This window comes from Hibiscus syriacus, unplaced genomic scaffold (assembly GCF_006381635.1).
Source record: "Hibiscus syriacus cultivar Baekdansim isolate YM2019G1 unplaced genomic scaffold, ASM638163v2 tig00016563_pilon, whole genome shotgun sequence".
Taxonomy (NCBI): domain Eukaryota; kingdom Viridiplantae; phylum Streptophyta; class Magnoliopsida; order Malvales; family Malvaceae; genus Hibiscus; species Hibiscus syriacus.
The window spans coordinates 346069-474578 of record NW_024062387.1 but is presented as its reverse complement, the minus strand read 5'-3'; the positions used below and the strand labels follow the sequence as shown (position 1 = coordinate 474578).

At 35.8% G+C, this 128510-nt stretch overlaps 16 protein-coding genes, 1 non-coding gene and 7 pseudogenes across 17 annotated transcripts in view; 18 read left to right on the top strand and 6 right to left on the bottom strand.

The window, feature by feature from the left end:
* Positions 1 to 1865: 1865 nt before the first annotated feature.
* LOC120208405 (dnaJ protein homolog 2-like) lies at positions 1866 to 5167 on the bottom strand. The gene is made up of 8 exons (XM_039207689.1): positions 5049 to 5167; positions 4423 to 4592; positions 4003 to 4168; positions 3766 to 3907; positions 3074 to 3207; positions 2843 to 2985; positions 2562 to 2760; positions 1866 to 2466 (listed from the first exon to the last, which is right to left on the bottom strand). The coding sequence occupies exons 2-8, from the start codon at positions 4570 to 4572 to the stop codon at positions 2120 to 2122; spliced, it is 1281 nt and encodes a 426-aa protein (XP_039063620.1). The 5' UTR covers positions 4573 to 4592; positions 5049 to 5167; the 3' UTR covers positions 1866 to 2119.
* Positions 5168 to 9875: 4708 nt separating this feature from the next.
* LOC120208406 (MATH domain and coiled-coil domain-containing protein At3g58370-like) lies at positions 9876 to 11358 on the top strand. The gene is made up of 5 exons (XM_039207690.1): positions 9876 to 10031; positions 10241 to 10410; positions 10473 to 10764; positions 10841 to 11007; positions 11161 to 11358. Exons 1-5 carry the CDS (start codon positions 9904 to 9906, stop codon positions 11313 to 11315), a joined length of 912 nt encoding a protein of 303 aa, XP_039063621.1. The 5' UTR covers positions 9876 to 9903; the 3' UTR covers positions 11316 to 11358.
* Positions 11359 to 16301: 4943 nt separating this feature from the next.
* On the top strand, positions 16302 to 17564 carry LOC120208407 (homeobox-leucine zipper protein HAT3-like). The gene is made up of 4 exons (XM_039207691.1): positions 16302 to 16541; positions 16674 to 16984; positions 17081 to 17160; positions 17228 to 17564. The coding sequence occupies exons 1-4, from the start codon at positions 16388 to 16390 to the stop codon at positions 17547 to 17549; spliced, it is 867 nt and encodes a 288-aa protein (XP_039063622.1). The 5' UTR covers positions 16302 to 16387; the 3' UTR covers positions 17550 to 17564.
* An 814-nt stretch (positions 17565 to 18378) lies between these two features.
* On the top strand, positions 18379 to 19763 carry LOC120208481. The gene is made up of 3 exons (XM_039207757.1): positions 18379 to 18781; positions 18899 to 19470; positions 19521 to 19763. The coding sequence occupies exons 1-3, from the start codon at positions 18379 to 18381 to the stop codon at positions 19761 to 19763; spliced, it is 1218 nt and encodes a 405-aa protein (XP_039063688.1).
* Positions 19764 to 23221: 3458 nt separating this feature from the next.
* On the top strand, positions 23222 to 23902 carry LOC120208403 (ethylene-responsive transcription factor 13-like). Its single transcript, XM_039207687.1, has one exon. It carries the CDS (start codon positions 23233 to 23235, stop codon positions 23875 to 23877), a length of 645 nt encoding a protein of 214 aa, XP_039063618.1. The 5' UTR covers positions 23222 to 23232; the 3' UTR covers positions 23878 to 23902.
* A 1599-nt stretch (positions 23903 to 25501) lies between these two features.
* On the top strand, positions 25502 to 26150 carry LOC120208404 (ethylene-responsive transcription factor 13-like). The gene has a single exon (XM_039207688.1). The coding sequence runs from the start codon at positions 25502 to 25504 to the stop codon at positions 26141 to 26143; it is 642 nt and encodes a 213-aa protein (XP_039063619.1). The 3' UTR covers positions 26144 to 26150.
* Positions 26151 to 28834: 2684 nt separating this feature from the next.
* On the top strand, positions 28835 to 35987 carry LOC120208402 (nitrate regulatory gene2 protein-like). The gene is made up of 4 exons (XM_039207686.1): positions 28835 to 30149; positions 30268 to 30452; positions 33695 to 33918; positions 34949 to 35987. Exons 1-4 carry the CDS (start codon positions 28892 to 28894, stop codon positions 35733 to 35735), a joined length of 2454 nt encoding a protein of 817 aa, XP_039063617.1. The 5' UTR covers positions 28835 to 28891; the 3' UTR covers positions 35736 to 35987.
* Positions 35988 to 36422: 435 nt separating this feature from the next.
* On the bottom strand, positions 36423 to 38413 carry LOC120208480 (annotated as a pseudogene).
* Positions 38414 to 46398: 7985 nt separating this feature from the next.
* Positions 46399 to 49403, top strand: LOC120208400 (ras-related protein RABD2a-like). The gene is made up of 8 exons (XM_039207685.1): positions 46399 to 46640; positions 47427 to 47499; positions 47792 to 47839; positions 47937 to 47984; positions 48187 to 48258; positions 48370 to 48525; positions 48698 to 48801; positions 49081 to 49403. The coding sequence occupies exons 1-8, from the start codon at positions 46627 to 46629 to the stop codon at positions 49175 to 49177; spliced, it is 612 nt and encodes a 203-aa protein (XP_039063616.1). The 5' UTR covers positions 46399 to 46626; the 3' UTR covers positions 49178 to 49403.
* Positions 49404 to 49867: 464 nt separating this feature from the next.
* On the top strand, positions 49868 to 51396 carry LOC120208399 (protein mago nashi homolog). Its single transcript, XM_039207684.1, has 3 exons — positions 49868 to 50178; positions 50809 to 50985; positions 51105 to 51396. Exons 1-3 carry the CDS (start codon positions 49960 to 49962, stop codon positions 51162 to 51164), a joined length of 456 nt encoding a protein of 151 aa, XP_039063615.1. The 5' UTR covers positions 49868 to 49959; the 3' UTR covers positions 51165 to 51396.
* Positions 51397 to 52099: 703 nt separating this feature from the next.
* On the top strand, positions 52100 to 52789 carry LOC120208479 (annotated as a pseudogene).
* Positions 52790 to 69488: 16699 nt separating this feature from the next.
* Positions 69489 to 69560, bottom strand: TRNAW-CCA. The gene has a single exon. It is a non-coding gene; the product is annotated as a tRNA-Trp (tRNA).
* Positions 69561 to 71777: 2217 nt separating this feature from the next.
* Positions 71778 to 75301, bottom strand: LOC120208478 (annotated as a pseudogene).
* Positions 75302 to 76655: 1354 nt separating this feature from the next.
* On the top strand, positions 76656 to 79675 carry LOC120208398 (putative casein kinase II subunit beta-4). Its single transcript, XM_039207683.1, has 5 exons — positions 76656 to 77167; positions 77633 to 77851; positions 78530 to 78639; positions 78734 to 78899; positions 79379 to 79675. Exons 1-5 carry the CDS (start codon positions 76933 to 76935, stop codon positions 79507 to 79509), a joined length of 861 nt encoding a protein of 286 aa, XP_039063614.1. The 5' UTR covers positions 76656 to 76932; the 3' UTR covers positions 79510 to 79675.
* A 2166-nt stretch (positions 79676 to 81841) lies between these two features.
* LOC120208397 lies at positions 81842 to 84988 on the top strand. Its single transcript, XM_039207682.1, has 3 exons — positions 81842 to 83091; positions 83472 to 83733; positions 84340 to 84988. The coding sequence occupies exons 1-3, from the start codon at positions 81995 to 81997 to the stop codon at positions 84529 to 84531; spliced, it is 1551 nt and encodes a 516-aa protein (XP_039063613.1). The 5' UTR covers positions 81842 to 81994; the 3' UTR covers positions 84532 to 84988.
* A 1075-nt stretch (positions 84989 to 86063) lies between these two features.
* On the bottom strand, positions 86064 to 86823 carry LOC120208359 (60S ribosomal protein L37a-1-like). Its single transcript, XM_039207650.1, has 4 exons — positions 86742 to 86823; positions 86384 to 86472; positions 86227 to 86307; positions 86064 to 86137 (listed from the first exon to the last, which is right to left on the bottom strand). The coding sequence occupies exons 1-4, from the start codon at positions 86812 to 86814 to the stop codon at positions 86093 to 86095; spliced, it is 288 nt and encodes a 95-aa protein (XP_039063581.1). The 5' UTR covers positions 86815 to 86823; the 3' UTR covers positions 86064 to 86092.
* Positions 86824 to 89812: 2989 nt separating this feature from the next.
* On the top strand, positions 89813 to 95810 carry LOC120208395 (probable serine/threonine-protein kinase PBL19). The gene is made up of 6 exons (XM_039207680.1): positions 89813 to 90183; positions 90514 to 90774; positions 90860 to 90982; positions 91078 to 91466; positions 93043 to 93050; positions 95734 to 95810. The coding sequence occupies exons 1-6, from the start codon at positions 89839 to 89841 to the stop codon at positions 95802 to 95804; spliced, it is 1197 nt and encodes a 398-aa protein (XP_039063611.1). The 5' UTR covers positions 89813 to 89838; the 3' UTR covers positions 95805 to 95810.
* A 93-nt stretch (positions 95811 to 95903) lies between these two features.
* LOC120208477 lies at positions 95904 to 98421 on the top strand (annotated as a pseudogene).
* A 205-nt stretch (positions 98422 to 98626) lies between these two features.
* Positions 98627 to 99328, bottom strand: LOC120208396. Its single transcript, XM_039207681.1, has 2 exons — positions 98959 to 99328; positions 98627 to 98859 (listed from the first exon to the last, which is right to left on the bottom strand). The coding sequence occupies exons 1-2, from the start codon at positions 99311 to 99313 to the stop codon at positions 98765 to 98767; spliced, it is 450 nt and encodes a 149-aa protein (XP_039063612.1). The 5' UTR covers positions 99314 to 99328; the 3' UTR covers positions 98627 to 98764.
* A 6029-nt stretch (positions 99329 to 105357) lies between these two features.
* LOC120208348 (10 kDa chaperonin 2, chloroplastic-like) lies at positions 105358 to 107542 on the top strand. The gene is made up of 7 exons (XM_039207646.1): positions 105358 to 105504; positions 105602 to 105660; positions 105784 to 105834; positions 106879 to 106944; positions 107025 to 107072; positions 107159 to 107188; positions 107408 to 107542. Exons 1-7 carry the CDS (start codon positions 105420 to 105422, stop codon positions 107474 to 107476), a joined length of 408 nt encoding a protein of 135 aa, XP_039063577.1. The 5' UTR covers positions 105358 to 105419; the 3' UTR covers positions 107477 to 107542.
* A 634-nt stretch (positions 107543 to 108176) lies between these two features.
* Positions 108177 to 109889, top strand: LOC120208476 (annotated as a pseudogene).
* Positions 109890 to 111078: 1189 nt separating this feature from the next.
* Positions 111079 to 113045, top strand: LOC120208360 (annotated as a pseudogene).
* Positions 113046 to 116286: 3241 nt separating this feature from the next.
* LOC120208347 lies at positions 116287 to 117838 on the top strand (annotated as a pseudogene).
* A 951-nt stretch (positions 117839 to 118789) lies between these two features.
* Positions 118790 to 128510, top strand: part of LOC120208475 (50S ribosomal protein L1, chloroplastic-like) — an 11053-nt gene continuing 1332 nt past the window's right edge. Inside the window, exon 1 of the mRNA XM_039207755.1 lies at positions 118790 to 118875. Within this exon, the coding sequence (XP_039063686.1) occupies positions 118790 to 118875 (86 nt within the window). The remainder of the gene's footprint in view (positions 118876 to 128510) is intronic.

Genomic DNA, 128510 nt, shown 5'->3' with positions numbered 1-128510 from the left:
TTGGGTCCATGGCATAAAGCGAGTACAGTTCAGCATATTCGGCTAATTTCTTACCACGTGGCAAATTGTAGTGAGAAATCATCCTTGGAATTGGACTGCTGTTAGTTCTTTGATTAAACTGGTTTTAAGTAGCTTAGCCTAAGGATTGGTCGTTGATATGTCGCCTTCAGCTTGGCCCAACTATGTCTCGTATGCATGAACAGCGGAAAAACCGAGGAGGTACCATGTTACCTTCTTAAAATTTCAAATCTTCTATAAAAATTTAAATATTTTTTTATTAATCACTAAATTTAAAATCATTAAATTTTTAATATAACTTCTTAAATTCATAGTCCCGACATAAACTCTTACGTTTCTTTCCGAGCTTTCAAAGTAACCAATGGAAGTGAACATGTGAGTTCTGTTATTTTCTCCATGGATTCGTATGGCATATTTGAACATGTGGGTTCTGTTATTTTCTTCATGGATTGGTATGACATACTGATCTTGATTATCAAGTCCTGAAAATCTGCTTACCGTCATCTGAAGAAGTTAACAAGGGAGAATATAGTCATGTATGACAAGATCAAGAACAGAAATATATATATTTTTGCACATGACAGTGGATTCTGACGCTCTGATTCTAGGTTTTGTATTATTATTAGCCAACGAGTCAGCTAGGCAGGAAACTATAACCTCCTTCCAGTTACAACCTATTACATTCCCCAGTAACAATAGGTTTTCGACAGTCTGTGCGAATCACCTTCAACACCTCATCTTCTATCAATATATATTATATGGTCCTGATTATGGGCACATGGACCACCTATTTAAAAAAAAAAGAAGACATTGCAGGACTTTGAGATATTTGTAATAGTTTTCCCCATCAAGCTAACTTCATATCTGTCACTCACTCCTGCAACACTGCTGTTTGCACTCCCAAAGTTTCTAATGCGAGTAGGTTTACATCTTTGTCTCTTTTCTGCACCTTCAGAAATTAAATACATAAAGCAGGTTCTTGGAACTTCCACGGGGTCAGTCCATACTGTAATTCAATATCCCCATATCATGATTCTTGTTTCAATTTAAGAACTCGAAATACCCAACCTACTTCTATTTAACCAAAGCCTCGTCCGAGCATATACAAAACTATGTGAATAAATTTATCATTGGCTTAAAAATGATTATATCCCCATTGATATATGAATCTTGAAATAAAAGGACAATTTGTGCCACAACAATTGTGATTTGTGAGGGGCCAGACAAGTTGTTGCCTTACATTGTCTAAATCCAAACAACCACTAATTTCCATTAACAAGCTAGTCAAGTCTGATCAAATCAAGGGCAAATCAGCAAGTTGTGAACTCTAGTGGGAACATTTCACCAGAGGCTTTTCTTCTTTGTTAGGTAGCAGCAATGGCATGTTGTAGAAGACGTTGCCATCGGTGGGATAAGATTCCAATCTTTGGGTAAATCTTTCATAAATTTCGTCCTACTTATCACTTAATATTAAAAAAATATCTAAATTAAATTACAAATACATGTAAAAGTAAAAGTATTAACACCATCGAATTTAATTAAAATAAATAAAGACTTATGATATTAGACTGATCTAATAATTCTACTTATTGAAAAAGTGGAGTAAAAGTGGTTAAAAGACATCTAGCTACTAAGTATTGTGGATTGACATCGACCTTAAAAATTCCTCTTGTTTATGGAACTCTTTATTATAAAAGGGTATATATTTTTTTCATAAATTGAAAAACAAGTACTAACTAACAAATCAATATAATAATTGAAATTAAGCTAATTTAATTTGACAAGAGTTTATAAATTTGAAATAACAAAGGTTGAAGATACCTGTTTTGGACAATAGGGTCGAACAATTTGAAGGTAGGCACACTCAAAGGAAGTTATATATTATAATCAAAACTAGCATCTAAACATAATAGATACATCCGTGAAAATCAAATCAAACTGTGATGAAATAACACAAAATGCTGGAAAGAACGCAAAGAAAACATACTAATTTATATGCCGGTTGCAGTCACTACCAGACAAGTTTCGAGCAATGCGAAATCTCAATAACCGGCTGCTGCTATAAATACTAGAGGAAAGCAATTCAATGCTCAAATATTTCTTACTGTTGGGCACATTGCACTCTTTGTCCCGACTCCTCGTAGTTGTTGTCATCATCTTCATCATAAGCTTCACGATGCCTATGACTATGCGCTTGTTGTTCCTTCCGGCTCTTTACCTCCTCAGCATTGACATCATGCAAAGTAGTCTCTTCACAGTCATCAAGCTCCATCTCAGTCAAGCGCTTGCTAGGCCTCATGTGCAATACAGTCTCTATCTTCCGGCATTGCTCAGGTGACAATACCCCAGATTCTGGGAAATTAACATTGAAATGGACTATTAGCTTGCCCTTCATGAAAGGTCTCTGATGGTGGGGCATGCCCTCATCATTGATAGCCTTGTATTGACCTACATTTTCAAGCAAGGGTAAAGAAGATCAGCGGATATGATATCAACTTCAAAGGTAGTTTTATATGATAACTATATATGCGGAAAGAAATTACCAGGCTTAATGACCTCGCCAGGGTTTGATTTAATTAAGAGCTGCCTGCCATCAAGGTGAGTGAGCGCAAACTGAAACCCACACAAAGCCTCTGTCAAACTGAGATTGTGTTCCACTTGAAGGTCATCCATCATCCTTTCAAATTTGGGGTGTTTCTTGAGTTGCAACACAAAAACAATGTCTCCAGTTACAGTGTCTGGCTGCAAATGACAATAACAAAAATATGATCAAGCTTGAAGTATTAGAAAATTGTTACTTAAAAGACAAAAGTACTTCACTTACAGCCTCATCAGCTTGTCCCTCGAATGTAATTTTCTGACCATCGCGCATTCCTTTCTCAATGTGTACTTCCAGTACCTTTTTTTCCTGAGTAACCTTGTTTCCTTTGCATTGGGGGCATCTATCTCGATCACTAATCACCTCACCTGCAAGGCAGGAATGAAATCCAATGTTCATAATTTCCGACATATAATGTGTACTAAGACAAAGAAAACAAAGACCAAGTTTCTATACCTGATCCTCTGCATTCAGGACAAACATGCTGCATCTGTTGGATCATACCAATCCCGATCTGCCGTCTTGTAATTTTCATACCTTGACCCTGGCAACCATTACATTTAGAGGAAGCTCCACTCTTTGAACCTTTCCTGAAAATGTTCAGAATGCAAGTGCATAAAGTGTAATCAAATCGGTCAATAAAGGTTCTCCGCAGAGGATATATAGGCCATCAGCAGAAACACGAGACAAACAACTTCAGTGATAGCCTCATATCAAGTTACAGCATAGAAGTAAAGATAGCAAAGAGCATCAGTTCCAAAACTTGTAGAAGACCACAATGAAAAGAAAACAAGTACAGGTTTAGAACAACTAAACAGACAACAGCAGTCAGTATGATTCTCAGGAAACCTATGATATCTTTTCAAGCGTAAATAAAACATCATCATACACAAAAAAGAGCACTGATGGGCAATTACAAGATATAAGATGTTGCGACCTATGAAACGATTTAAGCACATAAATAGAGCATTCTACGCAAAAAAGAGAAATGATGGGCAATTAGAAGAAGATATCAGATGTTAGTTACACATAAAAAGCATTAATATTATTTGACAAGGATTTAGCCTCAAAGCACCACAGGTCCAAATTCACATTTTCTATAAAGAAAATCCAGTTAACCATAAATGTAGTTGATATGGTAGACATACCCTTTACATTTACTGCATATTGCATTCCTGGAAAGAGAGAGTTTTTTTGTTGCCCCATTGTACAACTCTTCCAGAGAGACTTTAAGAGGATGCACAACATCTTCACCTCGCTTCTGCCTTCTACCTCTTGAGCTACCACTGCCTAAATAATAAAAAGATTTGTGATTCAAAATTGCGAATGAAACTTCCCTTACAAGAAAGTTCAATCAGAAAGAGAAAAACAACACCATGTCTTACCACCAAAGGCTCCCCCACCAAAAAATGACTCAAAAATGTCAAATGGGTTGTGAGAAGGACCACCTCCTCCCATTCCCTCTTTAAGAGCATCTTCACCATACTGATCATATATTTCTCTCTTCTCCGGGTCACTAAGAACTTCATAAGCATGAGCCAACTCCTTAAACTGGGAAGCAGTATAAAAAAATAGTGTTATTAAGTAAAACACAAATGCAATTCATTATCATTTTACTTGCACGGTATGTTTGGGAAATTACACACATAAACAAAAAGCTGTAAGCTATATTATCTCCATATTTTTAAAAGGAAAATGAAAGTGCATCCAAAAATATGCCAAATTTATTTCATGACCAAGTATACAAAATCTCGAAAGAACAACAAAATTGTAACCTTATCGATAAAAGATTGTTTTATCCTTACCTTATCAGGGTCACCACCTTTATCAGGATGATTCTTTATAGCAGCTTTCTTATATGCCTTCTTCAATTCATCTTGATTTGCACTTTTTGGAACCCCGAGTACTTCATAATACTTACTGTTATCAGACTTCTTTGGAACACGCCCAAACATGATTGAATCACTTCAACTATCTGCATTAAGTAATATAACCGTAAATCCACTAATGAGACAAAGTCTAAATTAACGATTAAATCTGATGTAAAACAAGTCCCAATCAAGGAATAAAAACCCTAATTTGAAACCATGGATTCAAAAAGTTATCAATTTTATAAAAGAATTCTCTAATTCTAAACAAACATAAGCTCGTTAAACATAAACGAAAACGAACGACCCAACGCAGTTTTAACCAAGAATCGCAAAACTAAAATACTCAGGTTAGGGTTTTGAGGGAAGAAACAAGCGATACAACTCTCAATTAAGGAATAAAATCAGAAATCCTAACTCAAAATAACATAATCGAAAAGCTATCAAATTTTTCATCTAAATATCTCTAATTCTAAACAACCAGTAGCTCATTAAGCATACCAAATAACAAAAACGAGAGACCCAAAGTTGTCACGTACGAATCGCAAAACTAAGAAACTCACCGGCAAGGGGTTTGAGGGAACAAATACGACAAACACAAACGAGATGGGATCTTGCGAGATAAAAAGCTCGAGAAAGAGAGATGTGGGCACGATTCTTCTCCCCCAAGTTTATACTCGCAAACTGTAGAGGAGTTTTACTGAGGGAGGATCCTTCTATTTAAAAGAAAAAATAAATTTCTACTTCCAGGCCTCTTTTTTATTGTGTGCACTCCCAACTTAACCGGCTTAGTTCAAATCAAAGGGTTTGTTTGGGACTGGAAGTATATATTAGTGAGCGGCGAAAGTATAGTTAATACCAAGGTTGTGGTATCACGTGGTAATTGGTGTTAGTGGCACGCCTTTCCAACAGCGGAATACAATTAAGAAAAGAACATAGGATTGTAAACAAAACATCTTGACCGTCAAATATATTTTTAAAATTATCGACGGCTGATGTAGCACTATAAAGATTTTGGCGGCTTGCAGAAACTCAGCCGTCAGTGCAGTCGTAATTGATGGCTGAAATGTAAACGACGTCGTGCAGGAAAGAAGTACACGGTGTTTAAATATGAAAGGTGTAGACAAAATACATATGTATCTTGAACGGTTAAATATATGAATCAAGTTACTTCAATTCTGTACACTTCAGAGGCTTTATTTTTTTTATAATTACAATAACTTAATTGATATACCAATTAATTGAATTTTAGAGTAAATTATATATTTAATCAATCATTTATTTTTATGTTTTGATCACTTAATTATTATTCTTTTAAATTATATATAATGTTATGTTTTGATTCTGTTTTGATCATTTACGATGTTAACGATCACTATAAAATAATGTCACACTATCATTGAAAAATAAAATAAAAAATTATTATATCAGCATAAATGTTAATATCTTGACAAACAGATGACTAAAATATAATCAAAATATAACTTTAAGTATGATTTTGAAAAAAAATAATAATAGAGTGACCAAAACAAAATCACAAAAATTATAAGCGAGTGACTAAATATGTTGACAACACACATACTACAAACCATAACTATTTAAACTCAAAATCTTAAAGGAAAATAATACTCATTCTAACTATTAAGGTCACTTGATAGATCAAATCAATTAACATTTTTTAATTATATTAAGATTGTTTTTACATACTACGCCAAAGAAAAAGAAGCAATATCGTCATAACATCAACTAGACTCGATGGAACGAGTACATTTCATTTTATTGTTATAATATTATTACAAACCACTATACTCTTTCATTTCCATTCAAATTTTTGTCCCTGTTTTCCTCTGCAGAGTTATTATAAGCTTAGTCGCAGCATGTGTAGCCTCCCCCTCCACTTGGCACGTTAGGATATGATCTTGGTTTTTCATAATTCTGAAGAAGCTTCCTTCCTGCTCCCAACATCAAAAATCAAATATACTGTTAATTAAAACATTGAAATTTCTATATAACGATAACTATTATTGTTAGAGTTTGTAAATTAATTTCCATTTTGATCTGATTTAAAAAGCTCGTAGTACAGAAAAAATTAATTACCCAGAATGAAATAGTGAGGGGGAGCAGCAGCAGCAAAAGAAGACGCGAGAATCATGATGGCTATGAAGACCATCACCGTCTTCACAAAAGCCATTGATGTCAAAACTTGATTATAAATCTGCAAAAGAGTAGAGGATTTGGGCTTGGAAATAAAGCAGAACAAGGCAAGTTACTGATATATAATGCATGCATAACTTGGTATTTATAGACAGAAATCTTTACTTTTTGGTCGATGAAGATTAATCAAAGTTCTGAACATCACTGACTAATTCCATCTTTGAAATTTGATCTTTCAACATTGACGCTGGGAAATGAATGCTGAGAAGAGTAATAAATTCAACGAAACGACTTCTCCTTCTAGATGAAAAGCAGGGACGTGGCTAGGTTGTCGGGGGTCCTGTACAAATTCTTATAAAAGGCCTCCTATTTTTTAGATATATTCGATTTCGGAGCAACAATTGTGGTGCTTTTTGACAAACGCCGCAATAGGTCCATCTATAGTGGCGTTTTTCAATAAAAGCCGCAACAATAGCGAATTTTTTTGACAAACACCGCAATAGATTCATCTATAGTGGCGTTTATTGAAAAAACGTCACTATAGATATACTCGACGAGACCCCTATTTTTTGGAGCCCTGCGCGGCGCCCCTCCTTCACACCCTCATCCACGCCTCTGATGAAAAGGTACAGCATTTTATTGGAGAAAAAGGGGCTGAGAATTTCTCATGCAGTTAACTGTCATTTTACTCATGAATTATACGTTACATACCCTTGAAATTTTTTTGATAACGTAGGTGAGTTTCCTGGTGAAAAAAAATATGAATTTGTGTATTCTTATATTATCAATGCTGATTTTTTTTTTAAATTTTTATATAATCTGAGAATTTTTATATATTTTTTAATTTCTATATATTCATTGGTACGTCTGTTTCTGTCTACCGTCTCTATCTGAATTATAAAGGATTGTTTATAATAAAACAATATAAGATAATGATTTCAATTTATAGTTTTTTTCTAAGAGCGTTTCTTCTTTTAATTATTTTTCTTCCACCTCCTTCCAACATAAACAAAACATTTGTCTCAACGTTGGGAAATAAATCATGAGATCAAATTATTTGTTTTTGATCAGAAATAAAATAAATATTCGATGGTCCAAAATCACATATATCATCAACAAAGTCAAAGTCAACCATGTCGAGTTGTCTTCCCCTGGGGCTAGAATTAATATGTCTCTTTTATACGTGAAGTTGTGTCCTCTGAAATCTATCTTGTGTTGATAATTAAATAATCCAGGGCATGGATATTGGAAAGCTAAGCCAGAGTGTTAAGTGGCGATTACAGTTGTATTATTGACCTCACTTACCTGTTTGTACAATGACCATAACTTCTCAAGTCTTTCTTTAATATGTCAAAACTCAAGCCGCATTTTAAATATTCTTGTCGTAACCGTGTTTCGGTTGGGTCCCGAAATTGGACTTCAACGTGAATTAAATAAATTGGGAGTCGCTACCGATCATTTACTTTACGAAAAGCGGGTTGATCGGATACCTTATTTCTTATCTGATATGCGTCTTACCAGAGATATGTCGGATTCGGAAGTCGGTTACAGTCAAGGAAGGGTTAGCACCCTTGAACTGCCCTTTCGGTACTACGTAATTTCCAGTTGTCATTAAGTAAGAAAATTGAAAGTTTAACTCAAAATGCAAAATTACGATCCAAAATTACTTACCCTAATTCGATTTGAAAATATCCCATTTAAAAAAGACGAGAAACAGGTTAGAGGAAAAAGACAATGAAAGTAAATAAATAAAACAAAGAAAACACATAAATAACACGAATAAACAAAATGAGATTAAAAAAATAAGAAAATAAAAGAAGTAAAAGTAAAAATAAATAAGAAAAAAGAATGAAGTAATGAATCTAATAATAAAAAAACAACAATAAAAATAATGAGAAAAAATACAAAGAAAATAAAAAATAAATGAAAAAAAAACAATCACATAAAATAAATAAAAAAATATAAATTAAAAGTAAAATAGTAATATCAATTATAATGATAATTATAAAAATATAAATATATATGTTAATAGCAAAAATAAATAGTAATAATACTAGTTATATGAATATATATATATATATATATATATATATATATATAACAATTTATAAACAATGTATAAAAATATAATAATAATAATAAGTATTAAAATAAAAAAAATAATAGTAATAATTAAAAAAAATAAAAGAAATTATAAAGAATATGAAAATCAAAGTATATATATATATATATATAATATATAAATAAAAAATAAAGTATAAATGAAATAAAAAATAATAATAATGGAAATATAAGTAAACATATATGATATTAGTAGGAGATTAAATTGAAATAAAAGCTAAATCAGTGGACAAATGTTAAAGAACATTGAAGATTAAAACCGGCAAAAATTAAAAAAATATCATTTTTTTATAGATTTCCGTATTCTCACTCCAAAAATGTAATTTGTTTTTGCGAAATAGCCTCTGAGGAACGTAGATCTGAAATCAAAGTTTCGAAAAACTCCCTTCAGGTCTTCGGCTAAAACATTTGTCTTTGGGGTTCTCAAGCAAAGAAAATGCGATTAACAACGTATGTAAGTGAAGAGTAAAGAGAAACAAACGAAAGGTAAAAAAAAAGCTTTCACCTTTATTACTTCGAATCGTTTACAATAGCCTCGAAATCACTTTTTCTATGATTGTATTTTTCTGGCATTCCTTTTGTGTAACTCCTATGTGTTCTGGTGTGGTAATTACAAGGCTTATTTATAGTACTAAAAAATCCTATTTTAGACTAGTATTTGAGTCCTAATCCAACTCTATTCTAGACTAGTATTTGAGTCCTAATCCAACTCTTATTTATTGGTTACATGAAGACTCCTCGATTGATAGGACAAAATCTGGTGTCTTCAATTGTTATTTTCATACTTACCTAATCCTTTTATTTGTTAAATTTCACAACTACTGGACTCAGCGAAAAAAATTATCCATTTTTTATTTCGAAGATGGATTATTTATTTTTCAATATAAAATTTGCTTTAAAGTCAACTTGTTATTTTTAATTTAAAAAATACCCATAGCATGATGCCTTTTTTTTAATACAATTATTTGTTCATGATTCATAGCCAACAAAAGTTTGTATTTCTATATATAGTCCTTTAAAAGTTCATAGCCATTTGTAAAACTTTTCTCTGCAGTGGAGAACAATTTCTGCAGTTCTTGAGGTATAGCACCAACAGGCAACAGCGGTGGGTGTTTTTTCGTGTTGTTCTTCAACTGTCCAGATATGGAAAGATGCACAAGGGAGATTCCACCGGCTCATTACTCGTTCAAAATAGAAGGATTCTCCTTACTGTCGGATACCAAGGTTGAAAAAATTGAATCTGGTATTTTTGAAGCTGGTGGCTATAAATGGTACGTATCAACTCTATCAGTGATCACAATAGCTTCTTGCTTTGGGTGGACTTCGAGCGAGGTTGCTCCTCTTAAAATTTCAATTTTTTTTTATAATATATATATATATATATATATCGTTAATTTATTTTCTTCCCTAGTATAAAATCATGGATTCGTCCCAGTTTACCGATGAATTTAGTGCTAACCTAGTCATTCATGGTTGCTAGGAGGATGGTTCTCTACCCAAATGGAAACGCAAAAAGCAATGGGAAAGACTTTATTTCTCTCTATTTAGCCATTGAAGAAACAAAATCTTTGCCTCAACGTTGGGAAGTTAATGCTGAGTTCAAATTATTTGTATTTGACCAGAAAGAAAACAACTACTTGACAGTCCAAGGTATTATAGCTTCTTCTTTCTTTTACTTATGAAACTAGTTCATCCGGAGTTGAATTTTGTAGATTCTGGTGACAAAAGAATAAAACGTTTTCATGAAATGAAGACCGAATGGGGATTTTCCAAGTTAATCTCCCTGGAAACTTTGAAAAATACAAGCAATTATGGATATCTCTGCAATGGCTCCTGCGAATTTGGAGCTGAAATTTTCGTTATTAAACCATGCGGTAAAAGTGAGTGTCTTTCCATGATTAAAAACCCTGACCGTTCTACTCTTACTTGGAACCTGGAGAAGTTCTCCACACTCAAAGAGACTAGTTATCTCTCTAAACCCTTCACCGTTGGAGGAAGAAAATGGTACGTTCTTCATTTCCCAAAAATCATGTTTGACATATACAACCTATTTTATTTATACCTGTATTGATTCCTGCAGGAACCTTAGGGTTTACCCAGAAGGTAATGGGGATACAAAGGGCGATTGGCTCTCAGTTTATATAATTTTATCTGATTCTGATAATCTTCCACCTAAAGGAACAGTATATGCACAATATACCATACGGGTACTAGATCAACGACGAGATCAACATGCTCAAAAATCAGGTACAACTTCAAAACTCTATATATGTGTGTCCGTCCATAAAAAATATAGTGACCAGCTTATAAGGATTCTGTTAACATTTTTATGTACACAGTTTTCTTTTAGTGTTAAGGTTACAAATTACATTATAGGATCATCACCTTCTATTTTTGCAGGAAAAAAGTGGTTCTCGGTCGCAAACAAATCATGGGGTTATGACGTAGTACGGCTAGGTGACCTGCATGAAAAATCCAAGGGATTCGTTATGAACGATACTTTGATCATTGAAGCTAAAATTACCCTCATTTCTGTGACTAAGTCCTCCCATTAGTAGTTGATTACTATTTACTTTGTACGTTCTGTTCTAATTATACTATAATGATCGATTATGTAATGCCGTAATAAATATTTCTTTTCACTGTGTTGTATTAATAAAAGTAAATTTTAGTAATTTGTTTGTTCAGAACATTTGACTTTGTCTGTTTAGTGCAGCAACCATGAAACTTCTCAAATCTCTCTTTACCATTGACTTCACTTATCTGTTTATAGGCGATGACCAAAACTTCTCACGTATTTCTTTAATGTGTTAAAACTCAAGTGGCATTATGAAGATTGTTGCTTTCATAATTAAATTTTTTTCGACAATCAGAATTTTTTTAATTAATAACGATGCACGTACGTCATGCAAATTTGTTAATAGTAATATTCCATTTTACAGTTGAATTCGTTTGATGAATTCGAATCCCTGTTATAATTTATATTCCGATTATATATTTATATTTTCATACAATAGAAGAAAAAAATAAGGAACACGCCCTTGCATTACCTAATGAAGTACGCAAAGAGCAATATTTTATTCTTACAAATCCCTTTTTTTATTCATACACAATTTCTGCAATCACGTGGCCAGCCTTGTGTTACTAATATTGCAAACTAGCTACTTTAATGAGAATCTTTTTCTTCCCCTGGTTTGTTTGCTAACAGTGCGGATTGAGATAATGAAACTGACAAAGAAGAAGAATCTGTGCTCGTTCTTTAGTTAATGTCGATTGATACTATTTTCTTTTAATCAGAAAATGAAACAAAAGCAGGGTTTTTCATACCACTTCCTATCCTTGTGGGTTCCCTATGAATGTGTGCTTCAGTTGGTTGCGCTCGAAGTGCTCAAGGAGTATCCTGCAATCACGTATCAAACTACATAGTAAGGGGTTAATGGTTCGACATCATAATAATAAATAGGGGTGTTAAGAAAAATCTGGAACCGTTAAATATAACCGTTAACTGGTATAACAGTTATATTTAACATATTATTTAATCAAACCGTTAATACTAAACGGTTTCGGTTTATCAAACCGCTAAACTTGATGGTTAATGATTAAAGTTACGATCATACATTTTGATAAACGGTTAACTGTTAATAAATTAAATTTAGAATTTATTATATATTTACACAAATAACTTAAAATAATTTTCTATTGCTTCTGATTTATATATATATTTAATAAAATTTATACACAAATAACTTAATATATATATATATATATATTATTTTAAATGTTTTATTTCTTTAAAAATACAAAAACATATTTACACCAATATAATTAAGTGTCTATTGTTAGGTACTAAGATATTGAGAGATGTAAATACTTATACCGTTGTAAGTATGTGTTAAGTGTTATATTTTTTATTTTATTTAATTACAGAGGTGTAAGTATGTGTTAAGTACTACACTTTTTTTTATTCACTTACACCGGTGTAAGTATATGTTAAGTGCTATATTTTTTTGTTGTATAAATTATAAAAAAATTGACAAATAATTATAATAGGTTAACAGTATGTTAACCTGTAATTGAACTGTTAATAACATTTAACCGTTAGCAGTTAATTATTTCTTAACGGTTAGATTACGTGCGGTTAGAAAAATCTTATATTTATTATAACAATTTACCGATCGTTTAGGCTAAACAATACGATTAACTATCCATAAATTGTCCTAATAATAATGGCCTTAGCATCACTTTCCACTATAATTTTTCTAATATTAGCGCTCCTAACTAACGTAGGAGTTAGGACTATCCTACCGAGTCCATAGCATCAAAGTTCCATTGAGAAGGCATACTAGGATAAGTGTGTAAATGAACATAACGTTCAATGAACTATTCGTGAATAGTTTATAAATTGTTTATGTTCGTTTACTAAATTAAATAAATGAATATGAATAATATTTTTATGTTCATTTAATAAACGAACAAATGTGTGTCTAATTTTTTTTTATATTCACGAACAAGCTGCCAAAAGGTTATTTACTGGATTTCCATATTTCTTTTTATTTTTTACATTTTAAATATGACATAATGACAAAACTAACCCTCAATATTTATCCAAAATGGTACCTTGGACCTCTATTATTTGTGAAGTTTTTTTAGCCTCGTAAAGTTTTTCTTTTTTATCAAAATAATCACTGTTTGTTGAAAAATATTAGTTGAATAAATGTCAACATATGTTATCGACTTAGCATTTCTACATGTATTTAATTAGTGGTGTGATACCTATCATGTCATCATTTTGGATGATATGACATATATCTTATCATCATTTTCGGTAACGTCACATATATAATATCATCACTTTACCTATCACTTTGGATAACATTACATATACTATGTCATCAATTTTGGTAACGTATTACATGTCATTTCTCCAGTAAACACACGTGATAATGTCACAAAAGTATAATGTCTTGATTGTTAGTCAAATAATTGTATTCGGATATTTTGACCAAAAATTAAAATATTCAAATTAAAATATTTTTAAAAAATAATCATTTTAACAAACATCGTAGACACAAAATTTGTAAAAAAATGATAGCATGTGACATATATGTGCTTAGGGAAAACTTTAGAAGATGGGGAGTCTAATTCCCATGTTTGGTGGTTTTGAGAGTGTTTACGAAGTGGGTAAAATTTGGGAATCCCATTGTCTCTTGGTGTAAAGTAATCAAGAAAAGTCCTTGTATTCCAAGGCATGCTTGTGTTGCTTGGTCAACTGTTCGTAACAGATTGTCACTCAAATATAGGATCATGTTGATCCACTGTGTGTGCTTTATGGCGAGTTCACTGAGAATAAGACATCTTTCTATTTATTATAACTTTCAAGAGAATTATGGTTGACAATTTTGCAAGCAAGTGGGTAAAATGAGTGGAAGATATCATGCTCCAAAACAATGGAATCAAGCATGTAACGACGACAGTTAAATGTGGACAAGGAACCAATGGTAATAGTTTACGAAGAGAATAAATAAAAGAGAAATAAAGTTTTTACTAAATTGGAAAAAAATTTACAAAAGCTTTATCTTAACTCAACACTTCAATAGGCTTATATAAGCCCTTAATGATATACTAAAAATGCATGTACTGAGGGTGTAATTGTATTTCTAGAAATTTTATATATATATTTTTTGTATTTTTATTGATTATCTAATTTTATACATTTTAATTTTTTATAATTTCACATCTTTAATGTTCTAAAATAATTTTTTTAAATTCGTAACTTCTAACATAAATTCTTATATACGTCCCTGTGAGAAAGAAATAAATCATTTAAAGCTTCGATACTTTGATTAGCCTGGAGAGCATTTATACATGTTGTTTGGCAAGAGAGTTTGTAGACAAGGGTGTGCTAGACGACTTGAATTAGGGATAGACATTTTACTTGAATCTGAAAAGTTTTAATTTAATTCTGTTAAATAAAATTCATAAGATACGACCGAGTTAGATTTAAAGTAATAAAATCAATATGATCTAGCTTGAGATATTAATATAACTTTTTATATATTTAAAAATAATTATAATAATATTTTTATATTATTTGTTAATAGATTCTCTGTCTTATTTAATAAATTTGAAAATATACCTATTCAGATGGAATTGAATTTAGCCGAGTATGGGTTTTACTTTTAAAAGTTAATCCGGTTTGGGTGGAGTAGACTGCTAAACTCGAGACAATTTGAGTGCGGGTGAAGATTTTAATTTTCAAAAGGATGGATTGAAAATTCAATCCGACTCATCTGACCATTCTAATATCAACTCTGAAGAGGCCAGAAAGCGAGACTCGCATTTACAGGATCACGCGGACCATATGTCGACATGCGGTATATACATCACATGATGATGCAGTGGGTTCAGGATACTATCCCACGTAACCTCCACCCTTCCCTCCTCAGCCTGACATATCCTAAACTCCAAACTCTTCTCCCGCTGTATGCAAATGCAATGCATTGCATAATGATGAAAAGAAAATAAGTGGGGGATTTGATGTAAAAGCTCGCATCACACGAGTAAATCACAGAATCATTAAAGGTAAATATTTTGTTTCCTTATGACAAAGATTTGATTAAAGCAGGACTTTGCCGGTACTAATTATATTATATCAGATTACATATCTCAGTTGAATGATTGGTTTGGAAACTTAAACCAAGTGAAAGGATAACGAGAACAATAAATAAGAAATAAAGTTTATATTAATGAAGGATCAATTGTTTATAATCCAGTATATTTTAAACGTGTTTTATCACGAGATTATTAGTTTCTTTTTAAAAGACATATAATATGATATGATATCTTTCTAAATCACATGACTCTCCTGCTTTTCGATGTAGGGAAAAATCTCCAAAATTAAATAAGCCCGTACGCGTTCGCTGGCCTTGAGACAAGCAAGTCAACAGTGCTGACCCCGCAAATTGATTAGCCTCGTGATTTGGTGGAGGCATGCAGGTGAAATGCTACTCACGGGCCCCATCCAAGGACTACTTGGGGGAAGAACTATGCGAGTAAGAGATTGCTGTGCGCTTGATTTACTATCATATCAAATCATATCCGACGGATTTTCAAATGATCGTGGTCCCAGCATCTGGGGGGATTACACCAGCTTTTGCTATGACCCCAAATCCATTCATCGCGATAAACAAAAGCTCTCCAAGACCCTTAACATTACAAATTACACATCCTTCTAAGTGTAGCTAGCTAGCTAGCGTGATTTTCTAAAACCACGGTTTAGAGCTGATTCATGGTTGAATGGTATATTAAACTAGCGTTGCGTTGATTCATGCAAGTGCAAGCTGAGCCAAGAAAGAAAAAGGGTTAAATAAAATCATGATTGAGCCAATATGGTCACTGACATAAGTCATGATTTGAATCTCTGCCCGTCTCTCTCTCTCTCTGGCTCTGTTTTATCTCTATATATGTTGTCCCATCCTTTCACCCTTGTGCTGCACCAAAACCCAAAGACTGTTAATGCTCTAGCCATGTCCTGCACTTCTTTTCTGTTTTGCTTTTTCTCATAAACCAAACACACAAGGGAGAAACACCAGAAAGTAGGAGGAAAAAAGGACAGACAAAATAAGATATGGGGCATAAAAATGATGGTTTGGGGTTAAGTTTGAGCTTGGGATGTGGTCAGAATCAACCTTCTTTGAAGTTAAATATCATACCTTTTGCTTCACCCTGCATGCAAAACGTTCAGCAGCAGAACATTTGGAATAAGCTGTTTCCGTCTTCTGGTATTTCTAATATTTGTTCTGTTTCTTGGTTACATGAACTCTTATTATTCTGAAATCTGACGTTTTGTTGACGTTATGTTGCCAATGGGGTACATTTTTTTTAGCCTTTTGTGATTAATCATATGCATGCAAATCGAGAGTTGGACACAAGATCGGTTCTTGGTGGAATTGATGTGAACCGAGCACCGGCAACGGCTGAATGCGAGGAGGAAGGAGGGATCTCCTCGCCCAACAGCACCGTTTCTAGCATAAGTGGGAAGAGAAATGAGAGAGACCCTGCGGGTGATGAAACCGAGGCTGAGCGACCCTCATGCCCTCCTTCCAGTGACGATGAAGATGGCGGCGGCGACGATGATCATGCCTCGAGGAAGAAGCTTAGGCTTTCAAAGGAACAGTCGTTGGTGCTTGAAGAAACCTTTAAGGAACACAGCACCCTTAATCCGGTTAGTTAATCATTTTGCATTTTCGTGAATATAGACAGTTTAAGAATTCGATGTTTGTAGTGAAACGTCGTGTGGTTTTGTGTGCTTCTAAAACAGAAGCAAAAGTTGGCACTGGCAATGAAACTGAACCTGATGCCTAGGCAAGTGGAGGTTTGGTTCCAGAACAGAAGAGCAAGGTAAGTTGATCATTGTTTAATTAATTGTGTAGGTTACAATTAAGCATTTTCTTTGGTGCTCGCACAGGACAAAGTTGAAGCGGACGGAAGCTGACTGCGAGTATCTAAAACGATGTTGCGACAACCTGACAGAGGAAAACAGAAGGTTGCAGAAGGAAGTGCAAGAGCTTAGAGCATTAAAACTCTCTCCACAGCTTAACATGCACATCAACCCTCCAACAACACTCACCATGTGCCCTTCTTGTGGACGTGTATCTTGTGCCGCCTCTACCCCAAAGCATCATCATCCGAGTCCCGGTCGTCAAATATCGGTGCCCATTAGTCCTTGGGCTGCATTGCCATTGCCGATTACTCGTCCATCATTCAATGCCCCTGATTCTGGATCGTAGTTTGAATATGTTTGGAGAACAGATACCATCAAAATAGTGTCCACAAGGGAACGAAGCATGCATATCCCAAAATCAGCTGTGTCTCAAGTTCTCATGGATCTTAAGGAACAATGTACTCCTCACGAAACCATTTATGTCCTATACATATAACATTTGATAAGAGAATGTTCAGCAATGTATTTTTACGATCGATTAAAAGATGCAAATTCTAACCATATTCCTTCGCTATTATTTGCTAGCGAAATTGCATTTGTTCTTAATTTAAAAACATTAAAATATCTTTATTAATAATTAAAAAGATTTACAAACATATATTAATTCAAATGAAAAACAACTTGATTTTGCTTAAACAAGACATGAAATTTATGTCAGGAGAATCACCTATCAAAATCAGATGTACGACACCAATCGATCCAGATTAATCATTTAAAACCTTGAAATCGTGAAGAAAAAAAAATTCTAGACATATACCAACTCATAATTCTTATCCTTATGATATCAAATTTCAACAAATAGAAATATTCATAAAGATTAAAAAAATTACCCATCTTACAAAGGATAAAAGTACCACCCACCAATAACTCAATAAGGGAGCGTCAATGTATGTAACGTCATTGTAAAAGGCCAAAGTTTGTGTTCTTAACTTCTTATTTTAAATCAACTTTACTCTCTTTGCAACCGAACTATTATTTCCTTGGTTCTGAAGTCTTCCTTTCTTCCACCAATCGAAGTATCGTTAAGTGTCCTCTTTTATCCTCGTTTTGACCAAAAAGAAGGAAGAGAAACCCAACAAAACAAGCTGAATCAGAGAAGCTTTTATCCTTTAATAATGGCGGATTCATACCCTCCCTTCACGACCAGACCCTCCACAAAGGCTAACACCATACACAGAAACAATAGTAGTAATAACTACACGCGCCGCTTTCTTGGTAAGTTCCTGTTTTTCACTTCCTTTCTCATTGCAATGCCGTTGTTCCCTTCCCAAGCTCCAGGTTTCATCAACCAGAAAGTGCTCAACAAGTTTTGGGAACTTCTCCATCTTTTGTTCATTGGCGTTGCCGTTTCTTATGGCTTGTTTGGTCGTAGATCAAATGCTGATAATGTTAGTCATGATGATTCTCACTCGTATGCTTATGGAATTTCCCATTTTTCATCTGTTTTTGAAGATGATTTTGATCATTCCGTGTACTATAGTGCACAGGGTAAAGTTGGTTCTTTTAATGTTAAAAATGGTATCTTTGAGAACCCTTAAGTGGAAAATGTTGTTCAAGCTTGGAGTTCAAAGCATGTTCAAGGGGAACCCATGGTTGTGTTGGCTCAACCCCATTGTGAATTGGGTTCGTTTGTAGATTATAAACCCTTGGGGTTGCCTGTTTGGAGCTTAAAATCCAGGGTTGAATTTGGCAATGGATCAAGTGAGTTCTCTGGTGCAAGTGCGGTGGATTCGTTAAATAGTTCTGATAAGTTAGAAGGTGAGAAGTCTGGTGATTTAGGGTTTGGAAGTTTGGAAGGGAAGTATAATGCGAGTGATGTTTTGGGTTCGCCGATCCCTTGGCGGCCGAGATCTGTAAGGATGAGACAAAGAGTTGGCGGCGGTGCCACTCGGCTTTCTCATTTTAGGCCTCTCTCGGTTGATGAAACTCAGTTTCAATCAATCAAATCACGGTCTTTCCATTTCGAACTCAGTCCACATTCACCGAGTAGCTTATCGCCCTCACATTCTAGTTCATCGAAGTCACTGATTTCCAATGAATTGAAGGAATTCAGTGACAACAAAAAGGATGATTCATCAAGTGGTACTAAAGAATGGATTTCAGGCTATGCCCTGAAATTTGATGCAAAGCCTGTGGCTCCCTCTAAAGCTTCCTCAAACGAAAGCCGTTTCGGGCCTTTAGAGATAGTGGCAATAGCAGAGGTGAAAGTGAGCTGAAATTCCGACGTTATAATCTCTCAGTTGGGTTCAAAAGGCAGCATCTTGGAAGTAACTCTGACATACAAAACCCAACATTTTCCAAGAACCAGAACCGAGAACAACCAGAGTATTCGAGGTCGGTGAATTCGGATGAAGAAACCATGGCCGGGACTTTGAGTGTAGCTGAAAGTGATAGTTATGAGGTTGATAGGAAGGCTGGTGAGTTCATAGCCAATTTCAGAGAGCAGATTAGGCTTCAAAGAACATCAATTGATTCACTAAAAGGGCTCAACACATGGTAATTTTTTCAGATGAGAATTATTTGTTATTCTATCATGTCTTACATAGTTGGAATTTGAAAATAAGAACTCTCTCTCTTCCTTTGATCAAATTTATGCAGAACCATATATTCAGTTATTAGAACGTGTCTTGAATAATTTCATTGAGTTTTACTTTAGATACGGATGAGAATGAGATGACCATAACAATATGCTCGGCAACTGTGATTTTACTAGTAAAAGAAAATTGAATTTGGATTCGAATACCAGCAATTGTAGGGTATTTAAGAGTTTATTGTCAAATGATTAAAAATAACAAAAGCTTTGAAATTCATAACTATAACCACTATTCAAATCCAAATATTTAATAAATATTTTCAAATTCCCATATAATGCAGACATTGTCATTATATTTTTCTATTAATAATTTATCTTTATTTTTAAAATTTTATAAATTAGTACATAGTTACAAGATAATATATGTTCATAATATTTTTTAGTCATTGACAATACATACACATCTTGTAAACTCAGCTGCTCAGATCAAAAACCTTTAAGAATAATTATTTTTTCTTTAACAATTGAGATCACTCAATATGTTCAATTATTAATTTTTTAAAATTAATTATTATATAAAAAATTCAAACCAACCACCACCATGTTATTGTTTATTAGAAAAATAGAAAATTTTAATGTTTAAAACTTGCAAAATGGAGCTTTTTTGTGTAAACTTTTCAAGTTTTGTTTTTACGAACTGCATTGTGTTCATTTTGTGTTTTTTTTTTCATTTTCGGTTCGGTTAGTACAGAGAAAGGGGTATTTTATTTAATATTTGATTCCGGTTTGACTCGAAAGTTGAGAGGGTCATGGAAGAGAGGATGGAGAACAAGTTTAGTTTTCATATCTTTCCTGAGGCATAGAGATCGTGGAAGCATGCTTGGTGAAATTGGTTGGCAATGGCTCGGCGTTGCATGAAAATGCTTCAATTTTACTGCTAAATGTTTAGTCGTGTAAGATTAGGAAAGTGTTCCATGTTTGTAAATGCTCCTTTTTTTGAAAAAAATTGGTCTAATATTTAGAAGAAAATCTCATCAAATAGAAAATTATTTATTAAATAAAGGCTTATATAACGAATAAGTACTTAAAGTATGTCCTCTTTTTTATTTAAGTACCTAAAGGAATTTTTGGTCAAAATAAGTTCCTAAAGTTATTTTTTTGGATCAAAATAGGTACTTAAAGTATTTTTTTAATCAAAATAGGTATCTAAAGTATTCAAATTTTTTCATCCAAGTACTTAAAGTATTCTTTAAATAATGTCACATGTCAATTTTTTTAGAACTTAAATGAAAAAGTTTAAATAGTTTAGGTACCTATTTTGATATAAAATAATTTAAGTATTTATTTCGACCAAAAAAAATACTTTAGATACTGAAATGAAAAAAAAAATATACTTTTAAGTACTTGTTTATGATATAAGCCTTAAATAAACTGAACCAATACAGGTTTAGTCTTCCAAGTTTGTATTTTTTTATTCCAGAAAATATATTTTAATGTTTAAATGGAAATCTCACTTAATTTTCTTGGTTCATGCCCAGTCGATGGATTTTGCTTGATCAGACCAATTTAGTATTACTTTTGCAAAGTGAAAAAAAAATTAGAAGTATTTTTTAAAAAGTAAAATTTAAAATTTAAATGTTTGAGATTACTATTAAAAAGTGATTTTAGAAAGATAAAATATTTATTTTAAATATTATAATATAAATTAAAAATATAAAGTTTTCATTATATTTACATTTATTAATAATATGATATTTAAAATATATAAATTTAAATTATAATAAAAATATAAAAATGTTTTATTTTAACTCATTAATACTATGAAGTATAAAAAAATACATTATTTTGTATTCAATGAAAATATTTCAAATTAGATAATTTGATCGTTCATAAAAATAGTTAATAAATAATTATGTATGTATATGTATTAATTTAAAAACTAATAAAAATTAAATAATTGAGGATAAAAGTATAATTTCATGTCAAAAGTGATTATCCACCGTAAAATCTATAAATTTTAATTTGGTTGGGTTAAAAATTATTTCTCCAACCATGATTTTAAATTAAATTTTAGATATTTAGCATTTCTTATGAGGTGGAAAATTACTTTTCCCTTGGCAAAAGCATTCCCAACTGACTAGGAAAATCATGTTTAATTTTTATAGTTAAATTTAAATAGAAATCTATTTATTAAATTAGAATGTTAAACAAACCAAGTTAACTTCGATTTGAATACATTATTTTAGGATAAAGTATAAAAATAGTTTTCGATCGTTTTTTTTTTGTTGAGTTTCTCGATTATTAAAAGTAATTAAATGAACCTTCAACTATAAGTTATTATTTTGTTGAGTCCCCTGATTATTAAAATATATAAAATAATTACATGACTATTCTTATGTTCTAAACTCGTCCTTTTCGTTAAAAATTGACAATTGTCTGAGGTAGACAAATAACATTTTGTTACTTTTAATAGCCGAGGAACAAAATAATGGTATAGTCAGGAGATCATTTTATCCACAAAATATAACTCAAACGAATATGGGATCAAATTTTATTGTATCACAGTCAACAAATTAACGTCCAGCTTAGACGGTTTTTAATTTTTTAACGGAAAAGAAAGAGCTTGGAACATATGAATAAATAATCATTTTGTTACTTTTTAATAGCTAGAGAACAAAATAATAATATAGTCAGGAGATCGTTTTATAACTTTTAATAATTAAGGGACTTAACAAAGAAATGCTCTATAACGGAAAGATCATTTGTATAATTTACCCATTATTTTAAGTATATTTTCATTTTAGATAAAATCTACGGAGTCAAAGAGATAATTTGACCCAGTCATTTTAGTTGAAATATTGGGTGAGATTTGACTCACCAGCGACAACTAACTGCGACAGCAGACGTGGACTCACCGTTGACAACAACCATGACACGGATTCATAAATTAAAAAGTGGGGTCTAAAATTTTAATATTTAATTCTAAAAATTTTGGGTATGTAATTTTTCTTTTTTCCCCTATTTTCATTAATAAATTAAAATAATTTAACACTTTTCTCGAAATAATGAGTGTGCAGCTCCCATAGGGAGCCACATACATCCGCCCCTGCATGACCACATACATCCACCCCTGCATGACACAAAAGCATTATCTGAACAACATACAAATTCATGCAACATTTAAGAATTTTAATATTTTATTTTATTTTGTTCATTGTTTTTATCATTATAAAAGGAAAAACACGTTTTCCGTACACAAATAATTTAGTTTCCGGTGGTAAAAGAAACATATAACATGTGATGAAAATGATAGTCCAAGTTGAATGGCTGAGGAGGAGGAACATTCATGGAAATGTATCTTTCGTGTCCTCCCCGTATAAAACCACAACCCTTAGCAAGCTTCCACTCACACTGTAAAAATATCATACAAGAAGGAATGAAAAGCAATGTGGAGAATATCTCGGATTCAGAGTTCAACGTCTTTGAATCTCCTCAACGCTATCCAGCAACAACAGACGCTGTTATTGAACGGTGCTATAGCAGAAGTTCGAGTTTTAGTAGCGTTTTTTTCAATGAAAGTTGGGGTGGTCTTCCATTAAAGATGAATGATTCCGAGGATATGTTGATTTACAGTGCTTTGAGTGAGGCGGCGAACTCCGGCCCGAGTGCACCCAACGAGACTGATTTAAAAACGGTGCCCGGAGCTGTTGGGAACTCTTTTCAGGTGGAGGCGGAGGCGGAGCAGCTGAGGGGGATGCTTTTTAGAGGGGTGAGAAGAAGGCCGTGGGGAAAGTATGCGGCGGAGATCAGAGACAGTGGGAAGAAAGGTAGGAGGATTTGGCTGGGGACTTACGAGACGCCCGAAGATGCTGCATTGGCTTATGATAAAGCGGCGTTCGAAATGCATGGGGCTAAGGCCAAACTGAATTTCCCCCATTTGATTGGAACTAATTGTTGTTGGGAGCCGATTAGAGTCGGCCCAAGGCGCCGCTCGTCGGTAATGCCGATGAAGAGGAAGAGTAGTGAAAGTAACACTGAGGCGGATGCAAGCTTAGATGCGGAAGGTTATGATTTAAAATAATAGTTGAAACAAGCCTAGAGAGAAAGAAGGGAAAGAGTGATTATACTTGAATACATTTTATTAAGTGATTATACTTGAATACATTTTATTAAGTGATTATACTTAAATACATTTTATTAATAAGTATGTAATATTTCAAATGAGACCCAAAAGCACATATACGCATCAGTTTTATGAATCAATTAGTGATCTAACAAAATTTTCTAATTATCTAACCGTTCCATTAAAGCTCAGAGCTAATGATGCACTATATACAACCTATTATAGTATCATGCGCCCATTAGAACGAAAACAACCCAATCTTACAATCCAACCTTAACTAAACTCCAGACATTCACATTGCTTTCCTCAGATCACCTATCGTACTCGGTGATAAAGTAATTGTTGTTATTCCTTGAAGTTCCGAGATTGAGCATCAGGAATATCAGGGGTGTGAGCGTTCAATGTCAAATAGTTAAAAGTTATATTTGAACAAATACTACCTTATACTTACCTCAGATTGATTAAAAAATAGAGAAAAACAATTTTCCCTAAAACAGATAAGACAACAGAGATGATACAAATAACATATTTCAGAACCGACAAAACATATGAATGACAAAGGTTTAGCCACTATAACATCAACCATTTCTTGCACAAAAAATAAATTCAATTCAATATGTTTGAATTTTGAGTGCATAGCTGGATTAGCGGACACCTCAACTACGCTTGTGTTATCACACCACATTGTGGACTTGTTACTCGGTACAACATGTAACTCGCTAAGTGAAGATTCAAACCACAAAATTTTAGTCGTTGCACGCGCCGCACTATGATATTTTGCTTCAACAATTGACCAAAACATCGTCTGTTGTTTCTTTGAACCTTACCTCCAGCATAGATTCAATTCTCAATTATATATATCTGATCATTAACATCAGACCGCTAGTCGGTATCAGTGAAACTTGTAACAGACAAACTTGTGGTATTAGTGATTTTCAACCAATAAGCTATTGTGCCTTGTAGATATCTAAGAATCCTTTACATTGCATAGGCGTGAGTGCCGAGAGGAGTGACCAAAACGTGAATCACGTAACAAATTGATGATTAAATTAAAATTTTTAAATTTTAATGACCAAAATAGGAATAAGATTAAAATTAAATGATCAAAATTTATAGTTTATCCATATTTTTTTGGTGTCAAAATCAATTAAATATGTTTCTTTTAACTAACAATCAATTAAATAAGTTAGCTCAACAGTTAATTAATGACCTTAATTAATTAATAAATTAATAAGGACAAATCTAAGTGCAGCAGCAACTCCACGTATTACAGATTCAAACTTCGTAGCCCATATGACGATGATTATGCAAATAAAAAATAAAAACATAGCATGTGCATATTTGGTTATTTGTTTACACACTTTGAAAACGTGATGAAAATGTTCTTCAATCTCATTACTGAGAAACTTCCTCTAACGAAAACCAGGACTCATACTAATGATAGTTTAATACAAACTCACAAAGTATATATAATCAAACAGGAACTAAATCAAGCCATCCAGCTCCAGTTTAAAACCACGTCTCCCAGTCAGTCACAGTCACAGGTTGGTTTCCTTTTCGGGTTGCAGTTAACAAAGCAAATATGTACTGCGAAACTGCTTCAGAATTTGGTGTTGGTCTCTTGGACTCGATTCATCGGTTTCTTTTGGAAGATGATGATTTTGAAACCCAATATCCACTTACACTTCCATCGGATCTGATGGATTGTTCCAAAGCTGATGCAATCTCTATTGATGTTGATCGATGGGTGACTTTTGATCAGTTATTTGATGCAGCGGAGGCTGCCGCTGCTGATGTTTCATTTTCTAGCTCCGAAATGACTTCTGGGGTGGCGACTGAAAATTTCAGTAAACCTCACGCGCCGCCGAAGAAGGTGCATTATAAGGGTGTGAGGAGAAGGCCGTGGGGGACATACGCGGCGGAGATTAGGGATCCCAAACGGAGTGGTTCGAGAATCTGGCTCGGTACGTACGAGACGCCCGAAGATGCTGCACTGGCTTACGATAAAGCGGCTTTTCAAATGCGCGGCTCAAAAGCCAAGCTGAATTTTCCCCACCTTGTTGGCTCGGATCAGGTGGAGCCGGTGAGAGTGGCCAATAACAAGCGGCGGTCACCGGGGCCTTGTTCATCTTGGTCATCGGCACAGTCGCCTTCCTCTTCGTCATTCATGTCGGATGATAGAACTCCCAAATTGAAACGGAGGATGATCGATAGTAACTTGTAAAGATTCTCTCCATTGTTTTAATACATTATCGATATTATCAACCATTCAACAAAATAGGAATAGTTAATACATGGTTAACAATATTAACTATTTACAAAACAATTCTTGTGTAAATAAGTTCTTCACTCAAAATTTTATTACACTTGTGTAAAGAAGTCGATTAAAATTAATAAATGACGAAGCACTTCAAAAACGTGATGAAAATGTTTTTCAATCGAAACTTCCTATGAAGAAGACCATGAATCAGATTCCATCTGTTGCTGAAATGTTGTGAACAAAAATCTGGCTATTCAACTAAACGCCGGCCCAATCAGTAGTTGTTCTCTATCTTCAAGATCTCGGATGCCGTCTCCTGTATTATACACACCATTAGCCATCAGTGAAACGCAGTCGGTTCAAAGAATGCACTTCGATCCAAAGTTTTCTCAATCCAATTAATAAGCATAATTTTTAAAAGTCACAAATATCTAGTGAACTCAAGATAGTATAGAAATATGATCACTATCAGGCTGCAGATGACTGAAAATCAATAGACACCATGAAAACCATATTGAGTCTTCAGTAGGGAGAAAACAAACATATTTAACGATATAAAAAGGAAGTTAAAAAACTAGAAAAAAAAAAGTAACCTCTTTGGTCGGCTTCGGTCTTCTTCATAGTCCACTCCACCAGGTTCAGAGAACAACTCCTCAAGCCCTCGGATGTCAACTTCGGCCTGCTTACAGTGTGTAACTTCGGCCACAACGTAAGTAAGCCACATCGACCAGCATATCTTGATATTGACAGAGTGAAGTCATGGCACCTGTTAACCCCCCCCCCTCCTCTTTTGCATCTTAACCGGTTAAGTTCCCATATTTTTTGTATATGCATTTTTGCAAGAACTAAAGGACTCCCTTTCCCACCATCACCCTTCCCCAAAACAATTTTCAATATCTTAGAAGTGTGCGTTCAAAATCAAAATTAGTTTTAATTTCTTCAATGCTTATATTAAATTAGATTAAAAAAAATAAGAGACAGGACAAAGAAACTAATAGACAAACTTTTCAGCAACATTTACATTCTCATTCGTTTTAATGATTCAATACTGAATCACGCAAAATGTCAATCAATACAAAAAGCAATTTGGATTCAACTGACCTTGGCAGAGATGGACTTCTTTACTTCTTCGACCCTATCTTCAACATCCTTTCGATGTTTTTTGTCTTCTCTTGAATTGAGATTAGTAACTTGTCTGATGTTTCCAACCTAGGTTCAAAATTCCAATCCATATACTGATTTATTAATATATATACAAACACACATGCGCTGATTTAGTACATTTAACTTTGTATTAATCCAAAAGGTAATACAAGACCGCACAGTAGCAACTATAACTGCAGCATGGAAGAGAACAGCATGCAATATTAAAAATCAGAGATGTTACCAGTTGATAGAGTTTGTGTCATTCTCCCAAGTTGTCCTGGCCTCAAATCCCTACCGGCAGCAAAGTGGATCTTCCGAAACAAATATATTATTGATTTTAACATGTGAAGAAAAAGAAAGGAAAAGGAAAATTCTTGACGAAAAGATAATGGAAAGTTGAAAAGAACCTCCCACTGCTTTTTCTTCAAAAGCATACATAATACATTCATATATGTCTAACATATGCTTCCAATGTGCTTTGGGTCCACTCTTGGATTGTGTTTCTCTACGGCAGATCTATTTTATTTATACAATTCATTCTAAGAGAATTTACTTTATATTTTTAAATATTTAAATTATTTGTAATTTTAAAATTTTAATATATGTCTAAACATATTTCGTTCCAAATAAAAAAATGATGATTTTAGACTTAATTTTTTATTTTGAATAAAAAGTTACAATCTATAATTGTTTAGGGAAAAAAGAAAAAAGGACAAAAAAATTAAAGAAAAATGATTATTGAATTCAAATTTCTGACTTTCAACCTTAATGTGTGTATATATATTCTTTACACTATACACTATGGTGGCTAATTGGTCAGTATTAATATTAGAGTTGATAATTTTTAATTGGATTGATAAATGAATAAATTTAATTATCAAATAATAAATTTAGTATGTGACGAAATCGATAACGATAATGTAGAGAAATGTAATTAAGTAAAAAGAATAACGAAGATATTTATGAATAAATATTAAAATATTATAAAAAACTCTAAAGATCTTGAGTTACTCTTATAGAATAACAATAACAAAAACATACAATAAATGATGAAAAAGGTGTAATTTAACATGAAAAAACATATTTGAATTTGTAAAATTTAAAGTAATAATAATATAAATAGAATGAAATTAACATTAAATCAATATCTGAAACCATATTTTAATGAAATTTGTTTAATTTAATGTGTATCCTTGGATGCCTTTGTCTGTGAAGCACAACGTAAAAACAAAAATCAAACTTCTGCAAGTGCAAGTGCAAATAATTAACAAATATTGTTAAATAATTAAACTAATTAAATATTCACTTTAAAGTCTGAACAGTCATCAGTAATTTAACGAAAAAGAGGAAAATAATAATAATAATTCTAAATCCGAACAACACAGGCTGAGAAACAGTTCAAATACTCCATTAGCCGCTTTACCTTACATTTGCACTTCATTTCTCAATTCCAACAATATACACAAAGCTTAAATCGGGCGCCACACCACTTAAGAGCTTCTTCTTCTTTTTTTCTTTTAGTATAGGTAAATCGTACGCACCACCACCAGCAATTAGTGCGTTAGAATGGGCTGTACGGCGTCGAAGCTAGACAACGAAGACACAGTGAGGCGATGCAAAGACAGGCGCCGACTGATGAAGGAAGCCGTTCACGCTCGACATCACCTAGCCGCCGCTCACGCCGATTACTGCCGCTCTCTCAGCGCCGCTGGCTCTGCTCTATGCACATTCGCTTCTGGCGAACCCCTTTCCATCTCCGACGAAACCCCCGCCGTCCTCCTCCAACCCGCCGCACCGTCTCCGCCGACAACGACCAATCTAATCCCTCCACGTATCCCTCAATCTCCCTCCCCTTCTCTCCACCCTCCTCCTCTATCTCCTTCCCCCTCTTATCCAACAATTGCTAGCTCCAAACTCCCTCACATATTCTCAGCTTCCAGCATCCCATCTCCCGCACCCAATCGTCGCCGACCACATAAGGCACCCCCGAAACTCCCTCACATTTTGTCCGAATCGAGCCCTTGTTCTTCTCCACAAAGCTCGAAATCCGGTTTCTCCAACAACTTTTTCCCAACGACGTATCAAGCAAATGCCACTTACTCAACCACTCCTTCCCAGACTTCTTCCGTTTGGAACTGGGAAAATGTTTACCCTCCATCCCCTCCAAACTCCGAATTCTTTAACCATAAACAACACCAACGAAAGCAACAACTACTACCCCATGGGCATCATCATTTGGATTCAAACTACCCTGAAGAACCGGAAGATACCGAAACGGAAAAATCAGAGTACGATTTCTTCCGTCCACATAACCCGAACAACCGTTACAATATCAATTCCGTTAAGGGCAAGAGTAATTTCGACGAAGAAACCGAAAGAGAAGAAGTGCAATGCAGTGAATGGGGAGACCACGATCGTTACACTACAACGAGTTCATCGGAGGAAGACGAGGACGTGGCATCCAGATCCGAGTTTGGAAATCGCTCCGATTTCGGTTCGTCAATGAGAGGGGAGTCCAAGGAGTTACATCATCCTCGAAATCAGACTCCTCCGCCAGTAAAGATTCAACAACACCAGCAGATGTATGGGGCTGTCGCGGGGACTAAAATGGACGGTAAGTCGGAGGATGCGGGGTCGTCGGCGGGAAGTTATAGAACGGGTGCTATGATGGATATGAAGATGGTTGTAAGGCATAGGAATTTCAAAGAGATTGTCGATGCGATCAAAGAGAATTTCGATAAAGCCGCCGCCGCCGGAGATCAGGTCTCGGACATGCTTGAGATCAGTAGAGCTCAGATTGATAAAAGCTTCAGGCAATTGAGAAGTAAGTTCCAGTTGTGGAGAATTTTATTTTAAGCTGAATTCAGCTGAAATTGATTTAATTTTAATCCCATTTATTTTCTCTCTTCGTGATTCTTTTTAATTTGTTTTCCATCTTACAGAGACGGTGTATCATTCAAGTAGCATGTTCAGTAACTTGAGCTCAGGGTGGACTTCAAAACCGCCGCTGGCGGTGAAATACCGGCTCGACGCGGCTGCGCTCAATGAAACGGGCGGTTCAAAGAGCCTTTGTTCTAGTTTAGACCGGCTCTTGGCTTGGGAGAAGAAGCTCTACGTGGAAGTCAAGGTAATAGTTTCCCTCTCCTTTTAAAAAATGGGTTAGCTTTCTACTAATAATACTGATGGTAGCGTAAGTCCACCGCAGTTTTATACTGTTGATCGATTTATCTTTACGACTACATCCCTTTAGGAAACTGTTTATGGGGCCGAATCTTTCGGGGTACTGTCGTCAAAGCGTACAGTTGTCGTCGCAGTATTAGTATTTTTTATACTTTTATTATACTTTACTCACCCTTTGTTTTGTAGACATTTTAGTATTAGTAGTTTAATATAGGTGCGCACGAAAGTAAAAAAAATATTGTCAAGGATTCTGAAGGGTGTGAACTTTAAGTGTTATATTTAAACATATATTGTTTTGTATTTACCCTAAATTAATAAAAAATGATAAACTACATAAATGACCACATAACTATGGGTCAGTTCGTGAAATGACTACAATTTTCAAGATTGTGACAAATATACCATTGAATTATTTAAATATGTTCAAAATGGTCACACGATGTTAATATTTAACGAAGGTGTTTACGTGACAGTTAAAAAAATTATATAATTAGGAAATGAGTCATTGTAAAGTTACGTATTTGTGGCTCTAGCACCCTGTTTTGTTTCTTCCATTTTGGTCACTACTTGTATATGTTTTGTTTCCTTGGATTTTCATTTAATTCAATTTGTTCTTGATTTTGTTTTTAATTTGTCTAATGCCTTAATATGAGCATTAACTTTAAAATCTTTTATTCTAATCATGTATTAAATTTATAGATTAAATCCCCTAGATTTTATAATTAATTAATTTGATTACCAATATTAACTTTAATTCTTAATTTTTAATTAAGTCCTAAATTCCTAATTTCTTAAATTTTGCCACTATAACATTCTAAATTCTTAATTTCTTAAATTATTTTACATTAGCATTCTAAATTATTTTTAAAATATTTATTTTAACTTCAAAACATTTGAAATTTAATTATAATTTTTGTTTTAATTTTTAATAATTTTTTTTCAATTATGTAATTTGATTTTTTAACTTTATGTGTGAATTATATATTATAGACCTTTAAATTTTAGAATTTTTCTATATATTTTTTAAAAATAATATAATTCTAAAAAATAAAAAATTATAAACCAGGTACCCGTGACCCGAAAATACGGGTACTCGAATGTAATGGGCCTGGACACGGGCCGAAATTTTGATACCTGAAAATTCTGGGTACCTGGTATTTTAGATACTCGAAAACACGGACACCCGATTTTGAACACCTCTAGTCCTACTTGAAGGAGTAAATAAAGTGACTAAACTGTAAAACGTACAAAAGATAAGGACCTAAATGTGAGAAAATATGTCATTTGTCAAGCAAATAAAATATGAATTTAAACATACTTTCACAATCATCTTCTTCCTCTCCTATAAGCACTTTGACATACATGAGTTAGTGACTTATCCTGAGGAGTGCTCGTGGTGAAGTCAGATAATTTTTATTAATAATGAAATTATTGTGATGTCAGGGAGATATAATTGACATAATATATTTAATAAATAATATGATATAATTAATGTTTCATATTATTAAGTTAATTGAAAATATAACGACGCTTAAATCATTAAAATAAATCTAATAGTTTATTTATAATTGATTTAAGATTTTAATATTTTTAAACTAAATTTACTGTTTTCATATTTATTTTTTAATGATTATATAAATGAAATCATTAAAAAATAATTTAATAATCAAATTATAATATATATTATAATTAATGATAAAAAATATATATTATAGTTAATACTCAAATTATAATCATAAGATTGTGACATGTGTCACAATTTGATTGGAGAAATGAATTTATTAAATTAAATTGAAATTTGACCTAATTAAAAATTAAGAATTAAAGTTAATCTTGGTGATCAAATTGATTAATTCTAAAATCTAGGGGATTTAATCTACAAATTTAATACATGATTAAAATAAAAGATTTTAAAGTTAGTGCTCACATTAAGACATTAGACAAATTAAAAACAAAATCATGATTAAATTGGATTAAATGAAAATCCAAGGAAACAAATCATATACAAGTAGAGACCAAAATGGAAGAAAACAAAGTAGGGTGTCAGCGCTGCAAATACGTAATTTTACAAGGACCCGCACCCTAATCATACCAATTTTTTAACTGCCATATAAACACATCCGTTAAATGTTAACGTCGTGTGGCCATTTTGAACCCATTTAAATAGTTCAGTGATATATTTGTCACAATTTTGAAAATGGTGGTCATTTCGCGACCTAGCCCATAGTTATGTGGTCATTTATGTAGTTTACCCTAAAAAAAATTAATAGAGTTGCGATGACTAAAATACCCTTGGCATTGATGTTAAGACAGTTATAGCCATAGGAGCGTGATTTCCATGCGCAACTAACTTATCCTGAAATCTTATTGTACTCTATCAATTGCGTATGCAGGTATGTGTGCGTTGTCATTAAGTTATATTTTTTAATAAATATTACCTTATTATCACTCTAAACTATTAAAAAAATCTACTATAGGCCAACTACCTTTTTTTCTTCTAGATTCCCAATCTTGTTTGGGAATGTTTTTTGCATAACCACGGTATTTGACTTATTGATCGATTAATTTGGATTAGATAATCTCATTATGAGACAACCCTCGTAATCTAGTTTTCTCTATTCACAAGAGCAAGATTTGAACTCCTCACTTTACTTAGACCTAGCTCTCATCCCACTCTATCAACTAGTAGTTGGAGGGAAATGTTTTCTTTTACATTAGTGCACGAGCTTTAGTTTCCTACCTTCCACCTACTTTAATCGGTGTTGGTTGGTGGAGAATAAAGACGATTTCAGTTAATTTACCCTTATGCTTCAATTGTAAGTTATTCAGCCAGCGAAACGCTTTGTTATGAGTATTTTCTGTTTTGTTTTTTATTGAATGCTAAAGGAAAAAAGTTTCTAGTTGACTTTTATGGGGTAATAGATTCCTCCCACCCACCATAAACATAACATGGTGTTCTTTTATTGAACTTCTGTAAGTTCCTTGAATTGGTTGAACATGTTGATTCTGGTGCATATTGTCTCTGGATAATAATAATGAGAAACATGCGGTGCAAAGATAATTTGATAGTTTACTTGGTTGTTGCCTTCAAATGAGTCCGTGTTTATTCCATTTTCAATTATGTTTATATTGGATATATGTTGTTGAGATGAGTGCTGATGTAGGCAATATATTTTCCGACACTTACAGGCCAGAGAAGGAGTAAAGATTAAGCATGAGAAAAAGTTGTCGGCATTGCAAAGTCAAGAATACAAGGGGAAGGATGAAACCAAGACAGACAAAACAAAGGCATCAATAACAAGGCTGCAATCACTAATTATCGTCACATCTCAGGCTATCTCGACCACATCTACTGCCATTATTGGGCTTCGAGACAGTGATCTTGTTCCACAGCTTGTTGAACTTTGTCATGGGTAAGCAGTCCTTTTTATCCTTTTGTCTCTGTTTTGTCTTGAAATGGATAAGAAATTCCATGCAATGCAACTATATGGAACCATACACCACTAAACATTCTGCCTTCTCTTGGAAACTTACATGAATCAAGAAACACCAATCTAAATCCAATGTAAGCAGTCCAGTAAAAGTTATTAGTGGTCAAATTCTTCTGCTCCATTTTCCTTTTTTTTTATCCTTCAAAATTGATTCTTACTCAGAAACCTTGGTCGTTGGGTGGCTTGAGTTCTTCAGGACGGGAATTGAATCTCACATTGGTTTTATCTCATGTAGTGTGGATTTTAGCTGGTTACAGGGTAGGTGAACCATTATGGTTCACTGCTCTGCCTTGCCACTTGATCAACCTCTCTGAGAACATGTGCCTTGTGTAGTCTAGATCCTTTTAATTCTGTGGCCCCGCTACCACTTGACAGTGTTTCTTCTATTCACTCCTGTTAGCCACATGCAAGTGGGGGATGGGGGTTAGGTGCACTGGAGTTAACTATCCTACGACCCACCATAATCTAATTTGACAGGTTGTTGAAACTTAACTGCTAAATAAATCAAAGCCTGTTAATATCAGCATCACTCAGTTATGTGATTATCAATGGATAGAAATATGATTATTCACTCTAACACCTCAGACTGTTTGCACACACTACAGTGTATCATCCGTTGTTAGATTACGCATGCTGACTTCAAATGGGTTATAATACTCGAGTTATTATGGTGTTTCAGATAATTTACGAGGAACATACTTGCAAACCTTGTGTTGGAGTTCATACTAATAATTTTGTAGTGTTTTGAAAACTTGCATCTCTATACACCCATTATAGCAGAGGAAGAAGATAATTTGACTCATGGAATTTGAAGAGAAAAATAATGACTTATTTTAGTTGATTAGATGATTATTTTAGGATTTAGTAATTTTTATTCTCCATAATATAAAATTTTTGGTGCTAGATTAATTTCAACTTGAATATTATCTTTACACATCGAATATGGATGCAGGTTCAGGTATATGTGGGGGTCGATGCATCAATATCATGAGGTTCAGAACAATATTGTGCAGCAAGTCCGTGGCCTTATAAACAGATCAGGAAAAGGTGATTCAACTTCCGAACTGCATAGGCAAGCAACACGTGATCTTGAGTCAGCCGTCTCTGCTTGGCACTCTAGTTTCTGCCGTTTAATTAAATTTCAACGGGAATTTATCCACTCCCTCCACGGTTGGTTCAAGCTCACCCTTCTTCCTGTCAGCAATGACAATGGCAACGGCAGCACGGTGCCCTCTGATGCATATGCTTTTTGTGATGAGTGGAAGCTTGCTATTGACCGAGTCCCTGACACGGTAGCTTCTGAAGCTATCAAAAGTTTTATCAATGTTGTCCACGTGATATTCGTTAAACAATCTGAAGAGATTAAGATTAAGAAGCGAACTGAAACTGCATCGAAGGAGCTCGAGAAAAAGGCGTCATCTCTCCGGAACATAGAGAGGAAGTTCTACCACTCGTACTCTATGGTCGGTATTGGCCTTCCTGATTCTGGGGCTGATCACGGGCAGGTACTGGATGCTCGGGATCCCCTGGCAGAGAAAAAATCCGAGCTCGCAGCCTGCCAAAGGCGAGTGGAAGATGAGATGTTGAGGCATGCCAAAGCAGTAGAGGTAACAAGAGCAATGACACTGAATAATGTTCAAACAGGCTTGCCAGGGGTTTTCCAAGCATTGACCAGCTTTTCTGCCTTATTTACAGAGGCACTTGATTGGGTATGCTCCCGTTCCTATCATATCAAATAGACGAATACATTTTTCCTCTGAAGAATTTTTGAGGTTAAGTAGAAATTTGTAATAGTTGGGGTTTTTTCTGGCTGTTGGCTCTTACAATTATTATTTTTTGCCCGGGGAAGCGTAAATACATGGGAGACGATCTTTTTGTGGTTTTGCCAATTATCAATTGTCAAGCAATGGCAAGTGTTTGTACAGAAAATTGCCTCTCATTCTTCATTCTTGTATCCCAAAAAGGTAAAAGTTGCAATTTCAGCAGATGAATAAATAAAGATGGGTTTGAAAGTAAAAGTTGTATATTGCTATGCAAACAATTAAAGGAAAAAGGACCCTTTGTCTTTGGTCCATTCAAGGTTCGGCATATGAATGTGGTGTTTACGCCACTCTGTTCTGCAATGAGCATGAATTTTTATTGATTTTAAGGAGTGAGCTGAATCAGCTGAAGTATATACTATCACAGCAAACTCTTGAAACGATTTTTGAGTAATACAACTCATCATCCTCTAAATCAAAACTAGAAGAATTCAAAGTCCAGATATTTACCGCCAGAATTCATGTCTGTCCCTTGCCCAGGCCCCACCATCTTTTTACTTTTGCTACCAACCTCAAGTGGCTCCACTGGCCCAGGTTTCCCGGGCGTCCCAGACGGCAACTCGCTCTCCATGGGTCTTGGCACCTCGGGTGGGGTGCTGCATCGTATTAGATCACACCTTCGAAGAAAGGATGTTGCTTGATCTTGGTTGCACCCCTCTTCACCCGTAGCCGGTTTTGTGGTTCCTTCACCAGCAAGCCCCAGATTAAATCGTTGCTGGCCTAACTTGTGGTTGGCAAATCAGGGAATCTCAGCTGTTGCCCCACGACATTCAACAGCGTAGCACGGTTTCCTGAACCTTTAAAGGGGGTTTACCGTAGAGCAATTCATGCAATAATATTCCAAAGGTCCACCAATCAACAGCACTTCCATGACTTTCTCCTTTAATTATTTCAGGAGCTAGGTATTCGTGGGTTCCAACAAAGGACATAGACCGTGCTGCAGTAGGCTCTGCTACAAGCTCCGGGAGGGTACTAGAAGGCAACCCAAACTCAACTCGAGGTTTTCGGTTTTTCTTGTTTTTTGAGGGAATAGCCGTGGGAGAAAGCAGGCAGGCTGGATGTAAACCGATGTAGGCTCGATACAGGCAGGTTGAACACAGAATGCACCACCAGCTCCACGTTTTGAAGGATCAGAATTGAATGCTAAGCTTTTTATCAGAGTGGGAGAAACTGCACATCTTAAGGAAAGATCAAAATCTGAGAGCATTATATGGCCATCATCGCGAACTAGAACATTTTCAGGTTTCAAATCCCTATAAGCAACGCCAAGCATGTGGAAATACTCCAGCGCTAATAGAACCTCTGCAGCATAAAATCTGCATTAAGAAAAACAAGGGTTTATATAACCTTTTTCACCTGACATTTACTGATTTCAGTTGTGGGAGTGGGGGAACTAGCTTATGAAGCCAACATGATCAACAAAGCCATCAGCAATGCGTTTATGCCATGTATGAAAATATAATTAACATCCCATACAATGATGAATAGATATATAATAACCTTTTCGAGAACTGACCAAGGAATTACCAGATATCTTTTCTTCAAAAAATAAATGGATATAGATTTACTCCTTGGCATATGCTAAGCTACTGGAAACTAGCCTACAAAGTGGAACAAGGAGAACCAATAAAACTCAGGAAGGAAAAGGAATCAATTTCATGGTCAACACATTGAGTGTCTCATAATTTCCCTAGTTCAAATAGTTATATGGACTACCATTAATTCTAAAAACACAAAAGACTTAAAGAATATAGTTGCGTCATTTAGTTGCTTTTGCTATTTTATTTATCAGGTAGAAAAGGCTAACAGGTCCAGAAGGAGAACAAGCATCTCCTAGCCCGGAGTTCAGCAGCATGAAGGTGAAAATAGGTTTCACATACTCGACATATCAAGAAAGATAGGAACTGATCAAGGGAAAGGTCTAACTACATATGCACAACATTTAGACATCTTGCAACATAGAAGAGGAAACTGTGGAAATCAGATTCTCAAGAAAAAATTGTTTATTTCACCTTTCAATTAGAGAGTACAGTGGAGTATTTATGTAAGTGTTGTCAAAGAGTTTAAAATAGACTAAAGGTAAGATTATCAACAAAGTAGGACTCTAGAGTTAGAGTTAAAGAAGGAAACTACTATTTACATCTAACTATAACTCACACTCCCCCTCGAGTTGGGGAATAAATGTTGTAAAGATCCAACTTGGATGTAATCTCGTCGAAATTGATTCTTGGAAGTGCTTTGGTAAAAATATCGGCTAGTTGATCTTTTGAAGAGACAATTGAGTCTTACGGTTCCACCATTCACCTTTTTCTGCAATGAAGTGTTTGGCGATCTCCACATGCCTAGTTCTGTAGTGATGTACCGGATTTTTAGCAATGCTTATAGTCGACTTGCTATCACTTTAAAGTTCAAAGTAGGTATTGTCGCTAACTCCTAACTCAGTTAAGAGTCGTAACCAAATGCCTTCACAAATTCCAAATGTCATTGCCCGATATTATGCTTCTGCACTACTTCTGGAAACTATAGCTTGTTTCTTACTTCTCCAAGTCACCAAATTTCCCTAAACAAACGATGCCTTCACAAATTCCAAGTGCCATTGCCCCGATATTCTGCTTCTGCACTACTTCTAGAAACTACAGCTTGTTTCTTGATTCTCCAAGTCACCAAATTTCCCCAAACAAATGAACAATAACTCGTCGTTGATCTCCTATCTATTAACTCTCCAGCCCAACTTGAATATGAGAAGATCTTGATTGTTCTATCTTCATGTTTTTTTGAAAATTAACCCATGACCCGGTGTCATCATCAAGTACCTTAAAATACGAGAGACTGCTTCCAAACGTTCTTTTCTAGGATCATTCTTGTATTGACTCACAATACTCACAGAGAAGGCTATGTCTGGTCTAGTAAGTGACAAGTAGACGAGCTTGCCCACTAACCTTTGGTATTATTCTTTGTTTATTGGACTTCCATTTTCCTTTAACTTTAGATTTGCTTCCATGGAGTTTCCGAAGGCTTGCAACCTGTAAATCCAGTTTCAGAGAGTAAATCAAGAATATACTTTCTTTAGTTTATGACAATCCCTTCTTTTGATATTGCCACTTCCATGCCCAAAAAATACCTCAAGGTCTCTAAGTCTTTGGTTTCAAATTCTCTTGCTAGCAATGTCTTCAAATTTTCGATTTCTCTAAAATCATCACCTGTGATGATGATGATGTCATCAATATAGACAATCAAGACTGCCTTTTTGTTGTTTGGAGCGCTCTTAACTAACAGAGTATGATCAGATTGACATTGCTTATAGTTGTCTTGTAAGAGTACCTTCGCGAATCTATCGAACAAGCACTAGAGGATTGTTTTAGTCCATATAAAGACTTCAGCAACTTGCATACTTTCTAATTTTTCAATTGCATCTGCACACCAAGTGGGATCTGCATATAAACCTCCTCTTCAAGATTGTCATTGAGGAATGAATTATTGACATCAAGTTGATGAAATGTCTAATCCTTATTAACTGCTAAGATAGAAGTACTCTTACAATGTTGAGTTTTACTCTAAAAATGATACACATCAATACATGTGAATATCACGTCACCCTTCCATTTATTTAACACTCAGACAATCAAAATAAAAGTAAGTCAAAACTTTAATAAATAAATTAATTTTTTTTAAACTTTAATGATTAAAATAGGAATGAGAAAAAAGTTTAGTGATGAAATTTTGAATTTATCCTTATGGAATGGATCTTATAAAATTCAATCCATAATGTTTGAAAAAATACAAAATTAATATAAAAATTAAATAAACCGAATCAAAACCATCACATTCTAATTAGTGAACCGTTTTGGTCAACTGTAGGGCCCACCTCAGTTCCTTCTTTAAGCAACTTTGCCCTTTTCAAAGGTAGGGACGCTCCTCTCTCTCCCTGCCATCGGCAAATTGGAATCGGCGTTGGGATTTTCTTCGGCCTCCGTAATCCGTTTAGACACCTGTAATCATCAAGCGCTCAAGGCAGCGCGTGGTTTTCTTTTGCTTTGTTGAGTCATTACATTGTTGTTTTTACTCAATTTTGAGTAAAAACTTGCTCCTGATCCGACGTATGACATTTACTTCAAAGGGGGGAGAATCTCTTAGCCGATAGGGTCGCTGGGAGCACCGGTTTTGAAATGCAGGCATTAAATGTTATGTTTTACAAATAACTTAAGTTTATATTGAAGCATGTAGCTGTAAATGCAAAAATTTTCGTTAACAATATAAGACACATAAATTTGTGTTGGGGGACATGAATATAAAAGAATTATATTAAAAATTTAAAGGATGTGAAATTATAAAATCTCTGGTGATACAAAATTAAATAATTCATATAAAATATAATTTTTTTTTAAATTTTTAGAGTCTATCTCTGAAGATAATAAAGTTTTCACCTACCAAATTCAGACAAGGCTGGCCTGTGAGACGGGACAAATGGGAGCTTATTGATAATAGCGAATGTCTAAACAAAATTCCAAGGCGAGAAGAAATCAGTGAGATTGGTTTATCGTGCGCGGGTTTCGATCGACCGCGGCGAATTATTCTTACCTAATTGCCAGTTCTGTTTCTGTTAACTACAGTAACCGTTGGCTGCTTGGTTTCTAACTTTCTTACACTACTGATTTTACACGGACACGGGGGCGCGACCGTACATTCAGTCGCTTTCGACTGTAGTTTCAATGTCCGAACATAACGAGGTCGAGTTTTTAGACACGTCGCCGTCACATGCAACCCAAATTGTAGACTATATTCATCTGATAATCGACAATGACTATTCTGCAATAGCTTTTACAATAAAACCAAAAGATAATTTGCATCCAAACATTCAAAAAATAGTAATACTTTAGTTCAGATCCTTTAGCGACATGAATCATGGAGAAGACAAGACCAGCTTGGAGAAAATCTAGGATTCATAGTCCCCGCAGCATATGTAATCTACGTAACATTTTGTTATTTAATATGACTGTATCTAATAAATAATGTCACATTAATCATCGAAATGATTTTAGATTAATCATATATAATTTTTTTATTAATAACGTAGAAAACAATAATTTTACAAGACATTTATACTTTTATATTCATTTTAAATTGTTATGTAATTAGACTACCATTTTATAATTTTTATGATTAGAAGTAAAAAAAATGTCATATAATTGGAGACCAACAGTATAGTTTACCCTACGCCTAAATATACTAGCATGGTTTTTATTTTCAACGAATGTAAGGCCTTAGCTTCTGCTTTAGCAATTGAAAAACAACACTTCTCGCTCTATAATATAACAAATGATTCAACCGATGGCTAAAGGAGAGAATTGTTTCGAGTCAAAAGAACTGTTTTTGCATTCGGGGAATAAAGATGTTTTATTTTAGGGTAAATTACGTATTTAATATCTAAACTATTAGTTTTAATCTATTTTAATACCTAAACTTTCATTTTTTTTCAAAATCATACTTAATGTTTAATTTTTGTTTCATTTTAGTATCCGATCGTTAAAAAATTAACGTGTTTAGTACCTAAATTATCAGTTTTGATCCATTTTAGTACCTAAACTTTAAATTTATTTCAAAAATCTAATGTTAAATATTTAACAAGAGTACTAAAATGAAACAAAAATTAAACTTTAGGTGTGGTTTGAAAAATTTGAAAGTTTATGTACTAAAAATGAATCAAAACTGATAGTTTAAGTGTTAAATATTTAGTTTACACTTTATGTTATTAATTTTCATACCGAATTGAGAGAGAGAGAGAGAAAATAACAAAACAAAACAACAACAACAATAACAACAAAACCCTGATTCCCATATGCAATAGGATAAGGGGAAGGTAGGGTAGTAGGCTGACCCCAACGCCAGGTTGAGAGCAACTTCCGTGGAAGACCTCCAGCAGTCAGAAAATTAAAAATAAAGATAAGATGCAAATGCGTGTATAAATAAATAAATAAATACATAGATGAACAGTCTTCATATGCAATCTTGATATGTGCGTCTGTAATGGGGAGTAATCCCTGTAAATAATTCCCTGCAAATAATTCCCTACATAGAAATCTCTGCATATAGACTGAAAATGTAAGACCCAGCTAAATTTAAAAAGAGGAAACATGAATATAAATGATACACAAAAGTCAACAATAGCAAGCTACGAGAAGGAATAAATTCAAATGAGTTAATTCTTAAACTAAGGCAACACTACTCCGATACCCTAGTTCTAAGCCTTCATGCATTTCAATGACAGAAACATGTATAAAGTAGAAGTCATGGAAAGTACTACAAAGACATTAAAAAGAAGACAAAGATGTTACACCCTATGGCTGTGAACCGCACTACTCGACTACCCTGGTCTTAAGTCTCCATACTTTCCTATCAGAGGTCATGTCTTCGGTAAGGGCTAATTCCTTCAAATCAGATCTCAAGCAGTCTTCCCACTTCCGTCTTGGTCGTCCTCTCCTTCTGACACCGTCGACTGTAATCGACTCTACCCTCCTGACTGCATCCGACGGTTGTCGCCTAAGGACATGCCCAAACCATCGTAGTCTTCCCTCCCTCAATTTTTCGGATACAGGCACCACCCCCAAGTACATCCTAATAGCAGAGTTAGGTGTCATGTCCCATAGAGTCCTACCACATGTTCATCGAAGCATTCTCATTTCTGCGGCCTCCATCATCCTTACGTGATCCTTCTTGATTGCCCAACATTCTGATCCATACAGCAGCGCTGTTCTTATTGCCATTCTATAAAATTTTCCCTTTAGTTTTAGAGGCACCTTCTTGTCACATAAAACTCCAATAGCAGCCCTCCACTTTAGCCATCCCTCTTTTATACGGTGTGTAACGTCTTCATCTACACCCCCATCTTTATGTATCATAGACCCTAGGTACTTGAAACAATCATTTGAGGGGATAATGTGTCATTCTATGCATACTTCTACATCTTCATCGTTTTGGTTTCCACTGAAGTTTGAACATACGTAATTAAAAAACAAAACAAAACAAAATGCAAAATTTGAGAGGCCAGTCCTCTAAGCATGGTTTTCAGAACCGGACCGGTTAGCGAACCGGTCATGCTACCAGTTCACTGGTTCAACCGGTCGAACCGGTCCGACCGGTCGGAAGAACCGGACGACGTCATAATTATTTAAAAAATTAAATAAAAATATCAAAAATATTTAATAAAAAATAATTTTTTATATCACAAGTCATATTCAAAGCAAGTCATAACATATATAAGTTAAAAACCATAAAATCAAGTGAACAAAATGATTCAAATTAACTACAACATAATATTTAAGGTAAAACATATTAAATAAATATAATTATATAACTATAATTAAAAAATAAATTTAGGGTTAAAAAAATCATAACAAAATGATATTGTTTGGTTTATTTTTTTTAAAACAATCCCACATGGCTAAGAAACATATAAGAACATCCCAAAAGTCTAAAGAGTAAAAATATGAGAACAAAACAATCTCACATTGCTAAGAAACATAGAAGTGCATCACAACTAACTTCTATAAGAGAAAATAACCTTATTGACCAAAAATGCCTTATAATATACGATTTTAACCAACTTTTTTTGGATTTGCCAAAATGACCAACTAAATCGCAATGCAATCGATAATTCGCAACGCGATCTCCGATATCGCAAATCAGTTTCCAGATTCGCAATGCGAACTTGGACTATCGCAATGCGAACTTGGACTATCGCAATGCGAATATGTAAATCGTAATGCGATAGTCGGCTATCGCAATGCGAATATGTAAATCGCAATGCGATAGTCGGCTATCGCATTACGATTTACATATTCGCATTGCGATAGTCCAAGTTCGCATTGCGATAGTCCAAAATCGCAACGACTGGTGGTATTGCATTTGTTTATTAAGAATTTTCTCTAAAAAGATAGTATTCGCGCAGACGTGTCGAAGACACGTATTACCACGACCACGACCCGACCCGAGACGAGACGAGACGGACGGCGGTGACGGCGGCACGCGAGAGTCCCCCTTGTTCTCTATCACTCAACAAGGAAGTGTGAAAGCCAAACCTTAAATACCATTCCCAATTGTGTTTCCAATACTATGTGGGATTGAGCATTACCAACACTTGTTTCCAATACAATGTGATTATTCAGGAAACAATTAACAATCATGCACCTTAAAACAACTGAATCAGCAACCAATTGCATTAGTATTATACGATTAAATATGTCATAATTAAAAGTCAATCTACAATCAATCGTGATTATTGCAATTTTAAGCAAAACATTCAAAAATAATATCGCTATTTAAGGCTCAATCCCACATAGTATTGGGAACAAGTGTTGGTAATGCTCAATCCCACATAGTATTGGAAATACTATTGGGAATGGTATTTAAGGCTTGGCTTTCCCACTTCCTTGTTGAGTGATAGAGAACAAGGGAGACTCTCGCACGCTGCCGCCGCCGCCGTCCATCTCGTCTCGTCTCGGGTCGTGGTCGTGGTCGTGGTAATACGTGTCTTCGACACGTTCGCACGAATACTATCTTTTTAGAGAAAATTCTTAAGAAACAAATGCAATATCGTCGTTGCGATTTTGGACTATCGCAACGAACTTGGAATAAATCGCAACGCGAACTTCGACTATCGCAACGCGAACTTGGAATAAATCGCAACGAATTTGGAATAAATCGCAACGCGAACTTCAACTATCGCAACGAACTTGGAATAAATCGCAACGCGAACTTGGACTATCGCAATGCGAATATGTAAATCGCAATGCGAATATGTAAATCGCAATGCGAATATGTAAATCGCAATGCGATAGTCGAAGTTCGCGTTGCGAATCTGGAAACTGATTTGCGATATCGGAGATCGCGTTGCGAATTATCGATCGCATTGCGATTTAGTTGGTCATTTTGGCAAATCCAAAAAAAGTTGGTTAAAATCGTATATTATAAGGCATTTTTGGTCACTGAGGTTATTTTCTCATTCTATAAATAATAGAGGTAATTTGACATTCAAAAATATGGAGCCTTTTGGTGAGCATTGAGTGAACTATTCTTTCACTTCAATCAAGCTCGAATTTTAGGATTCAATCGAGCTTCTAATTTTTTTTTTTTAGTTCAAGCCTTTTTGAGTTCAAGTTTCAATATTATATTTCGAGTTTGAGTTGAACTTGATAATTTTTAGTTTGTGAGTTTGAGTTGAGTTGAGCTTACTTTTAAAGTTTTCAAGTTCGAGTCGAGCTCAGCAATACTCGAGTTCGACTTGGCTCGTTTAACAAACGACATTGTTTGGTTTAATTTTTTTTAAAAACAAAAACCAAAAATCTCGTTTTTTCTCGATTTTTCCCGATTTTTTCCGGTTTTCAGCCGGTTCGGTTCGAACGGTTCAACGGTTCTGACCGATTCACTAATAACGGTTCAATCGATTTAGATTGAACCAAACTAAATAACGATTCTCAGTTGAACCGATTAAACCGGTCGATCCGATTTTCAAAACAGAGCCTCTAAGAGATGACAATAAGTTAGTCAAACAGAATCTGAAGTCAGACAAGTTGTCATGTGAGAAACACCAATCCCATGACTAAACACAACGATTAGTGAGTATTTTATTTCAATCAAAAGCTTTAAATTCTTGCCACGTGGCGATCTGGTGTTGGCCTTTCCCGTTTTCTTTGCTTTCCTCGAAAGAACACAAGGTTTGAAAATGTGGGATCTTTGTGGATTTGTGTGTATTGGAATTAGGAAAAGGTGATATTGGATTTTTAAAGTTGCCTTCCCTCATCATTCTTCTTTTGTGTAGTTCCAAGTTTTGGTCCACACACCAAGGGCCTTTTCTCAGTGCCTATTTTGTGGTGTACTTATTCACCTTTCTATTGTAAAGATAAAATAATAATTTATTTTTAGCGTTATTTTTATATTACCATTAATTATATTTATTTATAATATTTAATTATTATAATATTAATTTTATAGATATAAAAAATTAAAAAATATAAAAAATCCGAAAATTTACAAAAAAAGTTAATAAAATTATTTATCTAATTTTAATGTATTTTATCTATTTTATAATTTAATATATTTTAATTAAAAAAAAATGTGGTGCAAACTATAATGCTGCGTTAGATGTGACGTGACAGTGTAGCATATCTCTACTGTAGAGTAAGATTTGGCGCAGATCTCTACAGTGCCAAAATGCGCTACAGTGAAGTAGCGTTGGAGATGGTCTAAATGAAAAGTGTAAGCATTTGTAATTTTGTATGCCTCTTATTTACATTTTTTAGCCCTTTTGATTCAAGAGTTTCGTATTAACTAATTTAGATCAACCTGAGTCGTATATATAACTTTTGTAGTTGGGTCTTTTAATGGACACTTTTTACGTATACAAAGAATCAAACTTGAGATCAACTTTTTAAACAATAAAAATTGTACACCTGACGTTGTATGCGTTCTATTTTTTAATAACCACCCCTAATGCTCTTTCCACAAAAGAGATACCTTGGGTCGTTGGCCCAAATTTCAAAGGCCCATTTTGGTTGAGAGAAACAAAATTAGTCATTAAAATGTTTAAAATTAAGCGTCTTTCTCATCCATTCATTTCATCGTCATTCTCTCTCTTACGTCTCCGCTCTTTCCTTTATATTTCCTTCCTTTCTATCCTTCATCTTGTCTACGCTGGTTTTTTTCCGGCCAATCGGTGCGGGATCTAGCTGATCTGTCGCCGGAACTTTCACATAGATTCCGGCGATTCCATCCTTTGGTCTTTTGTTTTATTTTTTAAAAAAAACTTTAAGCGACAATGGATCCCGAATAGTAAGTTTTATCTCTATTCATATTTGTTATTAATATTTTTATATCGTATGTTATGTTATTATGATCAGGCCTTTGTTTTTATTCGTTCTTTTCTAATCTGGTTGTATTATTCTCTTGTTGTTGGTTTGATGACGTTTGGAATTTACATGATTTCTCGAGTGGTTAAAAGTCAACCCTATAATCATGATTTCTTTGTTTCAGATCTGTTGATGAAATTGAGATGTTCTATCCTATTCTGTTTTCATCATTGTCTTATTCTGTTGGAATTTAACATGAAAAGTTAAATAATGTAATAATAAAAGTGCGATCTTTAGGTGTTCTTTGTTATGAATGCGGTATGTTATGTAAGTTAGAAGGATTTAGGAGGGAAACGGCTCTTAATTATGTAAGATCCTATAGTAAATTGTGGTATATTATGATTTTTTCTAAATAATATTTGATTTTTTGTTAACATGTTGCTAAATGGATTATTGAGTGATGTCACTTCTAATATGATTGAAAATTGAAATTCATTTTGAACTGAGCCTTCTTGATGCGCGAGTAAAATTAGGAACCAACTGATAATGGCGGCTTGGTATTCTAAGGGTTAACTCCGCACATTTAATTTGGTTTTCCGACATTTTAATGCTGACAGCTTTAGTTTGGGTTTCTGAAAAGCATCTCTGTTTGGGGACCTCTTTTGGCAAATCCAATCTTGCGTTACATATGTTAATGTTATAGCTGGAGATATTATGTTTTTGCATCATTGGAACATGTGTTGTTATTATCTGGTTGTAAATTTTGCAGTGACTATCTCTTCAAGCTTCTCCTTATTGGTGATTCTGGAGTCGGAAAATCTTGTCTTCTTTTGAGATTTGCTGTAAGCTTCTTCGCTTAAGTTGAAATTTTTTTGCTTTGTTGCACATACTTAGATGCCTTTAATGTTTCTGTTTGACATTAGACTGTGATAATGATCGATCAAAAAGTTCAACCACTTGTATCGAGAGAGTAAAATATGTATTTCATGAGATCGTTATAGTCGGTTTTGGATTCAGAATCTTGTCATTATTTTTTGTTGTATATTCGAGGTATAAAAAAGGTGAAATTGTGAATATTTCCTGATGGTTATGCAGGACTAAATCTTGAACTGGTTATTTTCTTCTTTAATGCAGGATGATTCATACGTAGAAAGTTACATAAGCACCATTGGGGTTGACTTTGTAAGTAAACAGCCCTTGGTGTTAACTTGGCCTCTAAATGCCTAAAATTATAGCAATTATACTAATTTCTTCTTGTTTAATTTTTCTTATGTGGTAGAAAATACGTACTGTGGAGCAGGACGGGAAAACCATCAAACTTCAAATTGTATGTTTTTACATTTTTTTCCCTTTAATCTGTTGCTTCGAAAAATTTCTGTTCTTAGGTTCTTCGGAGTAGTATGCCTAATAAGAGAATGAACTGTTCTTTAACCGTTTCTATGTTTTCATTTTATAATTTAGTCCTACTAAGTTGCTCGTAAATCTTGACACTTGATAACTAGATAGTTTGCTCTTGATTCATTGTACAGTGGGACACTGCTGGACAAGAAAGATTTAGGACAATCACTAGTAGCTACTACCGTGGGGCCCATGGCATAATAGTGCGTGATATTTTCCTTTCTAGATTTTCTCCCTTTTGTTATTTTTTCCTTTTTATGCCACTTATAATTTTTGAAATCTTCTTTCGTTTTTATTGCTGGCTCCTCTATTAGATTGTTTATGATGTGACCGACCAAGAAAGCTTCAACAATGTCAAGCAGTGGCTAAGTGAGATTGACCGCTATGCTAGTGATAATGTTAACAAATTACTGGTTGGAAACAAGTGTGATCTTACAGCTAATAGAGTTGTGTCCTACGAAACAGCCAAGGTATTTTCCATTATGAAATATATAGCACAAATTTCTCTCTTTTGTGTAGAACCCTGTAGGTTTATTTCAAGGAAGAGCTGTGTGTTTGTCAAATTGTAATTGTTGGTGTTTTACTGCATTCTTCGCCCTATTCCTGATTCTCTTCCTCAATGTTGCTGCTTTCTTCTTTCAGGCATTTGCAGACGAAATCGGCATACCTTTTATGGAAACCAGTGCAAAAGATGCCACAAATGTCGAACAAGCTTTCATGGCCATGGCTGCTTCCATCAAGGAGAGGTATATCCCCATAGCCTTTTTCTTCCAGTTAGCTTTAGCCTTAGCACATAATATGACAATAATGCTAAAAGGTCTCTGGTGGTAACCAAAAAAAAAATACAGTTATATTAGCATGTACAGTCGAGTGGTAGCCATTTCCAATTAGAAAAAATCGTTGAGATTGACAACTCAAACTCCTCTTTGCTACGAAATTTTTGGAAAAAAATCTTTCTTATTGATTGTCAGTTACTTTAGTGTGTTCAGCTCACTCTTTTTGACGTGGCATGCCTGTGAATGCAGAATGGCAAGCCAACCGGCCATGAATAATGCAAGGCCTCCAACGGTACAGATCCGAGGTCAGCCAGTTGCACAGCAGGGTGGCTGCTGCTCTTCCTAAAGACGAAGGTCAACGATGTGTTTCGCAAGCTCAGATTTCTTATTTTGCAGCATGCTGTGCCTTTGGTGGCGTGTAAGATTTATGTGTTTCTTAACTCGATAGATTTATTGAACTTATTTGTTGGGGACCAACCTCATTAGAGGATCTAATTCATTTCTATACGCGTGTTGATGGGAATGGCTTGTACAATGTATGTTTGTTGGTTAATATAATAGCGTTCTTTCTCAAATCTTTTTTTTTTGCCTTCATAATTGTTTTACCAACCAAATATGTCAGTTCATCAATTATCTGAGTTTTTTCTTAAATAAAAAATGGCATTTTTACCATCCAAACCCACAAATCTTTTTAGCAAAAATTATTTACAAAATAAGATTGAATAGAAATTAAGAGTTGTTTATCATACATTCTTAGATATTCGAATGACGCTTTCTTATCAATTAAACTTGGTTTAAGGTAAGCCCATAACTAGAAGTTGTTTATCAATCAAGCATGTGTGTGTGTGTGTTTTTTTTTTTTGAAAAGAAATATTATTTTAGTCATTATTAATATTATATACTGAATTCGATTTTGAACAATTTTATTTTTCATAAAAAAAGAAAAATGGAGACCTAACCAAGTATTGAAGGCCCAAAAACTTTCGGGTTGGCCAGATGAGTTGTCAAGTTATCCAAATAGATCTACAAACTGATCCATCGACAGATCGAGAAAATTCCCTCTCGGTTCAGTAGAAATTGTGTTCTTTGTATTCGTCGAGAGTTCTGAATCAAAACAGAGAGGAAGTAATGGCGGCGGAGGAAGAAAGCGGAGAGTTTTACCTGCGTTACTACGTGGGTCACAAAGGGAAATTCGGGCACGAGTTTTTGGAGTTCGAGTTCAGGCCAGACGGTAAGCTCCGTTATGCTAACAATTCCAACTACAAAAACGACACCATGATCCGTAAAGAGGTCTTCCTTACCCCCGCCGTTCTTAAGGAGTGCCGCCGCATCATCTCCGAGAGCGAGGTTCCTTTTCTCTTCAACACTTTCCCATGTCATAAATTTGCATTTTAAAAAAAAATTCAATTCTTTCCTTCTTACCAAACTGAATCTTAGGGTTTTCTAGGAACACCGGCGAAATTAATATGCTCTTTTGTATTGGAAAAATCAAATTTTCTGCTTTTATCTTATTTAAATTGCTTCCTTTTTCTAGCTGGATTCTAGTGTAGGCAACGAAACCATAACGATTTTATCTTCTTGGTTGATAAGTTAAAAGATTTAGTTTTTGAGTGATAATTGATTATTTCTCTCATTTATGGTAGCTTGGGATTGATGTAGTGGTGGGGTTTCGTATATGATTTTGTGTAGATAATGACGAAGTTGATAATTAATCATCCTATTTGTACTGGAAAATTACATTTTGTTTTTGGGGTCAATTTATGAATTTTTCTGTTTTTAGCTTCTCTAGTTTCTCCAAGGCTGGATTATTGTCTTGGTAAGCAAAGCCATGGCCACATTATGTTTTTGGTTGATAAATTTGAAGATTTAGTTTTAGTAGACAATCGACTATTTCTGTGATTTATGGTAATTTGGGGGTTCATGCATTGCTCAGTAGACTGTAGAGCTTATTTTATGTGCTTGGCTTTATGAGTGTAGATAATGAAAGAAGATGATAACAATTGGCCAGAGCCTGACCGTGTTGGACGGCAGGAGCTCGAGATTGTGATGGGGAACGAGCATATCTCCTTCACGACTTCAAAGATTGGGTCCCTTGTCGATGTTCAGAGCAGTAAGGATCCTGAAGGTCTTCGCATATTTTATTATCTTGTTCAGGTCAGTAAGTTCACACACACTACACAGTATCTTCTTCATTCATTGGATGCTTGGCAATTGGAACCCTACCGGACTTGGCTTACCTCACTCTTATTGATTGCCATTTTATGTTAGTGCAGGACTTGAAGTGCTTTGTTTTCTCTCTTATTTCACTCCACTTCAAGATCAAACCTATTTGAAGAATGAATGATGATATTTAAAAACCCTCTGCCATGGAGATGATCGGTATTTCTGCTTTTCAATATAAACTTCCATTTCCGTTTTACGTACGTTCTCATCGCGATCCTTAAAATGGATGGATGAGCGTCTATTGTATGGTTGTGTTGTTTTGAGTGATTTTGTTGGAAGTACATGGTATCACTATGTTCTGTTATGAAAGCTTTTATTAATGTACTTGTTTGGTTTTTCGTGTTCCAAATCCATTACAATAACTACGAAAAAGCTTGATTAAGTAATCACTTTGGTATCTATTCTTTTTCTAGAATATTTCAACCTCGATATTTCATTTTTGAAATAAAAGACCCTTTGTAGATGAAAATTACTAGTTAACACTCGGTTAATGTTTCAAAATAGAATTCTTTTTTTGTCTTAAAATTAAATATTGGGGTCACAATATTTCAATAAAAATAAATGATCAAATGTTAGGAGATTTTTTGTCACAAAATGTTCTAAAAAAGTGTGTCAAAAATAATTATTGAATTAAACGTTAAGAGGTTTTTAAATGTTATGCTTAACAACAATACAACTAAGTTCAAATTTAATCCATCTTTGGCTTGTACATGCCTTGACTAATTAAAATCTCAGTACAAAATCCTTAAGAACTTGACAGTTAAGCAGACTGTCCAAGAAAAAACAAGCTTCCAGCTCTGTAGATTCTTACAACACATGAAAAATATCTCCAAAAGAGTAGGACCCAAGAATTTACAAACAGAGATTTTCCCACTCGTAAATATGTAATCACATGATGGACATGGGAAATGCCATCATCAGCACAACAAGAACAGTAGGCATCAACAGGGTAATAACCTGAAAAATCTCAGGAAAATGACACTAATCCCCCACAAACGAACCACCTTCAAATTTCTTTTCCCTATCGGCTCTTTAAAGCTGAAGTTTGGAACTTTAATAATCATTCATTCCCCAACTCAAAATCCCACACGTTTGGTCCAAAAATCTTCTTTTTTTCTTGAGGTATGGCAGAGCTAGAGAACCCAAATGTGATGCCAAATCTCATAACGTTTCTGTCTCCTCTTCAAAAAGTGGCTGAATCCAATGATGTAAACCGTGGGTCTTGGGCTCAGAAAATTTCAGTGATCCGTGGCCTAAGTCGGCCAACTATCTCAATCCAAAACTACCTCGACAGAATCTGGAAGTAAGCAAATTGTAGCCCCTCTTGTTTCATCGTTGCATATGTTTATCTCGATCGATTTTCTCAACGGCAACCCTCGTTGCCGGTCGATTCTTTCAACGTTCGTCGGTGGCTCATTACGAGTGTGATGGTTGCTGCAAAGTTCATGGATGGCTTGTAAGTTCCTGAACTCCATTTTTACATCTACTTTTAAAAGTAATGCTCTAAAGTGATCCTAAATTAACTTGATCTCGAACTTCAGGTATTACAACAATGCTTACTATGCAAAAGTAGGAGGAATCAATACAATAGAAATGAACATGTAGGAATTAGATTTTCTATTTGGATTGGGTTTCAAGTTACGTGTAACCCCCCAATACCTTTCATGCTTATTGGTCCTACCTGCGAAGAGAGATGATGTTGCAACATCATCCTCCCATCAACAGCAACAATTAGCTGTTTAAGGTCTTTTACTTTTTGATGTGTTAGATCTGAATGCAGGTAGATGCAACAAAGACGATGATAGTGAATTCACTATTCTGTGCTGCCAGAATGAACCCATGTCACATGTATTCTCTATTTTTCTTCTTTTGGTTTGTTGTGTTTAATTTATTTTTATTTTGGGCTCAAGTGCCTCAACTTGTTTATGTATTATGTACATATGGGAGCTTCTTTCATTACAGTCTGGTTATCAATGGCTACTGTTTTTTTAGGTTCATGATTGTGGCTTTACAGTGGCGAGAATTGATGGAAGGTGCTAGGACAATCACATTTAGGGATGGCAATGGGTCGGGTCGGATTTTTGGGTCACCCGACCCGACCCGACTCGACGAAATTAAGGTTTCACCCGACCGACCCGACCCGAATATATGACTTAGAAACCCGACTCGACCCGAAATAATAAAAAAAAATATATTTTTATTTAATAAAAACAGTGACTTAATTGAATATATATATATATATAAAGGGGTATTATTGTAATTATCCCTAAATATATAGGGTAAAATTATATATATTTTTCGGATCGGATCGAGTCGGATTTTTTCCACCCTAAACCCAACCCGACCCGAACAGTGCATTTAAAAAAAAAAACGACCCGACCCGAACCCGATTTTTTTTAAAAAAAAATCCGACCCGATCGGGTCCCGGTTGAGTTGCCATCCCTAATCACATTCTTTGTTCTTAGGTGTTTTCTTTTTAGTGATCCTGTGTTACATTCTCGACATTTTATAATTTTATATTTCTAAATTTATAATATAACTTTTAAATTTTTAATACGTAGACACACTATTTATATATATATATATATATATATATATATTACATATATATATATATAAATTATTTTCGTTTTATTAAAACAACATTTACATTTGTTTTTAGGTCCAACAGTGGCCCAGTACAGTAGCCCGCGTAGAGGATTAGGGTTTCACCCTGTTTTATGCTTCCAGCCGCCGCTCAATGACCGTTGGATCTAGGTGAGATCCAACGGTCCACAGCAGACCCATCTAGGGTTTCATCTTGTTCGAGACCTAGCCCGTTCCAGCGCCGTTTTTTACACCACATGTCCCAGTCAGACTCCCCACGTCTCACGCCTCTGGCCACGCACACAATGGTCACCGGATTTCACGACAACCACCAACAACATGCAAGGATCTCGCACAGTCAATAGGCAAATATTAGAGTCCTATTAGGATTCAAATAGGTCCAAAAAGAGAAAATCGAGGCTATAAATAAATGTAATCAAACCCATTTGTAACTACGGATTGAAAGAGGAAATAAAAGCAGAAACTTTCGAAGCAAATCACGAGCATTATTCAGTCTAAACCGAGACGTTTGTTGCATTTTTGAGAAGAACAAAAGGTAAAGATCATACCTTTCTTTGTTTTGATGGCTGGCATGTCGCTCCTTTCGCGTTGTCTTTGATTTAAACCCCAAAAGAAGTATTTTTAGCCGATGAACAAGGGGCGTTTTCATGATCTACTTCCGTAGATCTAGCCCCCGAGGCTTGATTTTTTGAAAAACTATCTGGATTTTTGAAACGAGGAGGGAAATAGCTTTTAGAAAATCAATTTTTTTCGAGTTTTGCCGCCGATGGCGGCGGCGGCGGCAACGCGTCGCGGCGAGGCGGCGTAGGGTGCCGGAATCTGGGCACCAAGAGCACGGCAGCTTGTGTTCATTTGGATGAACAAAGAGAGAATTTGAGTGAGGGGGGCTCTCGACGAGAGAAGAAGAGAAATGAAACTTAAAAAAATGTTTGAGTCATATAGCCCATCGACTCATAACCCCAAAAACCTTAGATCCACGTGTTTTCTAAAGTGGGTAAATCACTCTTTCGGTCCCCTGCTGTGTTAAAAGGCCCCATTTTCGTCCCTAAATTCATTTTAGTATTGGCCCGTAATTTTTATTTTCTTTTAATTTGGACATCTAATTCTTTTTCTTATTTAATTCGACCCTTATTATTATTTATGTATATATATATTTTATTACTTAATTATTTTATTTTTAATCTATATGTATATATATATTTCATTTATTGATTTTCCTATTATCTTTACCTTTGTTATTATTATTTATATTATATTTATTATATTTCATGTCATTATTTATATATAGGTATGTAAATGTATTATTATTATTTTATTTACTACGTTTTATTATTATATTTTGTTCTGTACGTTTTTTAACTTTATTTTAGTTTCCTACTATTATCTTACTAATATTATATCTTATATATCTATTTATATTTTATCCCCTAGGCCTTTCTTTTGTCTGCATGTACTATTTTTTTATATATTTTATTTATGTTTTTTCCTTTTGATTTATTTAATGTTCATTTACTATTATTATTTTTATCTAATATTTTCGACCTTTTTAATAAGAGTTTCAACTAATCAGAGGTAAGTTTAGGGATCGCTATTTTACCTTTTAATTTAAAGTTACAATTTTCTTAATTAAAGACAACTGGAAATTATGTAGTACCGAAAGGGCAGTTTAAGGGTGCTAACCCTTCCTTGACTGTAACCGACTCCCGAATCCGACACATCTTTGGAAAGACGCAAATCAGGTAAGTAATAAGGTATCCGATCAACCCATTTATTTTTAAATAAATGATCGGTGGCGACTCCAATCCATTTTCCTAAGTCGAAGCCCAATTTCGGGGGCCCAACCGAAAGACGGTTACGACAGACTCCGCTGGGGACAGGTAAGTCAGTCTAAGGTAATTTTCATTTGTCTTTTTAACGAAAAGGGTAAGTTTAAATTTTAAGGTAATATTTCGATCCTTATTACTTATTTTTGATTATATTTTTTCGAGTAAATAGTTGGACTGACCGTTTTCTAATGATTTCAACTTTCCAAACATTTTTCATCTAAGGCTCTAAACCCGAGCTCCGAACCCGTTTTAAGTGGGGGTGAAAGCGACGCCTTCGTGTGAATTTATTCTCCGTATGGGCATAAGGGAATGTGTCATCTCGAGTTTAACTTAGTCCACACAAGCCTGTGATGGGTTTCGGACTAAGGGTCTGGTCGACCCAAGGGGGCGCCAGCAAGGAGAACTCAAGTACTGTTTTTAGAACCTAAACCGGGAGACTTTGAATAAATAGAGCCTACCCCAAAACCACATTCCAAAACCTAGGACATTTCTTTCCTAACCTTTTTTTTTATTTTTTTTATTTTTTTAATTTTTTTATTTTTTTGTCCTTATGTTTTTTTCCTTTACCATTTATTTTTATTTATTTTCATTTTACTAACTTTTTTGCCTTTGTGTTTGTTTTTAGCATTTGCATCATAACAAGAGGCCATTGATCCCTAAAAAGGTGTTTATTAAAACTCAAATAATATGAATTCATGGACAAAGGTGTTGTAATACAAGATTGAAAACGCTGAGGCACGACTATGGTCCGAGAAGACTCAGAGTGAAAAGGGAGACAGTCTTCAAGGAAGCTATGTGTCAGAGTTGGTTCGCTACACCCCTATCAGCCTAAAACAGAACAATGTACAAGAGTTTCGAGACATCTGGGACAGTTGGAAGAATGATCGGAGACAGAAGTTCAGCCAACGGTACGATGACATTGCACTCTTGCTTCATGTTAAGACTGATGAGCCCTTAATCAGAGCCATGGTTCAATTCTGGAACCCGGGATATAGTTGCTTCACTTTTAACCAAGAGGACATGGTGCCCACCATCAAAGAATACACTACACTGCTGCATTGTGAAAGCATCAAGCTAGAGCGAGCCTACATTAAACACATCAAAAGCCAGCCCTTCAAGAATGCACTGGCCAAAGTTGCAGGAGTAGATGAGAAATGGGTAATCGATCGGACTCAGCGCAGAGGCAATGGAGAAGGAATCGAATGGATCCACATAAAGCAACTAATGAAAAACCACCATGACGAGTGGAAGACTATAGACCTTTTTGCACTGGGTCTGTATGGTTTGATCATCTTTCCGAGAGCTTTGGGATGCATTGGCGCTGCCGTGGTGGAACTATTTGAGCAACTTTCGAAACGAGTTAACCCAGCACCAGCCATCTTGGCCGAGACATTTCGATCTCTCAACCATTGCCGAAGAACTGGCGGAGGAAGATTCACCGGGTGCATTCAGCTCCTTCAGGTCTGGATTCACAACCACTTCTGGAAGACTAACGGGGTTGCCTACCGCCGTTTCAGCACCACCTATTCACCTCTAGGTGAATTTATCACCTTAAAATGGCATGAAGGTGCCTCGAAGGACAAATGGATGAAGGTCTTTACGCATCTTCAGGACCGAGATATTGTCTGGAGAGCCCCCTGGCTATTTCTCAGTGACGTTCTTTTCCGATGTGGTGACTCTGACACTGTGACCTTACTTGGACTTTGGGGAGCAGTCGGGTATGCTCCGTTATTAGCACTTAGACAGTATGGAGCACATCAGTTTGTCCCAGCAACATGCGGGTTGGCTAGGTCAAAGTTTGAGTATCACGGCGACAACTATAAGAAGATGATCAAAGAAGCAGCCGATTCGTGGAGGAAAGTATTTCGGATGGATGTTGTAGCTGCCAGAAGCATGCTCACTCCGGATTATGTGGAGTGGAGAAGATTGAGAAAGAATGACAACATCCCTGTGCCAGACTGTGATGACACCCGGACCATGGAAGAACATCTCAGGCATGTCCCTTCTGAACTCGAGATAGCCAAGACCGAGTTTGAAGCCGTGAATAGTGAGCTGAAGCAAAGGATAAAGAAACTTGAAGCCAAGCGCTATCAGTGGAAGCTAGATGCTGACTCTCAGAAAGATCGGGCAGATAAATTGGAAAGAGAACAGAAAAGAGTCTGTTTTGAGCTCGAAGACTTGAGAAAGGGGTATCAAGATAAGGTCAAGGATAACTCCAAATTGAAGGTAACCTCTGAATACTGGAAAGATGAGGCTCATAGCTTGAAAATGAAGTTCGAGGGGCCTGATGAGAGAGCTTGGAAGGAACAGATGAAGACTGCCCAAAGATGCTTGGCAGATAGTCAATATCAGAACCAGCGCTTAAGGGTTCAAGTAGCTGACTTAGAAAAACAGCATGAGAAAAATGGCAAGACAATAGCTGAGTTGGAAGCTATTGTAGATGGGTTTAATAGGCAAGCAAACGAGCTTCAGATAGTGCCCTTCGATGGAGGATTACAATGGCGTTTTCGTTGGGAACAAGCACAACGAAGGGTGAGGGCCCGAGATGCAACCATCCAAGATTTCCTAGATCAAGTGCAAAAAGCAGGCCGTCATCTTCACGGCCTAGCAAGGGAAGCTGGAGTGGTTCGACAAGGCATTCAACCGGTGACAGATGAAGGCAGAAGACTTGTCAACCTACTGGAAGCTGTTCGGGGTCTAGAGGATTTAGTCCGAATGTACCTTTAATTTGTTTTTATGTCTCTAAAAAGATAAAACATTTTTGTCTGAATAAGGATTATTTATAATAATGAACACTTTTTCTGGATCAATGCCTCCAAATTGCATACATCATACATTGCATATTTTTCATTTTTATATTTCAAGTTTTTATTTTTTTTTATTTTCCATGTTTTTACATTTGTATTAACTAACAGAACATGTCTCAGACACCAAGCTTACCACCGTAAGCAATAGATACGCATCACCCTCACAACACTCGTGCAAAGAAAAACCAAATGGATGTCAGAATGGAAAAACTCGAGGAGAACATGGCAAGACTTCAAAAGGAATTGGAGGACAAGATGGCTCAGAACAGTCAACGTACCATGGAGTCCATAAAGAAAAGCATGGAGTCCCTAGTCGACCAGATCGTGGCTAAGTTATCTGGTTTACAACAATAGACAAGTGCATCCGGAGAAGCTGCATCTGAGGGGATAACCATACCACCGACCCCACAAGTGGTTGCCTCATCCGGGACCTTAATCGGACTGCAAGGTGACTCATCTTCCGCTAGAGGGAAAGTTGTATCAGCGGCAAATTTACAGACTTCTGCGGCAAAGCCTGACAGTCATCTGGACGACTGCCCTATCCCGGATTTTGACGAGGAGGATAAGGTGAAGAAGATGGAAGAAAAGATCAGGATGTTAGAAGACCAAATGAAGATGGTCCAGGGAGACCATGATTATTATGGTGTTGATGCAATGGAACTAAGCTTGGTTCCCGATTTGGTGCTTCCACCAAAATTTAAGGTTCCTGAGTTTGAGAAGTTCGACGGGAACAACTGCCCTTCAGCCCATATCACTATGTTCTGTCGGAAGATGACAGGGTACGGGGGAAATGACCAACTTCTGATCCATTGCTTTCAGGAGAGCCTATCCGGTTCAGCTACACGGTGGTAAAAACCAGCTTAGCCGGACTCATATCAAGACGTGGAAAGACTTAGCCAAGTCTTTCTTGGAGCAGTATAAGCATATCAACGATATGAGACTAGACCGGGTCATGTTACAAAGCCTAGAGAAGAAACACAATGAGAGTTTCCGACAGTACGCACAGAGATGGAAGGATTTATCTGTGCAAGTTCATCCACCATTGGATGAAAAGGAAACAAGAAAGCTGTTTGTACAGACCTTGAAGGCACCTTACTTCGGGCACTTGGTAGCAATCACGTCGGGAAGTTTCTCAGCTTTAGTCATGGCCGGTGAAATGATCGAGTTGGCCATTAAACAAGGAAAGATTGAGGGAGGAGACTCCAGTAAAAAACCTCCCGTGAAAAACAAAGAGCGAGAGATCAACAATGTAAACACCTACAACGTCAGCAAGGGGGTTACGAACTCAAGCTCAAATTCCACAGCAGCTGTGCCATCCGGTACTTCTAGACAGAACCAGAGAGAACCAAGAAGGGAAAGGGAGCAGTTCGAACCCATTCCCATGACATATAAAGAATTATACCAACAGCTATTCGACACTCATACAGTGTCGCCTTATCCTATGAATCCAATAAATCCCCCTTACCCGAAATGGTATGACGAGAGTGCTCACTGCGAATACCATGGCGGTGTGCAGGGGCATTCGATTGAAAATTGTCTCGCATTCAAGAGACTTGTGCAACGAATGCGGAACAAGAATTGGATCACTTTCAACTCCGGAGCACCAAACGTCGCCCAGAATCCCTTGCCCAATCATCAGGAGACAGAAATCAATGCCATCACTACTGAAGGGGGCAGGAGAATTAAATCGAGTATTTCGGAAATTAAATATCCTTTGGCTTGGGTATGGAGCCAAATGGTAAAGGCATGATTTCTTGCACCATATCCAGATACGACAGAAAATGAAGATGGTAACCATTGTTGTTACCACAACAAAGAAGGGCATAAAGTGCAAGATTTTCCAGAGTTCAGATTGTTAGTCCAGCTCATGATGGATCGGAAGGAGCTGGAGTTTTACGAAGAAATTCAAGAGTCCTTGGAAGCAGATGTTTGTGCCACTGGAGAATCATCAGACAGAAGATTTGGTAGAGGTAGTCCTTTGATAATTACCCCTAAGGCAAACATGACAGTAACAACACCAGCCAATGTGGTAATCTCAGCACCTCGGCCTTTTCAATATAAGGACAATCAGCAAGCGCCATGGAAGTACGAATGTCAGGTGAGTACTTCCGGAGGATGTAATAGCAAAGTGGGGAAAAGACCACTTGAGCCGTTCAAAGAAGATGTGCTAGTTGTCAATGAACCTATAAAGGAGGAAGAAGCTAAAGAGTTCCTCAAGATCTTGAAGCACAACGAGTACAATATTGTAGAACAGCTCCGCAACTTACCTACATGTACTTCAATGCTAGCACTATTTTTAAGCTCGGAAGCACACCGAGAAGCGCTGTTGAATGTCCTTAATCAAAAGTTCGTGCCACAAGACATACCAGTCAGCAAGATGGATCGACTGGTGAACAATATTCAAGCTGATAATCTCATCTCGTTTTCAGATGATGAGATTCCATCAGGAGGAAGAGGCCGAACAAAGGCGTTACACATTACTACCTACTATAAGGGGCACGCTTTACCAAGTGTCTTAATCGATAATGGTTCGGCCCTGAATGTGATGCCTTTGGTTACATTGAAGAGGCTACCAATAGATACCTCTCATATGAGAGCTTGTCAGAATGTGGTCCGAGCATTTGATGGGACCAAAAGATAGGTAATCGGAAAGATCGAGGTACGATTGACCATCGGACCAGCCACCTATGATGTTGAGTTCCTTGTGATGGATATCATGTCGTCCTATAGCTGTCTTTTGGTAAGGCCATGGATTCATCAAGCCGGTGCAGTACCCTCCACGTTGTACCAAAAAGTTAATTTTGTTATTGACGGGGCCTTAGTAATTATCAACGCTGAGGAAGATATCGTGGCAAGCGTGACCACGGAGGCTCCATACATCGAAGTAGACGAGGAAGCGGTAGAATATTCGTTCCGCTCCTTGGAGTTTGTGAATGCCACATTCGTGGCGGAAGGAAAGAAGATTCCAAGACCCCGACTCTCCAAATGCACAAAGATGGATATCAAGCGAACCTTAGGCCGAGGCGTCAGGACTGGAAGAGGTTTTGGGAAATATTTGCAAGGAAGGATTAATCATGTCCTTCCGATTTCAAAATTAGACCAGTTTGGGCTCGGTTTCCAGCCCAGTTATCATGAAAAGAGAAAGGAGATCCAAAAGAACCGGGAGAGAAGATTGGCCAGATTGACTGGAAACAAACTCCAATGGAAGCCTATGACATTCCCGCCTCTATTCAGAACATTCAAGTCAGGTGGTTATGTGTTTGAGACCACCATATCCGAGTTAGAAACGGCTCTGGAAGATTTGAACATCAATGCCGTGACCACAGAAGATGTTGACAACGGAGATAGATCCGGGATATGCCCTTTGCCACCTGGGTTCGTGCCTAGCAGTTGGTCGGTGGAAGAACTAACTGTGGTTTACAAGAGTATTTCAGAGTAATATTCGAACTATCCCTATTTGCCTATACCCGGGGCAATAGGTGATCTTTTGTAAGGGTGAATAAACATTTTGTTTAAGTTTAATAAAAGATGCATTTTTCTTTTTCCAGAGCAAACAAATTTTTCTTTTATTTTTGAATTCATTGTCTATCTCCTTCATTCCAGTACTTCATTTCCACTTACCCTCGAAGTTAATTCTTGACTGTTCCGTGTGGGATATTATCCTCTCACACATGCACATTTTTCTTCTTTCAGGTCCACAGATAATGATAATGTAGACACGGATGATCCTGATCAGGAAGTGGATTTTGAATCAACCATTTGTCTTGGGGAATTTGATGAATGCGATAATGAAGGGGAGTGCAACTTGCCTACTGAATTGTTGAGGATGATAGAAAGAGAAGAAAAGAAAATACTACCACATGAGGAGGCGATCGAAATCTTAAATTTGGGCACTGAAGAAGATCGAAAGGAGGTTAAAATCGGTACAACTCTTTCGACTGAAGCAAGACAAAACCTGATAGTCTTGCTTCAGGAGTACAGAGATATGTTCGCTTGGTCGTATCAAGACATGTCGGGACTAGACACAGATATGGTAGTTCACAAACTGCCAATCAAACCAGAATTCAAACCTGTGCAACAAAAACTGAGAAGAATGCGACCAGAAATGCTCCTTAAGATCAAGGAAGAAGTCAAGAAACAATTTGATGCCGGTTTTCTTCAAGTGGCCAAATATCCGGAGTGGGTGGCCAACATAGTGCCTGTGCCGAAGAAAGACGGGAAAGTACGCATGTGTGTTGATTACCGGGACCTTAACAAGGCAAGTCCCAAGGACAACTTTCCTCTGCCACACATAGACACTCTGGTGGACAATACAGCCGGGAACGCATACTTTTCATTCATGGATGGATTTTCGGGGTACAATCAGATCAAGATGCATCCTGAAGACATGGAGAAGACCACTTTCGTCACAATGTGGGGAACTTTCTGTTACAAAGTGATGCCTTTCGGATTAAAGAATGCTGGGGAAACATATCAGAGAGCTATGGTGACCCTGTTCCACGATATGATGCACAAAAAAATCGAGGTTTATGTCGACGACATGATTGCCAAGGCACAGACTGAGAATGAACATGTCGAGAATTTGAGAAAGCTCTTCCAGAGATTGAGGAAATTTCAGTTACGGCTGAACCCTAGCAAGTGTACCTTCGGGGTGACATCCGGGAAGCTATTAGGCTTTGTAGTCAGCAGAAAAGGCATTGAGGTTGATCCTGATAAAGTCAAGGCTATCCAGAGTCTACTTCCACCACGAATTCAAAAGGAGGTCCGAGGTTTTTTAGGAAGATTGAATTACATAGCTCGGTTTATATCTCAGTTAACCGACAAGTGTGATCCAATCTTTCACCTTCTTCGAAAAAAACAGCCCTGGAGCATGGGATGAAAGCTGTCAAATTGCATTCGAGAAGGTAAAAGAGTACTTATCTCACACTCCTATCCTGATGTCCCATATCCCAGGCAAACCTCTGTTCTTGTATCTCTCCATATTCGAGAACTCCATGGGGTGTGTCCTGGGTCAACATGACGAGTCCGGGAAGAATGAAATAGCCATCTATTATCTAAGCAAGAAATTCACCGATGGCGAGATCCGATATCCTCCTATTGAGAAGGTTTGTTGTGCTCTGGTCTGGGCTACAAAAAGACTCCGGCAATACATGTTGTATCACACTACTTGGCTGATTTCCAAGTTAGATCCATTAAAATACATGATGGGTGTACCTGCTCTATCCGGAAGGTTAGCCCGATGACAGATGCTTTTGTCTGAATTCAACATCGAATATGTGAGCCAAAAAGCGGTAAAAGGCAGTGCCATATCCGATTTTTTGGCAAGCAGAACTGATGAGAGCTATGAGCCGCTGGACTTTGATTTCCCAGACGAAGACTTAATGGCCATATCTTTAGAAGAAGCAAGCATTTCAGCAGACAGTTCCTGGAGAATGCACTTCGATGGGGCATCAAATGCACTAGGACATGGCATCGGGGCAATCCTAATCTCCCCAGAAGGGAATCACTACCCATTTACCAGCAGACTGAACTTCGATTGCACCAATAACATGGCAGAATATGAAGCCTGTGTCTTGGGAATTCGGGCTGCACTGGGGAAAAATATAAAGACTTTGCGGGTGTATGGAGACTCATCCTTAGTAATCTATCAGCTCCGAGGAGAGTGGGAAACCAAGGATATAAAGCTGTTAGAGTACCGAAAACTAGTGTTGGATCTGCTCGAAGAGTTCGACGAAGTCACCTTCCACTACGTGCCTAGAGAAGAAAATCAAATGGCTAACGCTTTAGCTACCTTGGCAGCCACATTCAAGGCTGGCGGGGAGTCTGAAATGATGCCAATTAACATGCAGTCGTATGAGTACCCAGCTCATTGTTACCAAATTGAAGATGTGAAAGACACTAAGCCTTGGTACTATGACATTTTACAGTATATCAAGCATCGGAGTTATCCAGAAAAAACCACTGAAATCGAGAAGAGAACCCTTAGAAGGTTGGCAGCTGGATACGTCATTTACGGAGAGGTTTTTTACAAGAAAAGCCATAACCAAGTTCTGTTAAGGTGCGTCGATGCTGAAGAGGAAAAAATGATAGTGGAAGAAGTACATGATGGAGTTTGTGGAGCACATGCAAATGGGCATATGATGTCAAGACAAATAATGAGATGTAGATATTTTTGGTCCACACTGGAAAGCGATTGCATCAACTATGCTAGGAGATGTCATAAATGTCAGATTTATGGAGACAAGATAAATGTTCCACCCCATCCGCTTCATGTAATGACGTCACCATGGCCTTTCTCTGTGTGGGGCATGGACGTTATCGGGCAAATCCATCCGAAGGCTTCGAATGGTCACCGTTTCATTCTCGTAGCAATTGACTATTTCACGAAATGGGTAGAGACTGCGTCATATGCCAGTGTCACTCAATCCACTATTTGCAAGTTTCTGAAGAAAGAAATTATATGTCGGTATGGTCTACCTGAAAGGATTATCACCGATAACGCAACAAACTTGAACAACAAGATGATGAGTGCTGCTTGCGAACAGTTCAACATAAAACATCACAATTCCACTGCTTACAGACCAAAGATGAACGGAGCAGTAGAAGCAGCAAACAAAAACATTAAGAAGATAGTGGAGAAAACGACTGAAACTTACAAAGACTGGCATGAGAAGTTGCCTTTTTCTTTGTTCGCTTATCGAACCTCGGTACGAACTTCGAGTGAGGCAACTACATTTTCACTAGCCTATGGAATGGAAGCAGTGCTACCCATTGAAGTCGAGATTCCGTCTCTCCGGGTCTTGACAGAAGTCAAACTGGATGATGCAGAGTGGGCACAATCCAGATATGATCAGCTTAATCTGATAGATGAAAAAAGACTGAAAGCCATTCATCATGGTCAAATCTATCAGAAACGAATGATCCGAGCACATGACAAAAAGGTGCGCCCGAGAATATTCCGCCAGGGAGATCTGGTGCTAAAAAGAATTTGGCCAGTCCAGAAGGATTTCCGAGGAAAATGGACGCCAAATTGGGAATGACCTTATGTCGTGAAAAAGGCTTTCTCTGGAGGAGCCCTCGTCCTGGCTGAAATGGACGGACCTGAACTGCCACATCCCATCAACTCGGACGTAGTCAAGAAATACTTCGCTTAGGATGAAAACCCGAGAGGGCGTCCTAAGTTGGGAAAAAAACAAAAAAACAAAAAAACAAAAAAACAAAAAAAACAAAAGAGAAAAAAAACAAAAAAAACAAAAAGAGAAAAACGTTTAGGGTGAAAACTCGAAAAGGCGCCCTAAATTGAAAAAAAGAAAAAAAGAGAACAAAAGAAGAGAAAATAAAGGGGGGTTCAAGATAAAAACCCGCAAAGGGCGTCTTGCAACCAAGGATGGGTACAAGTTGAAAACCCGGAAAGGGAGATTTGGATATTAACAGTGGAAACATCCCGGCACATGAATCTTCTACGAACTCAACAAATTGGAGAAATGTTGCACTCTCCCAAACGTTATCGCATTTTTAAGGATCCTTTGGCAAAGGCTGCATTCAAGGTTATCAAACGGCTTTTCAGCTCAGAAGTGCCCACATTATCGAGATCTAAGACATTCATTTACACATCACCGTGTATGTTTGCCATGTATTGTTTGTTCTTCTCCTCCCTTATGGATAAAGACCATCTTTCCTCTAATTCCTTTTGAGCATCTTGAATTAGATTTAAACCTAATGATTTATTTATTTTTATGAAAGATAATCGCATATTACTGTACAAAGATTCATTGAAAAGTACAGGTACCCAAAAGCCGATCAAGGCTCATGCACATACTTGAGATAGTTTAGGAGTATCTCCCAAATCAAGAAAAAAACAGAATGTGCACATCAGATTTAAACATTTGAAGAATTCAAGATCAGAGATCGGAACTTCAAGCTTTCAAAATCAAGAGTCAACAACGACAGGCCACCGGAGATCAAGATTTCTCTCCAGACCCCAGAATAACATATGTTGCCTATACATTTTAGGCATACCTAAGAGCATGACTAACATCACATATATGCATATCTTTGCAGGTTTTACCCAGAGTCAATTTCAACTTCACAATGAAGGATATTAGACTCCAGACAACGCAAGTTCAACTTCACGACGAAGGGACCGCTGGTTGTCAACAAACATTTCTCAAATTCAGAGCTAATTTCAACTTCACAACGAAGGATATTGGACTCCAGACAACGCAAGTTCAACTTCACGACGAAGGGACCGCTGGTTGTCAACAAACATTTCTCAATTTCAGAGTCAAGTTCAACTTCACAACGAATGATATTAGACTCCAGACAACGCAAGTTCAACTTCACGACGAAGGGACCGTTGGTTGTTAACAAACATTTCTCAATTTCAGAGCCAATTTCAACTTCACAACGAAGGATATTGGACTCCAGACAACGCAAGTTCAACTTCACGACGAAGGGACCACTGGTTGTCAACAAACATTTCTCAGTTTCAGAGCCAATTTCAACTTCACAACGAAGGATATTGGACTCCAGACAACGCAAGTTCAACTTCACGACGAAGGGACCGCTGGTTGTCAACAAACATTTCTCAAATTCAGAGCCAATTTCAACTTCACAACGAAGGATATTGGACTCCAGACAACGCAAGTTCAACTTCACGACGAAGGGACCGCTGGTTGTCAACAAACATTTCTCAAATTCAGAGCCAATTTCAACTTCACAACGAAGGATATTGGACTCCATACAACGCAAGTTCAACTTCACGACGAAGGGACCGCTGGTTGTTAACAAACATTTCTCAATTTCAGAGCCAATTTCAACTTCACAACGAAGGATATTGGACTCAGAATAATACTTGGATTTCAACTTCACGACGAAGGATATCCAATTCTCAGGCTCAGCTTCACAACGGAGGGGCCATATACAATTCCAACTTCACAAACAGATGGACCCAACTTCATGACGAGGGAGTCATCTCATATTTCAGCTTGATATATTAGTCGTAACATCGAATTTCAAGTCTACGACGGAGAACATTCGATATAGACGAGAAGTGTGTCTTTTAATCTTTGCCCTATCCCCGTTACACGACTATGGGCAAAGAGGGACAGCTGTAGACACACTATTTATATATATATATATATATATATATATAAATTATTTTCGTTTTATTAAAACAACATTTACATTTGTTTTCAGGTCCAACAGTGACCCAGCACAGTAGCCCGCGTAGAGGATTACGGTTTCACCCTGTTTTATGCTTCCAGCCGCCGCTCAATGACCGTTGGATCTAGGTGAGATCTAACGGTCCACAGTAGACCCATCTAGGGTTTCATCTTGTTCGAGACCTAGCCCGTTCCAGTGCCGTTTTTGACACCACATGTCCCAGTCAGACTCCCCACGTCTCACGCCTCTGGCCACGCACACAACGGTCACCGAATTTCACGACAACCACCAACAACATGCAAGGATCTCGCACAGTCAATAGGCAAATATTAGAGTCCTATTAGGATTCAAATGGGTCCAAAAAGAGAAAATCGAGGCTATAAATAAATGTAATCAAACCCATTTGTAACTACGGATTGAAAGAGGAAATAAAAGCAGAAACTTTCGAAGCAAATCACGAGCATTATTCAGTCTAAACCGAGACGTTTGTTGCATTTTTGAGAAGAACAAAAGGTAAAGATCATACCTTTCTTTGTTTTGATGGCTGGCATGTCGCTCCTTTCGCGTTGTCTTTGATTTAAACCCCAAAAGAAGTATTTTTAGCCGATGAACAAAGGGCGTTTTCAGGATATACTTCCGTAGATCTAGCCCCCGAGGCTTGATTTTTTGAAAAACTATCTGGATTTTTGAAACGAGGAGGGAAAGAGCTTTTAGAAAATCAATTTTTTTTCGAGTTTTGCCGCCGATGAACGGTGGCCGGCGCCGTTCAACGACGTCGACGAGGCGGCGTAGGGTGGCCGGAATCTGGGCACCAAGAGCACGGCAGCTTGTGTTCATCTGTTGGATGAACAAAAGAGAGAATTTGAGTGAGGGAGGGGGCTCTCGACGAGAGAAGAAGAGAGAAATGAAACTTAAAAAAAATGTTTGAGTCATATAGTGAGCCCATGGATCGACTCATAACCCGACCCAAACAGCCTTAGATCCGCGTGTTTTTTAATAAAAGTGGGTAAATCACTCTTTCGGTCCCCTACTGTGTTAAAAGGCCCCATTTTCGTCCCTAAATTCATTTTAGTATTGACCCGTAATTTTTATTTTCTTTTAATTTGGACACCTAATTCTTTTTCTTATTTAATTCGACCCTTATTATTATTTATGTATATATATATATATATATTATTATTACTTAATTATTTTTATTTATTAATCTTATGTATATATATATTTTTCATTTATTTGATTTTCCTATTATCTTTACCTTTGTTATTATTATTTATATTATATTATATTATATTATATATTTCATGTCATTATTTATATATAGGTATGTAAATGTATTATTATTTTTTTTATTTACTACGTTTTTTATTATTATATTTTGTTTTGTACGTTTTTTAACTTTATTTTAGTTTCCTACTATTATCTTACTAATATTATATCTTTATATATATCTATTTATATTTTATTAACCCCTAGGTCTTTCTTTTGTCTGCATGTACAATTTTTTATATATATATATATATTTTATTTATGTTTTTTCCCTTTGATTTATTTAATGTTCATTTACTATTATTATTTTTATCTAACATTTTCGACCTTTTTAATAAGAGTTTCAACTAATCAGAGGTAAGTTTATGGATCACTATTTTACCTTTTAATTTAAAGTTACAATTTTCTTAATTAAAGACAACTGGAAATTATGTAGTACCGAAAGGACAGTTTAAGGGTGCTAACCCTTCCTTGACTGCAACCGACTCCCGAATCCGACACATCTTTGGAAAGACGCAGATCAAGTAAGTAATAAAGTATCCGATCAACCCATTTATTTTTAAATAAATAATCGGTGGCGACTCCAATCCATTTTCCTAAGTCGAAGCCCAATTCCGGGGGCCTAACCGAAAGACGGTTACAACATAATATATATGTATGATTGATTAAAAAAACAGTAAAAAGCGAATTTTTAACTTGCCATTTTTTTTTACTTTTGTAGCAAAATGGAAAAATGTAAAAGTAAAAGATCAATTTTGAGGATTGAACCCGACGTGAATCGAACACGCAACCTTCTGATCTGGAGTCAGACGCGCTACCATTGCGCCACGGATCCTCACTGAAAGCCGATAGAAATTATGTTAATAATAACAGAAAGAAAAGGGAAAAATAAAATTAACAAACATTCCCAATCCATTAGTCAAGGCTGGGCGTCCAATTTGTGTAACGCAAAAATTCGAGTATTGACATTAATAATTTAAACCTTAGGACTTGTGAGGGTAAATCCTTTTATTAACTTTACTACTTTTCCACAAGAAGGGACAGTTACTTCATTCTTAAAATCTGATTTAAGGTTAGAACTTAAAATTTCATTAGACCAGAAATTTTGACCCCTTCCATTCTCCGTTTGTGCCATGGTGGTCTGTAGACTCATTTGGTGTCCAATGCACATACCTAAGCATTTCGTTGTTCCATGGATCGGGAGGCTTACTTGAATACTAAAGGCTGGTTGCAGTCATGGGGTTTGGCAATGGTGAAATTTGCAGCTTTTGTAAGATTGAACAGGAATCCAGAGATATAGAGGAAGGTTCTTCAGCTCTGCAAGGGAATCACACACCTGGACCACTGAGCAACACTAGAGTAACCAGAAGCTTAAGGGGAAATCAGTAATTGGAGTAGTTTTTCGACTGGTTTGGGATGACTTTTGTGTACTGGATTTGGAGGGAAAGCAATGGTAGGCACTTCAGAAATCAACAAAAACCAGCACTTGAGATTCTTGGCTTAAAATGTGAGGTTTAAGCAATAATATGCTAAATGCACTACTGTATTAGTATACTATTTTTCTACCTACATTTTGCTAAGTTCCCATTTTATGCAAGGAGTTGGTGGAAACAGAAATGGAATGTGCGTCTCCTTGGAGTTATTACCTATATCAACTACATTAATGACTGTAAATATGAAGAAATTCCATTAAATTGTTTATATTCTACAAGGAAAATCATCATGAATGTAATTGAAAAAAGAGAGACCGAAAATGGTGTCAGAAGCAGTTTTACGAGTGAACTTCCAAATCTAAGTTGGAGGATAATCATGCCAGACCATGCAGAGCATGCCTGTAGTTCACGGAATGTAAGATTTTCAGTAGGAATAAAAGATTATCAGAGAATATGATTACTGTGAATGTTGTATTTTGTGTTTGGTTGATTTAGCAGGAATGTAAGATTACCGTGTTTGGTTAAAGGAATAAAAGATTATTAGAATGTATATTTGACCAAATTGTCCTTATTATATATTTATTTTTTAACAAGTTGAAAAATATTTATATATTTTCTTTAAAAAATTTAAATTCATAAAATTTATATAATTTTTTTTACAAAATTGAAAATATAAAAAGGTTTAATGAAAGGGTAAAATTTTATTTTAACCACTGAATTTCATATAAAATTTTAATTATAGACTTTTTGTAAATATAAAACAATTTAAGGATAAATTTGTAATTTAACCTTCGTAGAATTTTTATTATTCAACGACAGAAGAATGAAATTTTTTGAAAAAAATAATTAATGACATTTTAGTCTAAAACGTCAGTACTCCAACAATACCTAAGAGAGGGGGTAATGACATTCCCGGTAATATACAAAAAAATCCACTATTAGTAATAAAATATTACCGGGAATGACATTCTCAACCAACCAAACGGAAAATATGAATTTCATTCACATGAGAATCCGACATTCCCCAACCAAACACCCCCTAAAGATTTTAAGTTGCCAATTTTGTATTTTGTAGCAAAAAATGTTCCGGTTTTATTTCTTCCTGGCAGCAGAAAGGTAAAAATGAGGGGAAATGGATTAAAAATGAAAAAAAAAATAAAAAGAAGGGACCAGCTTTAGGAATTGAACCCGACGTGAATCAAACACGCAACCTTCTGATCTGGAGTCAGACGCGCTACATTTGCGCCACGTATCCCTGCTGATTAGTTCGATATTATATTACTTATAAAATCCAAACTTATATTAACTACGTCCAATTGATTCGTATAGCGAGCAAAATTGACCATTGGCATTATTACTTGTGAAGGAAAATCTTTTTACTAACCTAATTAGTTCTCCACGAAAGAAAAGGATAACATACTTTCATAACTACAACTGCAAGCTTTATGCTTATTTAAGCATGATGAGCTTTGATATTTAGTAACTGACACCACCTACAAAAACATTGGTCGACACATGCAAGACACACATCCCTTCCCTACAGTCTGTGCTGCACTTTGAGCTGATGACCGCATTTAGCATCGGATGGGATCTCAAGGACGTTTCTTCGTTCGTAAGATTCATAAGAGAACAGGAGGTCTTTCCAATACAGACACTTTAACCTTGCTCCACACATCTGGTATGTTGGAAGCTGTGAGATTTTCTCCACCATTTCCATATCTTTGGGTAGAACATAACCGAACACCGTATATGCTTTTCTCCACTCATTGTGGTTCGCTAGACTGATAAAGAACTCCGGGCCGGAGCCAACCCATGCGATTGATCCCCTTCTTATAGTGGGGCATGCCTCTGGTGGAATATCCTTAAATACAGTTCACTGGGCTTCAAATGTTCCTTGGATGAGTTGGATCAGCGCATATGGGGGGCCGAAAGAAGCCTGCATGGCTCATTTAAGCAACTATTTTAAGTTACAAACTTGAATGCTGAAAACGAACTCATGCACGGATTCAGGAGGATTGGATGTTCAAAAAGCATGAAAAGAAGATGAAAGCCTTACGTACATGTTCGATGTGATTTCCAGTAGGATCCCAAGAGTTACCTCGGCTTTCAGCACAATGATGTAATGACAACAGCTCAAGAATATAGAAAACGGAATATGGAGCACATGGCAAAAGCTGGAAATCATGGATCACAACGAAGAAACGAATATGAATTGTGTATGCAGAAAAAAGCCTAACTGAAAATCTTGAACAATAATAAAAGTGATAAACCAAAAACTAAATCTATACACTTACTTTAACATGAAAACCCCCAAACTCCGTGTTCAACTTAACAATTCCCTACAAGAAAATCGCAGAGCATCATGAAAATTGTGGGGATAAAAGTAGTAAGAAAAACGATTTTGATGTATGTGCTTCGCACGGCAAAAATGTTATTATTAGGAATAGCTTCCATATATATTAGCCAAGATTTCCTATTAATTTGCAGTTCTACTTCTTAAAAAGACTATAATTCCCTAATTACTTGCATGCACTTGCGAGATTCCTGAAGGGTTAAAAGTTCACACAGCTGAAAAAGATTGATGTATTTTGAGTACACTCAAGCTCAGACATATGAGTGAAATTTTGATCAGCAAATAGCATACCTGTCCTTTACCAAAGATTAGACCGGATGTCCACATAACCATATCGCCGGAGTCTCGCTGATCAGGCTCCAAGGTATCATTTTGTTTTTTCAGCCAACACTGAATGCAAGTAAAGGACAAATCTTTAGCTTATATAATCCCCAAAAAGGCCATAGAAACACATGAATATCCATGCTTTAAGTCCAAGTTTGATATCATTAGCAATCAATAACAATAGGAACTCACTCCATAAGCACTTTCTGACAACTATACTCAAAGGGAAACGTTCACAGGGTATTTATCTAGTTCAAGATTGTCTCTAAAAACTGAGACTGGGAATTGTATACGCTTCATATTTCCAACGCATTGCATGCAAAAATGGGGGGGGGGGGAAATCCCAAATTACTAAATCCAACAATAGAATTGAAATGAATTTAGTTGAAATGATTAGTGCAAGTAACGTTCGGTTACCTCACCAAATCTAGACCCACAAGCCACCTTATCGCCACAAAACACCCAAGAATCGCACAAGCAAGGACCATCGTCACCCTTGCACATATCCTTGCAAGCGTCACAGCATTCCTTCGAAGAATTCAGCTTGAAATCCGATCCCCATTTCACTGAATCACCCCACAGGTCTAGATGCTCAATCCCCCTGCAACACACATTTTCTTCCTCATTACCCCTTGATCTTTGGGTTGAACCAAAAGCATGGCATCGCTGCTTCTCTTAGACGAAAGGGAGAAGCTATAATAGGACATAAAACAGGAGATCACGGCCATCAGGAAAAGGACCGCGAGTGTAAAACGATAGATGTCTGAGTCGGCTAGCCTACGACCCATTTCATATCGGGAACGGAGTTCAACAAACCTAGAAATGGATTCACCAATTTACGGTCTCCGCCTTGTTAATCTGTAGTGCCGTCATGGACCGGCAGTTTGATCGATTACTTGACGATGTGAGCAAAGTACAGTGCAACAATGGAAACACAAGCTCTCGAGTCCGTTGATATAACTTGCGGAATTTGCTATAACTGCATACATGTTGAAAAATATGCTGCATACATGTTGAAAAATATGTACTCCGTAATGTATATTGGTGAGATTTTTCTAAAAGGGTAATCATAAGCAACAACAGTGAAATATAAGGTTAAAAAACCACTTAACCGGAAGTATTTAAAAGAACTTAATTGAAATAGGTTAAGCGATATCGGAGATATTAAATTAAAAGTAATATATTAAGTTTCATGTAGTTTAGGAAATAAAAGAATGGTTTAACCGGGTAAGTTATATTCCCGGTTATTATCGAAACTCACTTAGAAGATTTTCGATATTTTCGAATTGTATAACAAGTTCAAAACGAAACCGGTTATAGTATAGAGACCAACTTATAACATTAATGTGTGAAGTAAGAGGGCAACATGAGCTTAATTTTTGTAGTCGAAACTTAAAATATTATTGAAATGTATAACAGTAACGATTTTTTAATAATGTTGTGACACTAAGAAGGTAAAATTTTAAATTGCAACCAATATCATTAATGTATAATTTTTCGGGTCCATGAGTACACTTTTCTGGCATAAACTAGGAATTGTAACTTGTTCAACCATATGTGTTGCTACAATACTTGGGGGAAGGGAACGCAAGTTCGTCCATCGTTCCCAAGAGTAGTTTAGTAAAAGGCAAAGATTTATATACATTTTTAGTTGCATCCAATGGTAGTGATCCAGTATGCTGTCATAAAAGAACACACTCTAAATCACCAACATACATACCCACAGCTAGTGATCTTAAATAAGCCAATGTACTTACTGCTTCCTTTGTCCATGTCCTGCATACATTACCCAGAAAAAGGGTGTCACTGTCTTGACTTTGGGTAACACCACATTGTTTCCCATTAATCTGGAATTGCAGTCATTAGAACAAAACAATTTAGTTGCGAAGTCAATCCATTTTGAAATCCAGAAAAGTAATATTATTGAAGAGCAGAATAGTTACCACAGGACTCTTCGGTTCTGTAAATGCACGTTTCGCTTGATCTATAGTTGCAAAGCACAAGAAAGCAAATCCCTTGTTCTTCTTTGTTTGAGGGTTCATCGTCAGCCTAACTTCAACAACTTCACCTACTTGGCTGAAGACTTTCCTAATATCATCCTCAGTTGCATCCTTTTCTAAGCCCCCAACAAACACTACAAACTCTTTGCGCTTGCGTCTCTCCTGAAAGACCGCATGTCGCTCGTCGTGCTCTTCTCTATCATCCAAAACCGCATGATACATGGTTCTCATCATCAGCATCAGCATCACCCTCAACCTCATCTTCATAAACTGACAGATCACCGTCTTTCTCCTCACCATCCTGTTCCTCCTCAAGCTATTCCTCTAATTCGTATTCCACCTCATCAGGATCCATCTCCTTCTCATCATAATCCTCCCCGCCATAATCATCAGGTTCATTATCATCCAATTATAACTGCTCATCTTTTTCATATTCCTCAATAGACTCCTTCAACCCATTCTCTTCTGCTACAAAAAAGGGATAGAGTAATCAAGTCCACTCCAGAAGTAATCACCTTAAAAGATTGGTACTAATTCTAACAAAAACAAAAGTCTCTCAACAATCAAATCCTCGGAAAGGAGAATCAACGGGCAGAGATAACTGTATGTAATACCGATTATGATCGAACGCAAAGCAGAAAACTATAGCATGCTGCTAAACAAAAGAAAGAACCCAGAAACAACAATAAAAGTTGCATGTTTATACAATATCGACATGCAAATACGTCGTATAAATTTCAAGATCGCAGATGCCCAAACTGGTCAGATTGAAAGCAAATCGGACGGACCAAAAGAAAATAAAATACTTACTTTTCATCACATCCGACCCGAAGGGATTCAAATTTAATCCGGTGTTTTCCTCCTCAATGTCTCTTTGCTCCACAATTGGCTTCTCATCAACCTTAACCGCTTCGACGACATCTTCTCTTTTCCTCTTCCCTAGCTCCTACAATTGGAGAGTATAAACCTATGTATTTCCATCAATTCTCACCATTTTTTGGCTTAATGGTTACATTGTCCAAATATTTATATTCTTCTATTTTCCTTAAGTTTCTTATTAATTTAGTTGTTCATGTCCCGAACAAAATCTATTTGGTGTATTCTTATAAGTTCTAATTTAGTTTCACATAACTTAAAAATAAAATATTATTATAAATCAAAATTTCACTTTTAAAAAAAAATCAAATTGATACATATTATGATTTATTATTTCAACAGTCAGTCCCGTCACAATTTAATTGATTATTGAAATATTAAATCAAGATATGAAATTATTTTGAAGTTGAGGGATCAATTTGTCCTATAAGCCGAAAATAAAGAAATAAATCTACGGGCCTGGTACGCCGATTGAGAGTGAAATTGGTCCGATAAGTCATGTGGGTGAAAAAAATTAGTCATCTTCAAAATTAATTTAGAATTTATGGTAAATGTTATTGTATAAGATAAACCCTTCAAGGACACATGACGAATTTAACTAAATAATATTTTTTTATTTAAATTTATTACATAAAAGTGACGAGTTCTAATAAAATATAAATTTTTATTAAATTTTATCATGTCAGAATAACAAATTTTAATAAAAACTTCGACATGAAAAGCTTCAAATCATTGTAAAAAATGTCGTAATTCAAAAAAAAAAAAACACATGGTGTCTTGTTTTAAAAAAAATTATGATGTTAAATTGGACAAAATAATTAGTCCACATGCGATATTGGGGCAAAATTGCGCGGATTGAGGCCTCGCCCATGAGAATCGAAGAAAAGTTTCTAAAGCAATAAAAAAGATCTTGCAGGAAGGCAGCAGCACCAAGCAAAGGGCAAGAAAACAAAGAGGGACAGAGAGAGAGAGATCACCTTGAGGAGCTCGTGTTTCTCTCCTCCTTATTCAGAAACCCTAGTTTTTTTTATCGTCTTCTATCAACCCCTTCAGCCCAATACCCCTTTCTTTCAGCTGTCATCCTTATCCAATTCTCCAAGAAAACGTCCGTCATTTCCACCTCCCACAATTAGATGCGCCTCCGAAAAGTTTTGTCCCATTGACAGCAATAAAGTTCGGAGCTCTCGGGATTTGGGTGGTGAATATTAACAATAAGAAGCTATGTACGGTCATAGGGATCGAGGAGGAGAGTCTTCGAAACCGGAGCTAGTTGGAGGAGTGTTGGATCGGAAGCGCTTAAACGATACGCTGGACAAGCATCTAGAGAAGTCGTCCCCATCCACTTCGAGGGGTTTCAGCAGAAAAGAAAAAGAAAGATCATGTGTTCCTTCAACTTCCATTGGTAAATTCCAGGTTGATCACCGCGATTCAGGTCTCTCTAAAGCCAAATGTGATGGTTAGTTACTTATCTGTCACTTCTCTATCCTCATTTCTCCTTGATTAATCTGCAACGAATCGTGTATTTGCTAAGGCCCAGGATGCATTCGCTTATTTTTCGAGTGAATTTGATCTGGGTTTTTGAGCGTTCATCCGCAGCTCTGAGCTGATATGTTTGCGTATTTGCATGTGAAAAGTGTTTAAATGGTAATTCCATTGTTAAACATGATTGTTAGCACAGTTTTGTACTCAATCTTTTGCATTTACAAAGTAGGTTGTTTTTAGGTTTCATTAAATTATGCCTGTGTTTCCATATATGAATGTTTGGAAATTTGATGCATTGCCAAAAATTTGTTCATTTCTTTCTTATTTGATGCCATAGTACGCTTCATGTTTTGTTGCATGTCCTTGTAAGCTATCATTGGATTTTTAACTATTAAATGTGAACTTCTCAGTAATCCGTTGGTATTGTCCTTGATTGCAGAGGAGTCTGAAATAGAGAGTGAAGAATCAGATGTCAGTGGTTCTGATGGAGAGGACACTTCTTGGATATCGTGGTTTTGCAATTTGCGCGGCAACGAGTTTTTCTGTGAGGTTGATGATGACTACATACAGGATAATTTTAATCTTTGTGGGTTGAGCAGTCAAGTTCCGTATTATGACTATGCGCTCGATTTAATATTGGATGTCGAATCGTCCCATGGTAAGCCCTTTTGTATTGCTATATTTGATTTTTTGACTGATATGATATTCACTCTTGGAGCTGCTACTATTTTCCAAATTCAGACTACTCTTTGACAGATGTTTTTACCTCTTTGATTCATTAGTCCATAAATGATCTATTTTGGGTATTCAGGAGGTTCAGCCAGGAAAGAATTTAGATTGGTAGGTGAAAGTTCTGTGGGAGCCATCCGAGTTTGGTTTGGTTAATTATGACCCACCTTCAGATGAATGTTGGTCAACCCTGAAACTCACCAGAAATAAATTTAGTAGTCTGTAGGAAGAATGCACAACCGTATACAATGTGTTTCTTTTAAAAATAAATAAATAAATAAATTTACTTTTGAACATTAACATCAGAAATGTTACTCTAAGTGAATTGAGGAAATATATTATTGCAGCAGTTCTTCAAAGATTGTATTTCATACAGCATTTGTGACTGTGGCTTGCAGTTATAATGTTTTTATTGATATTTACCTGCTTTTTTCTGTTTTTTATTGATTATTTGCATCATTCCTGTGATGTGTTCCAGTTTGCTTTGAATATCATGTTTTGTTTCTTTTTTAAACTATCCTACTTTTGTAGTTTTGGTTCTATCAACTCGTCAGCCATCCATACACATTGATTCTTGCTACTAAGTAGACATCTTTGGGTTATATAGGTGATATGTTCACTGAAGAACAGAATGAATTGGTTGAATCGGCAGCTGAGATGTTGTATGGTCTTATACACGTCCGTTACATATTAACTAGCAAGGGAATGTCTGCTATGGTAAAATTTCTGTAATTTATTCTGTTCATTCTTTTACTCTCTGTTGGCTTTTTCATATCCGTTTTACAAAGTTCTACTTGTAATCCTATTTCAGTTGGAGAAATACAAAAACTATGATTTTGGGAGATGCCCAAGAGTTTACTGCTCTGGACAACATTGCCTTCCTGTTGGTCAGTCAGATATCCCTCGTTCAAGTACCGTGAAAATCTACTGTCCAAAATGCGAAGATATTTATTATCCTCGATCCAAATATCAAGGCAGTATCCTTTCTATTTCATCCACAAATTTACTAGTTTTTACAACTAGAATACTTCATAGTTTAATTTAGTTTTTACAACTAGAATACTTCATAGTTTAATTTCTCTACTATATTACACTTGTGACAGCTGGTGCACATCTCTTCTTACATCTTACTGAAATTAATCATAATTCATACTTGTCTTTTTAGCTATCGTCTTGTACATGAACTAATTTCAACAGATAATTGAATCACGTAGATCGTATTTGTCATCGTGTTAATTATATCCTAGCTAAATCAAATCTTGGCCTTCTAACACATTCTTACAACTATTTTTGGGGAGAAGCTAGTTTATGTTCTTAAATGCCCTTTAATAATGTATCTGGGTTTTATATCTTTCTTGTTTGGGTAGGCGGAACCAAACATTGGTATGGTTTGTTGGTTTTTTCTACTTCCTTTTACCAGATCATGGATGTGCTTAAGTTTCTTGACATTAACAAGATATCGATGGAGCTTATTTTGGAACGACATTTCCGCATCTATTTCTAATGACGTATGGACACCTAAAGCCACAAAAGCCGACACAAAACTACGTCCCTAGAGTTTTTGGCTTCAAGCTCCATAAGCCCTGATGTGATACAGGAACAACTGCAAGCTGCAAGCTGAATTGAGATCTCCTGTTGTGGGACGGTGGCAATTCTCGCTTACCCTGGTGCTTCTTTCACTGCAGTGAATTCCCTAATATATGAGGTGAAGTGTACAAAATAAAAAATAACAATTGCTAGGAGGATAGGTATCAGGTATGTCAAATGTTTTAAAAAATGAATTATGGCTTGTTAGTTGAGCTCATCATATGTATTCATGTATGTATGTATGTATGTATCTACTCTAGAGTTTATTAATTCATGAACTGAACAAAGCATTTGTAAACATATCTGGCTTTTGAAATCTATTCACCCTCTTTCTGCGGTTGCTTTCTGCTTCCTGGAAACTTCCCTCTATGTACATAGGCCTAGGATCATAATCAAAAGGCAAATTGGAGGGACACAGCCCAATAAGTTTGCCTTAGATGATAGCTTAACTCGTCATTGTAACTAAACAATCAGTGTTTAAAACACCGGATGAAATTATCTTCAAACTTTTAGTAGTACACATGAAAACTTGAAGATAAGACTAGGTTTGTTTGTCTACCGGTAAAAAGCTCAATACTCGTTGAAATCCAACCCGATTCTACTCCAAATATAATTGAAATCCATATGATTATCCAAGGAAGAACATAGTTTGGCCTGATTATATCATTATTATACGTAATGTCTTTTCCCCTACCTTTGATTATGAGCAAGTGGGATGAACTTTTTGACAACCATGTTATGTTGTCATTAATTAAACACCTTGGAGAAAAAGAGGAGCTATTGTACTTGTTGCCTTCAATAAGTAGGCATGTCATTGTCGAATGAGTCCCAAACTTATGTCTTTTATTTATAGGGTCCCAAAAGGGGAGCTAATGTACTTGGACTATTGAGGAATTCAAAGCTTTTAGTTTGATATTTCCTTTTCTTCAAATTTTCAAAAGACAGCGGCTCTTATTAAAAAAAAATTAAAAAAAGGGGCATTTTATTGTTCAAACCTATACGTAGTCTACCAAATTTTATAGTCATCCAAAAGCCCAATTACACTTTTCACTTAAAAATAAATTTAATATTTATTAGATTTTATCAGATCCAATGTGCGAATGGACAAAAGAGTTTTACGAAAAATATATAAAAGTTAATTCAATAATACCATGTATGGGATGATAAACAAGTTTATGCTCAATTCATCATTTTGATATCTGATTTTTTAAGTGATTTTTTTAATTATTTTATTTAAGTATTATATAAAAAATAATTTTTTCATAATTTTTATTTTTAAAAAATTAAATAGTCTTAACTGTATTAATATCTGATTAATTAATAGTATTGTTTAATCAGAAATGAAAAGAAATTTCTGTTTGTGAAAAAAGAGAGAGAGAGAAACAGCTGTGCATGGATCGGGCCCAATTTCATTTTAGTTGGGACAAAAAGGGCTTTTCGATTTCCTCCTGCTTTCTAGTAATGAAAACTGAAAAGAAAGGAAACCGTGAGGCCTTTTAGGTAATTAAACACCTGAGAAGGGGAATATAAACGGCGCTGATTTTGGTGATGGCGGCTAAAGGTACGAAATCATTATAGACACGTGGATTTATATTATTGGTAGATTTGAACAGCCACTTTTGGAACAAGTCCCGTCCTTTTGTCGTTCTCCGCAAGTGAAAGCGCGCATCGATGGTACGAAATCGAGAATCAGAAAGAAAGAAAAAAAAACAGTTTTTTGGATAATTTTCTTAATTATTTCTATTTATATATAAAAAAATCCAATACAATTCTTGGCATCGTGATTTAAATATCTTCAAATTATTCAATTTGCTCAAATCTAAGATTCAATCAATTTAAAGATTGGTTTCGTACCGAAACGAAATACCACATATTTTGTGTCCTTAAAAAAACTTTGATTAAATCACTATTTAACATTTTAAAAATAATTTGTTAACAAATTACACGGAAGAAACTTTTAAAAATAAATTATTAATGAATCAAATAATTTTATATTAATCATATAACTACTATTAAAAGTATATATAAAACAAGTAATTGCTATATATTTTTAAACATAGAATTTCTGAGGATGTGTAAATTAAAAAAGAAAATGTTCATGATTATCCTTATCAAAATAAACAGAAAAAGAAATAAAATAAGGAAAATAAGGGTAAAAATAATAAAATTCAAAGGGTAATCAGAGATAAAAAAGCAAAAGAGAGCGATGACCGATCTGACGGTTTATAATGAATCGCTGAATTGAATAGCATAAACTCCACGCTCTTTAAAATGGTTTTTTATATATTACACAAAAAGAAAAGGAAAATATTGCCTCCAAGAAAAGCTTTTTCTAGATTGAAGAACAGAGAAAATTACTCCTCCACGCACGAACAAAGGCAGAGGAAAACCCAGGAAAAGGAAAATTGAGAAATTTTCATTTCATCGAAAGAAAGCAAAACGCAAAAGGGTTCAATTTTGGGGAATTCATTTTTCCATTTATTTAATGCATCAGAAGAAATCGGAAGTTCAGATCGGAAAAGAAAGCAGCGGCGTCTCTTCCGATTTTAACCCCAAGCCTGCAGCCGTTCATCACCATCTTCCGCCTCATCAGCTGCAACAATTCAATTACCACCACAGTTTAAATCAATTTCCCGATACGACAGCGGCCAAGGCGACGCCGATTTCCGTTTTCCCTCAGATAGTTATCCATAGCCCTCCGCAAGATGACGCAATTGCGCCCGCGCCTCCTTCCTCGTCCCCTTCGACTCCTTACAAGAGACCCCTTTTGACCCAGACGCCTTCTCTCGCCAGAACCCCAACTTTGTACCGTTTTACGACGCCCCCACATTTCAGTTCCCCAAACACCACTTCTTTTTTCTCCTTTTCCATTGCTGCTAAATCTTACGTTTATCGAATTCTCCGTCGTTTCAAGAACTTGCGTCTTCTCCGAGTTCATTTACGCTTAATCCTCCTCCTATCTCTCCCTTTTTTCTACTTCTTAGTTTCGCATCCAAGCCACTCCTTTTTACTCAACTTCCTATCCGCTTTCGCTTTCTCCGCTGCTCTTCTTTTCTCCCTTAACCTCGCTCTCCCTCGCCTTCCTTCTATTCGCTTGTTCTTAGCACGTTCTTTTCCTATTAAGCTCAAGTCACCGTCTCCACTCTCAAGGTCTCATTTGCCAGTATTTTGGTCAATTGGTTCTCGGTCGAAATCTGAAAAGCGAGCAAACTCGGGGTGTTGGGTTCAAGTTTATAGCAATGGAGACGTTTATGAAGGAGAGTTTCATAAGGGGAAGTGTTCAGGGAGCGGTGTTTATTATTATTACATGAGTGGACGGTACGAGGGGGATTGGGTGGATGGGAAGTATGATGGCTACGGGGTTGAAACGTGGGCTCGAGGAAGCCGTTATCGTGGTCAGTACCAGCTGGGTCTTAGGCATGGATTTGGGGTTTATAGGTTCTATACAGGAGATGTTTATGCAGGAGAGTGGTCTAATGGGCAGGGGCATGGCTGTGGGATTCATACCTGTGAGGATGGAAGTCGATATGTCGGGGAATTCAAATGGGGAGTCAAGCATGGACTCGGACATTACCATTTTAGGTAAGATAAAGATTGGTTTGTTCTTGTTTTACTTCATTTCAGGTGTATGCTACGAATAATTTTCGAGTTTGTAGTTGGTGGTTTTGAGATATACTCTTATTTTGCTTAGTTTCTCGGTGTCCGACTATTTACTGTTTGATGTTTTCACAAATGCTTTGTTGTACTATTAATTTTTGGGGATGTATTAGTGTGTAGAATTAGAAATTGGTTTAAATGAAGATCAAGCAATGTATTGAAAGTGTAGTAATATTATGTTTACATGAATCTTGCAATGTGAGGGTTGCCTTTTAGTTCCAGAGAATTTATTAGCTATCTGATTAATGATGATGGTATTGTCTTTTACTAATTGTGGTTTTGAATGCTTTGATTTTCTTACTTAGGAATGGAGATACATATGCTGGGGAATATTTTGCGGACAAGATGCATGGGTTCGGCGTCTATCGTTTTGCAAATGGCCATCGCTATGAGGGTGCTTGGCATGAGGGTAGGCGACAAGGGCTTGGAATGTATACGTTCAGAAATGGGGAAACACAATCTGGTCATTGGCAAAATGGAATTCTCAATGTCCCAAGCACACAGAGCTCCACATATCCTGTGTCACCTGTAGCTGTTTACCACTCAAAAGTACTAAATGCGGTGCAGGTACATAAGCTTTTTCTAATTTTGACTTTTAATCCTTTTAAAATATCAGTGAAGAGGTATTTGGTGTGGTAGGTGATATTTTTCCACTTTGCCTATCATTCATTTGGATGGTCTCATGTTATGGTCTTCTCAGCTTGTTTAATTTGGCATGGCAGGGAAAAAAACAATTGCGTCGTCTTGTGTGATTTTTTATATTAAATATGATCATCCTATGTGAAATACCAGGGTGGCAATCTACATTTAGATATTGATGAACCTCTTTTAGCAATTCGAAAGTAATGAGAGGAATCTGAGTTTCACAACTATGTAAAATTTATCCAGGAGAGTCCTAATACCTTTTAAGATTTATCAGAGGCTTGTTTTGTGGCATGAAAGATAAATAACTGTGAGGATGGAAATTTTGTTAATCGAATGATTAAAATCCATAACTACTTTGTACTCTGTACCATGATCGTTGGATTAACAGTTTCTCTGTCCTCACACTTTTCCATCGTTAATACCTAGCAAAGCTACAGTAATAATTGTTTTTATGTGATAGCACGAATCAACGAAAGCTATGAAATCTCATCAAGACTAATTTTATTGATTTATTGGTTTTATGAGCAGGAGGCTCGAAGGGCAGCAGAGAAAGCTTATGATGTGGCCAAGGTAGACGAGAGAGTGAACAAGGCAGTAGCTGCAGCTAATAGAGCAGCAAATGCAGCAAGAGTAATAGCAGTTAAAGCAGTTCAAAAGCAAATGCATCATAATAATAACAGTGACAACATTCCCATCTCTATGATGTCAACGGCTCATTAATAACCTTCTAAAACACATGAGAATTGAGATAGCCTCGAGAACGGTGGCTTATGGGACTTACTTTTAAAAATAGGTTTATATTCGATACTACTATCTTGTTACGGTCCTCGATCTTTCATCAAGAGGCTGTAATTTGTCATGCCTGCGTATTCCATGGCATGGGAAAGGAGACGTCTAAATAGTATTCAATCCTTTCAATATATATATTTTTTTTCTTGAAAAAGTAGATATTATTATGTACGTCCTACGAAGAATTTCCTAGCAGAGAAAGGGGATGGAATGATGGTGATGGCACCATCAGATAAAATAGCTGCTGCTTTTCCTGTGTGGGTGCAGCTTTGTAGATATTATGTGATAATATGTAGGTGGTAGTAGGAAAGGCAGGTGAAGCCTCATCCAGCCAGTCAATGTTTGTTGTGAACTTGATTGTTTGTTGCAATGCATTAAATCTTGCATGTTTCGTTTCGTTTTGAGACGAATTAGGTAACTAATCAATTATTATTTAAAAAAAAAAACTAGGTTGTATATGTGCTTGATTTTGAAACCATCTAAAACAAGAGAGGTACTCAAATTAATTATATGTTTGGCATTTCCACCGAGGCATTTACTCGCCTGTTTGGATGGTATAATCAGAACAATTTTGGGACAGATATAGAAAGGTACACCAATCAAGCATTATCCACTTCGGTCACCTACGTGGTTCTATCACCCATCGACCATGATGAATATGGATAAGGTGTACCTCTACTGGCTTGATCCTTCTTATCTTTGAACGGATGGGGAGGAACAGTTTGACTTCATAGTGGGTAACAAAGCTTCGACAATATTTAGGGATGATTTTCAACTAATAAAGAAAATAAAGATATTTCTACATATATCAATAAAATTGTTGATAAATGAGAAACTTTGACAATCTTTGGCAAACGTGAATAATTTGAAGGTATCGTTCCCCCCCCCCCACCCCCACATTTTATACCAAATTGTAATGAAAAAAAAGTAGAAGACTAATTTCTTTTTTCATAAACAAGCGTGCACCTTTCTTAATTTTGTTTTAGTCCATGTACTTTTAATTTTTTTTAATTTATTCCTAAAAAAACATAAAGAAAATAAGGAAAGTTGTCCACACCTTTGCCAAAGATTCAGCTGCCGACCACTTTACATGCACCGAAGAAACGTCCCTTTTTCGCCAATTAGACCAACATCATCCCTAAACCCTCAATTTTTTCCCAACCTCCATTTCCCCTACTTGAGCCGACATTCTTCAATGCTACAAAGAGAATAATAACTAATTTGCACGGTGATGGTCGGCAATCACACGGCGAGCCATAAACAGAATTCATGCAACCTTCAGAGGTTACTAACTCGACCGAGGCAAGGAAAACAGCACCCCATAAAAGAATGCTGCAATATACGTAACCATCTTCAACACCAAAACTGCTTCAATTGAGTCGAGAGATAAAAATACCCAAAAAGGTTAAAAACACGTTCATGAAACACTACGGTTAAGTTCCATATATCAAGAGGGAAAAAGACAGAATCAAATCAACTCTCGGTCTGCTCTCTAAGCCTCCGAATAGTACTCCTGACAGTCGCAGCACTTGCAGTGCTGCATCCAAACGAAAACAATGAAATGTAATTAGATGGATAAACAGCAATTCAAGCAAATATGCTCGCAAAAAGGCCATACAAACTTGCTTCAGTGTAAGCACCTCCAGCTTTCACTTTGCCGCAGTCATTGCATCCCCAAATGCCAACAGCTTTCCTCTTCACCGCATACTGCATTGATTCATGTTACATTACATAAGCAACCAAATGATCTCAAACATGTAGGAAACCGAGCGGAGAAAGCTACCTTTCCGCATAACTCGCAGAAGTACTTGCTATGCCGACTGACCTCCATCTTCTTAATCTGCTTACGCAGACTCGCACCGTAACAGGTACCAGAAATTTACAAAAAAAAATGTTATCGACATTCTAGATGCGCTAATCCACAGCCATAACATCCAACAATCCAGTTTTCAGCCACACCATGCAAGTAAAATTTGGAATTAAGCAAATAAGCTATTGGACCTCTATTAACAGTATTAACATTTCTCATTCTGTAAATTCTAATGGCATTTCAACTCTACAACACAACAGATTAGTCCACATATGGTTCGTTCTTCATCTAACAAAAACAAATTATAAATCGAAAGGAACAGTGCACATACCATACTTCCCGACAATACCGGCCTTCTTCGTCCTCTTTGTCTGCATAAAATTGAAGAAGTGAAGAATTAACATCAGGTACCAAATTGGGCATACGAAAGATAATAGATAATTAACAAGTTCGATGTATCGCAATAATTGGGCATACCAGATTATAAATCCAGTTTTGATGATTTTTCCGGTGAACTGCAAACGACGAGTGGCGAGCGGCGCGTGGACATCACGTTCTGGTTATGATCAAACCCAAACGGACCAGCGGCTGGCGCGTGGAATTCACGCGCCAGCGAATTCCACGCGCCAGCGAGACATCCGGCGGTTGGAATCCTCTTCAAGCAAAGTTGTGTTTGTTTCACAAAGATTAATGGCGAGGCACCATCTAAGACCATTAGATCAAACCAGATCAAAGGTCCCAATAGTTTGTGTTTCTTTCGAAATGATTGGTTTTGTGACACCATTTAAGGCCATTAGACCAAATGTTATCAAAAGCTCCTAACAATTTGTATTTCTCTCATAATGATTGCTTGTATGGTACGTTGAAAATGTACATCCTCAATCAATAACCCAATAAATGAAGGGCCCCACCATATATCTTCCCAAAGAAAAAAAATGTATCGCAATAAAACAATTAGTTGATTCATTTTACAAATAAGAACTTTCTGTGGTAAATTTGGGAAATAATCGGAAGCAATACAAATTCAGCTAAAGAAAATCGCACCATTTTGGAAACTCTGTAGATAGGGGTTGAAATAGGCCAGATTGATCTACAGGGCCTATTATATTGTCTACATAAAATTTGGTCTGACTTGATCTATTTAATAAAAATACTATGTTCAAGTTTTTTTAAAAATCAATTAAATTAAATAGACTAGACTTAGGTTTATTAAAAAAACTTTATAAGACTGATAGGCCGACCTATATATATATATATATATATATATACTTATCATAATGGTGTCTACTTTATAAAATGCGCCTAAGTTAGAGTGACTTAATAGGGATTTTATTCTAAAATTAATGACTAAATTGAAAATATTTAGTTAAATTATAGGGTCTAAAAGATAATTAACCCTAAATCTAATATATAACCTTAAAACTTATTCAATCTCTCCCCCTCCAATTATCTCTCACGAGCGGATCCCTCATCATTGCTTTATTTGTTTTTTTAGTTATATATCTATTACAAACAAAGAGAAATAACAACAAAAGTGGAGTATGGACAGAGTATGGGCGGCAACAGCATTTGATGGGTGTAGGCGTCGGGAACAACAATGTATGGTGTTGACCTTGAGTACTGTGTAGGTATGGGGATAAAAATTGGTGTTTAATGTGAAACATGTTTTTAAAAAGGCTATCAGGCCTATCAAGGCCAGGCTTTTAAAAAAGACAGGCCAAGTTAAAAATAAAAGGCTGTGATAGGCTACAGGCCAGGCTCAAGCCTAAAATATTTAACGTAGGCCAGACTCAGGCCTTTTTAAAGCTGGCCTGGCCTGACCTATTCCCACCCCTGTCTGTAGATACGCGGAGTAAAAAAAAAGAAATGAAATCCCACTCGCAAAGCGACGATGCGCGGCGAATCGAATGGAAAGGAAGTATCGACAATATATACGCTTAAAATTATTTACCCTAGAACCCGATCCCAACGCCAAACTAATATGGACCACACGTTACCCGACTCATAAGAGTAACAAGTGATAAACTGATGATGATGATAATAATAATAATATATTTTTATTAAATTAAAATGATTATAAAATATTATATATTCTAAATATTATTCTCAATCATGATAATAATAATATTATTATATTTAAAAGTAAACTATTTAACTTTTATTTTAGTTTCAATTATATCTCTAGACAATTAAATCGATAACAATATAATGATGTGGTTGTCGTATCAAATAATATCATTTTATTAAAATTATTTGATGTGACAGCCGCGTCAAATTAATATTAATTTTGTTAAAAATATAATACACTTTTAAATTAGCTAGGAAAAATGTATTTTTTATTAAATGTTTCTAACAACATGATATTGTTATGATCCTCTATGGACATTAAAATAGTTGTACCAAATGACATCATTTTGATGTAAAATAAAATCATATCATTAATCGCCAGTCATGTTAGGTACTATTAACAATTTAACGACTCAATAGTATAATTGAAACATGAAAAATAAATTCATTATTATAATTGGTGAAATTAGAAATTTAGTGGTATAAACAATATTCTATCCAAAATTCAGTGATGCCAGACGTAATTTATCTATTTTTATTCAAAATAGTTAGTTTTATCCCTCTTATTTATGCATGTATCAATGTGATATAGTGGAAATGCGTAGTACTAAGTTACAATTGTGGTTGCAAATGTTACAATATTTATGCATGTATCAAATTATTAATGTGATATTGTTATTTATGCATGTATCAATGTGACATAGTGGAGATTCGTAGTACAAAATTACAGTTGTGGTTGCAAATGTTACAATATTATTCATTTTTTAAAACTATGTTTTATGTTGCAGATGTAGTTTACGATATCAATATCACATTGATTTAGAAAAAAATTTATGATACAATCGTTATACTATATTTCGTCCGCAATTTAATTCATATGGTAAAATGTTGGGGGTGTCGTCGATCACATAGGGTAAAATAGATATTTTGAGCCTCAACGAGGAATTGTTCAAGAGATTTTAGGAATTAAGGGTTATAATTGGCGGGGGTTTATGCTGTTCAATTTGATGGTCCGTAGCTTTTGAAAGATTAGAGAATCTATGGGGAAAGCATGAATGGGGATGATGAAAGAAACGGGATTTTGTGCAAACTCTTTTGACAATGAATTATTGATTTTTCTCGGCTTTAGTCTTCTTGCTTTACGTTTACATATTTCTCTCTGTAGAGTTGACGGTATTTTCTTTGCCTTTTTTCCATTGCCCGCTGGTTTGGAATCTCATCATCGAGTTCCTAGTGCTCCTGCTTCAACTTTCCATTGTTTTATGTCATTTAAGTGTGTTGATAATACTATTATTATTATTATTATATTGAATTTTTTTTGGTAGTAGGAGAACATCTTCTATCTCTTTCGCTATCCCGCAATGAAGTGCTTTCGCTATTTCAAGGACAAGTTTAGAAGCAAGGGGCAAAGATCAGCCCCAGATTCGAAAGAAGAAAGAACATCCAAGGGATATTCAGGGACTGATCGGACCATAAAGTCATCATTCCTAGCAGAGCCTCCACGGAGATTGACCTCAGCAAAAGCACACAGTTTGAGGGTCTTCTCTTTCTCTGAGCTTAAAGAAGCCACCCGTAATTTCAATCCGCGACTTAAGATTGGCGAAGGAGTCTATGGGAGCGTCTACAAAGGTACAATCAAGCCTGCTGATGGGAAGGGAGAGCCTTTAGTGGTAGCTATTAAGAACCTTAAAGAGAAAGGTCTTCAGGTATGCCCTTTTGCTTTGTTTGGGAACATAGAGAAGTTCGTTTTTTCCCCACTCTACCTGCTCGAAAAATTCACTTCCCACTATATTACTTAAAGCTTTTCTCGTGATCATTTCATGCTGGAGTTTGATATTACTTATGCAGGTAATAGGTAGGTTAACAACAGTTTTCTTTTGCCATTTTGACAAAAAAGCTTATTGACCAAAAATCAAGTAACATCCGCAATAGCTACTGTAACTACAGATTAGTACTATGTATATACTACCACCCACCCTTATATCCGATCTTTCTTGAATGGTAACTGAGATATGACTTATGTCTGATCCATATAGGGAAATTGGGAATGGTTGGCGGAAGTTCATTTTCTCCCAGTTCTCGAGCATCCGAATGTCATCAAACTCATTGGATGCTGTGTTGTCGATGGAGAAAGAGGCTTCCATCGTCTTTTGGTGCACGAGTTTATGCAAAATAAGAGCTTAGCAGATCATCTTTTCAATCACGACTTCCCACCTCTTTCTTGGAAAACTAGATTACGAATAATACTTGGAGCGGCACAAGCATTAGCATACCTGCACGAGGGTTCCGAAGTCCAGGTTCTTTTCTAAAACACTGACTATGTAATTTTTTGTTGCTCAACAGACTGGTTTCTAAATCCATGGTTTGATAATAATGCAATAGGTCATATATCGAAGTTTCAATCCCTCCGATGTGTTATTGGATGAGAAGTTCAATCCAAAGCTTTCGGACTTCGGGTTGGCAAGGGAGGGGCCAATGGCTGGGTTTACGCATCTTTCAACAAAAGTTAGTATTTTTATTCCGTGGTTAGGGTAACATGATACATGCTTTTATGCTGTTGTTTAGCATGATAATAACAAAGTTTTATTACTTTTGATTAGATTATGGAGACTTTTGGTTATGCTGCTCCTGAATACATATTGACCGGACATGTATCATATAAGAGTGATGTATGGAGTTTTGGTGTGTTGTTATATGGGATACTTTCAGGCAGGCGGGCCATAGAAAGAAGCCGCCCAGCGTCTGAGCGGAAGCTATTGGAATGGGTGAAACGGTTCCGTGCTAGCCGTAAAAGGTTTGGATTTATAATGGATCCTCGACTTGAAAATCAGTATTCCATTGGTGCAGCTCGTGAAATTGGTAAGTTGGCAGATACTTGTTTATCAAGAAGTCCCGAGGATCGGCCCAAGATGAGTGAGGTGGTGAAAAGATTGAAGCACATAATCCAAGTTCCAGAGGAAGGAGGCACCGAGAAAATGAGGAATCATCCTGTGGCATCTGAAATAGAAACAGCTGCAACAGTGCCGGTATCTTTGAAGCCGCTGAGGACTTACGTTGCAATGGAAAGAGAAAGAGTTGAAGACACAAATGAGTTACGAGCCATTAAATATTCATTGGAGAGCTTGTTAAAAACTGAAAGGAAGGGGAAAGCTCTATTGATTATTGAATCAGACTCAGCTACTGCAGTTAAATGGATAGAGGATCATGAGTCCAGACCCAGGAAGCTGTGCGGTATGCTCATGGAGATCGACTCTCTTATTTCTCAAGCCGGGACTGTTGTTTTCAAAATTCTTATAAAACAAGCGAATCCCATTGAAGATTGTTTGGTGAAAGATGAAGTTGTAAGATCTTCCAAGTGTGTGCTTGGTGGTAAAATATAGGTAGTAATAGTATTCGAATATGATATGAAAAGTGATTGAAACAGAGTATCTATCTATACTTGTATGGATTAAAATCATATATAGAATAATTGAAGTATTATCAAATGCTTCTTTGGTAAAATCAGAGGTGTACGAACCGTGATTTCAAGGCACACGAAATAGGATTAAGCAATATCAGTAGAACCAATGTCTAGGATCGAACCGGAATGTTCACCGACGGATTAACTTATAAATGAGATGGGATAGACCACAAGTAACTTGAGTTCGACTTGATCAAAGTTCGATCAATACTCAATTTGAATGAGTTCGACTCGAACTTGAATTTAACTCGAGTTTTAATGAGTCTGAGAATTTTTTGAGTTCGAATTTTTTAAACTCCAGTTGAGTTTCAATTTTTTATTTTGGGTTCGAGTTGAGATTAATTATTTTGAACTCGCAAGTTTTCAATTTGAGTCGAGTTCATCTTTAAAACTTCTTGAATTAAGTCAAGTTCAATAATAGTCGAGCTCGACTCAACTCTTGTACATCCCTATATATATATATATATATATGGGAGTTAAGATCCACTTACACAATATAAAACTTTTTAGTTTTACACAGATTTAGGACCATTAAACAAGTAAAAATAGATAGATGATTGCTAATTGTCTAACTAATTATCTAATGATTATTTATTATTTTAAAGAGTTTTTAAAATATAACATTTTAAATTTTAATGATTAAAAAAAAGAACTCTAAGATATTTAACCAAATAAAATCTTAGATAAATTACACGTTTAGTACTTAAATTATTAGTTTTAGTTTTTTTGGTACTTAAACTTTTATTTTTTTTCAAAATCATACCTAAAGTTTAGTTTTTGTTTCATTTTAGTACTCAATTTAAAAGCTAACGTTAAGTTTTGGAAAGATTAAGAACTTAGGTATTAAAACGGGCCAAAACTGATATATTAAGTACTAAATGCGTTAAGTTTTTAACTACGGGTATTAAAATGAAATGAAAACTAAACGTTAGGCATGATTTTAAAAAAATTAAAAATTTAGATATTAAAACGGACCAAAATTGATATTTTTAATACTATGTGTGTAGTTTACCCTAAAATCTTTGTACTAATGCAATTACTTCTTCAATTCTTCATATTCACAAAGAGGGACTTTTAGGATTGTCAACGCCGTTTTTCGTCCAGGCGAGGGAAAACAAGTACTGACTTAGAGATTTTTATTTGAAAATGTTTTGACATGTGAGGAGTCGCCATCAATCATTTAAGGTGCAATTGGAACATCATAAAAACAGTGTGATTTTAATAAAAAAATTATTTTTATCAAAATACTAGGTTTTAGGGTATGCGAAAATCCAGAAATCAGGTTCGAGAGTCGGTTACGTGTGGGGAAGGATTAACACCCCCTACAAGTGCCCAAAAAGTGGTACCTAGTTGATACCCTATATTTAAAATTGAAAATTTTGAGTTCGAATTTCATTTAATTTAAAAATCATTACGGATGCAAAGTTGAAAAGAATATTCATTTATTAAAGCCAATAGCATTCACCCCCTAGCATGAATGCGGGAGATCAACTATTGTGTCAAATAACCGAACATTGTCTTAATTTTAGAAATCGTGATGCGGTCTTAAAAAGGATGTCGACCTATTTCGGGAATCACCAGTAGTCACCCCTTGAGCATACTTGCGGGAGATATACTATCGAACCCCTAATAAGTGAACATTGCCTTAAATTTTAAAATAAAATGCAATCAAATAAAATTTTTATTAATCCTAATTAAACTAAGGATAGATTAAGACTTTTTCTAACTTAAAGTGTAAAATTATGAAAATTAAAGAACCTAAAGGCGTAAAGCTAAAAAAGTATGCTCTAATATTATTCCTATTTTATTTTAATCAATTATCGAATCGAATAATTGAGATAGTCCCTTGAGCATTTAGGCCAAGGCCAACTCGAATTATTCCCTAAATTAAAAGAGCTAGATTGAAATTTAACTAAAGTAGAGTTTCTAACATTAACTTAAATTAATTTTAATCAATATTGTAATTCGAATAATTAAATTGGAACATCAAGCAAAAGCGATGAGCAAATTAGAATTCTCTTAATTTAATGACTAAATATGAATCGAATAATAAAAGATTATGGACTAAATCTAAAAATGTGATCCATCAAGGACTAAATTAAAAGGATACAAATATTAAATACAATTAAAATATAAAAAAGGGACTAAAATTAAAGTACTAAAAAGAAGGGTAAAAATAAATACTAAATAAATAAAATAGTAAATTAAAATAATGAAATTAAATTATTGAAATTAAATAAATAAAAAGTAAAGGGTAGAATTTAAAAATGCATAAAATTAAACAAAAAAATAAAGAGAAATAAAATAAATGTTAGCATTAAATTTTAATATTTAATCCGGATCGTAAATATACGAGTCGTATCCCGGATTAATATTGAGAGTGAAACGGTCGTACGAGCGTTATTTTTCATTCGTTCGGAATTGTGTACTTTTATTGGCTGTAGTTCGGATCACAAGGGGTATTTTTGTTTAACGAAGGATGGTCCTGTGTATTTGTCTCGTCATGTTGTTTTTGATGAGTTAGTTTTTTCATTTGCTACGGTTGGTGATATGAACTCTAATTCGGGTCCGCCTACATATTTTAATTCAGATATTTTTGTTGTGCCTGGGGCAGTGGACTTGCTTCAATCTTTACCTTTGTGTGAGGGGTCGTTGGGTGACGTGGCTGGGTCTGAGGGAGTGGTTGCTCCTTTGATTTTTGGGGAGTCTAGTGGTGTTATTTCTGTTGGTGAATCAGCAAGGGATGATGCTGACACACGCATTGACACTTTGCCATGTGATCATGGTGCTTTGTCTACACCATTGGTGAATGAAACTGAAACTGGCGATGATGCTATGAGTAATGCGCAAGGTGGTACTTTAGTGCAGCCGGCCTCGCCCGACTCTGTTCGTGAGAGTGGTCATTTGCTTGGGTCTAGTGCAATTGATTCGCTGCCATTACATTCGAATGTGGTGGTCAATAATCACCCTATGGTGACTTGTGGCAAGGCAGGGGTGTTTAAACCACGTGCTTTTCATACAATTGAAGAGAGTAGAATGGATGTTGAACCAGTGACTATTCGACAAGCTTTGGCGTCTCCTAAATGGAAACAGGTTTTAGAGGAGTATGATGCTCTTCTAAAAAATGGTACGTGAAAGGTCTTACCGTTACCTGAAAATAAAACTGTAATTGGTTGTAAGTGGTTGTTCCGAATTAAGAAAAATTCAGATGGTTCTGTAGCTCGTTATAAGGCGCGTTTAGCAGCAAAGGGGTTTACTCAAGTTTGGGTCATGATTTTCGTGATACGTTTAGTCCGGTTGTGAAGGCTTCAACGGTGCATGTTGTATTAGCCTTAGCTGTTCAAAATAAGTGGAAGTTAATAATGCATTTCTTAATGGTGATTTGTCTGATGATGCTTTTATGATTCAACCACCAGGGTTAGAACAAGAGTCTGTCAATGGCGAACATCTTGCCTGTAAATTGCAAAAGACAATCTATAGGTTGAAGCAGGCACCTCGAAATTGGTATGTAAAGCTTCTTGATTTCTTTTTTAGTCATGGGTTTGTTGGTACTCAAGCTGATGTGTTGTTTTCTATTGAACGTGATGGTACTTGATGTGTTTATGTTGATGATGTAGTTATTACAGGTTGTGATGATTTTGTTGAGGAAACTATTGGTCTCAAACAATGTCAGAATCTTTGAAGAGGTAGATGCCACACGTTGAAGTGGGAAGTAAGAAAGATCACCCTAGTTCCGGTGTCATAATATAATATGTTAGCAACCCAAATAACATCTGATATGTTTTTACCTTGGTAGGCATCCAAAATAAAGACACAAATGAGTTACAGGCCATTAAATATGCACTGGTGAGCTTGATGAAAGGCTGAAAGGAAGGGAAAAGCTCTGTTGATTATTGAATCCGACTCGGCCACGGCAGTTAAATGGATAGAGGATCATGAGTTCAGACCCAGGAAGCTGTGGGGGGTATGCTCAAGGAGATTGACTCTCTTATTCCTCAAGGTGGGACTGTTGTGTTCAAAGTTCTTCTAAAAGAAACGAACGCCATTGAAGATTATTTGGTGAAGATGAAGTTGTGAGATCTTCTAAATTGTGCGCTTGGTGGTAAAATGTAGGTAGAATTAAATATTGATAAAGGGATTAAAAAAAACTCCTAATAAATTTGATCAAAATAAATTGAAAATAAGGGAAGGATAGAATGAACTATATTGGTACTGACGACGATAGTAAAACTTAAATTGTATTGATGCTGGTGACAATAATCGTGGTTATGAATTCCAAAGATTGATTTTGGATTATCGATTTATTGGAAAGAAAAACAAGTTACAAGGATTCGGCCTTGTAGACTATAATTGACATTTATCCGAAGTAAAATTATAGTATTGATTTATTTTAATTTAATAATTATTTATAATCAATATGCTATTTATATATCTTCATATTTTTTTCACAAGTGTAATTTGTAATGTTATTCAATAAATTAACTATTATCTAAGCTATATAATATATCTATATTGGGGATAAGACATATGTGAGAGTATAAGGAAGCCAAAGAATTATTGAGAAAAAATTACAAAAATTTATTATTGGATGATCAAATTAATTAAGATGTAAAGTTGAGAGACTAAATTATAAAAAAAAATGTTATCATAAAGAGGAACTGAAGTTACATTGGTATTTTATAATAGTATAGAAACATGCTAATTGAATTTGATCAAAATTAGACATAAAATGAGAGAAATTGAAGAAAAAATTAAACCATATAAAGTTAAGAGATTAAATCGGAAAAAGAAAAATATCATAAAAATAAAATTTAAAGCCATATTAGTATTTTGTTTGCCATTGTTAATCATCTTTCTTCGGTGATTCTACTTTTCATTGTTTTTTGACATTTAAGTTTATTGATCGATATGCTGTTGTTTTGCAGTTCTTTTTGTTTTTGTTTGAGCTCTTTTAAACATCCGGCAAAGTGTTTCCACTATTTCAAGGACAAGTCTAGAAGCAAGGGGCAATGATCAACCCCTGAGTTGAAACGGGAAAGGAGATTGGAGTTATTTTCGGGGCCTGACCGGATCACAAAGTCCTCATGATGAGGCACAGTTGCTTCTCCAAGTAGCATACCGGAGTTGTACGAAGCAAAAGCTCCAAATTTGAGTATCTTCACTTTCTCGGAGCTTAAACAAACCACTCGTGAATTCAGTCTGCAACTTAAGATCGGCGAAGGCGGCTTCGGGAGCATCTACGAAGGTACCGTCAAGCCAGCTGATGGAAAAGTAGATGAGCCTTTGGTGGTTGCTATTAAAAAGCTTAACAAGAACGGTTTGCAACTATGCCTTTTGGCTCTGTTTGGAAACCTGGAAAAGTTTCATGCAAGGTTGTAGCTATGACTTTGGCTTCATAGATGTGTGTGATCCGTATAGGGACATAAGCAATGGGTGGCGGAAGTTCAATTCCTCGGTGTCGTCGATCACCCGAATCTCGTCAAGCTGATCGGATACTGTGCTGTCGATGGAGAAATAGGAATCCAGCGTCTTCTGGTGTATGAATTTATGCAAAATAAGAGCTTAGAAGATATTCTTTTCCGTCGTGTATTCCCACCTCTGTCCTGGAAAACAAGATTACAAATAATAATTGGAGCAGCACAAGGACTAGCATATCTGCACGAGGGCTTAGAAGTTCAGGTTCGTTTCTAAAACAACGAACTATGCATTCTTTTGGGTGATATTCAGATTATGTGCATCTAAATCTATGGTTTGATAACAATGCAAGATCATATACCGAGACTTCAAAGTCTCCAATGTGTTATTGGATGAGAATTTCAACCCGAAACTTTCGGATTTTGGGCTGGCAAGGGAGGGATCAATGGCTGGCCGGACGCATGGTTCGACCGCGGTTTGTGTTTTTCATTCTGTGTGGTTTGAATAACATGAAACTTCCTATTGCTTGTTCATGATGATTTCAAGGTTTACTTACTCGTGATCAGGTCGTCGGGACATACGGTTATGCTGCTCCCGATTACATCGAGACCGGATATCTAACCGATAAGAGCGATGTATGGAGTTTTGGGGTGGTATTATACGAGATACTTTCCGGAAGGCGATCCCTGGAAAGAGGGCGTCCAAAAGCAGAGCAGAAACTGTTGGATTGGGTGAAACAATTCCCTGCTGAAAGTAAAAGTTCTGCTTAGTAATGGATCCTCGACTCGAAAACCAGTATTCGATCAGGTCGGCTCGAGAAATCGCTAAGTTAGCAGATAGTTGTTTAGTAAAAAGTCAGAAGCAGCGGCCCAGGATGAGTGAGGTGGTGGAGAGACTAAAGGAGATAATCCAAGTTTCGGAGGAAGTAAACGCCGAGGAAATGGAGATTCCTCTCGAGGCGGACGAAAGAGACGAGCACTCGAATAACCCGAATAACGGAGTATCGGAACCATGGAAGAGGCGGATGGCACCTAGCGAAATTGGGAGAGCATGTAGAAGGTGCAAGTAGAAGGAGATTGACGATGTTGCATAGGGCTAAAGTGCCAGCCCTTCATTAGTGTAGTATAATGGCCTAGCCAGTTATACTAATCACTGTAAAATATGAATTTTTGTTATCGGTAGAACGATGATATTTATTTATCCGATGCCATTCCCCCCTTTATAAACATCCAAACCCTCAACCATCAAACCCCAGAAGAAGAAGAAAAGGAAAATTAAATACAAAATTCTCTCAAAGTTCTTTACTTTGTTTTGTTTACTCAAAATTGACACAACATTACTGGATTAGGCCACAGCAACTGTGCCGGTCCGTACAGTTTTGTTAGTGGCAGAGTTCTGTGCGTCTGATTTCCTTAGAGATCTACCGGATCTCCGGTTCTTCTCTCTCGCTTCATCGATCTCAATCTGTTCTTCTCTGCACTCTTTGCTGCAAAACGGTGTATTCCCTCTGACAAAAAAAATCAAAATCAAAATCTTCCATTTTAACTAAAATCTCAAATCCAAACACGATTCAATGAATAAAAAAAAACGATCATCATCGACTAACCTGTACATGAAAATATCGGAATTATGGAGCGATTTTCGGCAAAGAGAGCATGCATCGAGGTAATGGGCATCGCACTGATCTTGGCAGCCGGAGTAATAATAATAATAATAACCCGACATGATTCACTGGCACCGATTGATTTGTAACAAAACAATACAAAGAGAAAAGAAAAGAATGGACGAAGCTGCAAATTTGCAGTTCGAGAAGGAAGAATGGCTGTGCCTGTGAGAAGAACAGAGAGGTAGAAGCAGTTCAAGGCTTCAAGCTTGGTTGCTATATTTAAAGGATACGGGGCCTCGAGACTTTTTAAAAGGGAAAGCTTTGACTTGGGGCAATCAAGTACTACACGCTCCATTATATAAAACCTACATCCCATCTTTAATTACACGTGTTATACTTTCAGTGGAGTATTAAGTGATTTATGATGCGCTCCTGTGTTACGCTATTTCAATTCCCCTAAAAGTTAGTATTTGATATTTATTTTTTAGTGGTAATAATTTATGACTAAGAATAAAATTCAATATTTTTTTTGCGTGGTTTTCAGTTGAGTCCTCCGTGTGTGGGTATTTCTAGTACACTGTACACCCCATGAATTCTCTTTTTTTTTTTTAAATTGCTTGTATTATCTTTTCTTGGACACTTGGCCATGGAAATAAATTGATATGTAATTTTCATTTTACCAAGTGGTATGCAATAATCGTTTGGCTTTGAGATGCTGCTTTTCATTAATTGCTTACTATTCCAGGTTTAGTTAACCTCATTGCTCCATTAAGTTGCCAATGAGTTTCACTTCGTTAGTTTCATTTATTATGATTCATTGAACTCAACTCTTAAACGGTCCATAGATCGCCTCGGATGGCATTTGTTGATTAAAAAAGAACACATTTAATTACGTTGTCTTGGATGTCATTTTCAAGTACACATAAGTAAAACATGTAACAAATGTTTACCTTCGTGCCGTCTTTGGTTGTATTCATGCATATTGGCCGATAGATTATGTCGCAATTCTTATGCAAATCAGCTGCCCTTCCTTTGTTTTCGCATCTGATTTGATTGACAGCGAACCCACAAAATTAAGTGAATAATGATCATTGGTGATGATAATATTTTTCAAGTTTATGGGAAATAACAGACGAGATGGGAAAATAAAATCATTGGGAGGACTGATTAGCAATTATGGCGGGACAATATAGAGTCCGCAATTATTTTGATTTTCATAATATAAAATGGGGAAATTGTGTGGGCGGTTCACGATTCTTCCGGAGAGGACTTGGACCACTTGTTTTATTATTACTACTATTATTTTTGTCCAACTAGGAATTGAGTAATAATGGGGAAAATAAAATGCAGCCGGGCTTGGAGCTGAGTAGACGTAGGCCCCACCTTCCCAAACAGAAGCATTAATGATGGGGCCCGCCTGATGCATGGTCTCGCTGGCCCTTTTCCTAGGTACCTGTCCCCTGGGCCCACGAAAGCTGCCCGTGTACCCCGGGCAGTGCGTCCCTTTTTAAAAATGCCCGGGACACGTGCACCTCGATTGGGAATGAGGGATCGCCAGCGCAACTCGCATCGAATCATCTGCACGTGCTACGTGGCGGTTATGTGGAATGAGATTCTGGGTTCTAGGAACGGTCACGATTCACTCTGCTCAACGGCTGATCTTGTGCCAAGCTGGGACCCGTCACAAAGGGAGTGAATTATTGGGAGGTGTAGAGATGCGGTGGGGCCCAGTAGCATATGCTTCCTTGTTCCCACTCCTCTGTAGGATCACGAGCATGTCGCGTGAAGTCAATTATATTTATAATTTTCTTAAATATAAAATTAAATCAAATGACCTGTATATGAAATAAAAATATTTTGTTCACAATTCATAACTATCTTAAAATAATTTGCTGCTCTCATCTGTCTTTGTCACGCCATTTTCTTTCCAAGCTTCCTTCCTCTAAGAAGAAAAGTAACAAAAAACTAGCATCAGTCAAGATGAGGGCTGATTAACAAAATTGTTAAAAAGTACTCTGTTAAGGACGTTAATTATAATCAACAAATTACTAAATGACTTGCTTAGATTAGCGGAACTGAAAAGTAGCTCTACTGTTGATCGACAGTGATTGTGATTTGTGAGAATAAATCAAAGAGGCAGGGATGTTGTTAATTCAAGCACTCAGCCAACCACCCACTTGCGTAGAGCCCATCACTGGCACTGGACCACAACGATAGGCATAGGCTGTTGTTTCGAATAACGTTGCTACCTCCGATATTCCATCACCAAATCAAATCAAAATATCAAAGTTTTCGAGATTCATTAGTTAATTAACCTTCTCATTACCAAATCATAGTCCCAACCACGATTCAAAAACTGTTCTCTTATTACTTGCTACGTTTTGGATTTCATATTTCCGTGTTACCCCTTTTTTATTTCTAATTGTTGTGGAATTCGGGTTAATTTCCATCAATAATAACAAATTCATCTTGAAAACTATTATCTAGGTGATTAGTGTGAAAATAATTGTACTAAAAATCACCCAAGGTAGATTCTTAGGAAAGAGGAGGGGTCACAATGGTCCCTCTTAAAATCCACTTTCCTTAGAACTATCAAGACAAGTAATTTTAATAGGACAATAATTAACAAAAAACTATACTCGACAATATCAATTAAATAGACATAAAGAGAATACCAAAATTTAATGAGGTTATGCCAAAATTATGTCTACCTCCTCGAACACTACGAAAATAATATTTTTCTAATAGAGGAAATATTATAAAGAGAGAAAGAGTACAAATAGCTTTTAATAGTGAAGAAGACTTATATTTGTGGGATGCTAAACTAAGGAGGAGGACGGCTCTATTTATAACAAAAGAATTTCCCCTCCTCCTTATACACAACCAATGTGGGATTTTGCCAAAAAACCAACAAATCTCCACCTTGGCAAATTCCACACACATCTATCAAAAATCCAATCTTCAGTAGTGTCTGCAAATTCATCTTTCAATTTGTAACAATATTGACCAAGTCTAAACAATGTTTAAACTTGACTACAGTTACCACTTTTGTCAACATATCAGTAGGATTCTCAGTGGTCCGAGTCTTCTGGATTATAACTCCACCTTCTTCTAGAATCTCTCGTACAAAGTGATATCGAACATCGATGTGCTTCGTCCTTGCATGGTAAACCTGGTTCTTTGCTAAATGAATAGCACTCTGACTGTCACAATGCACTTTGGTGTGCTTCTGTTCCATTCCCAATTCACCAAGCAACCCATGAAGCCAAATTGCCTCCTTCACAGCCTCTGTAACTGCCATATACTCTGCCTCTGTAGTAGACAAAGCCACTGTTGACTGCAAGGTGGACTTCCAACTGACTGGTGCCTTTGCAAATGTAAACACATAACCAGTAGTTGATCGACGCTTGTCCAAATCACCTGCATAGTCTGAATCACAATATCCAACTACACACTGACCATCTTGTTTTGTCCTGCTGAAAGACCAAACCAACATCTACGGTGTTCAGAATATACTGCAGAATCCATTTCACAGCTTGCCAATGCTCCTTTCCAGGATCATGCATATACCTGCTCACAACCCCAACTGCCTGTGAAATATTGGGTCTTGTACACACCATTGCATACATCAAGCTACCAACAACACTTGCATACGAAACCTTTGACATGTATTCCCATTCTGCTTCATCCTTAGGTGACATAGATGCACCGAGCTTGAAATGAGGAGCTAGAGGTGTACTAACTGGTTTTGACTTCTCATTCATGCCAAAACGTTTTAGTACCTTCCTCAGATATTCTTTCTGAGACAAACAAAGCCTCCCCAATTTCTTATCCCTTGATATCTCCATGCCTAGAATCTTCTTCGCTTCACCAAGATCCTTCATCTCAAACTCTCTGTTCAATTGAGTCTTTAGTTTCGCAATTTATGTCCGACTCCTGGAAGCTATCAGTATATCATCAACATAAAGAAGAATATATATAGGATCTGTCTTGTAGCTTGCGTAAATACACACAATGATCATATTTGCTTATTGTGTACTTCTGTCCTATCATAAACTTGTCAAATCACTTGTACCACTGCATTGGAGATTGCTTCAATCCGTACAACGATTTTTCTAATTTACACACCATCTCTTATTTTTCAGCAACTTTGAATCCATCTGGTTGAGTCATGTAGATTTCCTCATCCAAGTCTCCATGTAAAAATGCAGTTTGTACCACCCACTTGCGTAGAGCCCATCACTGGCACTGGACCACAACGATAGGCATAAGTTGTTGTTTCGAATAACATTGCTACCTCCGATATTCCATCACCAAATCAAATCAAAATATCAAAGTTTTCGAGATCCATTAGTTAATTAACTTCTCATTACCAAATCGTAGTCCCAACCACGATTCAAAAAACTGTTGTCTCTTAATTACTTGTTAGGTTTTGGTTTTCATATTTCCGTGTTAACCCCCCCACTTTTTTTCTTTATAATTTCATCCTTGTCTCAATTTTTAAATAAAAGTTAATTATATTTATGTAACTAAATTTTTATTTTTAAAATGTAATAATAATAATAATAATAATATTAACCGAATTAATATGATATTTATATAATAATTATATTAGTTATACATTATTGTTATACTTTAGAAACATCTTCACACAAAAAAACTTCAAACTTCCGTCGTATTGAATCTATTGTCATTTAATCAATAAATGACCTTCATTCATACCTCTGTGCTTACTGAAATCTCTTAGAACTTGTGTTCTTTAATCACATACCCACAAGCTTATTATCATGTATAGACAATACTTAGACAGATATTCGACATAATTTATCGTAATAAATTTCAAGATCTAATCACCATATCTTTCTAACTTGATAAACTTAAAAATAGTCATCATAATATTTCGATTGATATACATGTTAAAAATCACTATAAATATCCTAAATAAATATTGATAAAGGAGTTGACACCTTTTACAACTTTTTTTTTTAACTTTTTCTTTTATTTCATAATCAAACTTTTTCTTTACCTAAATATTGAACAACAATCATTTTCAATTGATCGCATCTCTCTATTAAAATAAAAAATAAATTAGTTGCAAATAAATAAATTCATTTACTTCTATCAATAATTATCATATTTTATACTATATATTTTTCGTATTATACATATATTTAAAATTGTCAAATTTAGTATATAGTTAATATGATCTAAATCTGATTTTTCACGATGAATGAGATTTTGGTATTGTTTGAGAATGATTATGGAAGTGCTTCTAGTCCAAAATTTCGTTTGAATGTAAAAGCATTCTTAAATAACTCATTTTCAATAAAAAATTTACTTTTGAAATATGATTATCGACTCAAACAACAAGTTAAAAAACAGTACTTCTGCATTAAAACTCGTTGGAAAAGCTTGTTTGGAGAAGTATTTCCAAATGAACCATCTCCTAACCTATGTTTGGATTGCAAGAATTACCAATGTGGGTAATAAATCATTTCCAATAGTGAAATTTTGGGGGCTTATTACCGGGAATATCATTCCCCCTATTCCTTAAGTATTAATCTTTTCCTGGCTTTGGACTAAAGTGCCCTTAAAACAATTTTTTTTTTCAAAAATATCCATCAGCTAACCGTTGAATAAAAAAAATCTATGAAAAGTAAATTGAAAATTTATTCTTAAACTATTTTAGATTTACAAAAAAGTTCGCAATTAGAATTGTATATGAAGTCCAAGATTAAAATAAAATTAAATCATTTCATAAAACCCAGTTATCTTTTAAATTTTATAAAAAATAAATTAAAAATAATAAAATTATATATTTTCTATGATCTTTTATACAAATATTTTCATTTGAATATTTAGAATTCAACTTGTTTAAAAACAAATATGACAAGGACAATTTGGTAAAATATACATTCAATAATCTTTTATTCATTTAACCAACACTGTAATCTTACGTTACACTTAAACAAACCAAACACAACAATGCAACATTCTCAGTAATGTGTCAGGTAATGTTACATTCCGGTAATTCTATTCCTGAAGATAATACTACATTCCATAAACAAAACGCATACTTAGTGTTGTGAAATGTTTTATATTATAAAATGACTAATCGCTATTCTATACCACTGATCAACATTTTAGATATTTAATACATTCGAAATATAATCAAACAATTTTGATAAATAACATACATCATAAATAAAAAAAATTAAAGATTCAATTAAATTATTTTTAAAATACTAAAATAACAATACAATATAATTTAAGAGATAAAAATACTATTAAACCGTTTCATTTTCAAATTTTCACTTTCTGCTCGTCAAAACAACCCTAGGACTCCAACGTTTGAGGATTAGCCATTGGGCCTATAAACGTAAAACCCAGTGCAGCACACAAGGGTTTGTTTACTAATTATCGCATCCAACAGATGAGAGTAGTGTTTCTTAATCTTATCCATGGCGTCCACATTTCTCTCAGCAGCACAAACCTTTACGCTGAGCAAGCCTACAATCCCTTCTCTTTCCACTCACAACCTTCCCGGTTAGTTCGCTTTGCCCCCTTCTTTTCTTATAGACTTATAAATTGCTTTTCATTTTTCTAATCACTCATTTTTTTTTTAATTTGGGTTACCCTGCAGGGTCTAGAAGAAATTCTCTTAGAATCAAAGCGGTTGCAAGTAAATGGGAACCCACCAAGGTATTTATCCTATTGATCCCATTATCCCACTTACACAAAGAAACTTTTATTTGTATTTATAAACCCCCGGATTGGTTTTTGAAATGCTGATTGTTATTCTAAATGTACATATGGTTTTTACAGGTTGTTCCACAAGCTGATAGAGTTCTTATCCGTCTCCAAGAGTTGCCGGAGGTATATCCATTTGTTTGATTTTCAGGTTATTGATTCCCAGTTTGTGTTATTCAAAGTATGTTGGAATGTAGCCAGTGGCGGATCCAAGTTGGTATTAGGGTGGGCACGTGCCCACCATGACATTTTCTGGAATTCAAATTTTATTTTTTTTAGAAAACCCAAATTTTCTTCGTTAATGTATGTGACCACTCTAAAATTTTATCATATAAAAAATTATATTGTTAATATATGAGTGTCCACCCTAAAAAAAATTCTAGATCTGCCACTGAATGTAGCAATATGTATGTAGGGGTGTCTTTCGGTCTCCATCTTGTTCCCTTAAATGCAACCTTGAGACTTGTTTGTTTTCTGAATTCAGGAAATTAGAACGGAATAGCATAAGTTGGTTCTTCTTATTGATATGTAAAGGGAAACTATCTATCTTATTGGTGTCAATGGGTGCTAACTTAGATCAATAGTAGAAAGGCATAATGCCAAAAATAGTCCCCAACATTTATGAAAATGTTCATTTTGGACCCTATTCTTTTTCTTGGAGAATTTTGTCCCTAACGTTTTACTTTGGGCCAAAAAACTCTTCTATGGATGGAAACCATTAGTTAACTCACGATTATCACTCCAAAATAGGGACTTTTTTAACCTAAAATGAAACGTTGAGGGTTAAAATGCTCAAAAAAAAAAGAATAAGGACAAAAGTGATTATTCTGTCAAATGTCATGGGCCTTTTTTGTCCTAAAATGAAATGTTGGGGGCCCCAAAATGCTCCAAAAATAGAATAGGGGGCTAAATGACCATTTTGGTAACGTTAGGGGCTAATTTTGGTATCCTAGTAGAAAATACAAAGAAATATCAAAATTATATGGGAATTTAGGAGTCCATCCTGGATGAATGCATGATGCTTGGCTGTTATTTATAAGTTTGTAAATCATGAGCTCTCTTAAACGGAGTCTCTATTGTCTGATAATCTTTGTGTTGAAATGCAATTCCACACATGCATACCATGTTGTAAATTATCATGCTGATTAATCACCCGTTTTGTACCTATAGAAATCAGCTGGTGGAGTATTGTTGCCCAAATCAGCTGTCAAGTTTGAGAGGTACCTGATGGGGGAGGTACGATCACAGTCCCTCCATAGCTTTTTCTTCCCAACTTTTAGAATGAATGTTTGTTAATTCTGTCACTTACACTTCAGATAGTTTCTGTTGGTGCTGAAGTAGGACAAGTGGAGACTGGAAATAAGGTAATAAATTTGGATACCTGCCTGCATTTTCAATTTATGACATCATTCTCTTAATACCTTCTAAGAGAATGCCATTGTTTTTACAGGTTCTTTTCTCCGACATAAACGCTTATGAGGTTAGTTATCGTCCCTCCCCCATCACTTGAGCTAATTGTTTTTGCAGGTTCTATAAGCAATTTAATATTATGGCGACTCTGTTAATGGCGGTGAATGTTTTTAAGCACTGAATCATCTGCTGCGTTATCTTTTCACTAATGGCTGTGGGTTTTATTTGCTTTGGCTAACATGAGAATGGATCATTTCAGAAGTTGATTGTATGACTGGCTTGCTTGCAGGTGGATTTGGGAACCGATACTAAGCACGTATTCTGCAAAGAGAGTGACTTGTTGGCTGCAGTTGAATGAAGTTTCCGGTCTTTGATTTAGAGGAATAATCCGCTTTGATGGTGGCTCTTCATGGTGTCAATTTTGTCTTGGAATGTATTTCATAACTGAATAGTTCGCCATTTTGTTTATGATTGAATTTGATAATTCATGCCGTTGGGTACATTTCATGCCATTGGCTTTTATTGAAGATGAGAAGAATTCACAATTCTTTGATATTTTGGATGTATTATTTTGAGATAAAAGAGATGAATTCGACTTTGGAGGATAATAGCACAATCAAAATAATGAACCTTGGAAGGTAAGAAAGCTAGACGTAGAGTCTAAAACGTTTATTGCAAGCTGAAATTTGCTCTTGTTTGTGATTTATGTTACATACAAAATCGTGCACAGAAAACAAGTACTCGTTTCTGTGTACTTAGGAAGAACTCTCCTCTTTCTCAAGTCCATTTTCTTGTCACCTGGATCTCGATCGATCAGTGATTTTATGTTCGAATCGGAAAATGTGAGTCACCAATCGTCCATTAAATGTTCATATTTCTCACTGTTTGAGCCACTGCTCTACATGTTAGCCATCAACATTACTGCAATGAGCATGGACAATCCACAGCCGAAAGAACAAGTAATAATGCAAAAGGCCAAACATACAAAAGAATAAGGTTGATTATTTTTTTTTCAAATTAATAATTTAATTAACTTACTGACCTAGATCCCAATAAAAATGGCTCCAGTTATGGTAAGACGCTAATGTCGTTGTTTATTTTAAGCCGCTGTGGACGTGTTTTACTTCTATATTTAGAGTTCTCTTCCAAGCCTTACTTTCTTGTCCAGTTGGTGTTATTTCTTGGTAGAGAATTCATTTTGTTATACTCATATTCAGTGTGTTATTCATACCGCTCGTGTTCCTGGATTTTTGGATTGTCTCTTTAACTGTTCATTACGTTTAGATGTTGATCGGAAAATCAGGTTTTATTTGTTTATCGTATAGCTTTCTGATGGATTCATTGGCCTCGGTAATACCTATGGCTGAGAGAATATGATAAAACTAATAGCATCCTTAACCAAGGATTGAATAAAGGGTATGATGATGAAACTCTCTGTTGTATGTTTGTGATTTTTATTCATCGACAACAAGAGTTATTTCCTTTCAAAATTATTCGAAAAGCGTGGCATCTTCGATCTTTATATGCTTTAATATATATTACAGGGATACTGCAGGACAGGAAAGATTCAGGAGTCTTATTTCAAGTTACATTAGGCATTCCTCCAAGGCGGTTATCGTCTACTATGTTGCATGTACATTAGCGTTTCACTTTGTACTCCTGCTTTCTAATCTTCCTATCGTTTGTTTGCTTGTCCAGATGGTATGTTTTATGCGTGTTTGCATAGGCACATGCAATATGTTCGTTCTCCTACTTCATTCATTTGCTTACCATCAGCTGAAGTTTACCTAATTTGATTTTAATGGTGTAGGCAGGCAGTCCTTCACAAATACTTGAAGTGGATCAAAGAGGTGCGGACTGAGCGGGATAGCGATGTAATCATCTCGCTTCTTGGGAACAAAACAGATCTTGTGGACAAAAGGTAACGCTATAATATGATCATGGTTGGACTTTATTTGAAGAAAATGGTATATTCCCTTTCGCTTACTGTCCAGTTTACAATTGCCTTGCCATTAGTCTATTCTGGTGTGAAGTTGAAGGGCGGTCGCCGATACGAAGTAGTCATTCCTTGTGCATTTTGTGGCTGGTTTGAAGTCAAGTCTCAACAGAGGAAGCAAAAGCCAAGTCTCTTGAGCTCAACGTTATGTTTATTGAAACTAGTGCTAAGGCTGGCTTCGATATCAAGGTAAACCATCGCTACCGTATCGTAGAAATCTTACTAATTCAGACTGTTTGCTAGATGCTAATGAAAATTATAATGACATCAATGTTATGTTGGCATAATATTAAGGAGTAAGACCCATTGCCTGATCACTAAAAGATTGATTGGTTGTTCATAATGGATGCAACAATTTATAAAAATTTGTTTAACTTGCATCTTCAGTCCTCTATGAGTGTCCTCTTCCCCCACCAGAATTACTGAGCAATCTATCAAGCTCTAACTCACTCAATCCGTTTGATCTGTTTAAAGGCGCTATTTCGAAAGATTGCAGCTGCTTTACCTGGAATGGAAACACTTACTTCAACAAAGCAAGAAGACATGGTTGATGTCAATCTTAAGCCAACCGATGCAAATGCATCTGTCACACCAACAGTCTGTAGGATGTGCCTGCTGATGCACATCGTTAACCTGACTCTAGTTTTCGATGGTGACATTTATGCTTCAGTGATCCTACAGAAGTGTTGTAAAAGAATCGGTCGTTCCCCGTTTCGTAGCATCGGATGTTCGGTTATTGGTAGTATATTTAAGGACATTGCTCGAGAGAGATCTGTTATGACAGTTAGGCTAGTCCCAACCTGTCCCATATTATGTCTAGGGTTCTTGTGATCTCAAACGAACGTTAGTGCCGGATTTACGTACCGTTAGTCACATTCTGTTTGATTTTGTTTAGAAGAATAGTGGATATAGCGTTTTGAAGTGTTCCTTTTTTTTTTCAATTAGGGAGAAAGTTATAGTGTTACCGGAAGACACAACTAGATTTTTTCGGTCAATCTATGTACCTAAATTTTTTCGGTCAATCTAGGTGTCTAACATTACAAATATTAACACTTTAGGTGTTAACAAACGTTAAATTCCATCGTTAAGTGACATGTGTCACGTTTAGGTAATTTTTAAAATTTTATTTAAAATAAAAAACATAAAATTATACTTTTCTTAGAGAAACACCTAAATTTTTAAAAAATTTAAAAATCTCCCCAAGCTTTGAAAACTCTAAATCTAATCCTTATAGCCACGCCAACAGCCATCCTTGTCGTTGATCAAACCTCCATCCGAGCGTGCTTTCGTTGGCTACTAGTTATCCGACAGCAAGGATGACCATCTTGACTCAACGTAGCTAAATCGCGAAGCTCCACCATCGCCCAAAATTGCGACTCCACTCGACCTCAGCAACCATCTCAATAGCAAAGATGATGATGTCCGAGAGATGGTAGGGAAGGCGACAGTGGTTGTGACAGGAAAGGGATGTAAGCTTAGGGTTAATTTTTTTTTTGTAATTTTAGATAAATAAAGATTTTTTTATAAATAATAATTTTTTTAAAGTTTTTAAATAAATTTTTTGAAAGTATCAAAACACGACACGTGTCATTTAATGAAAATTTTCAACAACGGTTGCGATCCAAACACCTAAAATTATAAATTAAACACCTAAATTGACTGAAAAAATTTATATACACATTAAAAAGTGATACTATAATTTAAATATTTTTTATATTAAATTTGGGAAAAACCTTTTTTATTAATATAAATAATTATGTTCTAATTTTTTTTTATGAGTAGCTGAAGAGTTCTGAACACCTGAACTTAGGGTATGGACTTGAAGAAAAATCAATGATACAAAATGTTACGTAGCTCGATTCACAACCTTTTCCTTTTAAGAAACAGGCACGATACCTTTCCATTCCTTTGTAAAATAAACATAAAACCAAATCAAATAGCAGACAACCGGAGGTTGGGAAATCACTGTCAATTAGCAAATTTTAACCTTCTCCTTCCATCCAATAGAATTACATTACTTAGTTGGAGAGGCAGTTGGCTCCAACTACTCCCCCTAGGAAACATCTTTTGTTCTTTGTTCTCTCTTTGTTTTTGTTTATTCACAATAGTCTCACTTCGTCTTCTTCCTTGGATTCAAATTTCCACGCTCCAATCAACCTTGGCACCATGAAGGGTAAGTATGCCCTTTTTCCATTTTCCCTCTTTTGCACTTTTCTGGGTTCTCTTCGGAATAGAAAAATGAATGGTTAGAAATCGTTTTCATCACTCTGACCTGATAAGTTTCGTTTCAAGTTATGCTACTTGTTTTTGTTCCCTTTGCTCATGAGCAGATTCCGCGCCTTTATTACTGGGCTTTGTTTTTCCCCTGCTGCTTCGCGATTAGATGATTCTTTGGAAATAAACGTTTTTGCTTTTAGTTTTATGTTTGCTTACTGTACTGTTTTCAGATTCTTATTGAAATTTGTTGATTAAAGTTTTTAAGATAACTATGTCTGAGAAGGTTTTTAGATTTCTGATTAAATTTTCACTTTTCACAACGAATTTTTTGGATTGTTTGTTTACACTTTGAGTTATATTCAATTACAGATGATCGAGAACCGTTTTGAACATGGATGAAAATTTAGTGTATCAATCACCATTTCTTAAACTCAGGCGCTGGCAATGGTGGCTTCTGTTGGCCGTCAATATTTGTTCATTGTTGTAGGCCAAGCTGCTGCAGTTCTTATGGGGAGATATTATTATGTTCAAGGTGGAAATAGTGAATGGATGGCTACTATTGTGCAAACTGCTGGATTTCCAATCCTTTTCATCCCTTTATTTCTTCTTCATCCATCTCAGAAACTCGAAACTTCGGCTTCACCTTCCATCAAAGTTGTTGCTTTGATCTATGTTGTTCTTGGATTGCTTGTAGCTGGTGACAATATGTTGTACTCCGTTGGGCTGTTGTACCTGTCAGCCTCCACTTATTCCCTCATTTGTTCCACCCAGTTAGCTTTCAATGCGGTGTTTTCCTACTTCCTTAATTCGCAGAAGATGACTGCTTTAATTCTTAACTCCGTGGGAATCCTCGTTGTCGGCCGCTCTGATTGCGGTGAATGAAGATTCGGAAATACCGTCAGGGGTTTCGAAGGGGAAGTATCTCCTCGGCTTCCTATGCACCCTAGGAGCTTCAGCTGTTTACTCCCTTTCACTCTCCCTTATGCAACTTTCATTTGATAAGGTGTTGAGGAAGGAAACATTTAGTGTGGTATTGGAGATGCAGATTTACACGTCGCTCGTGGCGACCTGTGTTTCGACCGCGGGTCTGTTTGCGAGCGGGAGTGGAAGGGGTTGCAGCAAGAGATGGATGGCTTCGACAGCGGCAGAGTTTCATATGTGCTGACTTTGGTTTGGACGGCCGTAAGTTGGCAAGTATGCGCCATCGGTGTGGTGGGGCTGATTTTCACAGTGTCGTCGTTATTCTCCAACATAATCAGCACCGTGTCGTTGGTGACCACACCTCTAGCTGCTCTGATAGTTTTCCATGACAAGATGAGTGCGGTGAAGGTAATTGCGATACTCATGGCACTATGTGGTTTTTGCTCTTACATTTATCAAAATTATCTAGATGATGCAAACGAAAGGAACATGGGATCACACTCACATACTGATGATATCGAGGAACCCCATCATGTACAGTAAACACAAACAACTGTCTGCCATGGAACATGGATTTGGTAGTCTTTTATCACTTACATTCTTCTGATTTTAGCAGAAAATGAAAAGAACATACTGTAATTGTTACCTGGAAAGTCAAATCTCTGTTTTCGTTTTAGTCCTAAACACGAGATTGTCATCAGCCTTTGTAGTGGCAGGGTAGACTTGTTCGGTGTGAAATTATGTAATTATGTTTCTGGTTCAATTAACAGTTAACGGACTAGTTTATCTATAACGAAACTAAAATCGAAACCGAAACCGAAATCGAATAAGAATAGGACTCGAGCTTTGTTTTTATTGAGGTGCTAGTAATTATTCAACCTACTGAATAGGGACGGATTTAGAAATTTATAAATGGAGTCTAAAATTTTAATTTTTTTCTCTTAAAAATAATGGGGGGTAAAAAAAATTCTTTTAATTTTTTTAACATATTATACTAAATTTCATTTTTTTTCCTAAATAATAGGATGTACGAAGGGGATTTAGTGCATCCAGTGAACCAACCCTCGCTGGACTATATACGTTTATCACTGTGCATATGAAGTTATTTTAGAAAATGTTTTAACGAAGGATGTGAATTTATGCGAAGAAAATTAAAGAAAAGAGGAAGTCAGATTCGTATTTAATAAGTTGAGCGCTGGCAATGCCGTTGATAATAATTCAGATGGAAATTTGTAATTTCGAGGGTGGGGAGCACATGGAAATCGTCGGATGATATTTTCAACACACTCATTAAATTACAACAATTAGGGAAACTATTTATTTATTTTTGTGATTTTTTATTTACAGTTAATCGTAATAATTAATAAATAGAATTTTACAAACTATGCGTAATAGAGCATTCTTCCATCTAAGGCTGTGTTCTCTTTTAATTGAAAAAAAAATGCAATTTCAAATTTTATTTATGGAATTCTCGTCTCTTTTATAAGTAATACCAAGAGTGAGAAGCATCTGTACAGCATACATTTCCCTCTCATTTTACATATTGATCACTGTCTCTCAATGTTTGTACTAGTATTTTAATGATCACTGTCTCTCAAATGTCACGGTTAGAGTTGGCTCTACCAAAATCAGCAATCTTCTTGGACCTATTTGCACAAAATCCTGCCGCAGTGGCCAAGTGGCTTCACCGGCGGCCTACTTTCGCTTGTATACGTCATCTCAGGCGACAATCCGCTCTTTTGGTTCCACTGCCGGTTCGGACTCGCCCTCACCAGCGGGCTCAAGCAAAACGCCATTCCCGACTTGTTCCTCCTCCAGATTCTAGCTCTACTACCTGCCGTCGGTGTCCTTTTCCACCGCGGGGAAACCTCCGGAGAGCTTCCCGGTGGCGATCGATCACACTCTCCTCCCGAACTCGTTTGGATCACAGGCGACATTCCTCGATCCATGCAAGATTTCTGATCACTACGGCCGAATTGGCTACAATATTCTACACGAGATGTCCTTGAAGGTTGCTGTTTCTTCGACCGGCTGTAAAAATCGCCGAGAACCAAGACGGGAAGATGACGAGGAGGAGGATTGCTCATTGCACGGCTCCCGCTGATGGTAAACCCTGGGATCCGAATTAATCCCTCGGATCTCGTGCCGAACAGACTCGAAAGGAGAGAGAACCTGAGGAGTAGTGTTGAATCGCTGGTGGTTGATCCACGTTGAACCGTCACCGTCAGATTTCCGCCGGCTAACGTAAGGAGAAACAGACCGAGGGAAAAACAGTGGCGGTGGCTCATGCTTCCGACGATCCTCGGCTATGGCAGCACGATGGAGTTTAGTTTGGGCGGCGACGAGGGAGGAGACGCTCCGAAGACAGGTGGCGCAGACGCCGACGCCGCTACTTAAATCGGTAAGATGTTTCCTGCACCTCATTTACTGGCTGAGGCAGTGCTTGAAATGAGTCCACGCTGTGTATTTACTCTCTCATTTATGGATGGCAACACATTTGTTAAACCCGACACACAGCACAAACTTTGTGCAGCTTAAAAACTGCCACCGAATCACTTTTTTAAACTTGGATTTATTTCAGCAATGCTGACCTGTTCTATGTACCCATTTTGTCTAATCCTATTTAATTAGGCAGAACGTAATTATTAGCTAATCCGTTATTTGACCATAAGATTTCCTGCCTATTTTTTTTGCCTTTCCCTTCTAAATCATATAGATTTGGTCAGATCTTAGATTTCGTCCTACTAAATCAGATAAATTTGCATAGTTCTTGTCCATACACCATGATTAATTCTAGGATTTATGGTTATAAGATATAAATTACTTGAACTCTAATAAGCGAAACTATTGATTCGGAGGTATCTCAAGGGACGAAGAATTGATTGCTTCGGAAGACATCCTCCGGGGGTATAACATATGTCATGTCCACAACCATTTGAAGACGAGCTGAAGTCTAGCTCATCGGGAACTACTGTGTTTTTAATCTTAATCTAGTGTATAAAGGTGAATATACTTTGGAACCATTATCGCACTTGAGCAATTGATTCTCTCTTTTCTTGTTGATTTTTATTGTTTTTGATAGATTAATGTTATGCTGCGGTTGATTTTCATCGTATTTTATTGATTTGAGACTATTAGAAATTAGGGTTCAAATAGAAAGGAAGATTTTAGTGAAGGATCAGGCAATGGATCGAAACTAGAGAAATCTGATAGTGTTCATGTTAAGTTTTGAAATGTACATTGATATATTTTTGTAGCATATTATGCTTACTGAATAATGAATGAAATTTGAGCCTAATGATTTAAAGAGCTGGGTCTGGGTGTGTGACCTACAATATTGGGAAATCTCGTGAATTCTCATCTCTTGTTTCGTGTGCTTCGGGGCACAATGAAAACTCAGTTTGATCCCTTTCCTAGTGGCCATGGATGGATCGAGGGGTGCTGGTGCGGTTGCATCTTTTAATATTTTCAAATTATCTTATATTTTAGATTTTTTTAATTATATACACTTCATAAAATATTTAATATAACTTCTTAAGTTCGTATTCCTAGTGGCCACGCATAAAGCAGCAAATAAAAGGAGCATTAAGATTAACACCGCCACCCCTACTAATAAACATCATTACAATATGGTTCGGTGCCCACTTCTAAATCAACACGAACTCAAAAGGCATTGTGATTTTGGTCCATGCAAGGAGTAACTAACTACAACCAGAACAGAATCAGTGCAGTGAGAGAATCAAACCTCATAGAAAAAGTTGTTGTTCTGAATGAATTAAAAGCTGCAAATTGTTACACATTTCATGGCTTAATTGACGGCTTCAAAATTTCCTTGGGATTCCAATTTGGTGGGGCTTTGTCTCCATGTTCATATCATCATCACCAAGCCCCCAGCGTCTACGCTTAGCTGATGCCATTGCCACTTCATATCTTCCCAAAGCCCTTTCCTTTTGTCACCAATATAGTTAAAAAAAGAAACTTTTTTGTCTTCGATCTTTGGTGCATTGGTAGCCATGGGTTGAAATGATAAATTTTTTGACTAATTGATTCATATCTCCCGTGTACCCTGTCAAAAATCAAAATTCCAATTTCACAATACCTTGAAAGAAAGGAACTTTTTTCCCCTTGATGGGTTACCTTTCTTGCAAAGCAGACTCAGCAGTGTCCATAATCTCCACCGCCAAAACAACCGCCCATAATCTTCCAAAGCTGTTTCCGACAAGCTGGAAAAACCCATCAAATTCCAAGAGTTTGATTATTCTGACCTTGAAGCAGCCACCAATGGGTTCTCCGACCAAAGGCTTCTAGGCAAAGGCAGCCACGGGTCTGTCTACAAGGCTGTTCTCAAAATCTTGTCGAAGATTCAAAGTCCCGGCTTAGTGAATCTTCTTGGCTTTAGTAGTGACGCTAAAGATCGTTTGTTGGTTGTTGAATTTATGAGTAATGGCACGTTTTATGATGTTCTTCACTCTAACTCTTCTTCAAGGCCTTTGAATTGGGATCGAAAAATTCGATTGGCCTTACAAGTTGCCAAAGCCTTGGAGACGCTTCATTTACAAAACCCCCCAATTATCCATAGAGATGTTAAGCCATCAAATGTGTTAATCGACAGGAATTTCAATGCAATATTTGGTGATTTTGGATTGGCACTTAGTTGTGGTGTTGGTGATTATAGGCTTAGATCAACCCCTCCAGCTGGAACCATGGTCTATCTTGATCCATGTTATCTGACCCCAGATAATACGAGTACAAAAGCGGTTGTTTTTAGTTTTGGGATCTTGTTGTTAGAGATTATTAGTGGTAGAAAAGCTATTGATGTTGCACATTCACCTCCTTCCATTGTGGATTGGGCAATTCCTCTCGTGAAGAAAGGGAAGATTGTTGCGGGGATCGCGCCTCCTGTGGATCCTATTGTTAGGAAGCAGTTGGCTTTCATAGCAGCTATCGGAAGGCTATGAAAGAGGTGGTCGGTTGGTTAACCGGGTTGAGCAAATTGGTTCCTTTACATCTGTGGAATGGTTGTAACAATCCATGTATGATGGTGGAGACAATGGGGCGTCCTGTTGAGTTTAGAAACGCCGAGGATGGAGAATTTGGTAGGCAAACCGTGAGGGACTCGCCGAGAGTCTATTCCGAATTGGGCTTCAGTAGCAACTTGATGGAACTATTGAGCATGAGCGTGAATGGTACAGAGGGAGAGTGTGAAACTAACATAGTTGAAAAGCCTGCAGTTGGATCAAGATCAGAGAGCAGAGTTTCGAGTCATAGGTTTCGTAGCAATTGATATGTCGAAGAGAAGAATGTTGATTTTGGTTTCAGGCAAAGGTGATCCATTTTCTCGTTTATCGGGCTGCAGATGACATTCGGTTTCTGCCATGAACATTGAAATGGTTGGCAATGGAGCAAGTTGAGGCTTCCAAGTCCCACTTCATGAGTATCTCAATTGTGGGTAACTTGTTTTTCATAGGTTCTTTGAATTGTTAACGTGGTGTTCATGTTCACATGTAGATCAGGACCTGGCTAATGTTCATTTCCTAGGCTGTTAGTCATGTAATTTGAACCTGCTTTCACAATAACTGATTAATGGATTTCATTTCAATCGCGCCAAAGAAAGATTTGGTTCTCCTGGAAATCTGATTTCATCTTCAAGCCTTCCTCCAATAATTGAATCAGATGAGAGGGGGCTGCTTTGATTTGCTTTCATTTTTTTGTAGAGTAGGGAGCAGAGATGGATCACTTTTCTCATGTTGATATTGTCTTAATCTCATTTCTGGAAATCCGTAGACATTATTGCTACTTTATCATAGCAATGGCGGGTTTTTTTGTAAATACATCTTCTCATGTCCAAACTTGGAAAACATTCAAGTCAATGAAGATGAATCGAAGATTAAAAGAACACCTTCCATTGCTGTCAATTAAATGCAATCGTTCATTCCAATTGAATGGTACAGTTCATGAAGAGTGACTGAAAATACCCATCAAACCAAATTGCTTCTAGGCATTGAAATAGCTGCTTGTACCACACCGTCATCGTCCCCGACGCTAACGTACGCTGCTTCCGCAGTACAAACGCAAGACCTTACTCCTTCCACCCTATCCTTCAACACGCCCACCTTTTCTCTTTGCCCACTTGTTCTGAACACTTCCAGACCCAGAAAGTCCCTCCTCGATTGGAGAAATCCATGTCACCAAAGAGATTCCAACCATGTTGTGGCTGCCATGGCTGATACCGCCACTGTTTCCCCGCCTAAACCCAAGAAAGGAATAGCTTTTTTGCCTCTTAAGATGGATAGAGTATGTGGGTTTTAGAGTTCACTCCTTTCCCCCCTTTATTGGGTCCATTCTTCACAAGCGTGTATCAGATATGGCTGTAATGTTATTGGGTTCATAACTGCAGATTAGATCCAAGAGATTCTTGGAAATTCAAAAGTTAAGGGAAACTGAGAAAGAGTACGACGTAAACACAGCCATATCTTTGTTAAAAGAAATGGCTACTTCAAATTTTGTGGTGACAGCTGAAGCCATGGCAGCCACAACATGGTTGGAATCTCTTTGGTGACATGGATTTCTCCAATCGAGGAGGGACTTTCTGGGTCTGGAAGTGTTCAGAACAAGTGGTTCAAGTATGATTATTTTTTCTATATTATAACCATGGATGATATTTTAATTGTTAATCCCTTTATTGATGTACTTTACTGGAAAATGTTGTTTTGAAATTGAAATGAGTGTTAAGTGTGGACTATGATTATTTTGAAAGTTTGAAAAGATTAGTGATTTCAGTACAACAATTATATAGTTGGTGTACTTAAATGTAATTATGTTTTTGTAAAAGCATTTGAATGAGAATATATTTTAATGTTGGAATTATGAGTATTAAGAATTTAAGTGGTAAAATGGTGAAGGACCATTTTGGGTAAATTGGAAAAGTTGGTTCCAATGTTATAGTAATTATTAAGTATTGAGTATTTTGATAGAAAATGAGTTCAAGTATATTTTGGAGTTATTTTGGAATGTGTTTATGTTAGTACAATACTAACATATGTAATTGTTATGAATTGTGATTTATACAGATTATGATTGATTTGCGATTGAAGCAAGTCAAATATAAAAAGGGTTTATTGTGGAACATAGTGAGGCTCATATTTTGAAAGATATAAAGTGTCAAGGTGAGTGCAATACATGCATGACATTATACATGGATGTTTTATGCATCATCAGGAAGACTTGCGATAAGTCGACCTTGTTTATGTTGACATGATATTTATGTCATTTATCATATATTTGATATATTCTAAATATGTCAAAGGTTGAAAATAAAATGCATTGATCACTGATTTTTGCATAAGATATTTATCATGAATGTTATTTCGGGTATGAACTGCCCAATGTTAAATATTGATAATATACTTTGCCATGGATGGATCAAATAAAATAGATTGTACGCCCAAGTAAGTCATTGAGGGACATGGTATAGTTAGCATGCCATAGAGTCCAGCAGCAGGCTGCATATTCGGGAATACACTAAAGGATACCTAGTGTATATGGTGGGCACGACCTTATGTGTCATATTCGAGACTGTACTTAAGGATACCTAGTACAGATGGTGGACACGACCTTATGTGTCATACCCGGGATAGCACTACGGTGCTTATAATTGACTCGTGTACCCAGGGTCCTCAGGGTTGTATATTGGGCTATATTCTATGGTATATGGTTATGGAATAATGGCAAGTGTATTGGTAAAATAAGCTTACGAGCTTATGGTACAAATGGTAAGTATTTTGGTAAAATAAGCTTACAAGCTTATGGTTAATAAATGGTAAAATATTGATTATGCAAATAAAATGATTTTATGGCATTTTGAATTTGTCATTGAAATTCATGCATGGTTCGTATTGCACTGTATATTGTTTTAAATTGCCTCATTAAGTTTATACTTAGCGTGTGATGATTTTCACTTGTAGGTAAGAAGTAAAGAATAAGAATAAAGAGTCCAGAACGACATCAAGCATCGAGAGGTATATTTCAACATCAGTAAGACATCTTATGATGGAATTTGATTTAGATAGCGGCATGTAATTTGATAATGTTAAATTTGTTTTGTTGAATTAATTTTGAAAACAATTGGTAACTTGATAGTGATGAAAGGTTAATTTTTATGAGTTTTATATGTAATTTTCGGAAGTTACTGTAGTAGTCACTGTAGCAGTGCATCGATGCACAATCACTGTAGCAGTGCATCGGTACACTGTTCACGGTACTGTTCACTATCCATAAAAAAAATCTTTTGAATTAAATTTGCTATAACAAAATATAAATTATATGATATGATATTTTTATAATATAAGTTACCATTTTAAGGAAATATATTTCAAATTAAAAGTTTAAATGGAAATGGTTTTTGAAATTCGGGTGACATCTATAATCTGTATAAGTATAATTATACGGATTATGGGTGTTACATTTATTGGCATCATAGCTACAGGTTTAGCCGATTCTAGGACTAAACCGAAGTTGTTTTGAATTAAAAAGTGTATACATGCCACTAGGATGTCAAAAGTTACTGATAGTTGTATATATAATGTGATGATGCTTATTGGGAGTAAAGTTATTCTTTACTATTGTATGATGATTCTGACTATGTTCAGATGTTGGAATTAAAGAAAAAGGTAAGAAAGTCGAAAATGTTGAAAAGAAGGTCGAGATGGAAATCGCCAAAAAGGGACCTACATGACTTATGTAAAACACCTTAGAATGGTAGATGTTGTAAGGGATTTTCTCCAGTTTGTGGAAGAAATGCCCAGTTTTGAACAAAGATTTTGAATTGGAAAAATTGATTAAAAAGTTTGAACGACTTACAAGAAAAGTCGAATCGGATAAGGATTTAGAGGAGATTACTAAATCTAGTGATGATTTTGAGGTCTCTCCAGGTAAGCTTAAATAAGTGAGAAATATTTAAGCTAAGCATTAAATTGTTTAAAGCATTGTTGATTTGAGTAAGAGCAATTGAGTAAGCGGTAAATATGATTTCCGCTAAAAGTTTAAAGAAAGTTGAATTATTAGTGAATCAAATGGTTATGAGTTGGTTTGAGAATAGATATCAAGTCCATAAAATTGGATAGAGTTACCTTGTGAAGGTAAATATGCGAAAATGGGTTGTCTAACCATTTCATGCTGCAATGAATTATTGTATAGATTGAGATGGATTCTCAAGAACTTGAAAAGTGTCAAGTTCATAATGATAAGAAAAAGAGTAAATTTGTTTACTAGTGTGATTTTAGCATTAAGTGCTATGAAGTTATTGCTACAAATTGTCAAATTTTCTTATTGAACGATGTGAACATTGACACTTTCATTGGAGATGGAAAATGTTTTAATTATTCAAGAATAATTTCTATGGATCTGGATAAGTTATACAGATTTCCTTAAGAATGAAATAAGAAATTCCAAAGTAGAAATATTCAATTCTACTTGATATCGAGTGATATTATAGCGGAAGACCCATAGGTCACGGTCATGATACAAGGGTTAGAAGGACAAATAGTAAATGCCCGATAAAGATTCAGGAGCTTATGTTATTGATGAATATGATGGGATTATCATTAACGAGTTTAAGATCATTTTGATCATGAGTTGGTTGTCTCTGCTTTAAGGTTGGGTTAATGGTCGCAAGAAGCGAATAATTTAGAAAAAAAATGAGGAGAAATAAAAAATTTTAATGATTGATGAAAAAGTGAAATCATCACTAACATGATATCATCAATGGTTGCGATTAAGAGGATGTAAAAAAATATGCATAGCATTTGTAGCTAAAGTGATAGATACTTAAGTATCTGAAGTAAGATCATATGATATTTCCATAACTCGGGAATTTCCATATGTCTTTTTAGATTTATTAATTAGGTTACTTCCAGATTGAGAGGTGGAATTCAATATTAATGGTTATCAAGGCATTGATCTTGTATTTATGGGTTCGTATCGACTGGTTGCGATTGAGTTAAGAGAATAAAAAATCAATTGCAAGAGCTGCTAAATCGAGGATTCTTTAGACTGAGTATTATACCTTGGGTAAAACCGGTATTGTTTATAAAAAAATGGATATGTGCGATTATGCATAAATTATAGATAGTTAAACAGAGTAACTATCAAGAACAAATATCATATTTTGAGGATTGATGACTTGTTTGATCAGCTTAGAAGGAGCAACAATGTTTTCTAAAATTGATATTCGAATGGGATATCACCAGTTAAATTTTTAAGAGGAAGATGTTCCAAAGATAGTTTTGAGGAAACGGTATAGACACTACGAGTTTGTAGTAATGCTGTTTGGTTTGAAAAATGGTCTGATAACATTCATGGATTTGATGAATCGAGTATTTCAATTTTTATTGGATTAATTTGAGGTGGTATGTATTGATGACATTCGGGTATACTCGAATACAAAGATAGAGCATAATGTTCATATTCGTATTGTGCTCGAGATACTTAAGGGTAAAAAAAAGTTATATGCCAAAATGCCAAAGTGTGAGTTTTGGCTATCAGAAGTTGCTTTTCTTGGTTATGTTGTCTCCTCAGAAGGTATAAAAAAAATTCAACCAATATTGGAGTGAAAACCTCCAAAGAATGTTCAGAGGTCCGAAGTTTTGGGACTTGCTGGTTATTATCAAAGATTTGTGAAAAACTTTTCGATGGTTGCTTCTCCTTTGACCAAGCTCTTGAGAAAGGATGTTTCATCTACTTGGACTGAGAAATGTCAAGAGAGTTTTAAAACTCTAAAGAAGATTTTAAACGGAAGCACCAGTGCTGGTACAACCAGAATCGGACAAATAGTATGTGGAGTATAGTGATACATCTCATAATGGTTTGGGTTGTGTACTTATGCAAAAAGGTAAGGTGGTAGCCTATGTTTTTCGACAGTTAAAGATGCATGAGAAGAATTATCCTACTCATGATTTTGAGTTAGCAGCGGTAGTTTTTGCTAAGATTTGGCGTCATTATTTGTATGGTGAAAGATGCACATAGTTGGAAAACTTTTGCAGCGTTGCGAGCCATAGATGTGCGACTATTGTTGAAAGAAAATGGCGCACTATTGGATGAATTGAAAGTAAAACCGATGTTTTTATATCGGATAATAGAGCTACAAAAGAAAGATAGCAGATACTTGGAAAAGATTTCACTAGTGGAAAAAATGAGACTAAAGACGTTGAAATCAAATTAGATGGATGTCTGATTATCGAGGAAGAACCCGTATTCCACATAATGATGAATTGAAGAAAGATATTCTTTCTCAGGTATATTATTGTTCACTGACTATGTATACAGGTGGGAACAAAATGTATCGGGATGTAAAGAGTCATTTTGATGGCTGGGTATGAAAAGAAACACTATTAAGTTTGTTGCTACATGTTTGACATGTCAACAAGTAAAAGCTGAGCATAAAGTGCTTTCGTAATTGTTACAACTGATTTCTATTCTAGAGTGAAAATAGTAAAGAGTCGCTATGGATATTGTTATTGGACTTTGACATCAAATAAAAAGGATTCTATTTGGTAATATTGACTGGTTAAATAAATTGGCACATTTCATTTCGATGCAAATGGACTATGCATTGGATAAATATATAGAGTTATATATCAAGGAGATAGTTCAATTACAAGGAGTATCAATATCCATTATATCAGACAGGGATCCAAAGTGCAGTTTAAAGATTTTGGAAATATTTGCATAAAGTTTTGGATACTTGATTGAATTTTAGTACGACCTTTCATCCATAGACAGATGGTAAGTCAGAAAGTACTATTCAGATATTCAAAAAAATATGTTGAGTGCATGAGTGATTGATTCTAAGGAATCATGGGAAAAGAAAAGTATTTGATTTTAGTAGAATTTATCTACAATAACAACTACTAATTGAGTAACAAGATGGCCCCATATGAAGCTTGACATGGGAGAAAATGTCGAACACCATTAAATTGGTTCAAGTTAAAATATCAAAATCTTGTTGGCCTAGATTTTTATTGAAATGGGTTGAGGATAAAGTAAAGATTATCTTAAGATGATATTTGATTGGCAAAAGTCTTATGTAGCCTTGAAGTGAAAGAGATTGAATTCCATGAAGGTGATAAAGTTTTTCTTAAGGTATCGCCTTGGAAAAAAAAATTTGTGCCCAAAAACAAAGGAAAAATAAGTCTAAGATTTATTGAACCTTATGAGATATTAAAAAGAGTTAGACTGATGGCTTATCAGTTAAGATTAATTATGGAGGTAATTGAGATCCAGAGTTAGACAAAGTACACAATGTTTTTCATGTGTCGATGCTTAGAAAGTATCGAATGAATCTTTCACATGTCATTGCATCAGAGGAAATTAAGATCCGACCAGATTTGACTTATAAAGAAGAACCAGTTCGGATATTAGCTCGAGAAATCAAAGAACTGCATAACATGATGATTTCTCTAGTCAAAGTGATTTAGTAAAATCATAATGTTGAGGTCGTTACTTGGGAAAGAGAGGATAATATGAAGAAATAATATCTAAACATCTTCATATCATGTTGAAGTTTTGGATTATACAGGTTCAAAATCTAATGATTTGCATGATCTTTACAAAATTCCCAAAGTAAAGAGGAAAAATCGGAATTCAAGAAGTTGGCAGAAGAGGTTTTCGCATAAGGCGAAAGTATGTTTTACCAGTTCGTATAACCCTAAATTAGGGTTACGAATTTACAATGGAAAGTGTAATCCTTATAAAAGGGGAGTTACGGTTTTCATAGAAAGTTTTAAAATTCGAGGACGAATTTTCTTAAGCAGGGGAGAATGTAGACAATGATCAAAATGAAAATTTTGAAAGTTTGTTGGTCAAAGTAGAAAATTGGGAAAAGTTTAGGGAATTAAGTGATAATTTCCCAAAAATAATTTTATTCCATAAATAGATGGTTTACTCTTGAGAATGGAGTTTTTATAGAAATCATATTTTTTGGATTTGGAATTTTAGTAAAGAAAAATTAGAAAGGGTTAAAGCCGGTAAGGAAATCGGTATTTCAGATGAAATTGGAATTTTACAAAAATTTGAAGGATGCTATAAAATGGTTGGAAATATTATTTTAATATTTTGGATCAGAGAAATTTGGTTTGGAAATGTGCAATTTTTCAGATTTAACTGAAACAGTGGAATTTAGTGACTAAAACACATGTTTTGAAAATTTCATGGCATTTTCGTAAGTCAAAGTAAAATTAATTCATATTTGACTTTGTAATATGATAAGGATCAGATGGCTTGGTTTTATGGTGATTATGGAGTTTCATTAAGGGCAAAAATAGAAATTCTTATTTAACGGAATAAAAAAATTCCATTGTGATATTATTAAGCATGTGTTGGATCTATTATAGCATTAGAATATCAAATATGGTGGAGCATCTTCAGCTTCTTCTTCATCCAAGACCGACACCCCCAAGCTTGCAAGGTAGGTATTTTGTTTTGAATTTTGAAGCAATCTTGTTGAGAATTAGACTTTGGTGTGATTAGGAAAAATATTCTACGTTCAATTCTCTACGTTTTGACATGAATATTACTATGGTTTCATTTTCAAGTTCATCTTGAGTTGATGAAGGGGATTTTGATTCTTGTGTTTTAGGAGTTATGGAGAGTTAAGTGATTTTAAAGAATTGGTTGTAAGAATTGATGAAGAACCTAAGAATGAAGTTAAAGAAAACAGTTTGGATTTTTACTATGGCAGTAGGTTCAAAAATTCACCATAAATTATATAAAAATAATTTCGAGGTTATTTTTATATATTTGTGTTCATATATCGATCTAGTTTCGTTTAAAACAAACGGGGATCAATTTCAATGTGTATAAAAAAAAGATATGGATTTTTAACCAAGGAAAGGTCAGAAAAATCGGACAGCAGATTCTGCAAAACAGATTCTGTTGGTCAAATTTGAAAATTCACCATAAATTGTACATAATGAATTAGAAGAAGTTATTTATATGGATAGATTCTTATTCGAGTCTAGTTTTCAACGGAAGAAACGGAATTAAAATTCCAGTCTTTATATAAATACAGAATACTGATTCTTTAAAGGTAGTACGAGTTGTCTGAATATGGAAAATTGATGGGTTGTTGTGTAGGAGTTATAATTAATGTACTTTGCTGGAAAATGCTGTTTTGGAATTGAAATGAGTGTTAAGTGTGAACTATGATTATTTTGTAAGTTTGAAAAGATTAGTGATTTAAGTACAACAATTGTATAGTTGGTGTACTTAAATGTAATTATACTTTTGTAAAAGCATTTGAATGGGAATATATTTTAATGCTGGAATTATGAGTATTAAGAATTTAAGTGGTAAAATGGTGAAGGACCATTTTGGGTAAATTGGAAAAGTTGGTTCCAATGTTATAGGAATTATTAAGTATTAAGTATTTTGATAGAAAATGAGTTCAAGTATATTTTGGAATGTGTTTATGTTAGTACAATACTAACATATGTAATTGTTATGAATTGTGATTTATACAGATTATGATTGATTTGCGATTGAAGCAAGTCAAGTATAAAAGGGGTTTATTGTGGAACATAGTGAGGTTCATATTTTGAAAGATATAAAGTGTCAAGGTGAGTGCAATACATGCATGACATTATACATGGATGTTTTATACATCATCAGGAAGACTTGCGATAAGTCGATCTTGTTTATGTTGACATGATATTTATGTCATTTATCATATATTTGATATATTCTAAATATGTCAAAGGTTGAAAATAAAATGCATTGATCACTGATTTTTGCATAAGATATTTATCATGAATGTTATTTCGGGTATGAACTACCCAATGTTAAATATTGATAATATACTTTGCCATGGATGGATCAAATAAAATAGACTGTACGCCTAAGTAAGTCATTGAGGGAGAGGGTATAGTTGGCATGCCATATAGTCCAACAACAGGCTGCATATTCGGGAATACACTAAAGGATACCTAGTGTATATGGTGGGCACGACCTTATGTGTCATATTCGGGACTGTACTTAAGGATACCTAGTACAGATGGTGGACACGACCTTATGTGTCATACTCGGGATAGCACTACGGTGCTTATAATCGACTCGTGTACCCAGGGTCCTCAGGGTTGTATATTGGGCTATTGTCTATGGTATATGGTTATGGAATAATGGCAAGTGTATTGGTAAAATAAGCTTACGAGCTTATGGTACAAATGGTAAGTATTTTGGTAAAATAAGCTTACAAGCTTATGGTTAATAAATGGTAAAATATTGATTATGCAAATAAAATGATTTTATGGCATTTTGAATTTGTCATTGAAATTCATGCATGATTCGTATTGCACTGTATATTGTTTTAAATTGCCTCACTAAGTTTATACTTAGCGTGTGATGATTTTCACGCGTTGGTAAGAAGCAAATAATAAGAATAAAGAGTCCAGAACGACATCAAGCATCGAGAGGTATATTTCAACATCAGTAAGACATCCTATGATGGAATTTGATTTAGATAGCGGCATGTAATTTGATAATGTTAAATTTGTTTTGTTGAATTAATTTGGAAAACAATTGGTAAATTGATAGTGATGAAAGGTTAATTTTTATGAGTTTTATATGTAATTTTCGGAAGTTACTGTAGTAGTCACTATAGCAGTGCATCGATGCACAAATATAATTCAAATTTTGGTGCATCGGTGCACTGTTCACGTCACTGTAGCAGTGCATCGGTACACTGTTCACTGTTCACGGGTATTGTTCATCACTGTTCAATGTTACTGTTTACTATCCATAAAAAAATCTTTTGAATTAAATTTGCTATAACAAAATATAAATTATATGATATGATATTTTTATAATATAAGTTACCATTTTAAGGAAATAAATTTCAAATTAAAAGTTTAAATGGAAATGGTTTTCGAAATTCATGTGACATCTATAATCTGTATAGGTATAATTATACGGATTATGGGTGTTACAGAACAAACTTTAAATTAACAAGACAAAACTTAAACAAATCTAAAAGTTTTCACAACCACAAAAATCTAATAACCCAAGCCAAATAAATTTAGTTCATGGCTGGATGCAAAAAGAAAACAAGATAAAGATTTCCTAACAACATGAATAAAAAAGAAATCAAGAAGAAGGTGTGTGCTCAGCTTTTCTCTCTCTCTCGTCCGCCACATTTTCTTGTGCATTCGGTTCTTGATTTATAGGAGAAGATTATGTCAAATTGATTGTTGATGAGGATGAGTTTTAG

Excerpts from the sequence above, each read along its gene's own strand:
- LOC120208405 (XM_039207689.1), bottom strand. The coding sequence starts at position 4,572 with ATGTTTGGGCGTGTTCCAAAGAAGTCTGATAACAGTAAGTATTATGAA. Across the intron at positions 4,169-4,422 it reads AAGGTGGTGACCCTGATAAG|TTTAAGGAGTTGGCTCATGC; the intron begins GTAAGGATAAAA and ends ACTGCTTCCCAG. Across the intron at positions 3,208-3,765 it reads ATATGCAGTAAATGTAAAGG|GAAAGGTTCAAAGAGTGGAG; the intron begins GTATGTCTACCA and ends GAACATTTTCAG.
- LOC120208406 (XM_039207690.1), top strand. The coding sequence starts at position 9,904 with ATGGAAAGATGCACAAGGGAGATTCCACCGGCTCATTACTCGTTCAAA. Across the intron at positions 10,032-10,240 it reads GAAGCTGGTGGCTATAAATG|GAGGATGGTTCTCTACCCAA; the intron begins GTACGTATCAAC and ends CATGGTTGCTAG. Across the intron at positions 10,765-10,840 it reads ACCGTTGGAGGAAGAAAATG|GAACCTTAGGGTTTACCCAG; the intron begins GTACGTTCTTCA and ends TGATTCCTGCAG.
- LOC120208407 (XM_039207691.1), top strand. The coding sequence starts at position 16,388 with ATGGGGCATAAAAATGATGGTTTGGGGTTAAGTTTGAGCTTGGGATGT. Across the intron at positions 16,985-17,080 it reads AACACAGCACCCTTAATCCG|AAGCAAAAGTTGGCACTGGC; the intron begins GTTAGTTAATCA and ends CTTCTAAAACAG. Across the intron at positions 17,161-17,227 it reads TTCCAGAACAGAAGAGCAAG|GACAAAGTTGAAGCGGACGG; the intron begins GTAAGTTGATCA and ends GTGCTCGCACAG.
- LOC120208481 (XM_039207757.1), top strand. The coding sequence starts at position 18,379 with ATGGCGGATTCATACCCTCCCTTCACGACCAGACCCTCCACAAAGGCT. Across the intron at positions 18,782-18,898 it reads TTCTTTTAATGTTAAAAATG|ATTATAAACCCTTGGGGTTG; the intron begins GTATCTTTGAGA and ends GTTCGTTTGTAG. Across the intron at positions 19,471-19,520 it reads TGGCAATAGCAGAGGTGAAA|CATCTTGGAAGTAACTCTGA; the intron begins GTGAGCTGAAAT and ends TTCAAAAGGCAG.
- LOC120208403 (XM_039207687.1), top strand. The coding sequence starts at position 23,233 with ATGAAAAGCAATGTGGAGAATATCTCGGATTCAGAGTTCAACGTCTTT.
- LOC120208404 (XM_039207688.1), top strand. The coding sequence starts at position 25,502 with ATGTACTGCGAAACTGCTTCAGAATTTGGTGTTGGTCTCTTGGACTCG.
- LOC120208402 (XM_039207686.1), top strand. The coding sequence starts at position 28,892 with ATGGGCTGTACGGCGTCGAAGCTAGACAACGAAGACACAGTGAGGCGA. Across the intron at positions 30,453-33,694 it reads AGCTCTACGTGGAAGTCAAG|GCCAGAGAAGGAGTAAAGAT; the intron begins GTAATAGTTTCC and ends CGACACTTACAG. Across the intron at positions 33,919-34,948 it reads CTTGTTGAACTTTGTCATGG|GTTCAGGTATATGTGGGGGT; the intron begins GTAAGCAGTCCT and ends ATATGGATGCAG.
- LOC120208400 (XM_039207685.1), top strand. Across the intron at positions 47,500-47,791 it reads GTCTTCTTTTGAGATTTGCT|GATGATTCATACGTAGAAAG; the intron begins GTAAGCTTCTTC and ends TCTTTAATGCAG. Across the intron at positions 47,840-47,936 it reads GCACCATTGGGGTTGACTTT|AAAATACGTACTGTGGAGCA; the intron begins GTAAGTAAACAG and ends CTTATGTGGTAG.
- LOC120208399 (XM_039207684.1), top strand. The coding sequence starts at position 49,960 with ATGGCGGCGGAGGAAGAAAGCGGAGAGTTTTACCTGCGTTACTACGTG. Across the intron at positions 50,179-50,808 it reads GCATCATCTCCGAGAGCGAG|ATAATGAAAGAAGATGATAA; the intron begins GTTCCTTTTCTC and ends TTATGAGTGTAG. Across the intron at positions 50,986-51,104 it reads TATTTTATTATCTTGTTCAG|GACTTGAAGTGCTTTGTTTT; the intron begins GTCAGTAAGTTC and ends ATGTTAGTGCAG.
- LOC120208398 (XM_039207683.1), top strand. The coding sequence starts at position 76,933 with ATGTACGGTCATAGGGATCGAGGAGGAGAGTCTTCGAAACCGGAGCTA. Across the intron at positions 77,852-78,529 it reads GGATGTCGAATCGTCCCATG|GTGATATGTTCACTGAAGAA; the intron begins GTAAGCCCTTTT and ends TGGGTTATATAG. Across the intron at positions 78,640-78,733 it reads GCAAGGGAATGTCTGCTATG|TTGGAGAAATACAAAAACTA; the intron begins GTAAAATTTCTG and ends ATCCTATTTCAG.
- LOC120208397 (XM_039207682.1), top strand. The coding sequence starts at position 81,995 with ATGCATCAGAAGAAATCGGAAGTTCAGATCGGAAAAGAAAGCAGCGGC. Across the intron at positions 83,092-83,471 it reads CTCGGACATTACCATTTTAG|GAATGGAGATACATATGCTG; the intron begins GTAAGATAAAGA and ends TTTCTTACTTAG. Across the intron at positions 83,734-84,339 it reads AAGTACTAAATGCGGTGCAG|GAGGCTCGAAGGGCAGCAGA; the intron begins GTACATAAGCTT and ends TTTTATGAGCAG.
- LOC120208359 (XM_039207650.1), bottom strand. The coding sequence starts at position 86,814 with ATGTTAATTCTTCACTTCTTCAATTTTATGCAGACAAAGAGGACGAAG. Across the intron at positions 86,473-86,741 it reads CGGTATTGTCGGGAAGTATG|GTACCTGTTACGGTGCGAGT; the intron begins GTATGTGCACTG and ends TGTAAATTTCTG. Across the intron at positions 86,138-86,226 it reads CTGGAGGTGCTTACACTGAA|CACTGCAAGTGCTGCGACTG; the intron begins GCAAGTTTGTAT and ends GTTTGGATGCAG.
- LOC120208395 (XM_039207680.1), top strand. The coding sequence starts at position 89,839 with ATGAAGTGCTTTCGCTATTTCAAGGACAAGTTTAGAAGCAAGGGGCAA. Across the intron at positions 90,775-90,859 it reads ACGAGGGTTCCGAAGTCCAG|GTCATATATCGAAGTTTCAA; the intron begins GTTCTTTTCTAA and ends ATAATGCAATAG. Across the intron at positions 90,983-91,077 it reads TTACGCATCTTTCAACAAAA|ATTATGGAGACTTTTGGTTA; the intron begins GTTAGTATTTTT and ends ACTTTTGATTAG.
- LOC120208396 (XM_039207681.1), bottom strand. The coding sequence starts at position 99,313 with ATGGAGCGTGTAGTACTTGATTGCCCCAAGTCAAAGCTTTCCCTTTTA. Across the intron at positions 98,860-98,958 it reads TCCGATATTTTCATGTACAG|AGGGAATACACCGTTTTGCA; the intron begins GTTAGTCGATGA and ends TTTTTTTGTCAG.
- LOC120208348 (XM_039207646.1), top strand. The coding sequence starts at position 105,420 with ATGGCGTCCACATTTCTCTCAGCAGCACAAACCTTTACGCTGAGCAAG. Across the intron at positions 105,505-105,601 it reads TTCCACTCACAACCTTCCCG|GGTCTAGAAGAAATTCTCTT; the intron begins GTTAGTTCGCTT and ends GTTACCCTGCAG. Across the intron at positions 107,189-107,407 it reads CCGACATAAACGCTTATGAG|GTGGATTTGGGAACCGATAC; the intron begins GTTAGTTATCGT and ends GCTTGCTTGCAG.